This window comes from Phocoena phocoena, chromosome 13, assembly GCF_963924675.1.
Source record: "Phocoena phocoena chromosome 13, mPhoPho1.1, whole genome shotgun sequence".
NCBI lineage: Eukaryota > Metazoa > Chordata > Mammalia > Artiodactyla > Phocoenidae > Phocoena > Phocoena phocoena.
Genome location: NC_089231.1, coordinates 28,621,835 through 28,766,013, shown reverse-complemented (window position 1 = coordinate 28,766,013; position 144,179 = coordinate 28,621,835).

The window sequence follows — 144,179 nt, the reverse complement described above, 5'->3', positions numbered from 1 at the left end:
TGCCTCTCAAGCCAAGGATTCTGCTCAAGGAATGCTTAGACTTTGGTAAACACCTGGAACATAGGAGTCATGTCTTCTAGAACATGATTATTGCTGAATAAATGTATAATTAATAGACGCCTGTTTGTCTTCTTATAGATTTGGTATAATCTTCGTTAGGTTCTGTGAGTGCAGAGTAGAAACAGGAGACTGTAGCAGAAATGCGAGCCACGTCTCCACCTGTCAGTATCCATTCATCCCTGTTTCCTAGAGAACTTCCTACTTGAGACTCAATCCCAAGATCAGGAGCTCTGCAGCCTGACCATAACTGATTGTACCAGCAGAACCAATTCCTGTCACTCGACAAAATTTAAAAAATGAATGTGTAGAGTCAATACATTAAGTTAATTGGTGTTCAGTGCTTTAACTAGAAGGCTGTGTAAACTTGGGGTTGTGACCACTTTGGGGGTTGCTCTGGTTAACACGATGGATACATGAACAGAGAAGCTCATCTATGACAGAAAAATGAAGCAGAGATGAAGAACTCTAACCACCTCACAACTCTCTAGGTCCTATGACACCCTACTACAATGGTAGCCATGGATTCTGAGTTATACCTTTATCTTGATAACTCTCTTTCTAAAATTTAAGCTAGTCTGGATGAACTTTTAATACTTATAAGCAAAGGATAACTGACTAATATAGGCAGAATAAAGGTCTAGATCTGTCTTAGGAAGCTGTCAAAATGACAGGGTAGGAACAGAAGGAATATAAAATGTGGAGCTCAGTATGCATTTGTCCATGAGAATCCAACTATCCAATAGAAACAGGGGAAGATATCAACAACAGTTTTTGCCTCCGTTTCTAGAAAATTTGAATCTAATGCATTGGTCCATTTCTGCTTAACTTAGAACAATTTGGCATCAAAATCATTGCACTGTCTTCATCTATAACTATTTCAGGTTGTTGATATCAAGCCTTTGGGACCTTATAGCAGCACTGTCCAATAGAACTTTCTAAGATGATGGGAATGCTCTATAGCTGTGCTATCCAATAAGCAAGCCACAAGCCACATGTGACTATTTAGCACTTGGAATGTGGCTAGTGTGATTAAGAAAGTGAATTTTTAATTTTATTTAATGTTGATGAATTTCAACATAGTCAAATGTGGAACTCTAGGGGCTTCCCTGGTGGCGCAGTGGTTGAGAGTCGGCCTGCCGATGCAGGGGATGTGGGTTCGTGCCCCGGTCTGGGAAGATCCCACATGTCGCGCAGCAGCTGGCACCATGAGCCATGGCCGCTGAGCCTGCGTGTCCAGAGCCTGTGCTCCACAGTGAGAGGTCACGGCAGTGAGAGGCCCGCATACCGCAAAAAAAAAAAAAAAAAAAAAAAAAAAAGTGGAACTCTAGTAATTACTGTACTGGATAGAGTAGGTTTAGAATACATTCCAAAATTCCAACACTTCGCTATCTTCACACTACAACCCACTCTCAGAGTCTCCCAATGATTCCCCATGCTTTCTCTCTTGTCTCTTCATGAGGTCATTCCTCACAGAGCTGCTGGAGAGATCTTTAAAAATACAAATCAGATTTGAACTCCTGTTCAAAACCCTTCAATGTTTGTATTAAAATTAGGAATAAAATTTAAATTTCTGCAACCCTCAAGATCCTATTTGGTCTGGCACTTGCCTACCTTTCCCACATTGTCTCCTCCCAACTCCCCACCACTCTGTCTCACATTCATAATCCTCCAGTCTTACTGGCCTTTCTTTTGTTCCCCCAAACACTCCAAGGCACTATCAGCACAGTATCTTCAATTTATGTATTTTCTGTTTGGAATATTTTCTCCCAGATCTTGCTGTGGCTGGCTCTATTTCATCATTCAGCTCTCAGTTCATGGGTCATCTTCTCAGAGAGGCCTTTCCTGGTCACCATGGTTAAAAATGCTTCAATGCTGCAATGGATGGCTCCTTTTCCTTTTTTTTTCACCCTGTTTTATTTTTGTTCATAAGACTATCACCTCCTGAATTTATTTCATGTATATCTATCAATATGACTGTATCTATGCATCCATGTGCCCGTCCATCCATCCATCATTTATCTCTGTATCCCCCCACAAAAATGTAAGCCCTTAAGCAAAGAGGATTTGTCTGTCTTTGTCACTGCTACAGCTCCAGAGCCTTGAATGCTGCCTGGCACACAGTAGGTGCTCAAAAATACTCGTTAATGGTTGGAATGACTGCTCATTCAGGATTTGGAATCTTTCAGTGTGGCTCTCTCAAGGCTTCCTTCTCAGCCATGGATGGGACCCTCTGAGAAGATCCTGATGTGTCAACAACTGAGCTTCTAACTTTTCTCCCCAAACTGACTCCTCTACAGTTGTTTCCATCTCTGCTAGTGATAACATCATCCTGGTAATCGTTCATACCCAAAACATCAGTGTCAATTTAGACTCCTCTATTTCTCTCACCCCATAGCCTGTCAGCAAATCCTTGTTGGCTCAAACGATTACTTGTCACTGACTACTGTCGATTGATCTAAACCACTATCATCTCTTCATCTTTGCCCAGATCACAGTAGGGCTCTCCTAACTTCCCCTACTTGTAAACTCAGACCCTTCATTCTATCCCCAACAAAATGATTCTGTTAAAACATAAATCAATTCATGTCACTCATTTGCTCAAAATCCTACAGTGCTTTCTTATTTTACTCAGAGTAAAAGCCAAAGTGATGATAGACCCAGAAGGCCCTACACCATCCAACCCCATCATCCCTCTGATCTCACCTTCAACAATGGTCTCCCTTCTTCACTCTTCTGACACCACACTGGACCCCTGGTGTAACAAAGAGGCTACATACCCCTCTTGGCAACTTTGCCCATGCTGTTTTTTTTAACTGGAAGCTTCTATCCAAGCCATTCCTATTCCCTTCCCACTTTATTTTTCACGATAGCACTTTACATCTTTAATATATGACATGATTTTATATTTGTGCTGTTCATTTTTCATCTGCTCTGCTTAGCATATAAAATTTATAAGGGAAGGAACTTTTGCTTGCTTTTTGTTTGTTTTGTTCACTCCTGTATCCCCAGTACCTAGAACAGTGCTATGTAACAGAATTTAATTACTGTTTGTTGAATAAATGAATAATATAATGAATGATACATGAAATCCAGAAATTTAACTAGTTAAGGTGATCTAAATAGCAAATGAGATTTGATTTTCTAAAGATAAAGTAATTCATTTTCAAGATAGATGGAGGTCACATAAATTAAATAAATACTAAAGGATAAACTTACTCACAGACTTATGTCCCAAAGTCTTGAGTTCACTGAGAGACCAAGTTTACTGATCTAATTATACAATTTCAGAGCAGAATATTCTCCTCAGTCATGGTCACTGAATGCTGTTGACTTATCAGATCCCATTGGCTAACATATAATGTGCCAGTCAGCTAACCACAAATGCAGGGAGGAGAACTTGTAAATAAGTCAAGAAAGTGAATTTAAAAATCTCTTCTTTCATGATTTTCTTGTTAGCATTGTTTACAAACTGCAGGCTCTTTAGAGCTCCTTTCCACCTTAGGAGATGACATCCGGGGGTCAGAAAGAATCAAAAGGGATGTTGAGAAAATGTGTACTTTGCTCTAGGATAGGAATTGGTACTCAGACTGCTCTATTCCAAGAAAACATAGCCTGAAAATGGAGGTAGAGCCACAGACATCTCAATAAAGTACAGGTCACCACAAGATGGTGGAGTAGAAGGACGTGCACTCACTCCCTCTTGCAAGACCACCAGAATCACAAATAACTGTGGAACAGCCATTGACAGGAAGACACTGGAACTCAACAAAAAAGATATCCCACATACAAACACAAAGGAGAAGCCACAATGAAACAGTAGGAGGGGCACAATCACAATATTATCAAATCGCATAACTGCTGGGTGGGTGACTAAAAGACTGGAGGTCACTTATACCACAGAAGTCCACCCACTGGAGTGAAGGTTCTGAACCCCCCATCAGGCTTCCCAACCTGGGGGTATGGCAACGGGAGGAAGAATTCCTAGAGAATCAGACTTTGAAGGTAGAAGGATTTGACTGCAGGACTTCAAAAGGACTGGGGGGAAAAAAGACTCCACTCTTAAGGACACACATAAAGTAGTGTGTGCACTGGGATGTAGGGGAAGGAGCAGGACCCCATATAAGACTGAACCAGACCTATCTGATAGTGTTGGAGTGTCTCCTGCAGAGGTAGTGTGGCTGTGGCTCACCGTGAGGACAAGGACACTGGCAGCAGAAGTTATGGGAAGTACTCCTTGGTGTGAGCACTCCCAGAGTCCAACACTAGCCCCACCAAAGAGCCAGGTAGGCTCCAGTGTTGGGTTGCCTCAGGTCAAACAACCAACAGGGATGGAACCCAGCCCCACACATCAGCAGACAAGCGGATTAAAGTTTTCTGAGTTCTCCCCATGAGAGCAACACCCAGCTATACCCACCAAGAGTCCCTCCCATCTGGAAACTTACACAAGCCTCTTGGATAGCCTCATCCACCAGAGGGCAGACAGCAGATGCAAGAAGAACTACAATCCTGCAGCCTGTGGGAAAAAACCACATTCACAGAAAAATAGACAAGATGAAAAGGCAGAGGGTTATGTACCAGATGAAGGAACAAGATAAAACCACAGAAATGCAACTAATGATAGTGAAGATGATCCAAGACTTCAGAAAAAGAATGGAGGCAAAGATCGAGAAGATGAAAGAAATGTTTAACAAAGACCTAGAAAAATTAAAGAACAAACACATAGAAGAATTAAAGAGCAAACAAACAGAGATGAACAGTGCAATAACTGAAATGAAAAATACACTAGAGGGAATCAATAGCAGAATAACTGAGGAAGAAGAATGGATAAGTGACCTGGAAGACAGAACAGTGGAATTCACTGCCACAGAGCAGAATAAAGCAAAAAGACTGAAAAGAAATGAAGACAGCTTAAGAGACCTATGGGACACCATTAACTGCAACAACGTTCACATTACAGGGATCCCAGAAGGAGAAGAGAGAGAGAAAGGACCCGAGAAAATATTTGAAGAGATTATAGTGGAAAACTATACATGGGAAAGGAAATAGCCACCCAAGTCCAGGAAGTGCAGAGAGTCCCAGGAAACATAAACCCAAGGAGAAACACGTTGAGACACATATTAATCAAATTTGCAAAAATGAAAGACAAAGAAAAATTATTGAAAGCAACAAGGGAAAAACGACCAATGACATACAAGGGAACTCCCATAAGGTTAACAGCTGATTTCTCAGCAGAAACTCTACTAGTCAGAAAGGAGTGGCATGATCTATTTAAAGTGATGAAAGGGAAGAACAAAGATTACTCTAGCCAGCAAGGATCTCATTCAGATTCGATGGAGAAATCAAAAGTTTTACAGACAAACAAGGGCTAAGAGAATTAAGCATCACCAAACCAGCTATACAAAAAATGCTAAAGGGACTTCTCTAACTGGGAAACAAAAGAGAAGAAAAGGACTTACAAAAACAAACCCATAACAATTAAGAAAATGGTAATAGAACATTCATATTGATAATTACCTTAAACATGAATGGATTAAATGCTCCAACCAAAAGACACAGGCTCACTGAATGGATACAAAAACAAGAACAATATATATGCTGTCTACAAGAGACCCACTTCAGACCTAGGGACACATACGGACTGAAAGTAAGGGGATGGAAAAATATATTCCATGCAAATGGAAATCAAAAGAAAACTGGAGTAGCAACACTCAAATCAGAAAAAATAGATTTTAAAATAAAGAATGTTACAAGAGACAAGGAAGGTCATTACATAAAGATCAAGGAATCAAGCCAATAAGAAGGTATAAATATTATAACTAAATATGCACCCAACATAGGAGTATCACAATACATAAGGAAACTGCTAACAGCTATAAAAGAGGAAATCGAAGGTAACATAAAAAGAGTGGGGGACTTTAACACCTCACTTACACCAAAGGACAGATCATCCAACAGAAAATTAAAAAGTAAACACAAGCTTTAAACAACACAATAGACCAGATAGATTTAATTGATATTTATAGGACATTCCATCCAAAACAGCAGATTACACTTCTTCTCAAGTGCACACAGAACATTCTCCAGGATAGATCACATCTTGGGTCACAAATCAAGCCTCAGTAAATTTAAGAAAATTGAAATTGTATCAAGCATCTTTTCTGACCACAAAGCTTTGAGATTAGAAATCAGTTACAGTGGAAAAAAACGTAGAAAACACAAATACACGGAGGCTAAACAATACATTGCTAAATAACCAAGAGATCACTGAAGTAATCAAAGAGGAAATCAAAAAATACCTAGAAACAAAATACAATGAAAACACGATGATTTGAAACCTATGGGTTGCAGCAAAAGCAGTTCTAAGAAGGAAGTTTATAGCAACAAGCCTACCTCAAAAAGAAAAATCTCAAATAAACAATCTAACCTTACACCTAAAGGAACTAGAGAAAGAAGAATAAACAAAACCCAAAGTTAGTAGAAGGAAAGAAATCATAAAGAACAGAGCAGAAATAAATGAAATAGAGAAAACAATAACAAAGGTCTATAAAACTAAAAGCTGGTTCTTTAAGAATAAACAAATTTGATAAACCATTAGCCAGACTCATCAAGGAAAAGAGGGAGAGGACTCAAATCAATAAAATTAGAAATGAAAAAGTAGAAGTTACAACAGACACCGCAGAAATACAAAGCATCCTAAGAGACTACTACAAGAAACTCTATGTGAATAAAATGGACAACCTCGAAGAAACTGACAAATTCTTAGACAGGTTTAACCTTCCAAGACTGAACCAGGTAGAAATAGAAATATGAACAGACCAATCAAAAGTAATGAAATTGAAACTGTGATTAAAAATCTTCCAACAAACAAAAGTCCAGGAACAGATGGCTTCACAAGTGAATTCTATCAAACATTGAGAGAAGAGATAACACACATCTTTCTCAAACTCTTCTAAAAATTTGCAGAGGAAGGAACCCTCTCAAACTCATTCTATGAGGCCACCATCACCCTGATACCAAAACCAGACAAAGATACTACAAAAAAAGAAAATTATAGACCATTGTCATTGATGAATATAGATGCAAAAATCCTCAACAAAATACTAGCAAACAGAATCCAACAACACATTAAAAGGATCATACACCATGATCAAGTGAGATTTATCCCAGAGATGCAAGGATTCTTCAATAGACACAAATCAATGTGATACACCATATTAACAGATTGAAGAATAAAAACCATATGATCATCTCAGTAGATGCAGAAAAAGCTTTTGACAAAATTCAGCACCCATTTATATAAAAACTCACCAGAAGGTGGACATAGAGGGAATTTATCTCCATGTAATAAAGGTCATATATGACAAACCCACAGTAAACATCATTCTCAATGGTGAATAACTGAAAGCATTTTCCCTAAGGTCAGGAACAAGACAAGGATGTCCACTCTTGCCACTCGTATTCAACTTAGTTTTGAAAGTCCTAGCCATGGCAATCAGAGAAGAAAAAGAAATAAAAAGAATACAAATTGGAAAAGAAGAAGTAAAACTGTCAGTCTTTGCAGATGACATGATACTATACATAGAGAAAATCCTAAAGATTCTACTAGAAAACTAATACAGCTAATCAATGAATTTGGTAAAGTTGTGGGATACAAAATTAATGCACAGAAATCTCTTGCATTCCTGTTCAGTAATAATGAAAAATCTGAAAAAGACATTAAGGAAACACTCCCATTTACCATTGCAACAAAAAGAATAAAATACCTATGAATAAACCTACCTAAGGAGACAAAAGACCTGTATGCAGAAAACTATAAGACACTGATGACTAAATTAAAGATGATAACAAACAGATGGAGAGATATACCATGTTCTTGGATTGGAAGAATCAATATTGTGGAAATGACTATACTACACAAAGTAATCTACAAATTCAGTGCAATCCCTACCAAATTACCAATGGCATGTTTTAGAAACTAGAACAAAAAATCTTAAAATTTGTATGGAGACACAAAAGACCCCAAATAGCCAAAGCAGGCTTGAGGGAAAAAAACGGAGCTGGAACAATCAGACTCCCTGACTTCAGACTATAGTACAAAGCTATAGTAATCAAGACAATATGGTACTGGCAGAAAAACAGAAATATAGGTCAATGGAACAGGATAGAAAACCCAGAGATAAACCCATGCACCTATGGTCAACTGATCTATGACAAAGGAGGCAAGGACATACAATGGAGAAAAAGTCTCTTCAATAAGTGGTGTTGAGAAACCTTCACAGCTACATGTAAAAGAATGAAATTAGAACACTCCCTAACACTATATACTGAAATAAGCTCAGAATGGATTACAGACCTAAATGAAGACTGGACACTATAAAATTCATGGGGGAAAACATAGGCAGAACACACTTTGACATAAATCACAGAAAGAACTTTTTTGATCCACCTCCTAGAGTAATGGAAATAAAAATAAACAAATGAGACCTAATGAAACTTAAAAGCTTTTGCAAAGCAAAGGAAACCATAAACAAGACGAAAAGACAACCCTCAGAATGGGAGAAAATATTTGCTAATGCATCAACAAAGATTAATCTCCAAAATATATAAACAGCATATGCAGGTCAATATTAAAACGCAAACAACCCAATCAAAAAATGGGTAGAAGACCTAAATAGACATTTCTCCAAAGAAGACATACAGTTGGCCATGAAGCACATGAAAAGCTGCTCAACATCACTAATTATTAGAGAAATGTAAATCAAAACTACAATGAGATATCACCTCACACCAGTTAGAATAGGCATTATCAGAAAATCTACAAACAAGAAATGCTGAGGAGGGTGTGGAGAAAAGGGGACCCTCTTGCACTGTTGGTAGGAATGTGAATTGTTACAGCCACTATGGAGAAGAGTATGGCGGTTCCTTAAAAAACTAAAAATAGTGTTACCCTATGACCCAGCAATCCCACTGGGAATATACACTGACCACTGGTTATACTGGGCATATACCCTGACAAAACCATAATTCAAAAAGACACATTCACCCCAATGTTCATTGCAGCACTATTTACAATAGCCAGGTCATGGAAGCAACCTAAATGCCCATCGACAGATGAATGGATAAAGATGATGTGGTTCATATATATAATGGAATATTACTCAGCTATAAAAAGGAATGAAATTGGATCATTTGTAGAGACGTGAATGTATCTAGAGACTGTCATGCAAAGTGAAGTAAGTCAGAAAAAGAAAAACAAATATCGCATATTAACGCATATATGTGGAACCTAGAAAAATGGTACAGATGAACCAGTTTGCAGGGCAGAAATAGAGACACAGATGTAGAGAACTAACATATGTACATCAAGGGGAAAAAATAGCAGTGGGGGGGTTGTGGTGTGATGAATTGGGAGATTGGGGTTTACATATATACACTAATATGTATAAAATGGATAACTAATAAGAACCTGCTGCATAAAAAGTAAATAAAATAAAATTCAAAAAAATAAATAAAAAAAAATTACAGGTCACTTTCGAAGAGATAGAGGACATATGGGCTGAACCCAGAGCTGCATCACTTCCCTTTCATATCACCTCATTTATACCCATGCTGCAATACCCACCTCAGGCTACTTATATGATGCTAACAAGAAATCAAACAGTGGTGTATGATGTCTTCTGTTTAAAAACAAATCAAGGAATTGGAGAGGCCAACAAGCTTAGTTTTATGAAATCTACTTAATGTATATAGCAGAGTAGCCACAGGAATGAGGCTCATTCACATATGTGAATCTCCAAACCTCCAGTTCCCATCCGTGAGCTCCAGTGAACTGAAGCACCCACATTTCAACTTTAAGTGAGCAACCAAATAACCACTGGCTTTCCTGGACCAACCATGCATTTCAGTTCTCCACTCGGAGGAGGTGGGAGAAATAAATGTTTCCTAGGCATTGATGATCTTGTAAAGCATTTTGTGGTCTGGCTCTACTCTTTCATGTTTCTACTAATTTGTTCAGTAAACATGTACTGAGTATCTATTTTGTGCAAGGACCTATGCTAGGAATTGGATCTGCAAGGACAAAGAGGGGACAGGAGCCTGGTGGTAGAGTCCAGCATGTGAACAAGTTAAGGTAGAGTGGCAGCTCCATGTGATCGAACACTTACATTGGAGAGCTATTCTATCTGAGGAATGGTTTATAAGCCAGAAAATATGATTCAAAATCAAAATTATCTTGAAATCCCTTAAGAAGCACCATGCTGAGGACCAACTTACAACTTCTTAATAAATCTGATTCAGCCAGTTTTTCCACCAGAGAGCTGTTCCTTGGCTGAACATAGAGAAGTGGTTGGCTTCTCTTTAGGGGTCATGTACAATACAAAATACAAATCTTCGAGCAGCAAAATTCCAGTCAGCATGGGAAGATTCTCACATAATTAGGCTCATATGAGAACTGAGGCCAGTCTGAGACAGACACTAATTAAGGGAAATGGGTTATAGAATCACCAAATTATGTAGCTTAATGAGCTTAATGTTGCACACTCTCTCTCATTGCCCCCCCTCCTTTATTTTCTTCTCTCCCTCTCTCTTTTTGTGCTAAACACATATACTTGAAAATGACTAACTCCAATGAACAAAGTCACTGGATGGTACTGTGTGTTGGACACTTTATATACTTTTCTTTTTTTTCATCTTTATTGGAGTATAATTGCTTTACAATGTTGTGTTAGTTTCTGCTGTACAACAAAGTGAATCAGCTATATGTATACATATATCCCATATCCCCTCCTCTTGAGCTTCCCTCTCACACTCCATATCCCACCTTTTTAGGTCATCATAAAGCATCGAGCTGGTCTCCCTGTGCTAAGTAGCAGCTTCCCACTAGCTATCTATTTTACATTTTGTAGTGTATATTTGTCAATGCTACTCTCTCACTTCATCCCAACTTCCCCTCCCCCCGTCCTCAAGTCCACTATCTACATCTGCGTCTTTATTCCTACCCTGCCACTACGTTCATCAGTACCATATTTTTAAATTCCATATTATGCATTAGCATATGGTATTTGTTTTTCTCTGACTTATTTCACTCTGTATGACAGACTATAGCTCCATCCACCTCATTACAAATAACTCAATTTCGATCCTTTTTATGGCTGAGTAATATTCCATTGTATATATGTGCCACACCTTCTTTATCCATTCCTCTGTTGATGGACATTTAGGTTGCTTCCCTGTACTGGCTATTCTAAATAGTGCTGCAATGAACTTTGGGGTACACGTATCTTTTGAATTATGTTTTTATCTTGGTATATGCCCAGTAGTAGGATTGCTGGGTCATAAGACAATTCTATTTTTAGTTTTTTTAAGGAACCTCCATACTGTTCTCCATAGTGGCTGTATCAATTTACATTCCCTGCAACAGTGCAAGAGGGTTCCCTTTTCTCCACACCTCTCCAGCATTTGTTGTTTGTAGATTTTCTGATAATGCCCATTCTAACTGGTGTGAGGTGATATCTCATTGTAGTTTTGATTTGCATTTCTCTAATGATTAGTGATGTTGAGCATCCTTTCATTGTTTGTTGGCAATGTGTATATCTTTTTAGGAGAAATGTCTATTTAGGTCTTCTGCCCATTTTTGGAATGGGTTATTTGTGTTTTTTGATTATGAGCTGCATGAGCTGCTTGTATATTTTGGAGATTAATCCTTTGTGAGTTGCTTCATTTGCAAATATTTTCTTCCATTCTGAGAGTTGTTTTTTCATCTTGTTTATGGTTTCCTTTGCTGTGCAAAAGCTTTTAAGTTTCATTAGTCCCATTTGTTTATTTTTGTTTTTAATTCCATTACTCTAAGAGGTGGGTCAAAATGATTCTGCTGTGATTTATGTCATAGAGTGTTTGCCTATGTTTTCCTCTTAGAGATTTATAGTGTCTGGCCTTACATTTAGGTCTTTAATCCATTTTGAGTTTATTTTTGTTTATGGTGTTAGGAGGTGTTCTAAATTCATTCTTTTACATGTAGCTGTCCAGTTTTCCCAACACCACTTATTGAAGAGACTGTCTTTTCTCCATTGAATATCCTTGCCTCCTTTGTCATAGATTAGTTGACCATAGGTGCATGGATTTAACTCTGGGCTTTCTATTCTCTTCCACTGAACTATATTTCTGTTCTTCTGTCAGTACCATACTGTCTTGATTACTGTAGCTTTATAGTATAGTCTGAAGTCAGGAAGCCTGATTCCTGCAGTTCCATTTTTCTTTCTCAAGATTACTTTTGTTATTTGGGGTCTTTTGTGTTTCCATCAAATTGTAAAATTTTTTGTTCTAGTTCTGTGAAAAATGCCATAGGTAATTTAATAGGGATTTCATTGAATCTGTAGATTGCTTTGAGTAGTATAGTCATTTCACCATGTTGATTCTTTCAATCCAAGAACATAGTAAAATTCTCCTTCTGTTTGTATCATCATTCATTTCTTTAATCAGTGTCTTATAGTTTTCTGTGCAAAGGTCTTTTGTTTCCTTAAGTAGGTTTATTCCTAGGAATTTTATTCATTCTTTTGCAATGGTAAGTGGAAATGTTTCCTTAATTTCTCTTTCTGACTCTTTGTTGTTTGTGTATAAGAATGCAAGAGATTTCTGTGCATTAATTTTGTATCCTGCTACTTTACGAAATTCATTGATTAGATCTAGTAGTTTTTTGGTGGCATCTTCAGGATTTTCTATGTATAGTATCATGTCATCAACACACAGTGAGAGCTTTACTTCTTTTTTGTCAGTTCGGAATAATTTTATTTCTTTTTCTTCTCTTGTTGCCATGGCTAAAACTTCCAAAATTATGTTGAATAATAGCGGTGAGAGCAGGCACCTTTGTCTTGTTCCTGAACTAAGAGAAAATGCTTTCAGTTTTTCACCACTGAGAATGATGTTGGCTGTGGGTTTGTCATATATGGCTTTTATAATGTTGAGGTAGGTTCCCTCTATGGACACTTTCTACACAGTTTTCATCCTAAATGGGTGTTGAATTTTTTGGAAAGCTTTTCAGCATCTATTGAGATAAGCATATGTTTTTTATCCTTCAATTTTTTAATATAGTGTAACACATTGTTTGATTTGCGTATATTGAAGAATCCTTGCATTACTGGGATAAACTGCACTTTATCATGGTGTATGATCATTTTAAAGTGCTGTTAGATTTGGTCTGCTAGTATTTTGTTGAGGATTTTGGCATCTAAGTTCACCACAGTGATACTGGCCTGGAATTCTCTGCTTTTTGATATCTTTTTCTGGTTTTGGTGTAAGGGTGATGGTGGTCTCATAGAATGAGTTATGGAGTATTCCTCTCTCTGCTATATTTTGGAAGAGTTTGAGAAGAATAGGTGTTAACTCTCCCCTAAATCTTTTATAGAATCCACCTGTGAAGCCATCTGACTCTGGACTGTTTTTTTTTTTTTTTTTTTAAACATCTTTATTGGGGTATAATTGCTTTACAATGGTGTGTTAGTTTCTGCTTTATAACAAAGTGAATCAGCTATACATATACATATGTTCCCATATGTCTTCCCTCTTGCGTCTCCCTCCCTCCCACTCTCCCCATCCCACACTTCCAGGCTGTCACAAAGCACCGAGCTAATATCCCTGTGCCTTACGGCTGCTTCCCCCCAGCTATCTACCTTACTACGTTTGTTAGTGTGTATATGTCCATGACTCTCTCTCGCCCTGTCAAAACTCACCCTTCCCCCTCCCCATATCCTCAAGTCCGTTCTCCAGTAGGTCTGCGTCTTTATTCCTATCTTACCCCTAGGTTCTTCATGACATTTTTTTCCCTTAAATTCCATATATATGTGTTAGCATACGGTATTTGTCTTTTTCTTTCTGACTTACTTCACTCTGTATGACAGACTCTAGGTCTATCCATCTCATTACAAATAGCTCGATTTCATTTCTTTTTAAGGCTGAGTAATATTCCATTGTGTATATGTGCCACATCTTCTTTATCCATTCATCCGATGATGGGCGCTTAGGTTGTTTCCATGTCCTGGCTATTGTAAATAGAGCTGCAATGAACATTTTGGTACATGACTCTTTTTGAATTTTGGTTTTCTCAGGGTATATGCCAAGTAGTGGGATTGCTGGGTCATATGGTAATTCTATTTGTAGTTTTTTAAGGAACCTCCATACTGTTCTCCACAGTGGCTGAACCAATTCACATTCCCACCAGCAGTGCAAGAGTGTCCCCTTTTCTCCACACCCTCTCCAGCATTTATTGTTTCTAGATTTTTTGATGATGGCCATTCTGACTGGTGTGAGATGATATCTCATTGTAGTTTTGATTTGCATTTCTCTAATGATTAATGATGTTGAGCATTCTTTCATGTGTTTGTTGGCATTCTGTATATCTTCTTTGGAGAAATGTCTATTTAGGTCTTCTGCCCATTTTTGGATGGGGTTGTTTGTTTTTTTGTTATTGAGCTGCATGAGCTGCTTGTAAATTTTGGAGATTAATCCTTTGTCAGTTGCTTCATTTGCAAATGTTTTCTCCCATTCTGAGGGTTGTCTTTTGGTCTTGGTTATGGTTTCCTTTGCTGTGCAAAAGCTTTGAAGTTTCATTAGGTCCCATTTGTTTATTTTTGTTTTTATTTCCATTACTCTAGGAGGTGGGTCAGAAAGGATCTTGCTGTGATTTATGTCATAGAGTGTTCTTCCTATGTTTTCTTCTAAGAGTTTGATAGTTTCTGGCCTTACATTTAGGTCTTTAATCCATTTTGAGCTTATTTTTGTGTATGGTGTTAGGGAGTGATCTAATCTCATACTTTTACATGTACCTGTCCAGTTTTCCCAGCACCATTTATTGAAGAGGCTGTCCTTTCTCCACTGTACATTCCTGCCTCCTTTATCAAAGATAAGGTGTCCATATGTGCGTGGGTTTATCTCTGGGCTTTCTATCCTGTTCCACTGATCTATCTTTCTGTTTTTGTGCCAGTACCATACTGTCTTGATTACTGTTGCTTTGTAATATAGTCTAAAGTCAGGGAGCCTTATTCCTCCAGCTCCTTTTTTCGTTCTCAAGATTGCTTTGGCTATTCGGGGTCTTTTGTGTTTCCATACAAATTGCGAAATTTTTTGTTCTAGTTCTGTGAAAAATGCCAGTGGTAGTTTGATAGGGATTGCATTGAATCTGTAGATTGCTTTGGGTAGTAGAGTCATTTTCACAATGTTGATTCTTCCCATCCAAGAACATGGTATATCTCTCCATCTATTTGTATCATCTTTAATTTCTTTCATCAGTGTCTTATAATTTTCTGCATACAGGTCTTTCGTATCCTTAGGTAGGTTTATTCCTAGATATTTTATTCTTTTTGTTGCAATGGTAAATGGGAGTGTTTTCTTGATTTCACTTTCAGATTTTTCATCATTAGCATATAGGAATGCCAGGGATTTCTGTGCATTAATTTTGTATCCTGCTACTTTACCAAATTCATTGATTAGCTCTAGTAGTTTTCTGGTAGCATCTTTAGGATTCTCTATGTATAGTATCATGTCATCTGCAAACAGTGACAGCTTTACTTCTTCTTTTCCGATTTGGATTCCTTTTATTTCCTTTTCTTCTCTGATTGCTGTGGCTAAAACTTCCAAAACTATGTTGAATAAGAGTGGTGAGAGTGGGCAACCTTGTCTTGTTCCTGATCTTAGTGGAAATGCTTTCAGTTTTTCACCATTGAGGATGATGTTTGCTGTGGGCTTGTCATATATGGCTTTTATTATGTTTAGGAAAGTTCCCTCTATGCCTACTTTCTGGAGGGTTTTTATCATAAATGGGTGTTGAATTTTGTCGAAAGCTTTCTCTGCATCTATTGAGATGATCATATGGTTTTTCTCCTTCAATTTGTTAATATGGTTTATCACATTGATAGATTTGCGTATATTGAAGAATCCTTGCATTCCTGGAATAAACCCCACTTGATCATGGTGTATGATCCTTTTAGTGTGCTTTTGGATTCTGTTTGCTAGTATTTTGTTGAGGATTTTTGCATCTATGTTCATCAGTGATATTGGCCTGTAGTTTTCTTTCTTTGTGACATCCTTGTCTGGTTTTGGTATCAAGGTGATGGTGGCCTCGTAGAAGGAATTTGGGAGTGTTCCTCCCTCTGCTATATTTTGGAAGAGTTTGAGAAGGATAGGTGTTAGCTCTTCTCTAAACGTTTGATAGAATTCACCTGTGAAGCCATCTGGTCCTGGGCTTTTGTTTGTTGGAAGGTTTTTAATCACAGTTTCAATTTCAGTGCTTGTGATTGGTCTGTTCATATTTTCTATTTCTTCCTGATTCAGTCTTGGCAGGTTGTGCATTTCTAAGAATTTGTCCATTTCTTCCAGATTGTCCATTTTATTGGCATAGAGTTGCTTGTAGTAATCTCTCATGATTTTTTTTATTTCTGCAGTGTCAGTTGTTACTTCTCCTTTTTCATTTCTAATTCTATTGATTTGCGTCTTCTCCCTTTTTTTCTTGATGAGTCTGGCTAGTGGTTTATCTATTTTGTTTATCTTCTCAAAGAACCAGCTTTTAGTTTTATTGATCTTTGCTATTGTTTCCTTCATTTCTTTTTCATTTATTTCTGATCTGATTTTTATGATTTCTTTCCTTCTGCTAGCTTTGGGGTTTTTTTGTTCTTCTTTCTCTAATTGCTTGAGGTGCAAGGTTAGGCTGTTTATTCGAGATGTTTCCTGCTTCTTAAGGTGGGCTTGTATTGCTATAAACTTCCCCCTTAGAACTGCTTTTGCTGCATCCCATAGGTTTTGGGTCGTTGTGTCTCCATTGTCATTTGTTTCTAGGTATTTTTTAATTTCCTCTTTGATTTCTTCAGTGATCACTTCATTATTAAGTAGTGTATTGTTTAGCCTCCATGTGTTTGTATTTTTTACAGATCTTTTCCTGTAATTGATATCTAGTCTCATGGCGTTGTGGTCGGAAAAGATACTTGATACAATTTCAGTTTTCTTAAATTTACCAAGGCTTGATTTGTGACCCAAGATATGATCTATCCTGAAGAATGTTCCATGAGCACTTGAGAAAAATGTGTATTCTGTTGTTTTTGGATGGAGTGTCCTATAAATATCAATTAAGTCCATCTTGTTTAATGTATCATTTAAAGCTTGTGTTTCCTTATTTATTTTCATTTTGGATGATCTGTCCATGGGTGAAAGTGGGGTGTTAAAGTCCCCTACTATGAATGTGTTACTGTTGATCTCCCCTTTTATGGTTGTTAGTATTTGCCTTATGTATTGCGGTGCTCCTATGTTGGGTGCATAAATATTTACAATTGTTATATCTTCTTCTTGGATCGATCCCTTGATCATTATGTAGTGTCCTTCTTTGTCCCTTTTAATAGTCCTTATTTTAAAGTCTATTTTGTCTGATATGAGAATTGCTACTCCAGCTTTCTTTTGGTTTCCATTTGCATGGAATATCTTTTTCCATCCCCTTACTTTCAGTCTGTATGTGTCTCTAGTTCTCAAGTGGGTCTCTTGTAGACAGCATATATAAGGGTCTTGTTTTTGTATCCATTCAGCCAATCTGTGTCTTTTGGTGGGAGCATTTAGTCCATTTACATTTAAGGTAATTATCGATATGTATGTTCCTATTTCCATTTTATATATTGTTTTGGGTTCGCTACTATAGGTCATTTCCTTCTCTTGTGTTTCGTGTCTAGAGAAGTTCCTTTAGCATTTGTTGTAAAGCTCGTTTGGTGGTGCTGAACTCTCTCAGCTTTTGCTTGTCTGTAAAGGTTTTAATTTCTCCATCAAATGTGAATGAGATCCTTGCTGGGTAGAGTAGTCTTGGTTGCAGGCTATTCTCCTTCATCACTTTCAGTATGTCCTGCCACTCCCTTCTGGCTTGTAGGGTTTCTGCTGAGAGATCAGCTGTTAACGTTATGGGGATTCCCTTGTGTGTTATTTGTTGTTTTTCCCTTGCTGCTTTTAATATGCTTTCTTTGTATTTAATTTTTGACAGTTTGATTAATATGTGTCTTGGCGTGTTTCTCCTTGTATTTATCCTGTATGGGACCCTCTGTGCTTCCTGGACTTGATTAACTATTTCCTTTCCCATATTAGGGAAGTTTTCAACTATAATCTCTTCAAATATTTTCTCAGTCCCTTTCTTTCTTTCTTCTTCTTCTGGAACCCCTATAATTCGAATGTTGGTGCGTTTCATGTTGTCCCAGAGGTCTCTGAGACTGTCCTCAGTTCTTTTCATTCTTTTTTCTTTATTCTGCTCTGCAGTAGTTATTTCCACTACTTTATCTTCCAGGTCACTTATCCGTTCTTCTGCCTCAGTTATTCTGCTATTGATCCTATCTAGAGTGATTTTAATTTCATTTATTGCATTGTTCATCGTTGCTTGTTTCATCTTTAGTTCTTGTAGGTCCTTGTTAACTGTTTCTTGCATTTTGTCCATTCTACTTCCAAGATTTCGGATCATCCTTACTATCATTATTCTGAATTCTTTTTCAGGTAGATTGCCTATTTCCTCTTCATTTGTTAGGTCTGGTGGGTTTTTATCTTGCTCCTTCATCTGCTGTGTGTTTTTCTGTCTTCTCATTTTGCTTATCTTACTGTGTTTGGGGTCTCCTTTTTGCAGGCTGCACTTTCGTAGTTCCCATTGTTTTTGATGTCTGTCTCCAGTGGCTAAGGTTGTTTCAGTGGGTTGTGTAGGCTTCCTGGTGGAGGGGACTAGTGCCTGTGTTGTGCTGGATGAGGCTGGATCTTGTCTCTCTAGTGGGCAGGTTCACGTCTGGTGGTGTGTTTTGGGGTGTCTGTGGCCTTATTATGATTTTAGGCAGCCTCTCTGCTAATGGGTGGGGTTGTGTTCCTGTTTTGCTAGTTGTTTGGCCTAGGTTGTCCAGCACTGTGGCTTGCTGGTCGTTGAGTGAAGCTGGGTGCTGGTGTTAAGATGGAGGTCTCTGGGATATTTCCACCGTTTAATATTATGTGGAGCTGGGAGGTCTCTTGTTGACCAGTGTCCTGAAGTTGGCTCTCCTACCTCAGAGGCAGAGCCCTGACTCCTGGCTGGAGCACCAAGAGCCTTTCATCCACACAGCTCAGAATAAAAGGGAGAAAAAGTAGGGAGAATTAGTAGAAGTATGAGTAAAGAAAGAAGGAAAGGAGGAAAGGAAGGAAGGAAGAAAGAAGCAAAGAAGGAAAGAAAGGAGGGAGGGAGGGAGGGAGGGAGGAAGGAAGGAAGGAGGGAAAGAAGGAAAAAAGACAGAAAGAAAGATGATACAGTAAAAATAAAATAAAGTATAATATAGTTATTGAATTAAAAAATATTTAGAAAAAAAAAAAGGGACGGATAGAACCTTAGGACAAATGTTGGAAGCAAAGCTATACAGAGAAAATCTTACACAGAAGCATACACATACACCTTCACAAAAAGAGGTAAAGGGGGAAAAATCATAAATCCTGCTCCCTGAGACCACCTCCTCAATTTGGGGTGATTCGTTGTCTAAAGGAGGGAAGGAAGGAAGGAAAGAAAGAAAGAACGAAGGTAAAGTATAATAAAGTTATTACAATTAAACTTAATTATTAAGAAAAAGAATTTTTAAAAAAAAGTCATGGACGGATAGAGCCCTAGGACAAATGGTGGAAGCAAGAGTATACAGACAAGATCTCACACAGAAGCATACACGTACACATTCACAAAAAGAGGAAAAGGGAAAAAAATCATAGATCTCGCTCCTAAAGTCCACCTCTTCAATTTGGGATCATTCCTTGTCTATTCAGGTATTCCACAGATGCAGGGTATATCAAGTTGATTGTGGAGCTTTAATCCGCTGCTTCTGTGGCTGCTGGGAGAGATTTCCCTTTCTCTTCTTTGTTCTCACAGCTCACAGGAGCTCAGCTTTGGATTTGGCCCTGCCTCTGCGTGTAGGTCGCTGGAGGGCGTCTGTTTTTTCGCTCAGACAGGACGGGGTTAAAGGAGCCGCTGATTCGGGGCCTCCGGCTCACTCAGGCCGGGGGTTGGGGGATGGGGGAAGGAGGGGCACTGCGTGCGGGGCGGGCCTGCGGCGGCAGAGGCAGCGTGACGTTGCGGCAGAGGCCGGCGTGACGTTGCACCAGCCTGAGGCCCGCCGTGCGTTGTCCCGGGGAAGTTGTCTCTGGATCCCGGGAACCTGGCAGTGGCGGGCTGCACAGGCTCCGCAGAAGAGGGGTGTGGAGAGTGACCTGTGCTCGCACACAGGCCCCTTGGTGGCGGCAGCAGCAGCCTTAGCGTCTCCCGCCCGGCTCTTGGGTCCGCGGTTTTAGCCGCGGCTCGCGCCCGTCTCTGGGGTTTTCGCTTTCAGCCGTGGCTCGCGCCCGTCTCGGGGGCTCGCGCCCTCAGCCGCGGCTCGCGCCCGTCTCTGGGGTTCGCGCTTTTAGCCGCGGCTCGCGCCCGTCTCTGGAGTTCCTTTAAGCAGCGCTCTTAAACCCCTCTCCTCGCGCACCAGGAAACAAAGAGGGAAGAAAAAGTCTCTTGCCTCTTCGGCCGGTGCAGGCTTTTCCCCGAACTCCCTCCCGACTAGTCGTGGTGCACTAACCCCTTCAGGCTATGTTCAAGCCGCCAACCCCAGTCCTCTCCCTGAGCTCCGTCCAAAACCAAAACCCGAGCCTCAGCTCGCAGCCCCGCCCGCCCCGGCGGGTGAGCAGACAAGCCTCTCGGGTTGGTGAGTGCCGGTCGGCACCGATCGTCTGTGCAGGAATCTCCCCGCTTTGCCCTCCGCACCCGTCGCTGTGCACTACTCCGCGGTCCCGAAACTCCCCCCTCTGCCTCCCGCAGTCTCCGCCCGCGGAGGGGCTTCCTAGTGTGTGGAAACTTTTCCTCCTTCACAGCTCCCTCCCACTGGTGCAGGTGCCGTCCTTATTCTTTTGTCTCTGTTTTTTCTTTTTTTCTTTTGCCCTACCCAGTTACGTGGGGAGTTTCTTGCCTTTTGGGAGGTCTGAGGTCTTCTGCCAGCCTTCAGTAGGAGTTCTGTAGGAGTTGTTCCACGTGTGGATGTATTTCTGGTGTATCCGTGGGGAGGAAGGCGATCTCCGCGTCTTACTCTTCCGCCATCTTCAAGGTCCCCGACATTTCTTGATTGTGCTATCCTGTTAAGAAAGCCCAGTCAGGTGACTAAGCCCTCTCAGCAGGGAATCCTCCAGCAGCAGTGGTGACTGTAGCCCTGGCCAACATCTTAACTGTGGTCTCACGAGGCAACTTTTATCCTACAGGCCAGAGATTTTCAAACTGTCCCCTGCGGAGCCAGGCCACTCGATGCATTCCAGCCTCCACTGCTCTACATATCAGGCTTCTGATTAGTACTTCTTTTGAAGGCTTCAATTCCACCACCAGACTTTGAAAACCATCTCTGTTGGTAATGGAAACTGTGGTCTTAAAGAACCACCACGTGCAAGTAGTATCAATCACTCCCTTTGATTGAGGGCAGGCAAGGCCTGGGTCTACCATTTTCTTAATTGTGTTTGGTTTGTTATTGTAGGTCTTTTCCTTCTCTTGTGTTTCCTGCCAAGAGAAGTTCCTTTCCCATTTGTTTTAAAGCTGGTTTGGAGGTGCTGAATTCTCTTACCTTTTTCTTGTCTGTAAAATTTTTAATTTCTCTGTCGAATCTGAAAGAGATCCTTGCTGGATAGAGTAATCTTGCTTGTAGTTTTTTTCCCTTTCATCACTTTAAATATGTTCTGCCACCCCCTTCTGACTTGCAGAGTTTCTGCTGAAAGGTCAGCTGTTAACCTTATGGTGTTTCCCTTGAGTGTTAGTTGTTGTTTTTCCCTTGTTGCTTTTAATAATATTTCTTTGTCTTTAATTTTTGATAGTTTGATTAATATGTGTCTTGGCTTGTTTCTCATTGGATTTATCCTCTATGGGACTCTGCACTTCCTGGACTTGACTATTTCCTTTACCATGTTGGGAAATTTTCAACTATAATCTCTTCAAATATTTTCTCAGTCCCTTTCTTTTTCTGTTCTTCTTCTGGAACCCCTATAATTCAGATGTTGGTGCATTTAATGTTGTCCCAGAGGTCTCTGAGACTGTCCTCAATTCTTTTCATTCTTATTTCCTTGTTCTGCTTTGTGGTATTTATTTCCACTATTTTACCTTCCAGGTCACTTATCCGTTCTTCTGCTTCATTTATTCTGCTATTGATTCCTTCTAAAGAACTTTTAATTTCATTTATTTTGTTCATCATTGTTTCTTTGCTCCTTAGTTCTTCTAGGTCCTTGTAAAACTTTTCTTGTATTTCCTCCATTCTATTTGCAAGATTTTAGATCATCTTTACTATCATTACTCTGAATTCTTTTTCAGGTAGTCTGCCTATTTCCTCTTCATTTGTTTGGCCTGGTGGGTTTTTACCTTGCTCCTTTATCTGTGTGTTTCTATGCTTTCTCATTTTGCTTAAATTACTTTGTTTGGGGTCTCCTTTTTGCAGTCTGCAGGTTCATAATTCCCAATGTTCTTGGTGTCTGACCCCAGTGGCTAACGTTGGTTCAGTGGGTTGTGTAGGCTTTCTTGTGGAGGGGACTGATGCTTGTGTTCTGGTGAATGAGGCTGGATCTTGTGTTTCTGGTGGACAGGACCACATCCAGTAATGTGTTTTGTGGTGTCTGTGACCTTATTATTGTTTTAGGCAGCCCCTCTGATAATGGGTGGGGTTGTGTTCCTGTCTTACTTGTTGTTTGGCATAGGGTATCCAGCACTGTAGCTTGCTGGTCATTGAGTGGACCTGGGTTTTAGCATTGAGAAGCTGGGTCTTAGTGTTGAATGGAGATCTCTGGGAGAGCTTTCACCATTTGATGTTACGTGGAGCCGGGAGGTCTCTGATAGACCAATGTCCTGAAATAGGCTCTCCTACCTCAGAGGCACAGGCCTGACACCTGCCTGGAGCACCAAGATCGTGTCAGCCACACAACTCCAAACTCCAGAACTCCACACTCCAGATGCACTCCTTTCAACATGCTGACTCTCCCCTTCCCCGCAGGTCCTCTGTTTGTTTTAGTTTTAGTTTAGCTTTGTTTTGTTTTATCCTTTGGGGGTCTTCATGTTCTATAACACAGTTTTAATTTTTATAATATATATTTGTATTTTTACATTGCTTTTCTGTTGTTCTGTGTTCTCGTCCCTTATTTTTTTCTTCTTTTCCTTTAACTTTTATTTTCCATATTTCCATTTCTACTTTTCTTCTCTGTTGTTCTGTTTCCCTTTTTAATTTGTTTCATTATTTTTTGAAATAATTTTTATCAGATTTTTTCTGTTTCCTTGCCTTAATCTTCACTTGGCACACTGCTTTGGTTTTTTTTTGTTGTTAGTTTTGTTCCAATTCACTTGATTTCGTTTTTGAGTTCTACTATTTGCCTGGTTCTTCTCTTGTTTTTGTTTTATTTGGTTCTGCTTTTGTTTCTTTTGCATGTGTGTGTTTCCTTGTTTCTGTTTTTGTTTGTTTGATTTTGTTTTTACCATTTCTCTGGGGTTTTGTTTGTCTTTTTTTTTTCTTTAATATATTTCTATTTTTTATATATACTGCTGTTTCTACATTGCTTTTTGTTATTCTGTCTTGTTTCCCATTTCTCTATTTCTTGTTCTTTATTTTTTTAATCATTTTTACTAGTTTTGTTTCTTTGCTTCATTCTCCAGTTGTCCCTCTGCTTTTGTTTTGCCTCTTGTTTCTGTGTTTTCGTCAGTTTTCTTTTCAATTGTTTGATTTCATTCTTCAGTTCTTTTGTTTGTCTGGTTTTTCTTTTGCTTTATGATTTATTTGGTTCTGTTTTTGTTTCTTTTGTGTGTGTGTGTGTGTATCCTTGATTCTGTTTTTGTTGGTTTGATTTTACTTTTTACCCTTTGAGGTTTTGTTAGTCCTTTTTTCTTTTTTTTAATCCCCTATATTGCTAGGGCGAGTAACTTGTGGGGTGCTTGTTCCTAGACCTGAAGTTGGGCCTGCGCTCTGGGGTGGGAGCACTGAGTCCAGGAAGCTGGACCACTAGAGAACTCCTGGCCACAGGGAAGATTAATCACTGACTGCTCTCACGGAGGCCTCTATCTGAATCCAAGATCTGGCTACACCCAATAGTCAGCAGCTCCCAGCACTGGACGCTTCACACCAAACAACAAGCAAAACAGGAACACAAGCCCACCCATCAGCACACAGACTACCTAAAGTCATACTAAGCTCACAGACACCCCAAAACACAGCACCTGACATGGCCCTGCTCATCAGAGGGAAAAGACTCAGCTCCACTCACCAGAACACAGGCACCACTGCCTCCCATTAGGAGGCCTATGCAAGTCACTGGACCAACCTCACCACATGGGGGAGAGAACAAAAGCAAGAGGAACTACAACCTGGCATCCTAGGGAAATATGACCTCAAATACTGTAAATTAAACAAAATGAGAAGACAGAGAAATATCTTACAGGCAAAGAAGAAAGATAAAAACCCACAGGACAAAAGAAGTGGAAAGGAAATATGCAAAGTACCTGAAAAAGAATTCAGAGTAATGATAATAAAGATGATGCAAATTCTTGAATACAGAATAGAGAAAATACAGCAATCGTTTAAAAAGGACCTAGAAAAAGTAAAGAGCAAACAAACAGTAATGAGCAACACAATAACTGAAATTAAAAATACTCTAGAAGGAATCAATAGCAGAATAAATGAGGCCAAAAATGGATAACTGAGCTGGAAGATAGAATGATGGAAATAACTGCTGCAGAGCAGAATAAAAGGAAAAGAATGAAAAGAGTGGAGGACAGTCTCATAGACTTCTGGGACAACATGAAACACAAAAACATTTGAATTATAGGTGTAGCAGAGAAGAGGAAAAAAAGAAAGGGTTTAAGAAAATATTCATAGATATTATAGTAGAAAACTTCCCAACATGGGAAAGGAAATAGTCAATAAAGTCCAGGAAGCACAGAGAGTCCCATACAGGATAAACCCAAGGAGAAACATGCCAAGACACATATTAATCAAACTAAAAAATAAAGACAAAGAAAAAATATTAAAAGCATCAAGGGAAAAGAAACAAATAACATACAAGGGAATCCCCATAAGGATAAGAGCTGATCTTTCAGCAGAAACTCTGCAAGTCAGAAGAGGGTGACAAGATATATTGAAAGTGATGAAAGGGAAAAACCTACAACCAAGATTACTCTACCCAGCAAGGATGTCATTCAGATTTAATGAAGAAATCAAAATACTTAAAGAAAAGCAAATGTTAAGAGAATTCAGCACCATCAAACCAGCTTTACAACAAATGCTAAAGGAACTTCTCTAGGCAGGAAACACAAGAGAAAGAAAAGACCTATAAAAGCAACCCCAAAATAATTAAGAAAATGGTAATATGCTGATTCAAAAACAAAACCCATATATATTGTGTCTACAAGAGACCCACTTCAGACACAGGGACACATACACACTAAAAGTGAGGGGATGGAAAAAGATAGTCCATGCAAATGGAAATCAAAAGAAAGCTGGTGTAACAATTATCTTATGAGACAAAATAGACTTTAAAGAATATTACAAGAGACAAAGAAGAACACTTCATAATGATCAAGCGATCAATCCAAGAAGAAGATATAACAGTTGTAAATATTTATGCACCCAACATAGGAGCACCTCAATATATAAGGCAAATGCTAACAGCCATAAAAGGGGAAATTGACAGTAACACAATCATAGTAGGGAAATTTAACACCCCACTTTCACCAATGGACATATCATCCAAAATGAAAATAAATAAGGAGACACAAGATTTAAATGCTACATTAAACGAGACAGACTAAATTAATATTTATAGGATATTCCATCCAAAAATAACAGAATACACTTCTTCTCAAGTTCTCATGGAACATTCTCCAGGATAGATCATGTCTTGGATCCCAAATCAAGCTTTGGTAAATTTAAGAAAATTGAAGCCTTATCAAGTATCTTTATGACAACAATGCTATGAGACTAGATATCAATTACAGGAAAAAATCTGTAATCAATACAAACACATGGAGGCTAAACAATACACCACTTAATAACCAAGAGATCACTGAAGAAATCAAAGAGTAAATGAAAACATACCAAGAAACAAATGACAATGAAAACACGATGATGCAAAAGCTATGGGATGCAGCAAAAGCAGTTCTAGGAAGTTTATAGCAATACAATCATACCTCAAGAAACAAGAAACATCTCAAATACACAGCCTAACCTTACAGCTAAAGCATTAGAGAAAGAAAAATAAATAAAACCCCATAGTTAGCAGAAGGAAATAAATCATAAAGATCAGATCAGAAATAAATGAAAAAGAAATGAATGATACAGTAGCAAAAATCAATAAAACTAAATGATGGTTCTTTGAGAAGATAAACAAAATCGATAAACCATTAGCCAGACTAATCAGGAAAAAAAGGAGAAGACTCAGATCACTAGAAATAGAACAAGAAAGGAGAAGTAACAACTGACAGCACAGAAATACAAAGGTTCATGAGAGACTACCACAAGCAAGTATATGCCAATAAAATGGACAACCTGGAAGAAATGGAAAAGTTCTTAGAAAAGTAAAACCTTCCAAGACTGAACCAGGAAGAAATAGAAAATATGAACAGACCATTCACAAGCACTGAAATTGTGCTTTAAAATCTCCCAACAAAAAACAGTCCGGGGGGGGGACCTTGAAGATGGCGGAAGAGTAAGACGCGGAGATCGCCTTCCTCCCCACGGATACACCAGAAATACATCCACACGTGGAACAACTCGCACAGAACTCCTACTGAAGGCTGGCAGAAGACCTCAGACCTCCCAAAAGGCAAGAAACTCCCCACGTAACTGGGTAGGGCAAAAGAAAAAACAGAGACAAAAGAATAAGGACGGCACCTGCACCAGTGGGAGGGAGCTGTGAAGGAGGAAAAGTTTCCACACACTAGGAAGCCCCTCCGCGGGCGGAGACTGCGGGAGGCAGAGGGGGGAGTTTCGGGACCGCGGAGTAGTGCACAGCGACGGGTGCGGAGGGCAAAGCGGGGAGATTCCTGCACAGACGATCGGTGCCGACCGGCACTCACCAACCCGAGAGGCTTGTCTGCTCACCCGCCGGGGCGGGCGGGGCTGCGAGCTGAGGCTCGGGTTTTGGTTTTGGACGGAGCTCAGGGAGAGGACTGGGGTTGGCGGCTTGAACATAGCCTGAAGGGGTTAGTGCACCACGACTAGTCGGGAGGGAGTTCGGGGAAAAGCCTGCACCGGCCGAAGAGGCAAGAGACTTTTTCTTCCCTCTTTGTTTCCTGGTGCGCGAGGAGAGGGGTTTAAGAGCGCTGCTTAAAGGAACTCCAGAGACGGGCGCGAGCCGCGGCTAAAAGCGCGAACCCCAGAGACGGGCGCGAGCCGCGGCTGAGGGCGCGAGCCCCCGAGACGGGCGCGAGCCACGGCTGAAAGCGAAAACCCCAGAGACGGGCGCGAGCCGCGGCTAAAACCGCGGACCCAAGAGCCGGGCGGGAGACGCTAAGGCTGCTGCTGCCGCCACCAAGGGGCCTGTGTGCGAGCACAGGTCACTCTCCACACCCCTCTTCTGCGGAGCCTGTGCAGCCCGCCACTGCCAGGTTCCCGGGATCCAGGGACAACTTCCCCGGGACAACGCACGGCGGGCCTCAGGCTGGTGCAACGTCACGCCGGCCTCTGCCGCAACGTCACGCTGCCTCTGCCGCCGCAGGCCCGCCCCGCACGCAGTGCCCCTCCTTCCCCCATCCCCCAACCCCCGGCCTGAGTGAGCCGGAGGCCCCGAATCAGCGGCTCCTTTAACCCCGTCCTGTCTGAGCGAAAAAACAGACGCCCTCCAGCGACCTACACGCAGAGGCAGGGCCAAATCCAAAGCTGAGCTCCTGTGAGCTGTGAGAACAAAGAAGAGAAAGGGAAATCTCTCCCAGCAGCCACAGAAGCAGCGGATTAAAGCTCCACAATCAACTTGATATACCCTGCATCTGTGGAATACCTGAATAGACAAGGAATGATCCCAAATTGAAGAGGTGGACTTTAGGAGCGAGATCTATGATTTTTTTCCCTTTTCCTCTTTTTGTGAATGTGTACGTGTATGCTTCTGTGTGAGATCTTGTCTGTATACTCTTGCTTCCACCATTTGTCCTAGGGCTCTATCCGTCCATGACTTTTTTTTAAAAATTCTTTTTCTTAATAATTAAGTTTAATTGTAATAACTTTATTATACTTTACCTTCGTTCTTTCTTTCTTTCCTTCCTTCCTTCCCTCCTTTAGACAACGAATCACCCCAAATTGAGGAGGTGGTCTCAGGGAGCAGGATTTATGATTTTTCCCCCTTTACCTCTTTTTGTGAAGGTGTATGTGTATGCTTCTGTGTAAGATTTTCTCTGTATAGCTTTGCTTCCAACATTTGTCCTAAGGTTCTATCCGTCCCTTTTTTTTTTCTAAATATTTTTTAATTCAATAACTATATTATACTTTATTTTATTTTTACTGTATCATCTTTCTTTCTGTCTTTTTTCCTTCTTTCCCTCCTTCCTTCCTTCCTCCCTCCCTCCCTCCCTCCCTCCTTTCTTTCCTTCTTTGCTTCTTTCTTCCTTCCTTCCTTTCCTCCTTTCCTTCTTTCTTTACTCATACTTCTACTAATTCTCCCTACTTTTTCTCCCTTTTATTCTGAGCTGTGTGGATGAAAGGCTCTTGGTGCTCCAGCCAGGAGTCAGGGCTCTGCCTCTGAGGTAGGAGAGCCAACTTCAGGACACTGGTCAACAAGAGACCTCCCAGCTCCACATAATATTAAACGGTGGAAATATCCCAGAGACCTCCATCTTAACACCGGCACCCAGCTTCACTCAACGACCAGCAAGCCACAGTGCTGGACAACCTAGGCCAAACAACTAGCAAAACAGGAACACAACCCCACCCATTAGCAGAGAGGCTGCCTAAAATCATAATAAGGCCACAGACACCCCAAAACACACCACCAGACGTGAACCTGCCCACTAGAGAGACAAGATCCAGCCTCATCCAGCACAACACAGGCACTAGTCCCCTCCACCAGGAAGCCTACACAACCCACTGAAACAACCTTAGCCACTGGAGACAGACATCAAAAACAATGGGAACTACGAAAGTGCAGCCTGCAAAAAGGAGACCCCAAACACAGTAAGATAAGCAAAATGAGAAGACAGAAAAACACACAGCAGATGAAGGAGCAAGATAAAAACCCACCAGACCTAACAAATGAAGAGGAAATAGGCAATCTACCTGAAAAAGAATTCAGAATAGTGATAGTAAGGATGATCCGAAATCTTGGAAGTAGAATGGACAAAATGCAAGAAACAGTTAACAAGGACCTACAAGAACTAAAGATGAAACAAGCAACGATGAACAATGCAATAAATGAAATTAAAATCACTCTAGATAGGATCAATAGCAGAATAACTGAGGCAGAAGAACGGATAAGTGACCTGGAAGATAAAGTAGTGGAAATAACTACTGCAGAGCAGAATAAAGAAAAAAGAATGAAAAGAACTGAGGACAGTCTCAGAGACCTCTGGGACAACATGAAACGCACCAACATTCGAATTATAGGGGTTCCAGAAGAAGAAGAAAGAAAGAAAGGGACTGAGAAAATATTTGAAGAGATTATAGTTGAAAACTTCCCTAATATGGGAAAGGAAATAGTTAATCAAGTCCAGGAAGCACAGAGGGTCCCATACAGGATAAATACAAGGAGAAACACGCCAAGACACATATTAATCAAACTGTCAAAAATTAAATACAAAGAAAGCATATTAAAAGCAGCAAGGGAAAAACAACAAATAACACACAAGGGAATCCCCATAACGTTAACAGCTGATCTCTCAGCAGAAACCCTACAAGCCAGAAGGGAGTGGCAGGACATACTGAAAGTGATGAAGGAGAATAGCCTGCAACCAAGACTACTCTACCCAGCAAGGATCTCATTCACATTTGATGGAGAAATTAAAACCTTTACAGACAAGCAAAAGCTGAGAGAGTTCAGCACCACCAAACGAGCTTTACAACAAATGCTAAAGGAACTTCTCTAGACACGAAACACAAGAGAAGGAAATGACCTATAGTAGCGAACCCAAAACAATATATAAAATGGAAATAGGAACATACATATCGATAATTACCTTAAATGTAAATGGACTAAATGCTCCCACCAAAAGACACAGATTGGCTGAATGGATACAAAAACAAGACCCTTATATATGCTGTCTACAAGAGACCCACTTGAGAACTAGAGACACATACAGACTGAAAGTAAGGGGATGGAAAAAGATATTCCATGCAAATGGAAACCAAAAGAAAGCTGGAGTAGCAATTCTCATATCAGACAAAATAGACTTTAAAATAAGGACTATTAAAAGGGACAAAGAAGGACACTACATAATGATCAAGGGATCGATCCAAGAAGAAGATATAACAATTGTAAATATTTATGCACCCAACATAGGAGCACCGCAATACATAAGGCAAATACTAACAACCATAAAAGGGGAGATCAACAGTAACACATTCATAGTAGGGGACTTTAACACCCCACTTTCACCCATGGACAGATCATCCAAAATGAAAATAAATAAGGAAACACAAGCTTTAAATGATACATTAAACAAGATGGACTTAATTGATATTTATAGGACACTCCATCCAAAAACAACAGAATACACATTTTTCTCAAGTGCTCATGGAACATTCTTCAGGATAGATCATATCTTGGGTCACAAATCAAGCCTTGGTAAATTTAAGAAAACTGAAATTGTATCAAGTATCTTTTCCGACCACAACGCCATGAGACTAGATATCAATTACAGGAAAAGATCTGTAAAAAATACAAACACATGGAGGCTAAACAATACACTACTTAATAATGAAGTGATCACTGAAGAAATCAAAGAGGAAATTAAAAAATACCTAGAAACAAATGACAATGGAGACACAACGACCCAAAACCTATGGGATGCAGCAAAAGCAGTTCTAAGGGGGAAGTTTATAGCAATACAAGCCCACCTTAAGAAGCAGGAAACATCTCGAATAAACAGCCTAACCTTGCACCTCAAGCAATTAGAGAAAGAAGAACAAAAAAACCCCAAAGCTAGCAGAAGGAAAGAAATCATAAAAATCAGATCAGAAATAAATGAAAAAGAAATGAAGGAAACAATAGCAAAGATCAATAAAACTAAAAGCTGGTTCTTTGAGAAGATAAACAAAATAGATAAACCACTAGCCAGACTCATCAAGAAAAAAAGGGAGAAGACGCAAATCAATAGAATTAGAAATGAAAAAGGAGAAGTAACAACTGACACTGCAGAAATAAAAAAAATCATGAGAGATTACTACAAGCAACTCTATGCCAATAAAATGGACAATCTGGAAGAAATGGACAAATTCTTAGAAATGCACAACCTGCCAAGACTGAATCAGGAAGAAATAGAAAATATGAACAGACCAATCACAAGCACTGAAATTGAAACTGTGATTAAAAACCTTCCAACAAACAAAAGCCCAGGACCAGATGGCTTCACAGGTGAATTCTATCAAACGTTTAGAGAAGAGCTAACACCTATCCTTCTCAAACTCTTCCAAAATATAGCAGAGGGAGGAACACTCCCAAATTCCTTCTACGAGGCCACCATCACCTTGATACCAAAACCAGACAAGGATGTCACAAAGAAAGAAAACTACAGGCCAATATCACTGATGAACATAGATGCAAAAATCCTCAACAAAATACTAGCAAACAGAATCCAAAAGCACACTAAAAGGATCATACACCATGATCAAGTGGGGTTTATTCCAGGAATGCAAGGATTCTTCAATATACGCAAATCTATCAATGTGATAAACCATATTAACAAATTGAAGGAGAAAAACCATATGATCATCTCAATAGATGCAGAGAAAGCTTTCGACAAAATTCAACACCCATTTATGATAAAAACCCTCCAGAAAGTAGGCATAGAGGGAACTTTCCTAAACATAATAAAAGCCATATATGACAAGCCCACAGCAAACATCATCCTCAATGGTGAAAAACTGAAAGCATTTCCACTAAGATCAGGAACAAGACAAGGTTGCCCACTCTCACCACTCTTATTCAACATAGTTTTGGAAGTTTTAGCCACAGCAATCAGAGAAGAAAAGGAAATAAAAGGAATCCAAATCGGAAAAGAAGAAGTAAAGCTGTCACTGTTTGCAGATGACATGATACTATACATAGAGAATCCTAAAGATGCTACCAGAAAACTACTAGAGCTAATCAATGAATTTGGTAAAGTAGCAGGATACAAAATTAATGCACAGAAATCTCTGGCATTCCTATATACTAATGATGAAAAATCTGAAAGTGAAATCAAGAAAACACTCCCATTTACCATTGCAACAAAAAGAATAAAATATCTAGGAATAAACCTACCTAAGGATACGAAAGACCTGTATGCAGAAAATTATAAGACACTGATGAAAGAAATTAAAGATGATACAAATAGATGGAGAGATATACCATGTTCTTGGATGGGAAGAATCAACATTGTGAAAATGACTCTACTACCCAAAGCAATCTACAGATTCAATGCAATCCCTATCAAACTACCACTGGCATTTTTCACAGAACTAGAACAAAAAATTTCGCAATTTGTATGGAAACACAAAAGACCCCGAATAGCCAAAGCAATCTTGAGAACGAAAAAAGGAGCTGGAGGAATAAGGCTCCCTGACTTTAGACTATATTACAAAGCAACAGTAATCAAGACAGTATGGTACTGGCACAAAAACAGAAAGATAGATCAGTGGAACAGGATAGAAAGCCCAGAGATAAACCCACGCACATATGGACACCTTATCTTTGATAAAGGAGGCAGGAATGTACAGTGGAGAAAGGACAGCCTCTTCAATAAATGGTGCTGGGAAAACTGGACAGGTACATGTAAAAGTATGAGATTAGATCACTCCCTAACACCATACACAAAAATAAGCTCAAAATGGATTAAAGACCTAAATGTAAGGCCAGAAACTATCAAACTCTTAGAAGAAAACATAGGAAGAACACTCTATGACATAAATCACAGCAAGATCCTTTCTGACCCACCTCCTAGAGTAATGGAAATAAAAACAAAAATAAACAAATGGGACCTAATGAAACTTCAAAGCTTTTGCACAGCAAAGGAAACCATAACCAAGACCAAAAGACAACCCTCAGAATGGGAGAAAACATTTGCAAATGAAGCAACTGACAAAGGATTAATCTCCAAAATTTACAAGCAGCTCATGCAGCTCAATAACAAAAAAACAAACAACCCCATCCAAAAATGGGCAGAAGACCTAAATAGACATTTCTCCAAAGAAGATATACAGAATGCCAACAAACACATGAAAGAATGCTCAACATCATTAATCATTAGAGAAATGCAAATCAAAACTACAATGAGATATCATCTCACACCAGTCAGAATGGCCATCATCAAAAAATCTAGAAACAATAAATGCTGGAGAGGGTGTGGAGAAAAGGGGACACTCTTGCACTGCTGGTGGGAATGTGAATTGGTTCAGCCACTGTGGAGAACAGTATGGAGGTTCCTTAAAAAACTACAAATAGAATTACCATATGACCCAGCAATCCCACTACTTGGCATATACCCTGAGAAAACCAAAATTCAAAAAGAGTCATGTACCAAAATGTTCATTGCAGCTCTATTTACAATAGCCAGGACATGGAAACAACCTAAGCGCCCATCATCGGATGAATGGATAAAGAAGATGTGGCACATATACACAATGGAATATTACTCAGCCTTAAAAAGAAATGAAATTGAGCTATTTGTAATGAGATGGATAGACCTAGAGTCTGTCATACAGAGTGAAGTAAGTCAGAAAGAAAAAGACAAATACCGTATGCTAACACATATATATGGAATTTAAGGGAAAAAAATGTCATGAAGAACCTAGGGGTAAGATAGGAATAAAGACGCAGACCTACTGGAGAACGGACTTGAGGATATGGGGAGGGGGAAGGGTGAGTTTTGACAGGGCGAGAGAGAGTCATGGACATATACACACTAACAAACGTAGTAAGGTAGATAGCTGGGGGGAAGCAGCCGTAAGGCACAGGGATATTAGCTCGGTGCTTTGTGACAGCCTGGAAGTGTGGGATGGGGAGAGTGGGAGGGAGGGAGACGCAAGAGGGAAGACATATGGGAACATATGTATATGTATAGCTGATTCACTTTGTTATAAAGCAGAAACTAACACACCATTGTAAAGCAATTATACCCCAATAAAGATGTTTAAAAAAAAAAAAAAATGAAAATGGTAATAGGAACAATCATAATGATAATGACCTTAAATGTAAATGGATTAAATTCTCTAACTAAAAGACATAGACAGGCTGAATGGATACAAATACAAGACCCTTATATATGCTGTGTACAAGAGATGCACCTCACACTTACGGACATATACAGATTGAAAGTTAGGGGATGAAAAAATATATTCTATGCAAATGGAAATCAAAAGAAAGCTGGAGTAGCAATTCTTATATCAGAGAATATAGACCTTAAAAGAAAGACTATTAGAAGGGACAAAGAAGGACACTATATAATGATCAAGGGATCAATCAAAGAAGAAGATATAACAATTGGAAACATTTATGAACCCAACATACTGGCACCTCAAGTAATAAGGCAAATGCTAACAGCCATAAAAGGGGAAATCGACAGTCATACAATCATAGTAGAGGACGTTAACACCCCACTTTAACCAATGGACAGATCATCCAAAATGAAAATAAATAAGAAGACACAAGCTTTGAATGACACATTAAACAAGATTGACTAAATTGATATTTATAGTACATTCCATCCAAAAAGAACAGAATACATTTTCTTCTCAAGTTCTCATGGAACATTCTCCAGGCTATGTCATATCTTTGGTCCCAAATCAAGCCTTGGTAAATTTAAGAAAATTGAAATCATATCAAGTATCTTTTCCGAAAACAACGCTATGAGACTAGATATCAATTACAGGGAAAAAAATGTAAAATATACAAACACGTGGAAGCTAAACAATACACTACTTAATCACCAAGAGATCACTGAAGAAATCAAAGCAGAAATAAAAAAAATAGGAAGAAACAAATGACAATGAAAACACGACAAAACAAAACCTATGGGATGATGCAAAAGCAGTTCTAAGAGGGAAGTGTATACCAATACACTCCTATCTCAAGAAATAAGAAACATCTCAAATAAACAACCTAACCTTACACCTAAAGCAATTAGAGAAAGAAGAACAAAAATATGGCAACGTTAGCAGAAGGAAAGAAATCATAAATATCAGATCAGAAATTAATGAAAAAGAAATGAAGGAAACAATAGCAAAGATCAATAAAACTAAAAGCTGGTTCTTCAAAAGATAAACAAAATTGATAAACCATTAGCTAGACTCATCAAGAAAAAAAAGGAAGAAGAATCAAATCAATAGAATTAGAAATGAAAAAGGAGAAGTGACAACTGACACTGCAGAAATACAAAGGATCATGAGAGATTACTACAAGCAACTCTATGCCAATAAAATGGACAACCTGGAAGAAATGGACAAATTCTTAGAAAAGCACAACTTTCTTATACTGAACCAGGAAAAAATAGAAAATGTAAACAGACAAATCACAAGCAATGAAATTGAGACTGTGTTTTAAAATTTTCCAACAAACAATAGCTCAGGACCAGATGGATTCACAGGTGACTTCTATCAAATATTTAGAGAAAAGCGAGCACCTATCCTTCTCAAACTCTTCCAAAATATAGCAGAGGGAGGAACACTCCCAAACTTATTCTACGAGGCCATCATCACCCTGATAGCAAAATCAGACAAAGGTGTCACAAAGCATAAAACAACTGGCCAATATCAGTGATGAAAATAGATGCAAAAAATCATCAACAGAATACTAGCAAACGTAATCTAATAGCACATTAAAAGGATCATGCACCATGATCAAGTGGGTTTTTTCCCAGGAATGCAAGCATTGTTCAATATAGGCAAAACAATCAATGTGATACACCATATCAACAAATTGAAAGATAAAAACCATATTATCATCTCAATAGATGCAGAAAAAGCTTTCAACAATGTTCAACACCCATTTATGAGAAAAACCCTCCAGAAAGTAGGCATAGAAGGAACTTACCTCAACATAATAAAGGCCATATATGGCAAACCCACAGCCAACATTGTTCTCAATGGTGAAAAAGTGAAAGTGAAAAACCATTTCCACTAAGATCAGGAACAAGACCAGTTTGCTTACTCTTACCACTATTATTCAACATAGTTTTGGAAGTTTCAGCCACAGCAATCAGAGAAGAAAAATAAATAAAAGGAATACAAATTGGAAAAGAAGAAGTAAAGCTGTCACTGTGTGCAGATGACAAGATACCATACATAGAGAATCCTAAAGACTCTACCAGAAAACTACTAGAGCTAATCAATGAATTTGGTAAAGTTGCATGATACAGAATTAAGGCACAGAAATCTGTTGCATTCCTATACACTAATGATGAAAAATCTGAAAGAGAAATTAAGGAAATACTCCCATTTACCATTGCAACAAAAAGAATAAAATACCTAGGAATAAACCCACCTAAGGAGACAAAATACCTGTATGCAGAAAACTGTAAGACACTGATGAAATAAATTAAAGATGATACAAACAGATGGAGAGATATACCAAGTTCTTGGATTGGAAGAATCAACATTGTGATAATGACTATACTACCCAAATCAATCTACAGATTCAATGCAATCCCTATCAAATTACCAATGGCATTTTTCACAGAACTAGAAAAATATTTTTCACAATTTGTATGTAAACCTTAAAGACCCTGAGTAGCCAAAGGAATCTTGAGAAAGAAAAGCGGAGCTGGAGGAATCAGGCTCCCTGTCTTCAGACTATAGTACAAAGCTACAGTAATCAAGACAGTATGGTACTGGCCCCCAAACAGAAATATAGATCAATGGAATGGGATAGAAAGTGCAGAGATAAACCCACGAACATATGGTTACCGTATGTTTGATAAAGGAGGCAAGAATATACAATGGAGAAAAGATAGCCTCTTCAATAAATGGTGCTGGGAAAACTGGACAGCTACATGTAAAAGAATGAATTTAGAACACTCCTTAACACAATACACAAAAGTAGACTCAAAATGGATTAAAGACCTAAATGTAAGGCCAGACACTATGAAACTCCAAGAGGAAAACTTAGAACACTCTATGACATAAATCTTAGCAGGATCCTTTTTGGCCCACCTCCTAGAGAAATGGAAATAAAAACAAAAATAACCAAAATGGACCTAATGAAACTTAAAAGGTTTTGCACAGCAAAGGAAACCATAAGCAAGACAAGAAGACAACCCTTAGTATTGGAGAAAATATTTGCAAATGAAGCAACTGACAAAGGATTCATCTCCAAAATTTACAAGCAGCTCATGCAGCTCAATATCAAAAAAACAAACAACCCAATCCAAAAATGTACAGAAGACCTAAACAGAAATTTCTCCAAAGAAGATATACAGATTGCCAACAAACACATGAAAGGATGCTTAACGTTATGAATCATTAGAGAAATGCAAACCAAAGTTACAATGAGGTGTCACCTCACACCAGTCAGAATGGACTTCATCAAAAAATCTACAAACAGTCAATGTTGGAGAGGGTGTGAAGAAAAGGGAAACCTCTCGCACTGTTGGTGGGAATATAAATTGATACAGCCAATATGGAAGACAGTGTTGCTTAAAAAATATAAAACTAGAACTACCATACGACCCAGCAATCCCACTATTGGGCATATACCCTGACAAAACCATATTTTGAAAAGAGTCATGTGCCACAATATTAATTCAGCTCTATTTACAATAGCCAGGACATGGAAGGAACCTAAGTGTCCATCTACTGATGAATGGATAAAGAAGATGTGGCACATATATACAATGGAATATTACTCAGCAATAAAATGAAACAAAATTGAGTTATTTGTATTTAGGTGGAAGGCCTTATAGTCTGTCATACAGAGTTAAGTGTGTCAGAAAGAGAAAAACAAATACCATATGCTAACACATATATATATATAGTATCTAAAAAAAAATAGAGTGGTGAGATAGGGAGGGTGGATGGGAGGGAGATGCAAGAGGGAAGAGGTATGGGGATATATGTATATGTATAACTGATTCACTTTAAAGCAGAAACTAACACACCATTGTAAAGCAATTATACTCCAACAAGGATGTTTAAAAAAAAAAAAGAAAAAAGTTGTTCTGAAGAACTTAGGGACCGGACAGGAATAAAGATGCAGATGTAGAGAATGAACTTGAGGACACGTGGAGGGGGAAGAGTAAGTTGGGACGAAGCAAGAGTGGCATAGACTTATATATACTACCAAATGTAAAATAGCTAGTGGGAAGTAGCCGCATAAGACAGGGAGTACAGCTCTGTGCTTTGTGACCTCCTAGATTGGTGGGATATGGAGGGTAGGAGGGAGATGCAAGAGGGAGGAGATATGGGGATATATGTATATGTATAGCTGATTCACTTTGTTATAAAGCAGAAAGTAACACACCATAGTAAAGCAATTATACTCAAATAAAGATGTTAAAAAAAAGAAAGAAAAAATAATTAAAACACAGAACCAACAACAGAATGAATTAAAACATAATAAAATTAATAGTAATAATTATGTTTTCCTGGGGTCTCAGCTGAAAGTGTCCTTGCACATGCCGTGAGCCACAGCCCACCTCCGTCTCCCCAAGAGGCCCTCCTTTGCCTCTGGTCTGGTCTCTGGATCTGCTGTTGGCCTTGTGGGGACCCCTCAGACACTGATCTGGCCCAATTCCTCCGTTTGTTTGGCCCCAATGTCTACAGCTGCCAGAGCTAGACCGTTTTCATTTGTGGGAACACTCATTGTCTACTCAGATATTCCAAAGACGCAGGGTCTACATAGCTGAACGTGGGGATTTAATCTGCAGTTTGTACAGCTGATGAAAAGATTTTAGATCTTATTCCTTAGTCGCCCCATCCCTGGGGTTCAGCTTTGGTTTTATCCCCACCTCTGCATATGGTTCACCCACAGGAGTCTAGTCCTGAGGCTGCCTTGGAGCTCTCGGGCCTGCACCAGTGAGGACAGGGCACAGAGGTGGTATGGCTGCTTGGGTCGCGGGAGCCCTGGTGGCACCAAATGCACAGGGAAGCCAGTTGCCACGGGCACAGGAGACGTGGCCCTAGCAAGGGCCTTTTCTAGCTCCCAGCAGCAGGCAGGTGAGAGCCAGCCCTGAGTAGGCTTCTTTTATTGTTTGTGGGCAGGCGTCAGTGTGTGGAGAGAGCGAAGTTAAAATAGTGGCTCCTCCCCTGCGTGTGACTCAGCAGTATCTCCCTACTTCCATGGCCGTCTGGTCTTCCTCTGTAGGCATTCCCTGCTGTGGATTTCCTCCCTTCGGTCCCCTCAGTCTGTCTCCCCACAGCCAACAGCAGTTCTTGCTCTGGGCCTGTTCTCTAAACCCCATGCTCCAGCTCCCAGCCCCCTTGCACACCTGTGGCACAGGTCCTAGTCCAGGGCACATAGGGACGAGGTACGGACTGTCTGTGTATTTCTCACTCTGTCCCGTCTGCCACTGATTAGCCTCTTCACTCTCTTCCAACAGCCTCAAATTCTTCCTTTCTGTCCCAATCAATTCCCCCGTTAGAGAGGGCATTTCCCCATTAGAGAGGGGGTTTCCCCGAATTCGGGAATCTCTCTTTTGCTTCAGCGCCCCCGCCTCTGGGGTGCAGGTCCCATCCCGCCTCCTCTCCTTCTCTTTCTCCCTTTTTTTTTCTCGTCTTACCCAGTTATATAGGGATCTTTATAGTCCTTTCCACTGTCCAAGGTCTTCTGCCAATTTTCAGCTGGTGTTCTGTGAGAATTGTTTCATCTATAGATATATTCCTGATGCATCCATGGAGAGAGATAAACATGTCATCTGCCATCTTTAATCTCTGTATCTATACACTTTTCTAATCCTCAAAATAGATGTGCAAGATGTATGTTATCATGTCCAGAAGATGAGACCAAAGAGGTTAGATAACTTGGCCAGGATCATATAGCTAGTAAGCTAAATTCCTTGTATCAATCACAGATGGTATAATGAAATTGGAAATGTGAGGATAGTCTAATAGAAGAACTATTTTCAAAGGTGTGGGCAGGGTATAGTGACATGTGATTGACAGTGAAATATCTTGGATCTAGTGACAGAAGTGGTGCTACCACCTCTCAGCATAAAGGAGCAAAGAGCATAAGGAGAGAGAATTGTTGAGCTGTGGTTATAAGTTGAGGGACGCAGCCAGCCTAGGTGCCTAAGCATGGAGGGAGCCAGGGGAATAAATATTCCCCAACTTCTCTCCACTTTCAATCCATTGCCTCTTTGCAAGCTTCCCCATTAACTGAACTAAAAATAAGGCAGAGGGCAAGCAGACCTGTTCAAATAGCCCATGGTGCTCAGTCTTCTGGGACACTGAAGTAGGTAGCTGGTGAGTCAGGAGGGACAAATGGAAGGTAGCCAGTGCACTTCTCTGCCAGAGGGTAAGTCATCCCTTCAAGTCAGTGACAGCAGTATCTGACTCATCTTCACATTCCACTGAACAATGCCTGTCACACCATAAATAATTAATGAACACATGTATTAATACTTTTTTTCTTTCTTTCCTCACCATTTTTCTATCTCCAAGACCTCAGGCCAAAAGTGAAGATGGCATTACCAGCCAAGTGTGAGCAGCTGGTGATAATCTAATAAGAGAAGGATTGTTGCCTTCTCCACACCCTCACCACAGTTTGGGAGGAGTGAGTGGAGAACACTCTAGAGCAGGACTCCCCCTTGTAAAGACTCCATGTTCCTTGCCCTTTTGCAGTTGACCTGGAGGCTGGGAACAGGGAGAGTGGAGTGTTTCCTTTTCTAGGGATGCTTCCAAGACATTTTGTAGACCATCAGCAACTTTAATTTGGGTCACAATCAAAGTTTGAGAACCGAGCTATTCAGTGAACTTATTTATAAGATGTTGAAAAAAAAAAAACAAAAAAACCCCCAAAAAACCCACTGTTTTTCAAGTGACCAAAATTGTTGTCAGAAGCATTTTAGATTTGAATCATATTCATGAGAAAAATGTGGCAGAACAGGGCTGCATATCTGTTCCTTCAATTAGTGTTCATTAACTCTCTATCAAGTGACCTTGTACTGTAAACAATCAGATAAAGAGGATGAACAGATATAGTTTAAAGGCTAAAGCCAATAATGATTTTTTTCTCCCCAGGGTCCCCTCCCAAATTCTTGTGTCTCAAAAATGGGTCAGTCCTGCTCCAAGGAGGTCATCTTGCTTTTGGTTAGTCTATTTGTTTCTTATTGACCTTTCATATGGTTGTTGATGGTCTTTTAAACGCAAGCAGCTGAGATCTCACTATTTGTTAAAATTTCTCTGGACACACTTGCACAACAGGAGAATGTGTTATGGAATCTTCAGGCTTGAAGGTCCTGGGGAGTCATCTGGTATGATGTCCCTTGGCTTTTCATTCTCAGTTTTTCCCACACTAGTTGATAGGAATCTTCCTGAGGGTGAGGGCCCTGAAGAAGAGAAATCATCCTCTCCCAGCTTGCCTGTATTGCTAATAAGAAAGCAACTTCTTTCTCTGAATCTTGTCTGTCCAGAATTAAAAATGAAATGTACAATAGTTTAATATATTTTATGACCTTCATGTTTTATTAACTTTCATAAAGGCATTCCATTCAAAACAGGGTCAGATTTTAAATTAAGGCTCTACAACAAATATTTAAACTCAGATTTTATAAAAAAAGTTATTGCATATCCATGCACTTGAAATTGATTTTAGAAGACTTAGGTATTGAAATTTTAAAAGTGTAATAGATATTGTAAATGGATAATAATGTTTAGCAGGATACTGAATTTGTATTTATTTGGCCTGTTTTATGTATATTTTGAAAATTTGTGAAATAATGAAAATTATTTTTTAGATACAAGTGCTTCACACATAGAAGGGGCATTACAAATATTGATTAAAAAAATGCATGGATTATAAGAGTGAAAAAATATCTACAAACTTTATACTTTCTTTTTAAGTGAGAACTTCTACACTTTAATTAATTCAATGTAACAAAATTTCATACAGAGTTTAATTTATTCTAGCATTGCAACAAGCTTTGAAGGAGCTGTGTGAAATGTTCGTGCATCTTTAAAGAACTGAGCATTGAGATGGAGAGGCACGATCTATAGACATAAAACATTGAGACAACAACAAAAAAGAGATACCTGGCTCTCTTACAGCTCTCAGGGGACCTGGACTGGTTAGAATTTATGGAGGAAGGAAAATTGAGGGAGCTCTTGAGTAACTTCCAAAGGGACATATAATATGCTCTCCCATTTTATTGTAACAAGCATTTAAGATTGTCAAAGGATTTGCCAAAGATTTGTAGCAAGGCAGAATATAAAGGCTAGTTAAAGAAATTAAACTTCCTCCTCCATATCAGTATCTTTCTTTATGGAAATTTTCTCTTTAGCTTTGTTTCCAGAAGTTTGACTGTATGGTGCCTAGGTATGATATTTTTATATTTTTCCACTTATGGTTCACTGAGCTTCTTAAATCTGTAGGTAGGTGTATTTCATCAGTATTAAAGAGCTCTTGGCCATTTTTCCCCCCAATATTATTCCTTTCCTATTCCCTCTTTTTCTTCTCCTAGGATTACAATTACATATAAGTTAGATAGTTTAATTCATCTCACACATTTCTTTCTGTTCTGTTCTTTTTATTGTTTTTCCTTCCCATGCTTCATTTTGGATATTTTTTAATACATTCTCTTAAGGTTCAATAATCCTATTTTCTGTTATGTCCAATCTGCTGTTAAACCTATTCAATTTCAGATATTATATTTTGTACATCTAGAATATTAATTTAATGACTTTTTCATAGATTCTGATTCTCTGTTGAAATATTTAATTTTTTTATGCATTTCATTCAATTCCCCCCTCTATTTCCTTTAACATCATTTTTTGAAGCCCTTTTCTGTTAATTCCAACTTCTAGATTATCTCTGGATTTGATGCTCTTAACTCTATTGTCCCTGTTATCTCTCTATTCTTAGTCACTTTTTTCTGTCTCATTTTATGTTTAGTAAATTTTGATGGTGTGCTGGACCTTTAAAATAATGTTTTACAGAGGTTCGGATTATGTTATCTTCTTCTAAAGGGAGTTGAGTTTTATTCTGGTAGGTGGTTAAATCAAGGATGAATCCCCTTGATTCTTTTCAGCCTGGTAAAACTTTATTAAAGCAGACCTATTTCAGGTTTGTTTCCTCTTATTCTCAGGGCATGGTCCTTACTTCTACGCTCTGGCCATTTAAAGATCTCTAGTTTTTCAAAGTGTTGCCCAAAGTACCTCCACTCCAGCTGTCCCCTTTGGGATCTTGGTAATTTCTGATCAGCTCTCAACTCTCAGCATGCTATTTTCTAGGTGTCCTAAAACCTCATGCTGCATGTGCAAGTCCAGGAGTAGGCCTAGGACCCAAGGAATATTTCCACACAGATTTTTGAAATGCTTTCTCTGTGGTTTATCCTTTTTTATCACCCTGCTCCAAAAATTCCAGTTAGGGCTCTAATTTTGCTTCCTTTGACCATTAAGATCATTTTTCATTGCTTGGGCTCCTCTTCCCTGCATTACAGCCCAGAAAACATCCTTGTGGAGAAAGTCTGAGTGAATATAGCTCTCATCTCCCATGCCTTCATCCTCTTAAGGGACACAGCATTTCACCTCATTATTCTCCAATATCTACCAATAATTATTTGATATAATTTGTCTAGGTTTTATGGTTATTTGGTGGGCAGTAGGTCTAGTACTAGACTCTGTCACAGCTGGAGTGTCCCTACTAAAGAGAAATTCAAACTCATATGTGTTCATGCATAATATACAGGTTTACTTGTACACTCGTACACACACCTATGTGTATACATGCATCTAAGTTTGCCTGTGTGTGAAGATATACACACATGTGAATGTGTATATATATATATCACATGCATATGTTTACTTGTGAATATACATATGTGTGACTAAAACTGTGTGCATGCTTGTACACACACACACACACACACACACACACACACGATTGAAGTTTAATTCATGCAGCCAAAATTGGGTGGTGAATTATTAGAAGGTAGAGATTTGCCTTCCCACTGCCAGATAGGATATTGGAGATTTATTTGGTTATTTGAGGAATTTTGTGAGGGTTAATTCACTGGTAATTGACTCATTGACTCCTTACTGTGAATTCCCTGAAATAGTCTCTCTTTCTAGCTGAGTCACACAAAGGTAAATGCTAGAGCTGGCCCTGCAGAGCAGGTCTCCAGAGGTCTCACAAAATGCTCTTTCCACTATATTAAGTTTCAGCCTTAAAAAGGGATTAGTCTTTTCCTGGTATTCCTTACTCCATGAGATACATGGTTCCTTGCTGCACTAAATATTGGCTAATTGAGTGGCTCTCTGGAAATCCAACTCCATCCCACTGCTTTGGGGTCAGACATAAACTTGAGCAAGCTTTCATTTAATTCTTTCCAAAAACGAAAGACACCTTGCTCACTCAACAAGGTGAGAAGGGTGAAGAAAAAAAGAAAAGCTAACATTTGGACAGAAGAAAAAGTCAGAATAAAGCAAAAGTGAGTAGAAGTGCCAAGCAACTTGTCAGTTCAGAGGCTTTTATTTTTGGAGCCCCTGTGCTCTCCATATGGTCTTGCCCCAGTCCTGGTAGAGTCCAGATCTCCTCGGTGCTCTTCCCATCCTCCCCTCTAACCCTCAATTACTAATTCTCAATTTGAGGTGACAATGACCAGTGATGATAAGCTAAGTGTCCCCTTGAAGACACTTGCATTTTACAAGGCATCTAAACTTTCAACTAATGAAACAAAACTACAAAGGTAATGATTCTAGCATTAGAGAAGAATAAATATTTTGTATAATATATTACTATAGTATAATTATATTATGTAATATATTATTTATATAATATAAATAAATGGGGAGGATTGAACCAGGGCTCAGGGTGAGGCAGAAAAGTCTTTGTGCCCTCTGGAAGTTGGATGCCTGAGGAATAGAGAAAAAAATATTGCTAAAATCCTTCTGCCCTTGGTCTAGGCAGCTTGGAAATGAGGATTTTACCAAGCTGAGTGTGAGGGCGATTAGACAAAAAGACTGTGAATGTAAGAGAAGATGGAACTCCCTGAGGTGCTCATTCTTTTGAAGTTTTTTTTTTTTTTTTAAGGTAGCTGAAATGATTGGCTTCATCAAAGTTTAGTTTAGCAAAGCTGTTTATAGGTCCTAGAAAGCTGTACATGGTAACAAAACCCATCCTCCATATAGCGGCCAAGTTTATCCTTTAAAAATGTAAATTATGACATGCCTCTTCACAGCTTAAAATCTTCCAATCTTCTATGTCATGGCAACTGGACTCTGAGTCCCTCTGTGATCTGGTCTCTGCCTTCTCCTTCCTCTCCAAGATCCAGTTGCACTGACCTTCTGTTTCTTAAAGAAGCCCAGCTTGTTCCTTCCTCACGACCTTTTCACTCTTTCTTTTCAGTGCCTGAACAGTGCCTCTTCCTTCTTGTTATTCAAGACTCAGTTCCGATGTTTTAACTTAAGAGAGGCTTCCATGACCCATGGCATGCATCACATTCTCAGCTTGTGTTTTTCTTCAGCAGTGACCTTGATTATTCATGTGTTTATGGTCTGAGCCCTTGCATCCCCTTGAGAATGTCCTCTTTGAGGTCACTGCTTTTGTCCTGTTCACCACTCTATGTTTGACTGCCAGAACAGGTTTTCAATAAAGTGTTGAACTAAAGAATTAATAGGCATAGAAAGGCAAATACTGTATGATAGCACTTATATGTAGAATCTAAAAAATAAAACATGCACATATATAACCAAACAAAAATAGACTCATAGATATAGAGAAAAACTAATGGTTACCAGTGGGGAGAGAGAAGGGGGAGGGACATTATAAGGGTAAGGAATTAAGAGGTAAAACTATTATGCATAAAATAAATAAGCTACAAGGGTATACTGTACAACACAGGGAATATAACCAATATTTTATAATAACTATAAATGGAATATAACCTTTAAAAATTGTGACTCACTAGGTTGTACACCTGAAACTTACATAATATTGTACATCAACTCTACCTCAATTAAAAAAAATAGAATTAGTGAATCAATGAACAAATAGTCCACTCTGGTATGTTTACAAGAATTTCATTCATGGATTCATAAAATGCCTAAATTGTGAGGCCTACAGAAACCCTCTAGTCCGATTTCCACTGAACACTGCTCCTCCAGCATACACGGCATACTCAATAGCTGCTCTGCTTAAAACAGAAACTTTGTGCAATAGCCCATTTCACTCAGGACAGCCTTCCTAGTCCCTCATTCAGTGCATATTAAATTTTATGTGCTGCACAATTTTCATATGTTCATCTGGATTCTAAATCCTTAGGAGACCTGCAGCATCTAATTAGAAGGAGAGGGAGGGACGGTCACAGAGATAGGAGGAAGATGGGACACCTCATAGTCTGACAGTGAAAGAGGAAGCAAGACTCCCTAAAGCTCATGTGAAAACAAAACCTGGAAGCTGTACCCATCTAGTTAAGGGCAAAAATGTAGATGTATTTTCGTAAGTGAAGGGCATCACAATATCACAGAAAAGGAAAGTACTGATAAGAACTCAGATGTTGCCATTGAATTGATATGAATTCAAGTTCACATTAGTAGAGAGACATCACGTAATAAGCTTTGTAAGCTCCAAATTGCCCACTTGTACATTAGGGAAATAAGCCCTTCTTCAGAGAGATACTGTAGGAATTGATCTAATTTTTGTAAAATACTTAGCTCTATAAACTGGTATGGAGTAAACCTACAATAAATGTGAATAATACATTACAATAATAATGTTCATTGTGATGAGCTTATGTTATAAGTAAAAGGATATCTTCTTTGCAGTAAATTTTATTAATATCCAACACTATTACTCTTTTTAAGTTTTAGTATAAAATAAATAAAATTTCAAATATCCAAACAACAAGACACCATTCATATCAATGCTAATAAAACTTTATTTTTATAACATTTTATATTTTACAAATTTCTTTCATGGTTATTCTCTCATTTGATGACTCACAGTTGCTCATTCACTGAATAATGTAAAGCTTTAGCAATAATGTTTTATAATAAGAGTTACCTGTATTCCAGTTCAAGAGCCAGCTGCATCACTTTGGTCTAAATGATTTTTTTGGCCAAATCACATTTCCTATGCCATAAAGTACAGAGCCAACTTGTTCTCTTGAAAGCTCAAATATTAAAGGTAGGGGAGAATAGTCGTTATCTTAAAAATGCAGCTTGGAGGTGTCAGTTAAATTCAGTGCCATCCAAAGATGCTTAACTTGGAGAAATCAGAAATAATGGAGGATTAAAGATTTTGCACCTACAGTAATTTTGGAAAATGAAGGAATCCCTAGGTAGAAACATGATCCATTATCCCAAAACTTTTCAAGTTACAGCCTATAAATATTTGAAGTGTTTAACTTCTAAGGAGGCAAAGAAATTATTCAACCCAGTATAAGGAGAGGTGATGAGGAATAATGGGATGACATTAACAAAGCGAATATTTCCTCAACAGGGAGAATAGATAATGCAAAGGTTTCACTTAAAATGGAGACTCCTTGACTTAGAAGACTTAAAACAAGATGACACCTTAGGGCAGGAACTGATGGCTGAGTTCCATTTTAAGTTCTTGTGATTTGTGACCTGCTCAAGAGTACATTGAATGACTGTAATGGTTCATTCAGCACCTATTAAATTGGTTTGAGTGAACTGGTATAAAGAATAGTCATAATAAGTAGAAATTCTGATGATTCCCTGGCATGCTGACATCCACTTTTGCTGTTTTTCTTATTCACCACCACCTAATGAATTCACCTTATTTTGCCACTTTTATCTGTTCATGTGACAGTTCTCACTGATACTAAACAAGGGAAGGAAAAGACAAGAGGTAGGGGCAGTAGGTGGGAGGAGGGAGAAAAGTGGATGTTAAGCTGATTCTCATACATGTGTAATCAATTGATGGATGTAAACACTGCCCTGAACAACAACCACTAAGGCTGTGTCTCCATTTGTACATACAGATTTCTTTCCAGTTCCCCTTACTGAATCCTTGCCAGTCACCCTACCTCCCATATTATTAAATACAAGGAGAGAAGAAAACAAGAAAAAGAGGACTAAGAGTCATGATATTTCTGTCCTCTAATTTATCAATCTGGTTTTCAAATATTTAGATGATGTAAATGCAATTTTTAAACATGATTCCACTTACACGAGGTACCTAGAATAGGAATATTCATAAAGACACAAAGTATAATAGAGGTTATAGGGACTGAGGGGAGGGAAATGAGGACATTTTATTTATGGGCACAGAGTTCTTGTTGGGATGATGAGAAAAAGTTCTGGAGATGGAAGGTGGTGATAGCTACACAATATTGTGAATGTACTTAATGCCACTGAATTGCACACTTAAAAATGGTTTAAATGGTCAATTTTATGTTATGCATATCTTACTACAATAAAAAGTAATATTTTACTTCCAATGTTAACTCTCAGGTCAAGGGATTAATGTTCCCTGATTTACTAGTTATAGGAAATTTTTTCAAGAGCAGTTTGTTTTCCAAACTCTCTAGACATCCAAATCATTCTCTAATCCCCTTCTTCCAATTAGCACCACCAATAACTTTCTAAAACTTAAACTTAAAAACTATACTCTGATATTTATTGTAGCCATATATTGACATAAAATTTATAGCATATTATAATTTAAAAGATCAACTTATTCATTTGCTAATTCATGCAATGAATATATTTAAGAATCTATTGGTGGGGGGGGGGGCTTCAAGACGGCGGAGGAGTAAGACATGGAGATCACCTTCCTACCCATAAATACATCAAAAATAAATCTACATGTGGAACAACTCCTAAAGAACACCTACTGGATGCTGGTTACGACCTCAGATTTCCCAAAAGGCAAGAAAATCCCCACATACCAGGGTAGGTCAAAAGAAAAAAGGAAAAACAGAGACAAAAGAATAGGGACAGGACCTGCACCTCTGGGAGGGAGCTGTGAAGGAGGAAAAGTTTCCACACACTAGGAAGCCCCTTCACTGGCAGAGACGGGGGTTGGACGGGGTGGGGGGAAGCTTTGGAGCCACAGAGGTGAGTGCAGCAACAGAGGTGCAGAGGGCAAAGCAGAGAGATTCCCACACAGAGGATCGGTGCCAACCAACACTCGTCAGCCCAAGAGGCTTCTCTGCTCACCTGCTGGGGCTAGTGGGGGCTGGGAGGTGAAGCTTGGGCTTTGGAGTTCAGATCCCAGGGAGACGACTGAGGTTGGCTGTGTAAACACAGCCTGAAGGGACTAGTGCACCACAGCTGGCCAGGAGGGAGTCCGACGAAAAGTCTGAAACTGCCTAAGAGGTAAAAGACCATTGTTTCAGGGTGGATGAGGAGAGGGGATTCAGAGCACCACTGAAACGAGCTCCACAGATGACCGCAAGCTGTGGCTATCAGCGCAGTCAACAGAGATGCGTATGATACATTAAGGTTGCTGCTGCTGCCACCAAGAAACCTGTGTGCAAGCAAAGGTCACTATCCACACCTCCCCTGCTGAGCCTGTGCAACACTCCACTGCCAGGGTCCCATGATCCAGGGACAACTTCCCCGAGAGAACACATGGTGTGCCTCAGGCTGTTGCAACATCACACAGGCCTCTGATGCCACAGGCTCGCCATGCATTCCTTACCCCTCCCTGCCCCTGGCCTGAGTGACCCAGAGCCCCCTAATCAGCCACTCCTTTAATCCCCTCCTGTCTGGGCAAAGAACAGATGACCTCAGGTGACCTACATACAGAGTCAGGGCCAAATCCAATGCTGAACCCCAGGAGCTGTGCGAACAAAGAAGAGAAAGGGAATTTCCTCCCAGCAGCCTCAGGAGCAGTGGATTAAATCTCCACAATCAATTGGATGTACGCTGCATCTCTGGAATTCCTGAATAGACAATGAATCATCCCAAAATTGAGGTGGTGGACTTTGAGAGCAACTGTAGACTTAGGGTTTGCTTTCTGCATCTAATTTGTTTCTGGTTTTATGTTTTACTTAGTTTAGTATTTAGAGCATATTATCATTGGTAGATGTTTATTGATTTGGTTGCTCTCTTCCTTTTTTTTTAATATGTATGGATACTTTTTTTTCCTTTTTCTCTTTTTATGAGTGTGTATGTGTATGCTTCTTTGTGTGATTTTGTCTGTATAGCTTTGCTTTTTCTGTTTGACCTAGAGTTCTGTCTGCCCATTTATTTTTTGTTTTGCTTTCGTTTCTTTTTAGTATTTTTTTAAAGCACTTGTTATCAATTGTGGACTTGTTTTTTGGTTTGCTTGCTTTCTTCCACCTTTCTTTTTTTCTATTACGTTTTTATTTTTAATAATTTAAAAATTTTACTAACCATGTTTTCTTTTCCTTTTTCTTTCATTCATTCATTCATTCTTTCTTTCTTTCTTTTGTTCCTTCTTCCTTTCTTTCATTCTTTCCTTTTCTCCCTTTTCTTCTGAGCCTTGTGGTTGACAGGGTCTTGGTGCTCTGGCCAGCTGTCAGGCCTGAGTCTCTGAGGTGAGAGAGCAGAGTTCAGGATATTGCTCCACCAGACCTCCCAGCCACACATAATATCAAATGGAGATTCTCTCCCAGAGAACTCCATCTCAACACTAAGACCCAGACCCACTCAATGACCAGCAAGCTACAGTGCTGGACATGCTATGCCAAACAACAAGCAAGACAGGAGCACAACCTCACCCATTAGTAGAGAGGTTGCCTAAAATCCTACTAAGTTCAGGGAAACCCTAAAGCACACCACCGGACATGTTCCTGCACATCAGAAAGATAAGATCTAGCTTCGTCCACCAGAACACAAGCACCAGTCCCCTCCACCAGAAAGCCTACACAATGCACCGAACCAACATTACCCACTGGGAGCAGACAACAGAAACAATGGGAACTATGAGCCTGCAGCCTGAGAAAAGAAGACCCCAAACACAGTAAGTTAAGCAAAATGAGAAGACAGAGAAATACACAGCAGATGAAGGAGCAAGGAAAAACCCACAAGAACAAACAAATGAAGAGGAAATAGGAAGTCTACCTGAAAAAGAATTCAGAGTAATGATAGTAAAGATAACCAAAATTTTGGAAATAGAATGGAGAAAATACAAGAAATGTTTAACAAGGACCTAGAAGAACTAAAGGGCAAACAAACAATGATAAACAACACAATAAATGAAGTAAAAAATTCTCCAGAAGGAATCAATAGCAGAAGAACTGAGGGAGAACAGATAAGTGACCTGGAAGATAAAAGAGTGGAAATAACTACTGCAGAGCAGAAAACAGAAAAAAGAATGAAAAGAATTAAGGACAATCTCAGAGACCTCTGGGACAACATTAAACATACCAACATTTGAATTATAGGGGTCCCAGAAGAAGAAGAGAAAAAAAAATGGACTGAGAAAATATTTGCAGACATTATAGTTGAAAACTTCCCTAATATGGGAAAAGAAATAGTCAATAAAGTCCATGAAGTGCAGAGAGTCCCATACAGGATAAATCCAAGGAGAAACAAACAAAGACACATATTAATCAAGCTATCAAAAATTAAATACAAATAAGAAATATTAAAAGCAGAAAGGGAAAAGCCAAATAAAATACAAGGGAAACTGCAATCCAGAAGGGAGTGGCAGTACATATTTAAAGTGATGAAAGAGAAAAACCTACAACCAAGATTACTCTACCCAGCAAGGATCTCTTTCAGATTCTACAGAGAAATTAAAACCTTTACAGACAAGCAAAAGTTAAGAGAATTCAGCACCACAAAACGAGCTTCACAACAAATGCTAAAGGAACTTTTCTAGGCAAGAAACACAAGAGAAGGAAAAGACTTACAATAACAAACCCAAAACAATTAAGAAAATGGTAATTGGAACATACATATCGATAACTATCTTAAATATAAATGGATTAAATGTTCCAACCAAAAGACAAAGACAGGCTGAATGGATACAAACAAGACCCGTATGTATGCTGTCTACAACAGACCCACTTCAGACACCGGGACACATACAGACTGAAAGTGAGGGGATGGAAAAATATAGTCCATGCAAATGGAAATCTAAAGAAAGCTGGAGTAGCAATTCTCATATCAGACAAAATGGACTTCAAAATAAAGACTATTACAAGAGACAAAGAAGAACACTACATAATGATTAAGGGATCAATCCAAGAAGAAGATATAACAATTGTAAATATTTGTCCACCCAACAAAGGATCACCTTAATACATAAGGCAAATGCTAACAGCTATAAAAGGGGAAATTGACAGTAACACAATAATAGTAGGGGACCTTAACACCTCGCTTTCACCAATGGACAGATTATCCTAATTGAAAATAAATAAGGAAACACAAGTTTTAAATGATACAATAAATAAGATGGACTTAATTGACATTTGTAGACATTCTACCAAAAACAAAAGAGTAATTATTTTCTCAAGTGCTCATGGAACATCCTCCAGGAGAGATCATATCTTGGGTCACAAATAAAACCTTGGTACATTTAAGAAAATTAAAACCTTATTGACTATCTTTTCTGACAACAACGTTATGAGACTAGATATCAAAAACAGAAAAAAGTCTGTAAAAACTACAAACACATGGTGGCTAGGCAATACACTACTAAATAACCGAGATATCACTGAAGAAATCAAAGGGGAAATCAGAAAATACCTAGAAACAAATGAGAAAGGAAACACAATGACCCAAAACTTATGGGATGTAGCAAAAGCAGTTCTAGGAGGGAAGTTTAGAGCAGTACAATCCTACCTCAAGAAACATCTCAAATAAACAACCGAACCTTAGGCCTAAAGCAATTAGAGAAAGAAGAACAAAAAATCCCTAAATTTAGCAGAAGTAAAGAAATCATAAAGATCAGATCAGAAATAAATGAAAAAGAAATGAAGGAAATGATAGCATGGATCAACAAAGTTAAAAGGTGGTTCTTGAGAAGATAAAGAAAATTGATAAACCATTAGTCAGACTTACCAAGAAAAAAAGTGTGAAGACTCAAATCAATAGAATTAGAAATGAAAAAGAAGTAGTAACTGACACTGCAGAAATACAAAAGATCATGAGAGATTACTACAAAAAACTATATGTTAGTAAAATGGACAACATGGAAGAAAGGGACAGATTCTTAGAAAAGCACAACCTTCCGAGACTGAACCAGGAAGAAATAGAAAATATAAACAGATCAATCACAAGCACTGAAATTGTGACTGTGATTAAAAATCTTCCAACAAACAAAAGCCCAGGACCAGGTGGCTTCACAGGTAAATTCTATCAAACATTTAGAGAAGAGCTAACACATATCCTTCTCAAACACTTCCAAAATATAGCAGAGGGAGGAGCACTACCAAACTCATTCTATAAGACCACCATCACCCTGATACCAAAAACAGACAAAGATGTCACTCAAAAAAGAAAACTGCAGACCAATATCACTGAAGAACACAGATGCAAAAATCCTTAACAAATAATAACAAACAGAATCCAACAACACATTTAAAGGATCATACAACATGATCAAGTGGGATTTATCCCACGAATGCAAGGTTTCTTCAATATACACAGATCAATCAATGTAATAAACTATATTAACAAACTGAAGGAGAAAAACCATATGATCATCTCAAGAGATGCACAAAAATCTTGCGACAAAATTCAACACAAATTTATGATAAAATCCCTCCAGATAACAGGTATAGAGGGAACTTCCCTCAACATAATAAAGGCCATATATGACAAACCCACAGCCAACCTTGTCCTCAATGGTGAAAAAGTGAAACCATGTCCACTAAGATCAGGAAGAAGACAAGGCTGCCCACTCTCACCACTCTTATTCAACATAGTTTTGGAAGTTTTAGCCAGAGCAATCAGCGAAGAAAAAGGAATAAAAGGAATGCAAATCAGAAAAGAAGTAAAACTGTCACTGTTTGCACATGACATGATACTATACATACAGAATCCTAAAGATGCTACTAGAAAACTACTAGAGCTAATCAATGAATTTGGTAATGTAGCAGGATACAAAATTAATGCACAGAAATCTCTTTCATTCCTATACACTAATGATGAAAAATCTGAAAGAGAAATTAAGGAAATATTCCCATTTACCACTGCAACAAACAGAATAAAATACCTAGGAATAAACCTACCTAAAGAGACAAAATCCTGTATGCAGAAAACTGATGAAAGAAATTAAAGATGATACAAACCGATGGAGAGATATACCACGTTCTTGGATTGGAAGAATCAACATTGTGAAAATGACTATACTACCCAAAGCAACCTACAGATTCAATTCAATCCCTATGAAACTACTAATGGCATTTTTCACAGAACTAGAACAAACAATTTCAAAATTTGTATGGAAACACAAAAGACCCCCAATAGCCAAAGCAATCTTTTTTTTTTTAACAGTTTTTTGGAGTATAATTGCTTTACAATGGTGTTTTAGTTTCTGATTTATAACAAAGTGAATCAGATATATATAAACATATATCCCCATATCTCCTCCCTCTCATGTCTCCCTCCCTCCCTCCCTTCCCACCCCTCTTGGTGGTCACAAAGCACCAAGCTTGTCTCCCTGTGCTATGCGACTGCTTCCCACTAGGAATCTATTTTATATTTGGTAGTGTATATATGTCCATGCCACTCTCTCACTTTGTCCCAGCTTCCCCTTCCCCTTCCCTGTTTCCTCAAGTTGATTCACTACATTTGTGTCTTTAGCCCTGTCCTGTCCCTAGGTTCTTCATAACCTTGTTTTTCTTTTTTTTTTTAGATTCCATATATATGTGTTAGCATACAGTATTTGTTTTTCTCTTTCTGACTTACTTCACTCTATATGACAGACTCTAGATCCATCCATCTCACTACAAATAACTCAATTTCTTCTTTTTATGGCTGAGTAATATTGCATTGTATATATGTGCCACATCTTTATTCATTCATCTGTTAATGGACACTTAGGTTTTTTCCATGTCCTGTTTATTGTAAATAGAGCTGCAATGAATATTGTGGTACATGACTCTTTTTGAATGATGGTTCTCTCAGGGTATATGCCTGGTAGTGGGATTGCCGGGTCATGTGGTAGTCCTATTTTTAATTTTTTAAGGAACCTCCATCCCGTTCTCCATAGTGGCTGTATCAATTTACATTCCTACCAACAGTGCAAGAGGGTTCCCTTTTCTCCACACCCTCTGCAGCATTTATTGTTTGTACATTTTTTGATGATGGTCGTTCTGACTGATGTGAGGTGATACCTCATTGTAGTTTTGATTTGCATTTCTCTAATGATTAGTGATGTTTAGCATTACTGTAGTCCAAAGCAATCTTGAGAATGAAAAACGGAACTGCAGGGATCTGGCCCCCTGACTTCAGACTATACTACAAAGCTACAGTAATCAAGACAGTGTGGGACTGGCCCCAAAACAGAAATATATATCAATGGAGCAGGATAGAAATTCCAGTGAAAAACCCATGCACATATCATCACCTTATCTTTGATAAATGAGGAAAGAATATAAAATCAAGAAAAAACAGCTACATGTAAAGACAGCTACTTGTAAAGAAATGAAATTAGAACACTCCCTAACACCATACACAAAAATAAACTCATAATGGATGAAAGACATAAATATAAGACCAGACACTATAAAACTCTACAAAACTCTTAGAGTAATAGGCAGAGCACTCTATGACATAAATCACGTCAAGACCATTTTTACCCACCTCCTAGAGAAATGGAAATAAAAACAAAAATAAAGCAAATAGGACGTAATGAAGCTTAAAAGCTTTTGCACAGCAAAGGAAAACATAAAGAAGATGAAGAGACAACTCTCAGAATGGGAGAAACTATTTGCAAATGAAGCAACTGACAAAAGATTAATCTCCAAAATATACGAACAGCTCATGCAGCTCAATATCAATTAAACAAACAACCCTGGGCTTCCCTGGTGGCACAGTGGTTGAGAGTCCGTCTGCCGATGCAGGGGACATGGGTTTGTGCCCCGGTCTGGGAAGATCCCACATGCCGCAGAGTGGCTGGGCCCGTGAGCCATGGCTGCTGAGCCTGCGCGTCGGGAGCCTGTGCTCTGCAATGGGAGAGGCCACAACAGTGAGAGGCCTGTGTACTGAAAAAAAAACCCAAAAAGAAACAAACAACCCAATACAAAAAGGGGCAGAAGACCTAAGCAGACATTTCTCCAAAGAAGATATAGAGATTGCCAAGAAACACATGAAAGGATGGTCAACATCACTAATCCTTAGAGAAATGCAAATCAAAACTACAGTGAGGTACCACCTCACACTGGTCAGAATTGCCAGCATTAAAAAATCTACAAACAATAAATGCTGGAGAGGGTGTGTAGAAAAGGGAACTCTCTTGCACTGTTGGTGGGAATGTAAATTAGTACAGCCACTATGGAGAACAGTACGGAGGTTCCTTAAAAAATTAAAAATAAGACTACGATACAACCCAGCAATCCCACTACTGGGCATATACCCTGAGAAAACCATAATTCAGAAAGAGTGATGTGCCACATTGTTCATTGTAGCTTTATTTACAATAGCCAGAATATGGAAGCAACCTAAGTGTCCATCGACAGTTGACTGGATAAAGAAGATGTAGCACATATATAGAATGGAATATTACTCAGCCATAAAAAAGTGAAATTGAGTTATTTGTAGTGAGGTGGATGGACCTGGAGTCTGTCATACAGAGTGAAGTAAGTCAGAAAGAGAAAAACCAATACCATATGCTAACACATATATATATAGAATCTTAAAGAAAAAAAAAAGGTTCTGACGAACCTAGAGGTAGGACAGGAATAAAGAGCAGATGTAGAGAATGGACTTGAGAACACAGGGAGTGGGAAGCGTAAACTTGGACGAAGTGAGAGAGTGGCATGGACTTATGTACACTGCCACATATAAAATAGATAGCTAGTGGGAAGCAGCTGCATAGTACAGGGAGATCAGCTCCGTGCTTTGTGTCCACCTAGAGGGGTGGGATAAGGAGTGTTGGAGGGAGACAAAAGAGAGAGGTGATATGGGGATATATGTATATGCATAGCTGATTCACTTAATTATATAGCAGAAACTAACATACCATTGTAAAGCAATTATACTCCAATAAAGATGTTAAAAAACTAAATGTATCTATTGGTCAAGTTTTTATTCTAGGTAGTATTATAAACAATGTTGGTGGGTGCAAATTCTTAGTAATAGTAGTCTCCACTCTTAATGAGCTTAATATCTATTAGGAAAAATAAGACATGTACACCAACAACTGAAAAATTATATGTTGAAGATACTACAGCTCTCCTTCAAATAATTTCTTACATTTGAATATTTTTAGTTTGGCACACACATTTGCATAAAAGGAGGCCGATTTGTTTTAACAGTGAGTCTTCATGGAGAAGTGAAATTTTATCCAGGCCACAGAAAATGGCAGTTACATTCATTCCCATTTTATATATTACATAAACTTTACATAACCATGTAAAATTTAACAATTTTAAAGGATTATAGTTGTTATAGTTTGAAAAGGAGCCATGAGATTTGGAATCAGACCTAGATTTAATTTCTAAGTCTACTGATTACAACTGCATGGTTAAGGGTGAGTTATTTAATCTCCTGAAGTTTCAGTGTTGTTTCCCTAAAAATGGAGACACTAGCTCCCTCCTGGTCATGTTGTTGATGACTGAGATAACATATGTAAAGCACTCAGATGCATCAAGTGCTCAATAAATATTAGCTGCCTTCTCTCGCTGTGGTTGTTGTAGCTTAGATTGCTATGACACAATGCTGATTGAATCTATGATTTACCCGGTGTGGGCCCTGGGTCTGGCACACTAGTCTCAATAATAAAATTGTCCCTATATGAAAATATAATTTGGCTCTCAGTGATCTGTGTTTGATAATCCTTTCTGGTATGGTTTCCAGGAACATGGCTTGATGAAAAACAAGGACTGTCTTATATGAGGGTGTGTGAATACATATATTCATATGTAAAAAATATATATATATATTTGTACTATTTTCAAGTACTTTAAGTAATACAGTCTAGTGTCTCACAAAGTGTTAAGAGAACAGGGTTCCTACCAGATGTGTTTGAATGACTGGCTATCAATCATTTGTAATTAGCACACTGTATGTAAATTTATGCAACTTAAGTACTTGAAAACAATTTATTCTTGTAAGTAGATTAAATTGTCCTTTTTACAATCCTGTTTACATTGGTAATTTACTTAACAGACCCTCATTTCATTGATGGTAAACTTTATTCCTGCTTAAGTTCAAATTCTCTCATTTTGGCTAAGTGCCACCTGAATTCATGAGGTTATATTGTACTAAGAAAAAAAAGGTGGAGTACCAAATTCCATCAATCAACTCCTGGCTGTCAGTGACTGGAAGTTGGCACACGCACAAGGACTCCTGACCAGATGGTAGACATCTGTGCTTTTCTCATCCACAGGGCCAGGTCAACAGATAGGCCTCAAAGAGTCAGGGCCCTATAGGTGGAGGGCACCTCAGGGCTGTTAAAACATTTGGGTTATGAGCACCAAAGAAGAAACTGACACCTTGGGATGCCTTGAACTATTTTTTTAAATTATGTCATAGAATTTAGGACAGGAGCAAAGCTTGATCTCCTTGAGAGTTTCTAAGCCTGGGTTAGTACCTGTATCTTCAGAACAGAGGGGAAGATACAAAGGAGCAATATTACAGAAGGTCATTCTATTAGAAAGTGTCCTTGGAGGGAACCTGAGGGACTTTGGCTCTGACTTATTGTGGGAATTTCGGCTACTTCACAAGTTAGGATATTAATTTCTCTGCAGAAAAGGAACAAAATATACTTTCTGCTTTCCCTACTTGCCAGGGACAGTTTGAGGGTCTCATGAGCTAAAGGATGTGAACATACTTCTTAAATCCAGAGAGAACACAAGAAAGCATTGCACCACAATCCCCTTCACCTACTTAGATCCCAGTTACCCTTCATGACAAAATTAAGCATTTTGTCTTCCATGCAAACCACCTGTTCTTGCCACCTGGGTTGTGCTTTCCAAGTCTGGAGTGTTAGAACCTCTATGATCTAACAGGGTCTTGCACTCTTCTTGACGCCTCTCTGCAATGGTAAGGAATTTGAGTACAGGAGCCATGTCTTCTCATCCTCTTTCACAGGAAGATGCTAAATAAAAATGTGTTAACTGATTCACAGCTCTGACATTTCCACTCATATTCACAGCCCACTAGGCTGCAGTACTTTTCCCTCAAATATCTGGCTGAAATCCTGTTAAAAGGACAAGCAGGATATTTCCATTCTGGGGCCTTGTCAGTAAGCATTAAGCCCTGCCAATGCCCACGGATGAATCCCTGCCTCTTCTGTTCTGTGAAAGTAAAGGGAATCCATCAACAACCTCTTGCACTCTGAGAAAGTCATCACTGAGCTTCAAATGCACTTGCAAATCTGTCTCTTTACAGACAGTTGTTATCGAATTTTGATAAACAATAGCGATAGCAAGGACGATAAAGAGGTAGAGATCCCTTATCATTGTGGTGATAGAAAAAAAGCACTGGTCATGAAAATTTAGAGATTTGAAATAATTCTAACTCTGCTTTTAACTAGCTCTGTAATCTTGAAGTTATTTCACAAATCTGAGCCTCAGTTTCTTTTCTTCTGAAATGTTCATTTGGACAAGATCGTCTCCAATGGTCCTGTCTGTTCCACTACTTAATGATTCTCAGTGGAAAAGATCACAGGTAGAGTAAGTAAGAGGGTATGTAATGGCCAAAGAGGCAGACCAACTCTTATACTCTTTTCTGAAAACAAACAAATAAACAAAAAATCCTCTGTAGTTATTTATATGTTAGCAGAATTAAATTAACCTTTTTTTCTTCCAGTTATATTGAGATATAATTGACATACAGCATTGTATAAGTTTAAGGTGTACAGCATAATGATTTAACTTAATACATCATGACATGATTATCACAATAAGTTTAGTGAATATCCATCATCTCATATAAATATAAAATTAAAGAAATAGAAAAAATATTTTTCCTTGTGATGAGAACTCTTAGCAGTTACTCTCTTAACATCTCTCATATATAATATACAGCAGTGTCGATTGCATTTATCATGTCATACATTACATCCCAAGTACTTATTTATCTTATATAAGGAAGGTTGTAACTTTTGACTGTCTTCATCCAATTCCCCCTTCCCCGCAACATTGGTCTCTGGTAACCAAATGCCTGATCTCTTTTTTCTATTAGTTTGTTTGTTTTTGGAGCTTAATTGACCTATAACACTATGTTAGTGCCTGTTACACAACACAGTGATTAGATATGTCTATACATTTCAAAATGATCACCACAAAAAATCTAGTTACAATATGTCACCATATGAAGATTTTTACATAGTTGATTATATTCCCCACACTGTACATTTCATACTCATGACATTTATTTTGCAACTGAAAGTTTGTACCTCTTAATCTCCTATTTTTTTCTCCCCTTACCCTCTTCCCTCTGTCAACCATGGTTTGTTCTCTGTATCTTTAACTCTGTTTCTGTTTTGTTCATTTTTCAAAAATTCCACATATAAGTGAAATCATACAATATTTGCCTTTCTCTGTCTAACATATTTCACTTAGCATGATAACCTCTAGGTCCATCCATGTTGTCACAAATGGTGAGATTTCATTCTTTTTTATGGCTGAGTAATATTCCATTGCATGTATATACTACTTTTTCCATTTGTCTGTTGATGGGCACTTAGGTTGCTTCAATATTTTGGCTATTGTAAATAATGCTGCAATGAAATAGGGTTGCATATACCTTTTCAAGTTATTTATTTTCATTTTCTTCACATAAATGCCCCAGGATAGAATTTCTGGATCATATGGTAGTTCTAGTATTAATTTTTTGAGGAACCTCCATACTGCTATCCATAGTGGTTGCACCAATTTACATTCCCACCAACAGTGCATGAGGGTTCTCTTTTCCACATCCTGGCCAACACTTACTATTTGTTGTCTTTTTGATAAAAGCCATTCTGACAGCTCTGAGGTGATACCATGTTGTGGTTTTGATTTGCATTTCCCTGATGATTAGGGATGCTGAGTACCTTTTCAATGTGCTTGTTAGCCATCTGCATGTTTTCTTTGAAAAAATGTCTAATCAGATCCTCTCCCATTTTTTAATCAGGTTGTTTGTTTTTTTGATGTTAAGTTGTATGAGTTCTTTGTATTAACCTCTGATAAGATATATTGTTTGCAATATCTTCTCCCATTTAGGAGGTGGCTTTTTCCTTTTGTTGGTAATTTCCTTTGCTGTGCAAAAGCTTTTTAATTCTGGTATAGTTTCATTTGTTTATTTTTGCTTTTGCTTCCCTTTCCTGAGCAGACTTATCCAAAAAAATATTACTAAGACCAGTGTCAAAGAGCTTACTGCCTATGTTTTCTTCTAGAAGTTTTACATTTAAGTCATTAATCCTTTTTTTTTTTTTGCGGCACGGGGCCTCTCACTGTTGTGGCCTCTCCCGTTGTGGAGCACAGGCTCTGGATGCGCAGGCTCAGCAGCCATGGCTCACGGGCCCAGCCGCTCTGCAGCATGTGAGATCTTCTCTGACCAGGGCACGAACCCATGCCCCCTGCATTGGCAGGCGGACTCTCAACCACTTCGCCATCAGGGAAGCCCCATTAATCCATTTTGAATTTATTTTTGTTCATGGTGCAGAGAGTAGTCCAGTTTGATTCTTTTACGTGTAGCTATCCAGTTTTCCCAATGCCATTTATTGAAGAGGCTCTCTTTTCCTCATTTTCCTATTTTGCCTCCTTGGTCATAGATTAGTTGACCATATAACTGTGGGTTCATTTCTGGGCTATCTATTCTGTTCCATTGATCTGTTGCCTGTTTTTTTTGTATGTGTGTCTATATCGTATTGTTTCAATTGCTGTAGCTTTTTTTTTCTTAATTTGAAATCAGGGAGTGTCCTATTTCCAGGTTTGTTCTTCTTTCTTAAGATTGTTTCAGCTATTTGGGATCTTTTGTGTTTTCATACAAATTTTAGAATTATTTATTCTAGTCCTTTGAAAAATGTCATTGGTATTTTGATAGAGATTACATTCAATCTGTAGAATGCCTTGGGTAATATGGTCATTTTAACAATATTAATTCTTTCAATCCATGAACATGATATATCTTTCCATCTGTTTGTGTTGTCTTCAATTTCTTTCATCTGTGTCTTATAGTTTTCTGAGTGCAGGTTTTTTACCTCCTTTGATTGATTCCTAGGTGTTTTATTCTTTGTGATGCAATTGTAAATGGGATTGTTTTCTTAATATTTCTTTCTGATAGTTCATTGTTAGTGTATAGAAATGCAACTGTTTTCTATATATTAATATTGTATCCTGCAACTTTACCAAATTCATTGATGAGTTCTAGTAACTTTTTGCTAGCATCTTTAGGATTTTCTATATATAGTATTTTGTTATCTGCAAATAGTGACAGTTTTATTTCTTCCTTTCCAATTTGGATTCCTTTATCTTGTTTGATTACTGTGACCAACACTTTCAATAATAAGTTGAATAAAAGTGGCAAGAGTGGGCATCCTTGTATTTTTCTTGATCTTAGAGGAAATATTTTCAGCTTTTAAATATTGTGTGTGATGTTAGCTGTGGGCTTGTCACATAAGGTCTTTATTATGTTGAGGTATATTCACTCTACACCCACTTTGTTGAGAATTGTTATCATAAATGGATGTTGAATTTGGTCAAAATATTTTTTTGCTTCTATTGAGATGATCATATGATTTTTATTCTTTCATTTGTTAATGTGGTATATCACATTGATTGATTTGCAGATATTGAGACATCATTGCATCCCTGGGATAAATCCAACTTGATCATGGGGTAAGATTCTTTGAATATATTATTGAATTTGATTTGCTAATATTTTGTTCAGGATTTTTGCACCTATGTTCATCAGTGATATTGGGTATTGGTTATTGGGTGTTATATTTCCTTTTTTTGTGATATCTTTGGTTTTGGTATCAGTGTGATGCTGGTCTTGTAGAATGAGTTTGGAAGTGTTCTCTTTGCAATATTTTGGGGATAGTTTGAGAAAGATAGGTGTTAACTCTTCTCTAAATGTTTGATAGAAAGGTAAAGCCATTTGGTCCTAGACTTTTGTTTGTTGGGAGTTTTAAAATTATGGATTAAATTTCATGACTGGTAATTGGTTTGCTCATATTTTATATTTAATCCATATTCAGTCTTGGGAAATTGTATATTTCTGGGAATTTTTCCATTTTTTCTAATTGTCCATTTGATTAGTGTATAGTTGTTTGTAGTAATCTCTGATGATCCTTAGTGTTTCTGTGGTGTCAGTTTACTTTTTCTTCTCTGATTTTGTTGGTTGGGGTCCTTTCTCTTTTTTTCTTGATGAATCTGCCTAAAGGTTTATTAATTTTATTTATTTTCCTGAAGAACCAGGTCTTAGTCTCATTCATTTTTGTATTGATTTTCTAGGCTTATTTCATTTACATCTGCTCAGACCTTATGATTTCATTCCTTCTAATAACTTTGGGCTTCATTTGTTCTACTTTCACTAGCTGTTTTAGGTGTAAGTTTAGGTTGTTTGATATTTTTCTTGTTTCTTGAGGCAGGAATGTATTGTTATAAACTTCTCTCTTAGAACTGTTTTTGCTGCATCCCGTAGGTTTTGGATCATTGTGCTATTTTTTTTTTTTCTAAATTTAAGTGTGAACTCTTAACTTTTTTTCTTTTTAACATCTTTATTAGATTATAATTGCTTTACAATGGTGTGTTAGTTTCTGCTTTATAACAAAGTGAATCAGCTATACATACACATATATCCCCATATCTCCTCCCTCTTGCGTCCTCCTCCCATGCTCTGTATCCCACCCCTCTAAGTGGACACAAAACACCGAGCTGATCACCCTGTGCTATGTGGCTGCTTCCCATTAGCTATCTATTTTACATTTGGTAGTATAAATGCCACTCTCTCACTTTGTTCCAGCTTAACCTTACCCCTGACAGTGTCCTCAAGTCCATTCTCTACATCTGTCTCTTTATTCTTGTCTTTCCTCTAGGTCCTTCAGAAACATTTTTTTTTCTTTTTTAGATTCCATATGTATGTGTTAGCATATGGTATTTGCTTTTCTGTTTCTGACTTACTTCACTCTGTATGACAGTCTCTAGGTCCATCCATTTCACTTGAAATAACTCAATTTTGCTTCTTTTTATGCCTGAGTAATATTCCATTGTATATATGTGCCACATCTTCTTTATCCATTCATCTGTCAGTGGACACTTAGGTTGCTTCCATGTCCTGGCTACTGTAAATAAAGCTACAATGAACAATGTGTTACATCACTCTTTTTGAATTATGGTTTTCTCAGGGTATATGCCCAGTAGTGGGATCACTGAGTTGTATGGTAGTCCTATTCTTAGTTTTTAAAGGAAGCTCCATACTGTTCTCCATAGTGGCTGTATCAATTTACATTCCCACCAACAGTGCAAGAGGGTTCCCTTTTCTCCACACTCTCTCTGGCATTTATTGTATGTAGATTTTTTGATGATGGCCATTCTGACTGGTGTGAGGTGAAACCTCATTGTAGTTTTGATTTGCATTTCTCTAATGACTAGTCATGTTGACCATCCTTTCATGTGTTTCTTGGCAATCTGTATATCTTGGAGAAATATCTGTTTAGGTCTTCTGCCCCTTTTTGGAGTGGGTTGTTTGTTTTTTTGATATTGAGCTGCATGAGTTGTTTGTATATTTTGGAGATTAATCCTTTGTCAGTTGCTTCATTTGCAAATATTTTCTCCCATTCCAAGGGTTGTCTTTTCATCTTGTTTTATGTTTTCCTTTGCTGTACAAAAGCTTTTAGGTTTCATTAGGTCCAATTTGTTTATTTTTGTTTTTATATCCATTTCTCTAGAAGGCAGGTGAAAAAGCATCTTTATGTGATTCATGCCATAGAATGTTCTGCCTGTGATTTCCTCTAAGAGTTTTTTAGAATCTGGCTTTACATTTAGGTCTCACATCCATTTTGAATTTATTTTGGTGTATGGTGTTAGGGAGTATTCTAATTTCATTCTTTTGCATGTAGCTGTCCAGTTTTCCCAGCACCATTTATTGAAGAGGCTCTCTTTTCTCCATTGCATATTCTTGCCTAATTTATCAAACATAAGGTGTCCATACGTGTGTGAGTTTATCCCTGGGTTTCTATCCTGTTCTATTGATCTATATTTCTGTTTTTGGGCCAGTCACATACTGTCTTGATTACTGTAGCTTTGTAGTGTAGTCAGAAGTCAGGGAGCCTGATTCCTCCAGCTCCATTTTTCTTTCTCAAGATTGTTTCGTTTTTCAGTGTCTTTTGGGTTTCCATGCAAATTGTGAAATTTTTTGTTCTAGCTCTGTGAAAAATGACATTAGTAGTTTGATAGGTATTGCACTGAATCTGTAGATTGTTTTTGATAGTATTGTCATTTTCACAATGCTGATTTTTCCAACCCAAGAACATGGTATATCTCTCCATCTGTTTGTATCATTGTTAATTTCTTTCATAAGTGTCATAGTTTTCTGCATACAGGTCTTTTGTCTCCTTAGGTAGGTTTATTCCTAGGCATTTTATTTTTTTTTGTTGCAATGGTAAGTGGGAGTGTTTCCTTAATTTCTCTTTCAGATTTTTCATCATTAGTGTATAGGAATGCAAGAGATTTCTGTGCATTAATTTTGTATCCTGCTACTTTACCAAATTCATTGATTAGCTCTAGTAGTTTTCTGGTAGCATCATTAGGTTTCTGTATGTATAGTATCATGTCATCTGCAAGCAGTGAAATTTTACTTTTTTTTTTCTGATTTGGATTCCTTTTATTTCTTTTTCTTCTCTGATTGCTGTGGGTAAAACTTCCAAAACTATGTTGAAGAATAGTGGTGAGAGTAGGCAACCTTGTCTTCTTCCTGATCTTAGTGGAAATGGTTTCAGTTTTTCACCATTGAGAATGATGTTGGCTGTGGGTTTGTCATATATGGCCTTTATTATGTTAAGAAATTTCCCTCTATGCCTACTTTCTGAATGGTTTTTAACCATAAATTGGTGTTGAATTTTGTTCAAAGATTTTTCTACATATTGAGATAATCATATGGTTTTTCGCTTTCAATTTGTTAATATGGTTTATCACATTGATTGATTTGTGTATATTGAAGAATCCTTGTGTTCCTGGGATAAGACCCACTTCACCAGGGTGTAGGAACTGTTTAATGTGCTGTTGGATTCTGTTTTCTAGTATTTTTTGGAGGATTTTTGAATCTAGGTTCATCAGTGATATCGGCCTGTAGTTTTTTTTTTGTGACATCTCTGTCTGGTTTTGGTATCAGGGTGACAGTGGCCTCGTAGAATGAGTTTGGGATTGTTCTTCCCTCTGCTATATTTTGCAACAGTTTGAGAAGGGTAGGTGTTAGCTCTTCTCTCAATGTTGGATAGAATTTGCCTGTGAAGCCATCTGGTCCTGGGCTTTTGTTTGTTGGAAGGGTTTTAATCAAAGTTTCAAATTCAGTTCTTGTGATTGGTCTCTTTATATTTTCTATTTCTCCTGGTTCAGTCTTGCAAGGTTGTGCTTTTCTAAGACTGTGTCTATTTCTTCCAGATTGTCCATTTTATTGGTATATAGTTGCTTGTACTAATCTCTCATGATCCTTTGTATTTCTGCAGTTTCAGCTGCTACTTCTTCTTTTTCATTTCTAATTCTATTGATTTGAGTCTTCACCCTTTTTTCCTTGATGAGCCTGGCTAATGGTTTATCTATTTTGTTTATCTTCTCAAAGAACCAGCTTTTAGTTTTATTGATCTTTGTTATCATTTCCTGCATTTCTTTCTCATTTTCTCTGATCTGATCTTTATAATTTCTTTCATTCTGCTTACATTGGGGTTTTTTAGTTGTTCTTTCTCTATTTCCTTCAGTGTAAGTTTAGGTTGTTTATTTGAGATGTATCTTGTTTCTTGAGGTAGGATTGTATTGCTATAAACTTCCCTCTTAGAACTGCATTTGTTGCATTGCATAGGTTTTGGGCCATTGTGTTTTCATTTTCATTTGTTTCTTGGTATTTTTTGACTTCCTCTTTGATTTCTTCAGTGATCTCTTGGTTATTTAGTAGTGTATTGTTTAGCCTCCATGTGTTTTTCTTTTTTTACAGATTTTTTTCCTGTAATTGATATCTAGTCTCATAGCGTTGTTGTTGGAAAAGATACTTGATACAATTTCAATTTTCCTAAATTTACCAAGGCTTGATTAGTGACCCAAGATTTGATCTATCCTGGAGAATATTCCATGAGCACTTGAGAAGAAAATGTATTCTGTTGTTTTTGGATGGAAAGTCCTATAAATACCAATTAAGTCCATCTTGTTTAATGTATCATTTAAAGCTTGTGTTTCCTTATTCATTTTCATTTTGGATGATCTGTCCATTGGTGAAAGTGGGGTGTTAAAGTCCCCTACTATGATTCTTTTACTGTCAGTTTCCCATTTTATGGCTGTTAGTATTTGTCATGTATTGAGGTGCTCCTATGTTGGGTGCATAAATATTTACAATTGTTATATCTTCTTGGATTGATCCCTTGATCATTATGTAGTGTCATTCTTTGTCTCTTCTAATAGTCTTTAGTTTAAAGTCTATTTTTTCTTATGGGAGAATTGCTACTCCAGCTTTCTTTTGATTTCCACTTACAAGGAATATCTTTTTCCATGTCCTCACTTTCAGTCTGTATGTGTCCCTAGGTCTGAAGTGGGTCTCCTGTAGACAGTTTATATGGGTCTTGTTTTTGTATCCATTCAGCCAGTCTATATCTTTTGGTGGGAGCATTTAATCCATTTACAATTAAGGTAGTTATCAATATGTATGTTCCTATTACCATTTTCTTAACTGTTTTTAGTTTGTTATTGTAGGTCTTTTCTTTCTGTTTTGTTTCCTGCCTAGAGAAGTTCCATTAGCATTTATTGTAAAGCTGGTTTGGTGGTGCTGAATTCTCTTAGCTTTTGTTTTTCTGCAAAGATTTTAATTTCTCCGTCAAATCTGAATGTGATCCTTGCTGTGTAGAGTAATCTTGGTTGCAAGTTTTTACCTTTCATCACTTTAAATATGCCCTGCCACCTCCTCTGGCTTGCAGAGTTTCTGTTGAAAGATGTGCTGTTAACCTTAAGGGGATTTCCTTGTATGTTATTTGTTGCTTTTCCCTTTTTGCTTTTAATATTTTTTCTTTGTATTTAATGTTTGATAGTTTGATTAATATATCTTGGCATGTTTCTCCTTAGATTTATCCTGTATGGGACTCTCTGCACTTCCCAGACTTCACTCACTATTTCCTTTCCCATATTAGGGAAGTTTTCAACTATAATCTCTTCAAATTTTTTCTCAGTCCTTTTTTCTTCTCTTGCTCTTCTTGGACCAATATAATTTGAATGTCGTGTTTAATGTTGTTCCAGAGGCCCTGAGATTGTCCTCAATTCTTTTCATTCTTTTTTCTTTATTCTGCTCTGCCATTGTTATTTCCACTATTTTATCTTACAGGTCACTTATCCATTTTTCTGCCTCAGTTATTCTGCTATTGATTCCCTCTAGAGAATTTTTAATTTTATTTATTGTGTTGTTAATCATTGTTTGTTTGCTCCCTAGTTCTTCTAAATTTTTGTGAAATATTTCTTATATTTTCTCCATTCTATTTGCAAGACTTTGGATCATCTTTCCTATTGTTACTCTGAATTCTTTTTCAGGTAGAGTATTCTTCTTCAATTGTTTGGTCTGGTGGGTGTTTACCTTGCTCCCTCGTCTGCTGTGTATTTCTCTGTCTTCTCATTTTGCTTAACATTTGTGGTTGGGGTCTCATTTTTGCAGGCTGCAGGTTCATAATTCCTGTTGATTTTGGTGTCTGCTCCCAGTGGGTAAGGTTGTTTCAGTGGGTTGTGTAGGCTTCCTGGTGGAGGGTACTGGTGTTTGTGTTCTGGTGGATGAGGGTGGATCTTGTCTTTTTGGTGGGCAGGACCATGTCTAGTGGTGTTTTTTGGGGTGTCTGACCTTATCATGATTTTAGACAGGCTCTCTGCTAATGGGTGGTGTTGTGTTCATGTGTTGTTAGTTGTTTGGCATAGGGTGTCCAGCACTGTAGCTTGCTGGTCATTGAATGGAGCTTGGTCTTAGAGTTGAGATGATGATATCTGGGACAGCTTTCACCATTGGATATTATGTGAGGTCAGGAAGTCTCTGATGGAGCAATGTCCTGAAATTGATTCTCCCACCACAGAGGCTCAGGCCCGCCACCCGGCCAGAGCACCAAGACCCTGTCAGCCACAATGCTCAGAAGAAAAGAGAGGAAAAGAAAAAAAGGAAGAAAGAAGGAAAGAAAGAAAGAAAGAAAAAATAAAATAAAGTAAGGTTATTAAAATTAAAAATATTAAGAATAAAAAAGTAATAAAAAAAGAAAGAAGAGAGCAACGAAACCAAAAACAAATCCACCAGTGATAACAAGCACTCAAAAAAAAAAATACAAAAAAAACCCCAAAACAAAACAAAATATAGACAGAGAGAACCCTAGGAGAAATGGCAAAACAAAACTATACCTAGAAAATCACACAAGGAAGCACATGCATACACACTCATAAAACGGGAAAAAGGAAAAAAATATATACATATATATAAAAAATAAAGGAAGAGAGCAAACAAAACAATAAACAAATCTACAGACGATAATAACCTCTAAATGCTAAACTAAGATAAACATAAAACCAGAACAAAATTAGATGCAGAAAGCAAACCCCAAGTCTACAGTTGCTACTAAAGTCCACTGCCTCAATTTTTGGGATGATTCATTGCCTACTCAGATATTCCAGAGATGCAGGTTACATCAAGTTGATTGAGGAGATTCAATCTGCTGCCCCTGAGGTGGCTGGGAGAAATTTCCCTTTCTCTTCTTTGTTTGCACAGCTCCTGGTGTTAGCTTTGAATTTGGCCCTGTCTCTACTTATTGGTCACCTGAGGGTGTCAGTTCCCCACCCAGACAGGATAGGGTTAAAGTAGCAGCTGATTCATGGACTCTGGCTCACTCAGGTCTCAGGGAGGGAAGGGTATGTAATGTGGGGCAAGCCTGTGGCAGCAGAGGTCTGCATGACGTTGCAACAGTATGAGGCGTGCTGTGTTCTCCTGGGGTAGTTGTCCCTGGATTGCAGGACCCTGGCAGTGGTGGGCTGCAGAGTCTCCCAGGGGTGTGTGGATAGTGACCTGCACTTGCACACAGCCTTCTTGGTGGCTGCAGCAGCAGCTTTAGTGTTTCATGCCCATCTCGGGGGTACACACTGATAGCTGTGGCTTGTGCTCATCTCTGGATCTCGTTTAGGAGGTGGTCAGAAACCCCTCTCCTTCTTCACCCTGCAGCAATAGTCTCTTGCCTCTTAGGCAGGTCCAGAATTTTTCCTGGACTCCTTCCCAGCTAGCTGTGGTGCACTAGCCCCCTCAGGCTCTCTTCACACAGTGAACCCCAGGCCTCTCCCTGGGGTCTGACCTCTGAAGCCCGAGTTTCACTTCCCAGCCCCCCCCCCACCCCGCACCCTGGCAAGTGAGCAGACAAGCTCTCAGACTGGTGAGTGCTGGTTAACACTGATCTGCTATGCGGGAATCTCTCTGCTTTTATCTCTGCACCTGTGTCATTGCGCTCTCCTTCATGGTCCCACAGCTTCCCCCCAGCCCACCCCCCACCCCAGTCTCTGCCAGTAAAAGGGCTTCCTAGTGTGTGGAAACTTTTCCTCCTTCACAGCTCCCTCCCAGAGGTCCAGGTCCCATCCCTATTCTTTTGTGTCTGTTTTTCCTTTTGCCCTACCCAGGTACGTGATGAGTTTCTTGCCTTTTGGGAAGTGTGAGGTCATCTGCTAGCATTCAGTAGGTGTTCTGTAGGAGTTGTTCCACATGTAGATGTAGTTTTGATGTATTTGTGGGGAGGAAGGTGATCTCCACGTCTTACTCCTCCACCATCTTGAAGGTGCCTCTATCATTGTGCTTTCATTTTCATTTGTCTCAAGATGTTTTTTGATTTTCCCTTTGAGTTCTTCAGTGATCCACTGGTTGTTTAGAAGCATATTGTTTAGCCTCCATGTGTTTGTGTTTTTGTAGTTATTTTTCTTGTAGTTAATTTCTAGCCTCATTTTGTTGTGGTCAGAAAAAATGCTTGATATAATTTTAATTTTCTTAAATTTACTGAGACTTGTTTTGAGGCCTAGCAGGTAATCTATTCAGGAGAATTTTCCATGTGTACTTGGAAAGAATGTATATTATGCTGCTTTTGAATGGACAGTTCTATGTATATATTTAATTATTCTATCTGGTTTGATGTGTCAAAAAAGGCCAGTGTTAATGATTTTCTGTCTGGATGATCTGTCCATTGATGTAAGTGGGGTTTTAACATCCCCTATTGTTATTGTATTATTATCAATTTCTCCTTTATGTTTGCTAATATTGCTCCTATATTAGGCCCAGGTACATTAGTGAATGTTATATCCTCTTCTTGTATTGATTCCTTTATCTTTATATAATGCCCTTCTTTGTCTTTTGTTATAGACTTTGTTTTACTTTGAGTCTACTTTGTTATGAATATACTTACCCCAGTTTTTCTTTCATTTTCATTTGCATGAAATATCTTTTTCCAACCCCTCACTTTCAGTCTGTGTGTGTCTTTAGGTCTGGGGTGAGTCTCTTATAGGAAGTATACAGTGGGTCTTTATTTTTTTTCTTAGTGGTCTTATTTTTGTATCCATTCAGACACTCTATGGTTTTTCATTGGAGCATTTAGTCCATTTACATTTGAAGTAATGATTGATAGCTATGTACTTATTGCCATTTTAATTGTTTTTGCAGTTCCTTTTGTTTCTTTCTTCTTTTGTTCTCTTCCCTTGTGATTTGATGGCTATATCTAGTGTTATGTTTGGATTCTTTTCTCTTTTCTGTGTGTGTATCTGCTATAGATTTTGGTGTAAAGTTACATATAACAATCTATATACATGTGATTATTTTAAGTTGCTCACCTCTTAAATTCAAACACATTTTAACAACCTTGTAATTCTTTTCTTTTTTTATATTTCTTCTTTTATGAGTTGTATGAACTGTTTGTATATTTTTGAAATAAAGCCCTTTTCTTCATATTATATGTTACAGGTGTATAATATTGTTATTTACAATTTCAAAGGTTATATTCCATTTATAGTTGTTATAACATATTGGCTATATTTCCTGTGTTGTACAATATATCCTTGTTGCTTAGTTTTTTTTTTTAAACTGAAGTATAGTTGATTTACACTGTTGTGTTAATTTCTGCTGTACAATAAGGTGGCTGATATATATATATATATATATATATATAATGTTATTTTCCATTATGTTTTATCACAGGATATTGAATAAAGTTCCCAGACCTTGTTGATTCATCCTATGTGTACTAGTTTGCATCTGTTAATCTGAAACTGCAAATCTTTCCCTCCCTCACACCCCCTTGACAACCACAAGTCTTCTCTATTCCTGTATTTTTTTGTTTTGTAGATATGTTCATTTGTGTTGTATTTTAGATTCCACATATAAGTGATATCATTTGGTATTTGCCTTTCTCTGTATACCTTACTTAGTATGATAATGTCTAGGTACATCCATGTTGCTGTAAATGACTTATTTCATTCTTTTTTATGGCTGAGTAATATTCCATTGTATATATGTACCACATCTTCTTTATCCATTCCTTTGTTGTTGGATATTTAGATTGTTTACATGTCTTGTTTATTGTAAATAGTGCTGCTATTAACATAGGAGTACATGTATCTTTTCGAATTGTAGTTTTCTCTGAGTATATGCCCAGGAGTGGGATTGCTGGATCATATGGCAACTCTATTTTCAGTTTTCTGAGGAACACCCATACTGTTTTCCATAATGGCTACACCAATTTATATTCCCACCAACAGTGTAAGAAGATTATTTTTCTCCACACTGCCTCCAATATTTGTTATTTGTATAGTTTTTAATGATGGCCATTTTGGCTGGCATGAGTTGGTACCTCACTGCAGTTCTGATTTGCATTTCTCTAATAACTAACAGTGATGAGCATCTTTTCATGTGCCTGTTGGCCATCTATATGTCTTCTTTGGAGAAATGTCTATTTAGGTCTTCTGCCTGTTTTTTGATAGGATTTTTAATTTTTTTGTTATTGAGTTGTATGAACTGTTTGTATATTTTTGAAATAAAGCCTTTGTCAGTAGAATAATTTGCAAATATTTTCTCTTATTCTGTAGGTTCTCTTTCCATTTTGTTTATGGTTTACTTTGCTGTGAGAAATCTTATAAGTTTGAGTATGTCCCATTTGTTTATTTTTGCTTTTATTTTTATTGCCTTGGGAGACTGACCTAATAAAACAATGCTAAGATTTATATCAGAAAATGTTTTGCCTATGTTCCCTTCTAGGAGTTTTATGGTGTTGTGTCTTATATTTAAGTCTTTAAGCCATTTTGACTTTATTTTTGTGTATGGTGTGAGGGTATGTTCTAACTTTATTGATTTATTGTACATGTGGTTGTCCAATTTTTCCAACACTACTTGCTGAAGAGATGGTCTTTCCCCCATTTTATGTTCTTGCCTCCTTTGTCAAAGATTAATTGTCCATAGGTGTGTGGGTTTATTTCTGGGCTGTCTATTCTGTCCCATTGATCCATATGTCTGTTTTGTGCCAATATCACACTGTTCTGATTACAGTAGCTTTGTAGTATTGTCTGACATCTGGAAAGGTTATGCATCATGCTTTTGTCTTTTTCCTCAGGACTGCTTTGGAAATTCTGGGTCTTTTATGGTTCCATTTAAATTTTAGGATTATTTGTTCTAGTTCTGTAAAAAATGTCATGGGTAATTTGATAAGGATCACATTAAATCTGTAGGTTGCTTTGGGTAGTATGGTAATCTTAACAATATTAATTCTTCTAATCCAAGAGCATGGGATATCTTTCTTTTCTTTGAGCCATCTTCAACTTCCTTTATTAATGTTTTGTAGTTTTCAGCAGATAAGCCTTTCACCGCCTTGGTGAGGTTTATTCCTAAGTATTTAATTTTAATTTTGATGTGATTTTGAAAGAGACTGTTTGTTTACATTCCCCTTCTGATATTTCATTGTTAATGTAAAGAAATGCAACTGATTTCTGTATGTTAATTTTGTATCTTGCTACCTTGCTGAATTTATTGATCAGTTCTAGTAGTTTGTGTGATGTCTTTAGGGTTTTCTATATATAATATCATGTCGTCTGCATATAATGACAATTTTCTCTCCTCCTTACCAATCTGAATATTTTTTATTTCTTTTTCTTGTCTGATTGTTGTGGTTAGGACTTCCAATACTATGTTGAATAGAAGAGGTGAGATCGGGCATCCTTGTCTTGTTCCAGATTTTAGCCAAAAGGCTTTCAGCTTTTCACCATTTAATATTATATTGGCTGTGCATTTGTCATAAATAGCTTTTACTATGTTGAGATATGTTCCCTCTATACCCACTTTGGTAAGAGTTTTATCATGAATGGATATTGAATTTTATTGAGTGCTTTTCTGCATCTATTGAGATGATCATGTGGTTTTTGTATTTTCTTTTTTTGATGTGGTGTATTGCATTGACTGATTTGCATATGTTGAACCATCCTTGTGACCCTGGGATGAATCCAACTTGGTTATGGTGTATGATCTTTTTTGTGAGTTGTTGGATTCAGTTTGCTAATATTTTGTTGAGAATTTTTGCATGTGTATTCATCAAAAATATTGGCCTGTAATTTTCTTTTGTGATAGTGTCTTTGTCTGGTTTTGGTATCAGGGTGATGGTAGCATCATAGAATGTTTTCAGGAGTGTTCCTTCCTCTTCAATCTTTTGGAAGAGTTTGAGAAGGATAGGTATAAATTCTTCCTTATACGTTTGGTAGAATTCATCTGTGAAGCAATCTGGCCCTGGACTTTTGTTTGTAGGGAGTTTTGGTTTTTTTATTTTAGAGATTCTATTTCACTTTTAATGATCAGTCTGTTCAAGTTATCTATTTCTTCTTGATTCCATTTAGGTGAACTGTATGTTTCTAGAAAGTTGTCCATTTCTTCTAGGTTGTCAAATTTGTTGGCATATAATTTTTCATAGTATTCTCTTATTTTTTTTTGTATTTCTGAAGCATCTTTCATTTCTAATTTTTCTTATTTGGGTCTTCTCTCTTTTCTTCTTGGTGAACCTGGCCAGAGGTTTGCCAATTTTGTTTACCCTTTCAAAGAACCAACTTTTGGTTTTATTGATTTTTCTATTGCCTTTTAATCTCTATTTTAGTTATTTCCTCTCATCTTTATTATTGCCTTCCTTCTGCTAACTTTAGGTTTTGTTTGTTCTTTATTAAATTCTTTTAGGTGATGAGTTAGGTTGTTTATTTGAGATTTTTCTTGTTTCTTAAAGAAGGCCTGCATCTCTATGAACTTTTCTCTAAAAACTGCTTTTGCTGTATCCCATAGATTTTGTATGGTTGTGTTTTCATTGTCATTTGGCTCAAGGTATTTTTTAATTTCTTTGATTTCACCATTGACCCATTGGTTTTTTAGTAGCATGTTGCTTAGTCTTCATGTAGTAGATTTTTTCTCATTTATTTTTCTGTGGTGGATTTCTAGTTTCATGCCATCATGGTCAGAAAAGATGCTTGAAATAATTTGTATACTCTTAAATTTGTTGAATCTTGTTTTTTGCCCTAGTATGTACAACCCTGCATTTTATCCCTCCCCCCCCCACACACACATTTACTGCTTTTCACATCATTTTTTACATCTTTTTGTTTTGTGTACCCCTTAACTACTTATTGTGTATATAGATGACTTCACTACTTCTGTCTTTTAACCTTCTTACTAGCTTCATATGTGGTTGATTTACTGCATTTACTGTATATTTGTCTTTTCAAATGAAAATTTTCCTTTTGTAATTTTCATACTTCTAGTTGTGGTCTTTTCTTTTTCACTGAGAAAAGTCCCTTTAACATTTCTCATAAAGCTGGTTTTATAGTGCTGAACTCTTTTAGCTTTTGCTTATCTGTAAAACATATGACCTCTTCATCAAATCTGAATAAAAGCTTTGCCAGGTAAAATATTCTTGCTTGTAGGCTTTTCCCTTTCATCACCTTAAATATATCATGCCAGTCCCTTCTGGCCTGCAGGGTTTCTGCTAAAAAGTTAGCTGATAGCCTTATGGGAGTCTCCTTGTACATAGCTTGTTGCTTTTTTCTTGCTGCTTTTACTATTCTCTCTTTAATTTTTCCCATTTTAATTAAAAAATGTCTTGGTGTGGTTTTCTTTGGGTTTATCCTGTTTGGGACTCTGTGCTTCCCAGAACTAGGTTTCTGTTTCCTTTCCCAAGTTAGTGAAGTTTTCAGTTATTAAGGCTTTATATAATGTTATCTGCCCCTTTCTCTCTCTGTTCTCATTCTGAGACTCCTATACTGAAAATGTTAGTTTGCTTGATGATTTCTCAGAGGTCTCTTAAACTGTCCTCATTTTTTAGAATCTTTTCTTTTTTCTGTTCAGTTTCAGTGTTTTCCACTACCCTGTCTTCCAGATCACTGATCCATTCTTCTGTATCATGTAATCTACTTTTGTTCCTTCTAGTGTATTTTTAATTTCAGTTATTTTATTGTTCATCTCTGTTTGGTTGTTCTTTATATTTTCTCTTTATTAAAAATTTCTGACTTCTTACTCTCTTCATCCAATCTTCTCCTGGGCTCTTTGAACATCTTTATGATCCTTACCTTGAACACTCTATAGAATAGATTGCTTATCTCCACTCCCTTAGTTCTACTTCTGTGGTTTTATCTCTTTTCTTCATTGGGAACACATTCCTCATTTTTGCCTAATTTGCTCTTTTTATTTCTATGTGTTTGGTAAGTTGTTTATATTTTCTGACCTTGTAAAAGTTACCTTTTTTAGGAGACATCCTATGAGTCCCAGCAGTGCATTTTATCTCTGGTCAGCAGAGCTATATGCTCTGGGGTATCCCTTATGTTGGCTGTATGTGTCCTTCTGCTGTGGTGGACTGACTACTGTAGATGGTCATATAGGTGTAGCTGACTCCCAGTCTGGTTAGTTGCCTGGCCTTGACCTGTGCAAAGGCAGCTGTACTCTGATTGACAGCATCAGTTCATAAGGTGGCTTGCTGTAGAGCCCAGGAGGGTCCCAGGGCTTATTCTGGCCCCCTGGTGGGCAGAGCTGTGTTCTTGTGTGAGTGATTTCAGGACCTGTATTCTTGGATATGTTGGAGGGCTTAAGTCAACCATTAGAACTCTATTCTAATGAAGGTGGAGACTCTGTAGATGATACAGAATACAGAAGGTTTATTTATTTGTTTGTGTTTGTGTCCATTCATTCATTTACATATTAATTTATTTATTCAATAAATATTTACTGAGCATCTATTTTGTACCAGGCAATCTTTTAGTCATTGAGGATACAGGTGTACATAGATACATACATAGATTAAAAACCTGGCCTCCATGGAGCTTATATTCCAATATTCTAATAGTGACAGATACTAAAAAAGACAAATAAATAGATAATATGTGAGGTAGGGTTAAGAAATCTTTGAAAGAACAAAGTAGGATAAGGATATAGAGTCAGGATGGGAAGGTGCTATTTTCAATGTACCTGGTATGTTTGAGGACCAACTAAGAAACCAGTGGCTGGAGCTGAAAGAACTATAAGAAGAATGGTAGAAAATGGTGTCAGAGCAGCAGCAGGACTGGAGACTATAGAGTTTTATAAGATAGTATGTGTTTGAGCTTTTACTCTGAGTTAAATGGAAACTATTATGGGATCTTGAGTCAAGGAGTGTCATGATCTGACATTTTAGAAGGATTATTCTGCTGCTTTTTAGAGAGTACACTGTATAAAAGCAAGGATAGAAGCAGAAAAACCAGTTTGGACGCAATTTAAATAATTCAGGAGAAAATGGATGGCTGTCAGATTAGGGAAACAGCAATGGAAGTGGAGAGAAGTGGTCTGGAATCTAAATATATTTCCAAGGCTGGGCTGACAGAAGTTATAAGCTGACAGAATATGCTAACGAATTGGATGTGTGTCATCAGAGAAAGACAGACATCAAAGATGACTCATATTAAGGAATGACTCTAAGTTTTTTTGGTCTAAGAAACTAACTGGTAGAATGAAGATGCCATTTGTGAGATGAGGAATAAAGTGAGAGCACAAGGACTTTGATGGAAGGTTTCAAATCAAGAATCATGTTTCAAAAATGTAGAGCTTGAGTTGCCTATCAGACAGCCAAGTAAGGATGTCAAGGAGGAAGTTATAGACATGCATCTGGAGATCAGAGAAAGGTCAAAGGTAGAGATATACATTTGGGTATCATCAGCATATAGATATGGGGCCTTGAGATTGAATGAGTTCACTGGGTAAGAGAAAATAAATAGAGAAGATGACTAGGAACTGAGCCCTAGAATTCTCTAACAAAGGTCAGGATGTTGATAAGAGAGTTATCAGCTTTGTCAAATACTGCTAGTAAATCCAGCAGAATGACGAATTTTACTTAGAATCCTCATTGTGACACAGGTGACTTTTTCTCCCTCATATACAATTGTGGTTCCCATCAATAGCTTTTCCTGCTAATTTGAATATGAAAAATGACCACTAAAATGAAACCAAACCTTCATCCACCACTTGTATGAAGGCTCAGAACTGGTTTCTATTTGGGATCTGTGTGTGTGTGTGTGTGTGTGTGTGTGTGTGTGTGTGAGAGAGAGAGAGAGAGAGAGAGAGACAGACAGACAGACAGACAGACACAAAGAAACAGAGAGATATTGTGCAGAGAAGCACAATAGAATTAGACATTGTCCCTGGCTTTGAGGACTTTGTCTAAAAAGAAAGACAAGAGAACCACTAAATTGTATTCATGTGGATTCAAAACATGCTTAAATAACTGCCTGCAGAATTTCAGCATAGAAATATTAAGCAATCAAACAGGTGTTATGGGGCTGGGAAGGGTCTATAATGCTTGGAAATTATTGTGACTGCCTTTGGGAAAGGTAAGGAATCTCTTTCAGGAAGCTATGCCTCAGAGTCATTTCTCAAGTTGTGTTATTACATTCTAGATTTGCTTAAGAATGTCCAAAAGTGTTCCATTGTCTAGAGGATAATCTCTCTCCATAGCCCTGGCTGGCTTTCAAAGTTTTTCAAAAACTCATCCCAATCAGTCCTTCTAACTATTCTATTCTAACTTATAGCAAGCACTTCCTTCAAACTCTTAGATCACTAGTTACCTACCTATCATTCATTAGTTGTCTTTTAAAAAAGTTATTAAGATTTTACATTTTTAGAGCACTTTTAAGTTCACAGCAAATTTGAGGGGAAGGTACAGAGATTTCCAATATATACCTTGCTCCCACATATGCATAACCTTCCCCATTATCAATAACCCCCACCAGAGGGTACATTTGTTACAACTGATGCACCTACATTGACAGATGATAATCAGCCAAAATCTGTAGTTTACATTACATTTCACTCTTGATGTTGTACATTCTATTGGTTTGTACAAATGCATAATGATACTATTCATCATTACAGGATCATACAGAGTATCTTCATTGCCCTAAAAAACCCTCTGTGCTGCATGTACTCCTCCCTCCCTCCAATCCCTGGAAGGCACTGATTTTTTTACTGTCTGCATACTTTAGAATATAATATAGTTGAAATCAAGCAGTATGTATCCTTTCAGATTGACTTCTTTCACTTAGTAATATGTATTTACATTTTCTCCATGTCCTTTCACAAATTGGCAGCTCACTTCTTTTCAGCACTGAATAATATTCCATTGTCTGGATGTACCAGAGTTTATTTATCTATTCACCTATTGATGGACAACTTGATTGCTTCTAAGTTTTGGTAGTTATGAATTAAGAGTCTATAAAATCTGTATGCAGATTTTTGTGTAGACCTAAATTTTCAAATCCTTTGGGTAAATACTAAGGAGTACAATTGCTGGTAAGAGTAACTTCAGTTTTGTAAAAAAACAGCCAACTGTCTTCTAAAGTGGCTGTACCATTTTGCATTTCCACTAGCAATAAATGAGAGCTCTTGCTGCTCCACAACCATGTCAGTATTTGGTGTTGTCAATGTTTGGATTTTGGCCATCTTAATAGATATGTATAGGTATCTCATTGTTATTTTAATTGTCTTGTCTTTTTTTTTAACATCTTTATTGGAGTATAATTGCTTTAAAATGGTGTGGTAGTTTCTGCTTTATAACAAAGTGAATCAGTTCTACATATACATATGTCCCCATATCTCTTCCCTCTTGCATCCCCCTCCCTCTCACTCTCCCTATCCCACCCCTCTAGGTGGACACAAAGCACCGAGCTGAACTCCGTGTGCTATGTGGCTGCTTCCCACTAGCTATCTATTTTACGTTTGGTAGTGTATATATGTCCATGCCACTCTCTCACTTTGTCCCAGCTTAAAATTCCCCCTCCCTGTATCCTCAAGTTCATTCTCTAGTAGGTCTGCACCTTTATTTCCGTCTTGCTCCTAGGTTCTTCTGCTCATTTTTTTCCCTCTTTATTTATTTTTTTTAGATTCCATATATATGTGTCAGCATATGGTATTTGTTTTTCTCTTTCTGACTTACTTCACTCTGTATGACAGTCTCTAGGTCCATCCCCTCACTACAAAAAACTCAGTTTCATTCCTTTTTAGGTCTGAGTAATATTCCACTGTATATATGTACCACATCTTCTTCATCCATTCATCTGTTGCTGGACACTTAGGCTGCTTCCATGTCCTGGCTATTATAAATAGAGCTGCAATGAACATTTTGGTACATGACTATTTTTGAATTATGGTTTTCTCAGGGTATATGCAGAGTAGTGGGATTGCTGGGTCATATGGTAGTCCTATTTTTAGTTTTTTAAGGAACTTCCATACTGTTCTCCACAGTGGTTGTATCAAGTTACATTCCCACCAACAGTGCAAGAGGGTTCCCTTTTCTCCACACCCTCTCTAGCATTTATTGTTTGCAGATTTTTTGATGATGACCATCATGAATGGTGTGAGATGATATCTCATTGTAGTTTTGATTTGAATTTCACTAATGATTAAGGATGTTGAGCATTCTTTCATGTGTTTGTTAGCAATCTGTATATCTTCTTTGGAGAAATGTCTATTTAGGTCTTCTGCCCATTTTTGGAATGGGTTGTTTATTTTTCTGATATTGAGCTGCATGAGTTGCTTGTATGTTTTGGAGATTAATCCTTTGTCAGTTGCTTCATTTGCAAATATTTTCTCCCATTCTGAGGGCTGTCTTTTGGTCTTGTTTATGATTTCCTTTGCTGTGCAAAAGCTTTTAAGTTTCATTAGGTCCCATTTGTTTACTTTTGTTTTTATTTCCATTTCTCTAGGTGGGTCAGAAAGGATCTTGTTGTGCTTTATGTCATAGAGTGTTCTGCCTATGTTTTCCTCTAAGAGTTTGATGGCTTCTGGCCTTACATTTAGGGCTTTAACCCATTTTGAGTTTATTTTTGTGTATGGTGCTAGGGAGTGAGCTAATTTCATTCTTTTATATGTAACTGTCCAGTTTTCCCAGCACCACTTACTGAAGAGGCTGTCTTTTCTCCACTGTATATTCTTGCCTCCTTTATCAAACATAAGGTGGCCATATGTGCGTGGGTTTTTCTCTGGACTTTCTGTTCTGTTCCATTGACCTATATTTCTGTTTTTGTGCCAGTACCATACTGTCTTGATTACTGTAGCTTTGTAGTATAGTCTGAAGTCAGGGAGCCTGATTCCTCCAGCTCTGTTTTTCTTTCTCAAGATTGCTTTGGCTATTCAGAGTCTTTTGTGTTTCCATACAAATTGTGGAATTATTTGTTCTAGTTCTGTGAAAAATGCCATTGGTAGTTTGATAGGGATTACATTGAATCTGTACATTGCTTTGGGTACTAGAGTCATTTTCATAATGTTGATTCTTCCAATCCAAGAACATGGTATATCTCTCCATCTATTTGTATCATCTTTAATTTTTTTCATCAGTGTCTTATAATTTTCTGCATACAGGTCTTTTGTCTTGTTAAATAGGTTTAGTACTAGATATTTTATTCTTTGTGTTGCAATGGTAAATGGGATATTTTCTTAATTTCAATTTCAGACATTTCATCATTAGTGTATAGGAATGCAAGAGATTTCTGTGCATTAATTTAGTATCCTGCTACTTTACCAAATTCATTTTTTAGTTCTAGCAGTTTTCTGGTAGCATATTTAGGATTCTCTATGTATAGTATCATGTCATCTGCAAACAGTGACAGCATTACTTCTTTTCCAATTTGGATTCCTTTTATTTCTTTTTCTTCTCTGATTGCTGTGGCTAAATATTCCAAATCTCTGTTGAATAAGAGTGGTGAGAATGGGCAACCTTGTCTTCTTCCTGATCTTAATGGAAATTGTTTCAGTTTTTCACCATTGAGGAATAGGTTGGCTGTGGGTTTGTCATATATGGCCTTTATTATGTTGAGGAAAGTTCCCTCTATGTCTACTTTCTGCAGGGTTTTTATCATAAATGGGTGTTGAATTTTGTCAAAAGCTTTCTCTGCATCTATTGAGATGATCATATGGTTTTTCTCCTTCAATATGTTAATATGGTGTATCACGTTGTTTGATTTATGTATATTGAAGAATCCTTGCATTCTGGGGATAAACCCCACTTGATCATGGTGTATGATCCTTTTAATGTGCTGCTGGATTCTGTTTGCTAGTATTTTGTTGAGGATTTTTGCATCTATGTTCATCAGTGATTTTGGCCTGTAGTTTTCTTTCTTTGTGACACCTTTGTCTGGTTTTGGTATCAGAGTGATGGTGGCCTTGTAGAATGAGTTTGGGAGTGTTCCTCCCTCTACTATATTTTGGAAGAGTTTGAGAAGGATAGGTTTTAGCTCTTCTCTAAATGTCTGCTAGAATTTGCCTGTGAAGCCATCTGGTCCTGGGCTTTTGTTTGTTGGAAGATTTTTAATCACATTTTCAATTTCTGTGCTTGTGATTGGTCTGTTCATATTTTCTGTTTCTTCCTGGTTCAGTCTTGGCAGGTTGTGCATTTCTAAGAATTTGTCCATTTCTTCCAGGTTGTTCGTTTTATTGGCATAGAGTTGTTTGTAGTAATCTTTCATGATACTTTGTATTTCTGCAGTGTCAGTTGTTACTTCTCCTTTTTCATTTCTAATTGTATTGGCTTGAGTCTTCTTTTTATTCTTGATAAGTCTGGCTAATGGTTTATCAATTTTGTTTATCTTCTCAAAGAACCAGCTTTAATTTTATTGATATTTGCTACCATTTCCTTCATTTCTTTTTCATTTATTTCTGATCTGATCATATGATTTCTTTCCTTCTGCCAATATTGGGTTTTTTTTTTTGTTCTTCTTTCTCTAATTGCTTTAGATGTAAGGTTAGGTTGTTTATTTGAGATGTTTCTTATTTATTAAGGTAGGATTCTATTGCTATAAACTTCCCTCTTAGAACTGCTGTTGCTGCAGGTTTTGGTTTGTCATGTTTTCATTGTCATTTGTTTCTTGGTATTTTTTAACTTCCTCTTTGATTTCTTCAGTGTTCTCTTGGTTATTAAGTAGTGTGTTGTTTAGCCTCCATGTGTTTGTATTTCTTCCAGATTCTTTCCTGTAATTGATATCTAGTCTGTTGATATCTAGCATTGTTGTTAGAAAAGATACTTGATACGGTTTCAATTTTCTTAAATTTACCAAGGCTTGATTTGTGACCCAAGATATGATCTATCCAGAAGAATGTTCCATGAGCACTTGCGAATAATGTGTATTCTGTTGTTTTTGGATGTAATGTCTTATAAATATCAGTTAAGTCCCTCTTGTTTAATGTATCATTTAAAGGTTGTTTTTCCTTATTTATTTCCTTATTTATTTTTATTTTGGATCATCTTTCCATTAATGAAAGTGGGGTGTTAAAGTCCCCTACTATGATTGTGTTACTGTTGATTTCCCCTTTTATGGCTCTTAGTATTTACCTTATGTACTGAGGTGCTCCTATGTTGGGTGCATAAATATTTCCAATTGCTATATCTTCTTGGATTGATCCCTTGATCATTATGTAGTATCCTTCTTTGTCTCTTGTAATAGTCTTTGTTTTAAAGTCTATTTTGTCTGATATGAGTATTCTTACTCCAGTTTTCTTTTGATTTCCATTTGCATGGAGTATCTTTTTCCATCTGCTCACTTTCAGTCTGTATGTGTCCCTTGGTCTGAAGTGGGTCTCTTGTAGATAGCATATATACGGGTCTTGTTTTTGTATCCATTCAGCCAGTCTATGTCTTTTCATTGGAGCATTTAATCCATTTACATTTAAGTTAATTATTGATATGTATGTTCCCATTACCATTTTTAAATTGTTTTGGGTTTATTATTGTACGTCTTTTCCTTCTCTTGTCTGTCCTGCCTAGAGAAGTTCGTTTAGCATTTTTTGTAAAGCTGGTTTGGTGGTGCTGAATTCTCTTAGCCTTTGCTTGTCTGTACAGCTTTTAATTTCTCCGTCAAATCTGAATTAAATCCTTGCTGGTAGAGTACTCTTGGTTGTAGGTTTTTCTCCATCACTTTAAATACGTCCTCCAACTCCCTTCTGACTTGCAGAGTTTCTGCTGAAAGATCAGTGTTAACCTTATGGGGATTCCCTTATGTGTTATTTGTTGTTTTTCCCTTGTTGCTTTTAATATTTGTTCTTTGTATTACTTTTTTTATAGTTTGATTAATAGGTGTCTTGGCATGTTTCTCCTTGGATTTATCCTGTACGGGACTCTCTGTGTTTCCTGGACTTGATTAACTATATCCTTACCCATATTAGGGAAGTTTTCAACCATAATCTCTTCAAATATTTTCTCAGTCCTTTTCTTTTTCTCTTCTTCTTCTGGGACCCCTATAATTCGAATATTGGTGCATTTAATGTGGTGCCAGAGTTCTCTAAGACTTCCCTAAAGTCTTTTCATTCTTTTTTCTTTATTCTGCTTTGCAGTAATTATTTCCACTATTTTATCTTCCAGGTCACTTATCCGTTCTTCTACCTCTGTTATTCTTTTATTGATTCCTTCTAGAGAATTTTAAATTTCATTTATTGTGTCGTTCATCATTGTTTGTTTTCTCTTTCATTGTTCTAGGTCCTTGGTAAACATTTCTTGTATTTTCTCCATCCTATTTCCAAGATTTGGATCATCTTTACTCTCATTTTTCTGAATTCTTTTTCAGGTAGATTGCTTATTTCCTCTTCAATTTTTAGGTCTGTTGGGTTTTTGTCTTGCTCCTTCATCTGTTGTGTGTTTCTCTGTCTTCTCATTTTGCTTAACCTACTGTGTTTGGGGTCTCCTTTTCACAGTCTGCAGTTTCATAATTTCTGTTGTTTTTGGTGTCTGTCCCCAGTGGCTAAGCTTGGTTCAGTGGGTTGTGTAGGCTTCCTGGTGGAGGGGACTAGTGCCTGTGTTCTGGTGGATGAGGCTGGAACTTGTCTTTCTGGTGGGTAGGTCCACGTCCGGTGGTGTGTTTTGGGGTGTCTGTGGCCTTATTATGATTTTAGGCAGCCTCTCTGCTAATGGATGGGGTTGTGTTTCTGTCTTGCTAGTTGTTTGGCATAAGGTGTCCTGCACTGTAACTTGCTGGTTGTTGAGTGCAGCTGGGTCTTGGTGTTGAGATGGAGATCTCTGGGAGATTTTCTCCATTTGATGATATTACATGGAGCTGGGAGGTCTCTTGTGGACCAGTGTCTGGATATATATCGTTGTTCCAAAGTCCACCTCCTCAGTTTGGGATGATTCATTGTCTATTTAGGTATTCCACAGATGCAGGGTACATCAAGTTGATTGTGGAGATTTAATCTGCTGCTCCTGAGGCAGCTGGGAGAAATTTCCCTTTCTCTTCTTTGTTCGCACAGCTCCTGTGCTTCAGCCTTGGATTTGGACCTGCCTCTGCATGTAGGTCACCTGAGGGCATCTGTTCTTCATTCAGAGAGGACGGGGTTAAAGGAGCAGCTGCTTCAGGGGCTCGGGCTCACTCAGGCCGGGGAGACAGAGGGAGGGGTACGGATGCAGGGCGAGCCTGTGGCTGCACAGGCTGGCATGATGTTGCATCAGCCTGAGGTGCACTGTGCGTTCTCCCAGAGAAGTTGTCCCTGGATCATGGGATGCTGGCAGTGGCAGGCTGCCCAGGCTCCCAGGAGGGGAGGTGTGGATAGTGACCTGTGCTTGCTCACAGGCTTCTTGGTGGCGGCAGCAGCAGCCTTAACGTCTCATGCCCATCTCTGGTGTCCGTGCTGATAGCTGAGGATCTGCCCATCTCTGGAGCTCCTTTAAGTGGCGCTCTTATTCCCCTCTCCTTGCGCACCAGGAAACAAAGCGGGAAGAAAAAGTCTCTTGCCTCTTCGGCAGGTCCAGACTTTTTCCCGGACTCCCTCCCGGCTAGCTGTGGCACACTAGACCGTTCAGGCTGTGTTCATGCAGCCAACCCCTGTCCTCTCCCTGGGATCTGATCTCTGAAGCCCGAGCCTCAGCTTCCAGCCCCCACCCGCCCCTGCAGGTGAGCAGACAAGCCTCTCGGGCTGGTGAGTGCTGGTCGGCACCAATCCTCTGTGCGGGAATCTCTCCACTTTGCACTCCACACCCCTGTTGCTGCGCTCTCCTCCGTGGCTTCGAAGCTTCTCCTTCCGCCACCTGCAGTCTCCACCTGCGAAGGGGCTTCCTATTGTGTGGAAACCTTTCCTCCTTCACAGCTCCCTCCCACTGGTGCAGGGCCCGTCCCTATTCTTTTGTCTCTGTTTATTCTTCTTCTTAATTTTTTTGCCCTATCCAGGTATGTGGGGAGTTTCTTGCCTTTTGGGAGGTCTGAGGTCTTCTGCCAGTGTTCAGTAGGTGTTCTGTAGGAGTTGTTCCACATGTAGATGCATTTATGATGTATTTGTGGGGAGGAAGGTGATCTCCACGTCTTACTCTTCCACCATCTTGAAGCCCCTCCCTGTCTTGTTTTTAAAAAGTGTGTTTCTTATCTCCTCAAACAGAGGAGATAAGCTATGGAATAAATGAGACATTATTTTACTTTTTTTTTCTGTCCTCTACTACAAATTATTATTAATAATGCTATTTGGATGAATGCACAAAAAATGCCAAATATGTTCTTTACCTGTCATTCCTAGTGTTTACCCAGAGGTAATGCAACTAAGAAAAAGATGAACAGAAACATTTTGGGGGTGGTGGATAAACATTGGTGAGGTATTCATCTGGTGTGTTTTCTAAACTTAAGCAGAATATAAATGAAGAAATTTAAATCAATATTTGGTGTGTATATTATTTGTCTTCAGAGAATTTCATAAAACTTCTCTCAAATCTGCCCTCCTTCCTGCCAAGTAAGTCATGACTTACTTCCACAAAAAGAAAAAACAATGCCTTGACCCACGGAGCTTAACTCGAGTGATTAAATAACTTATCTTCTAGGCTGGGACAATTTTGAGAAAGGGGATGCTAATAACAATTACACCAGATAAGCAGACATGAGCCAGGACAATCCTAGAGATGTTTTCTGGGTCATGGACTCCTTGAAAACGGATAGAATCTATAGTTTCTACCTCTAGAAAAATCTTACCTTAAGTTTCAGGATATACTCAACCCTCATAGACTGTCCCAATTCGCTGATTAAGAATCCCTGACTCACATGACCTCATGTCCATCTGAATGCCCTACTCCCTCAGTAAACTCACTGTCCACATTAAAAGGTTAAAATGATCTTCAAAGGTCCCTAAATTAAAACAGAAGGAAAAATATATATAGATATCATTTTCTGTAGCTGGTATATATTTTCAACCAAAATGTTTATAAAGTTTATATCTGTGGAGAAAATCCTATTTTCTAAAGCTTCCCCTTAAAAGTAGGAGATATGTTCCCATTTAGTGAAACATAAATATTTTTCTATCTATATGAGCATAGTAACTACTTTTGAAATAGGTCTATATTTTTCAGTACGTTCAAATACAACCCTAAGCCCTTTGTCCTTAACTCCTTTTGGCCTCCTTGACATGCAGTTATAAACTCACCGAACTTGTTATAATGTCTGAGGGAGCTTGGTTACTGTACCACATCATGCCAGTAGGTGCCACTGTAACATGCTGGGCTTCTTTGGGAAGAGTTCTTAAACTACATATTTTGTGATTTCAAATTTTCAACAAAAAGATTATAATAATCCCATTATAAAGTTCAAACAAGGCTTCATGTGTATGCACTCTACTCATTCTGTTCCTTCAATTTTCTAAATATAATTAGTAAAAATATACAAGAAGCAATCATAGGACACTGCCAGTCAGTTGTCCTAAAAGTGGTCAATGTTTCTGTACACATACACACATACTCACACACACGTACATACACACACACACACACACACATATTTTTAGGATAGACTTTTATACCTTAAGAATTTTTTTAATAATAGTTTTAAAAATTTAAAGTTACTGCAATCTCATAGAAAATTTGATATCACACACAAAAATAGAAAATGTTTAAATTACCCACAATTCTATCATTCAGAGATAACCACTACTATCATATGCCTACAGATTTTTCTGTATATTTTCCTATTATAGAATACACATAAAGAAAAAGTATATACACATATAACTCCCTGCTTGTCTTTTTTTCAGCTCATACAAAAGTATAGACACTTTACAAAAATCTAGAATTTAGAGTCAGAGAAGACCCTAATGATCTCCTTCTTTGTTTAATGCAGTTTTATTATAGATGAAGACATGAAAACCTGGATCTTGCCCAACGTTTTTATTTTCAAGTGAACAATTAGACAAAGAACCTGTATTTCAGTAAGTAAATTGTTTATTAATATATAATCTCAAATTTAGATGTTATAGAATAGTTCAATAAACATGTATAGACTATCTACTATAACTACAATTGTACTTTTTTGAATAGTACTTGAGAGATAAAAAAGAACTTTCTTGTGGGGCTTACCTGGTGATGCAGTGGTTGAGAGTCTGCCTGCCAATGCAGGGGACACGGGTTCGTGCCCTGCTCTGGGAAGATCCCACATGCCGTGGAGCGGCTAAGCCCGTGAGCCATGGCCGCTGAGCCTGCGCATCCGGAGCCTCTGCCCCGCAATGGGAGAGGCCACAACAGTGAGAGGCCCGCATAAGAACTTTCTTGTGAATTATTTTCTTTAATTTCCAGAATGTGAGAAATATCATTATTATTATAACTTCCATTTTAGACATTAGGGAATTGAGGTTTAAACAGGTCAACCAACATGCCAAAAATCATATAAGAAATAAATGGATGAGCTGAAATTTGCAATTTAATCCTCTGATCTCAAACCCCATGTTATTTTTAGTATAGTATTGTAATCCAGGTAGTAAAGTTAATTAAAAAGAGTCGGTCCTTAAGTGATCTTACAATTTTGCTGAAGAGACAAAATATGTTAATCAGAATGTATGAACAGACAGAGAAACAAGCAAGAAAATCTAGAATTTATTGAATATTCACTAGGGGCTGAGCACTGTGCTAAAAATTTTCTTGCATTATCCTATTTGAGCCTTGCCTCTGAGGTAAGAACTATTTTCCGCATTTTACATGTGAAAAAACTGAGGCTTAGAGAGGTCAAATAATAAATCAGTTAAAGAACTAGGGTTCAGGCTCAGACAGCTGGACCACAGAATCATTATGCTGAATAATTATGATACGAATACAATGAATCTTCTTCACTGAACAACTTGAAGTTCTGTTTGAACCATTAAATCTGACATCGTTCCCAATGCTGAGAGTGGTGGGAAGAAGTTTCATAGAAGTTGTAGAGTGTTAGTCTGTTAAAAGTCAGTAGGACTTAAACTGGACTTTGACATTGAGTAGCAACAGTGGATGAAGTGAGATTAAGAACAGAACTGTTGCCATTGCAGGTGTGGGCAAGCACAAGGAAAGGTAGAAACAGGAAAGAATGTGGCAACCCACACAGAAGCCTAAACCACATCTTGAATAAACGTTTTGAGCCAGATTTGGAAGGGCCAAATGCCTGGATAAAGAGTTTGAGCTTTGCCATTAAAGAATTGAGAGCCACTGAAGATTTTTGAATGCGAAAGTCTGACAATGGTGTGCCATTGGGGAGGTGTTTCTGGAAGGGAAGGATGTCTAGGTTAGTATAATTGGCATTGAACAGCAGCAGCTGTCAGCTGCTTCAGCCTAAAAGTTCATCTTTGGTTTTGCCTACAGAGTTAAGGAAAGAATCATTGCTGTCCACGGTTCTATTGAGGCTACAGCCTGGGGCAAGGTTGGAAAAAAAATAAATGTCAGCCTGATTCCTTCTGTTGAGAAGTAAAAAGCATAAACTCCACCCTGCTTTAGCAGTGTGAATTTTAGTATTCACATTTCAATAGTTCTCAAGTCTGAATGCACATTAGAGTTACCTGGGGCACTTTTCAAAAGCACAAATGCTCCTGATCCACCCGCTGGAAACTGATTTAGTTTCTTAGGGAGGAGCCCAAACATTGGGAATTTTGACAGCTCCCAGACTATTCTAATGTATAGCAATGGATAGAGAGCCATAGCTGCAACGGAGGAAGCTAAAACTAATGCTGTGTGTGTCTTATGGTCTTAAAATGAAATCTGCTTTCCAAATCTATTGTTTAAACCTGAGTATCCAGCCTCTTATAGCCAGAAAAGCATTTTAAAGGGTATCTTTGGATACTTTCTTTTACATTTCTGTATAACTTTGTGCAGAAGCCAAGAGAAGTAATGGAAAAACTTAATTGACCTGTTAGGGAATTTTTTCCCCTTGATTCTACTTCTCTTATGTCTCTCAAATGTAAGAAGGCAGGGGCTGATCTTATATGCAAACTTACCATCCAGACCTACCTTTCTGGCTCATCTTCTTACTTTCCCTCCACTAACTTTCCCTATTCATTCAACAACTACTGTGTTCTCAGCAGTTGGTGCCAATGCAAGTAAGACACTTTCTTTCCTCAAGAAACATTTGGCTGAATCATTCTTCAAGTCTCAGTCAAGGTAAGTCTTACCTCTTTCCTGGGTCTTTCCCTGGTGGACTCCACTTTTGAGAGGGTTTTAGCTCTTCTCCCTCAAATTGCAATTCCTCAGGTACCTTTATGTCCTGCTCACAGGAGATGCTCCATGAACCTTCTCTAACAGTCTTCCATGATAAACTTCTCCCCATACTCATCACTCTTGAACTCCACTTGTGAGTCCTGATGTTTAGGTAGTAGCACACTCTCATCTTTTTCATTTTCTCATCTGCTCATTCTAATTAGAGCTAATGATTCATGGACTGTAGCTTTTTCTGAGGAGGCCTCCACAAGATACTGGACCCTTCCTCCTAGGATGGAGCCTGGAAACTTGGATATTTTTATATCTCCTAGATGACGTTGTTAGCCAAGTTTAGAAAGATCTTTCTAGAGCAATATTTTAAGTTTATTTTAAATTTAAATGCACAGTAAGTAAAACATTTTTACCCTGCAACTCAATGCCACCACTTCCATAACTAAAACAAATATATACCTACTATATGTGAAGTATTCTGATATTTTCTATCCTATTTTAGTTCATTTTAAAAAATGGAAATCTTACAATTCTTTACTGGGTTGTATTTCTTAGTTTGAAAAATACTCTTCTAGAATTTAGCACAGTTATTCACATAAGTATTTGAAAAATACTAGTGGTATTGATTTATATCTTTTTATTTTACTTCTAGGGAATGTTTTTTTACTTAAAAATATCTCCCTATCCCATTTCTCTCTCTTTTAAACTAAGTTATGAATATAAGCCACTCCCCTGAGGCTGCTTACTATATCCCAGCTCTCTGTTTCTTTAAATCTTCAGAAAGTCTTGGTGCTTCCAGTAGGCATTTCTTTGGACAACTTCACCCATGCTCCAGCCCGTAAGGATAAGAGAATAGCTCCTTTCAACACCATAAAGACCTTACCATATATTTTGGTTTGTATTGTATATCTTCCTTGGTGGACTTTAGCCTCCTAGAGAACACAGACCTTGTCTGCCTCTACGTTTATTTCAAGAACTGCCAATACTGCTGTATACCATTTGTTTGTTCAATACATAGTTGTTGAGTGATTGTCTTGTGCCTCTTAACTTGGACTATGTGTAATAAAACTTGACATCAATTTATTCAGGCAGAGACCTCTTAATATACCAAGCTGTCACTTCTAGCTTTCCAGGTGAAAGATAAGGTGGTTGACACTCACACCAAGACAGATTGAATCACCTGTTCTCCAAAGTGAGAAAGTAAGGACAGGAGCTAACTCAAAGGGAATCAACAATACAGGAGCTGATTCATTTTTTCCTGTTTCTTTATTTTTTTTGGGGGGGGGCAGGTAATTGTTGGACAAGGCCCTGAAAACAACTGACAGGCCACATCATTTAATTGCAGAGGTAGAGCTATGAATATCCCTCTTGATTTTCCATTCAGTGTTAATTGGACCAAAGAAGGTGCTAAGAGGACCTCTCAGAGATTGAAGGAAGTTCTCTTAGTTACTTGACAAAAAGCTGATGCCAAACTCCTCACTAGTAAGTTGGATTTCACATGGATGCTGTGGATGCTGCTCAGAGAAAATGTTTAGATTTTAAAAAATGGTTTACGGGTAATACACTGTACTCTGATTGAAATTAATAGGGTTAAATGCGAGCTTAACTTTTAAAATATTCCATTTTAGATATCTAGGTTATGTTAGGCTACATGATAACCATATTACAGAAGCTATGTAGAGAAATAATAATAATTAAGAAACAGAACATTTCCATGCTGAAAGGCTAATTTTTATCACAATGAGATCTAGTTAAATTTATAGGACCATATTTTATACACATATACACAGAGATATACATACAGATATATATTTATATCAAGACTAGCTAATGCCATTAAAGAGGCCCAAATTCTGTGTAGAAAGAGAATGAACTCCTCTGAACTGATTATTGATATCTGAGACTGATAACTTCTTTGAATAAATTGGATTAAATAACTGCATGAAGATCAGAAGATACAATTTTCTTTTGATTTTTATAAATTTGCTTTACAGATTTCTTTTCATTCATTCAACAATAATTTATTGAGTACTCCTGATGTGTCAGGCAAAATGCCAGGTTCCTGACATTAAGGAGCTCTCAATCTAGTAAGAAAGCATATAAACAAAAAGGTTTTTTGAATACTAAGTTTCAATAGAAAACATAATAGAAACCTTCTTGGCTGATGTAATTCAAACCAGTATTTTGAGAATGATAGTTAAAGGGGAAAATTATAATAAATACTAATGCTATAAGTACTGTATATTTTGCTTAAAATGATAGTCAATTAACTAATTTTAATGTAGGTCAAGGACTTTTGCGTACAGGTTCAATAATTGGAGTTTCACATGCTCTTTCTTATGTAAACCACATCCATTATGCATTATATACTAATTTCCAATTTTATTTTTCATTTTATTTTGAAGAGTGAAAAATTTAAAATACCAGCCTCAAAACAATCTGAGTTCTGAACCCCTCTGGAATGTTATGTTTTTGCCCCTACTCTTTTACAATTTTTCACCCATCCTTAATTTGACTTGCTTTTATCAAATCATTCTAAACCAATAACTTCATTTTCACAGAAATAACAACCCCTTTTCTTTCACACTCATATTTCATCAATTTAAATAATATATGATTTAATTACATAATTAAAAATTCAATTGTCATAAACAAATACGGGAATGAACTTGGTTGATTCTTGGAAGTGTGCTATTCGAATGCTGCTGAGAACAGATGTGAGTGCACTAGACAGAGTACCAGCCTCACCATCCTGTGTGCCCTGTCAGCTGCTTTATGGAGGATGGGAAACATAAGTTAATATAAAAAAATAATTATTTGAAAAGTCAAGAGAATTCCTAGTGTTGTAATCATGAGTTGAGCAAAATGGAACAGGAACACAGAAGAAATTAGAGAAGGGTTCATAGAGGTGAGGGTATTTGAACTGGATCTTGAGGCTTGAGAGGGGTTTTCAACATGAAGAAACAGCAAAGGATATTCCAGTCTGAAGAAACAGCTTGTAAAAGGTCAGAGAGTCAAGAAGGACATGGAGTGCTTGAAGCTAAATTGGAAGTTGAGGGTGATTGTAGCATAGAATTTAATGGGAAGAGTAGCAAAAGATGAAGTTGGATGAGTAGGATAGAGTAGATGGTAGCAGGGTGTAATAATTAATTAGAGACTTAAAATGTAATTTAGAATACATGATTTATTAATTTATAAAAGTAGGCTGGGTATTCATTAGGTATTTATTAAAGAAATGTAAAGGGAAATAGCTTAGTGTCTATTACTGTGTATCCCTTCTGGCAGAATAACAAGGTCAATATTAAATCTTACCTAGAATGTAAAGTATTTAAAAAAATTTAAACTCTCTTCTAAGTAGAAGGCTTGAAGTAATGCTTTTTATTTTTAATTTTTTGTGGTACGCGGGCCTTTCACTGTTGGGGCCTCTTTCATTGCGGAGCACAGGCTCCGGACGCGCAGGCTCAGCGGCCATGGCTCACGGGCCCAGCCGCTCCACGGCATGTGGGATCTTCCCAGAGCAGGGCACGAACCCGTGTCCCCCGCATCGGCAGGCGGACTCTCAACCACTGTGCAACCAGGGAAGCCCGAAGTAATGCTTTTTATATGAAGAAGACTTGTGTATCTCAAAACTCAACACTACAAAAGAAAAAAATCCAACTAGAAAATGGGCAAAAACATGCACAGACATTTCATTGAAGAGAATACACAGATGGCAAATAAACACATGAAAATGTGTTCAACATCATTAGCTATTAGAGAAATGCAAATTTCAGTCACAGTGATATATAACTACACTCGTATCAGAATGGTTAAAATGGAAAATTATGGTGAGGGAAAATTGTGTCAAGGATACAAAGAAATTGGATCACTCACACATTGCTGGTGGGAATGTAAAATGATATAGCTACTTTAGAAAATGGTTTCTTTCAAAACTGAAAATCTACTTAATATCTGGTTGTACACCCAAAAATTTCAGTCTTGAGTATTTATTCCAGGATAATGAAAGTTATTTTCATGCAAGAACATTACACAAATATTCATAGCAATTTTTATTTATAATAACCCAATTTGGAAACTACCCATACATCCTTCAATCATTGCATAGTCAAATAAACTGTAGTAATCTCTACCATGGAATACAATTCAGCAAGAACAAGGAGAAAACTTGCCACACACAAAACTTGGATGAACCTCAAGGAAATTATGCTGAATGAAAAAAATCTTAAAAAGACATATAATGTGTGATTCTATTTGTGTAACATTCTTGTAATACATAATTATAGAGATGGAGAACAGATTATTAGTTCCCAGGTATTAAGGGTGTTGATGAGGGTATGGAAAAGGGGAGTGTGGCTATAGAGGAATAACATAAAAGAAATCTTTGTGGTAATGGCACAGTTAATATCTTGGTTGTGATTACACAAGGCTACACATGTGATAATATTTCCTAGAACTATACACACATTCCCACATGAATGTGTGAATATATAATTGGTGAAATCTTAATAAATTATATGATTATGCTCATTTCAAATTCCTGGTTTTAATAATATACTAGAATCATGTAAGACATTAACATTGGGGGAGGATGGGAGAATGGTGCACTGGACTTCCCTATGTTTCTTTGCAGCTTCCTCTGAATCCAGTTATTTCAAAATAAAAAGTTTTTTAATACTTTATATGTGTATGTGTTATAATTTTGATATGTTCTATTCCTTGTGCCAAGTATAAATGTTCAACCATGCCTGTTACCTGGTAACAGCTTCTGTGTTAGGAATTCTTTACTAGGGTGTGAAAAATCTATTAAGGGTCAAGTTTAAGGTCAAAGCCACAAAATATACATGGATGTATCTTACCCTTGACTAAGTGTTAGGCTTTATGATGGCTGGCTTCAAAACTCCCTACATGTCTTGTGTAGAATGGATCTTGGCAAGAGAGAATTGTTTATGGGAAATACACATTGATTATGTTCAGTAATGTCTGGCACATAGTCAACCTCAACATATTAATTCATCTTTTCTTTAATGAAGGGAATTTAATATAGCGTATTTCAAAATAAACTAACAGAAACCATTTAGTTACTAGCAAACATGTTTTTCTGACCAATATCATAATAAAAGCAAGAAAATCACTTCATATGATTCAAGAAAATTCTAAAAAAGTTTCATTCCACATGCAAACTCTCAGAGCAGTCTCCCTTTGCAGGCCTGCTGGGTGGGTTTTCAGGATTGTAATAAAGATGTTATTTTTACCTACCCTTTTAAACAAATGCCTAAACTTTCATATCTAAGGGACAATACTTTTCCTTTCAGATGCAGAAATCAGACATAATGTAAGTCGCCTTAGAGGGGAGAGAAAGGATGACTTCAATTTCTTTCAAGAGTTAGGTTACAAGTATAAGGCACTTTGATGACTACAGGTTTGATTAGCAAGGCCAAGCAAGGGTACCTGAAAAGAGGACAGGAGCATGACCTCTGAAGAGAGAGGCAGACATCGAAAAAGGAGATGGGGGAAATGGCTCACAGCAGGCTCTGAAGTTAGAATAATTGCATTTAAATTCAAATTCTGTTGCTTGCTAGTTGTGCCATGTTTCCTCAAGTATGTTCATAGAAACTACCTCATGGGGTAGCCATGAAGAGTCCAGAAGTCCAGCATTAGGTTCATAGGGGCCCACAGACAATGGTAGCCAGTGGTGCTGGTGGCAATGACTGTTGTAAGATTGTCGAACCTCAACCCCACAGAGTACATCTCTCGTGTACGTTTTACATGTCCCACCTTGGCTCACAGTCACAGGAAGCACTCTGCAGATTGCAGACCTGGGCTTCTACAGATACCACTTTCGACAAAAAAAGATACAATTCTGTCCAATACTTAGAAAAATTTCTCCAACTATTTATTCTCTGGAAAGCAATAATCTCTTCTTTTGGTTGAGTGTCTCTGGCAGGTTTTAGTTTGCTACCCACAGCAGGTGATCAATAACTGCTAGCTGACAATCATGAAGAAAGTACATTATCATAGGTGTTGTTTGAATGCATGAAACAGAAACCTACTAAAACCAATTTAGCCAAAAAAAAAAAAAACCAAACACACAAAAAAAGACATAAATCCCAATTGTGAGATAGGCATTGGGTTTTATGCCCAGGACCCGAAAAGTCATCAAGCAGCCATTCTTTCTCCATCTTTCAGAGATAGCTTGTCTCCGCACTTCCACTTAAGTCTTTCATTCTCCTTCCTGCTTTAGATCATCTACAAGGTTCATGGATTCTGCTCCCCCATACCATTAGCTTGAATGTGGCTTTGGTGTCCTGGCAACTTGGAAGAATTACAGTTTAGTGCCTAACACTCCTTGACTGGCTCAATCTCCATATTTTACTTCCATTCTCCTGAGAGACTACCTCCTGACCTACCTCAGGCAGACATTCCTCTCTGGTTCAAGGTACAAGGTCTGTGGTTTGAGTCCTGCTCCTGTTGGGCTGTGGGCATAGCAGCTTCTCAACAAGAAAGGATGGGCAAGGAGAATATAATGAATATTTCTAGAATATGGACACAAATATTTCAGAAATAAGTATCAAAGGAATTTTCAAATTGAATATGAATGCAATTTTCAAAATAACTTCCAGGATAGGTCTTGATATTGATCCAACTTTAGATCAGGTTATGGGGCCCATCCTTATGTATGTACAGAGTAAGTGTTCCCCAACATTTTGTGAATTCAAGGCTGACAGGAAAAGGTCCTGCTTCAAGAACCTGACCTTAGACAGGCCTATTATTCTTGGATGGTCCGATTTCTATACTTTTGCTCCAAATGGTCAATGAATGTGCATTTCCCCTATCACGGGTTGAAATCTCCCTAATATCCAGCTAAGTATCATCTAAGGCACAAAGGCAAAGGGGCAGGGGGACAGCCAGCAGCAGTCCTAATGCGCCACCGTGTTGTGGATCTTGACTCCTCATCCAATTCCCTTGGTCTTGTTGTCTCAGTCTCTGGTGCCTCAGCTGCTCTTTGCAGCACATTAAGGACTTGCTGTGTCTATTAGCCACCAATAATGCACTAATACATTCGTTCTTCTATTACCTCGGACACTAATTTGGTGGAATTGGATAGTGACAGCAAATGGATGTTGTTGAAGTTAATGACCCAGAAATTTACAAGATAAGTTACATTAGTAGTCAAATTGATTGTAATCATTGTATCATTGAGCAGAATCTGCATTAAGTACAGTGTATTGTGCTCTGTCCTTCACAACTCCATTAATTGAGAGAAAGAGGTGATCAGAATCTTCAGCCTTTTTATCTTCCTTCCTGTTTTCACAATGATTCTGTTGTGACTTCTACTTTCTCTTACATCTTGAAGAGAAAGATATTAAGCATACAAGGAAAGAATGGGATTTTAATTTATACATCTGTGAATTCAAATAGTTATGAATTCAAACAGGTCACTCAAGTAGTTATGGTTATTTATTTCTTCCTTTATTGGGTATCATGATTTATGCTAGGTCTTTTCTTGATCTCATTATTTATGCTAGGTACTTCAGGACAAATTGTAAGACATAGATTTTGCCCTCAAGGAGCTTACATTTGAAGTAGAATAATGCACCGATGACGAGACAGAAGACTCTATGTGAAAGTCACAGTGAGTGGAATAATCACTTCTGAGAAGGGACATGTTGAATTAGACAGAGAGGTTGTCATGCTGGAGCTGGGATTTCAGATAGAGATTAAAATATTTCTAAGATTTTGATAAAAATTAGTAATCAAGTCTTTATCTTTTAATTTATAAATAAAAATATTATTCAAAATATACTTACTGTTGAAAAATGTTCACAAATTCTTAAACCCTGTTTTCCTCCTCTATTAAATGGGGATAATATTGTTGGTCTCATATGTCTTTGATAATATGAAAATAATCAAAGAGGACATAAATATTCCATATCTCATTTAATTTTTTTAAGAAAATTAAAAGCTACATGAAGCCAAGATGGAAGTAACGTGAAGGGTCAGTCTTAAATATATTATTTGGGTTATAAATAAACAAGATGTGAAGATGGCAGAGTAGAAGGACGTGCGCTCACTCCCTCTTGTGAGAGCACTGGAATCACAACTAACTGCTGAACAATCATTGAGAGGAAGACACTGGAACTCACCAAAAAACATACCCCACATCTAAAGACAAAGGAGAAACCACAATGAGACAGTAGGAGGGGCACAATCACAATAAAATCAAATCCCATAACTGCTGGGTGAGTGACTCACAAAATGGAGAATACTTATACCACAAAAGTCCACCCACTGGAGTGAAAGTTCTGAGCCCCACATCAGGCTTCCCAACCTGGGAGTCTGGCAATGGAATGAATAATTCCTAGAGAATCAGACTTTGAAGGCTAGTGAAATTTGCTTGCAGGATTTCGACAGGACTGGAGGAAATAAGACTCCACTCTTGGAGGGCACACACAAAGTAGTATGTGCATTGGGACCCAGGGGAAGGAGCAGTGACCCTGGAGGGGTCTCCAGCAGAGGCGAGGGATGGCTGTGGCTCACCGTGAGGACAAGGACACTGGCAGCAGAAGTTCTGGGAAGTACTTCTTGGTGTGAGCCTTCCCAGAGTCCATCATTAGCTCCACCAAAAAGCCTGGGTATGCTCCAGTGTTGAGTCACCTCAGGCCAAACAATCAACAGGGAGGGAACACAGCCCCACCCATCAGCAGACAAGTGGATTAAAGTTTTACAGAGTTCTGTCAACCAGAGCAACACCCAGCTCTACCCACCACCAGTCCCTCCCATCAGGAAACTTGCACAAGCCCTTAGATAGCCTCATCCACCAGAGGGCAGAGAGCAGAAGCAAGAAGAACTACAATCCTGCAGCCTGTGAAATGAAAACCTCATTCAGAGAAAGGCAGACAAGATGAAAAGGCAGAGGGCTATGTAACAGATGAAGGAACAAGATAAAACCCTAGCAAAACAATTAAGTGAAGTGGAGATAGACAACCTTCCAGAAAAAGAATTCAGAGTAATGATAGTGAAGATGATCCAGGACCTTGGAAAAAGAATGAAGGCAAAGATCAAGAAGATGCAAGAAATGTTTAACAAAGACCTAGAAGAATTAAAGAACAAACAAACAGAGATGAACAATACAATAACTGAAATGAAAAATACCTTAGAAGGAATCAATAGTAGAATAACTGAGGCAGAAGAATGGATAAGTGACCTGGAAGAGAGAATGGTGAAATTCACTGCCACCGAACAGAATAGAGCAAAAAGACTGAAAAGAAATGAAGATAGCCTAAGAGACCTCTGGAACAACATTAAATGCAACAACATTCACATTATAAGAGTCCCAGAAGGAGCAGAGAGAGAGAAAGGACCCAAGAAAATAATTGAAGAGATTGTAGAGGAAAACTTTCCTAACATGGGAAGGGGAATAGTCACCCAAGTCCAGGAAGCGCAGAGAGTCCCAGGCAGGATAAACCCAAGGAGACACACGCCGAGACACATGGTAATCAAATTGACAAAAATTAAAGACAAAGAAAATTTATTGAAAGCAACAAGGGAAAAATGACAAAGAACATACAAGAGAACTCCCATAAGGTTAACAGCTGATTCTCAGAAGAAACTCTACAAGCCAGAAGGGAGTGGCACGATATATTTAAAGTGATGAAAGGGAAGAACCTACAACCAAGATTACTCTACCCAGCAAGGACCTCATTCAGATTCCATGGAGAAATCAAAAGCTTTACAGACAAGCAAAAATTAAGGGAATTCATAACCACCAAACCAGCTCCAGAACAAATGCTAAAAGAACTTCTCTAAGTGGGAAACACAAGAAAAGAAAAGGACTTACAAAAACAAACACATAACAATTAAGAAATAATAATAAGAGCATACATATAGATAATTACCTTAAATGTGAATGGATTAAATGCTCCAACCAAAACACAGGCTCGCTGAATGGATACAAAAACAAGACCCATATATATGCTGTCTACAGGAAACCCAATTCAGACCTGCGATACATACAGACTGAAAGTGAGGAGACAGAAAAAGATATTCCATGCAAATGGAAATCAAAAGAAAGCTGGAGTAGCAATATTCATATCAGATAAAATAGACTTTAAAATAAAAAATGTTACAAGAGACAAGGGAGGACAATACATAATGAGCAAGGGATCAATCTAAGAAGAAGATATAACAATTATAAATATACATGTACCTAACATAGGAGCACCACAATACATAAGGCAACTGCTAACAGCTATAAAAGAGGAAATCGACAGTAATACAATAATAGTGGGGGACTTCAACACCTCACTTACACCAATGGACAGGTCTTCCAAACAGAAAATTAACAAGGAAACAGAAGCTTTAAGTGACACAATAGACCAGATAAATTTAATTGATATTTATAGGACATTCCATCCAAAAATAGGAGAGTACACTTTCTTCTCAAGTGTGCATGGAACATTCTCCAGGATAGATCACAGTTTGGGTCACAAATCAAGCCTCAGTAAATTTAGAGAAAATTGAAATTATATCAAGAATATTTTCTGACAACAACACTATGAGATTAGAAAACAATTACAGGGGAAAAAAACGTAAAAAAAAACAACATATGGATGCTAAAAAATATGTGACTAAATAACGAAGAGATCATTGAAGAAATCAACAAGGAAATAATAATAAAAAAAAATCTAGAGACAAATGACAACAGAAACACAACTATCCAAAACCTATGGGATGCAGCAAAAGCAGTTCTAAGAGGTAAGATTACAGCAATACAAGCCTACCTCAAGAAACAAGAAAAATCTCAAATAAACAATCTAACCTTACACCTAAAGGAACTAGAGAAAGAAGAACAAACAAAACCCAAAGTTAGTAGAAGGAAAGAAATCATAAAGATCAGAGCACAGACAAATGAAATAGAAACAAAGAAAACAATAGCAAAGGTCTATAAAATTAAAAGTTGGTTCTTTGAGAAGATAAACAAAATTCATAAACCACTAGCCAGACTCATCAAGAAAAAGAGGGAGAGGATTCAAACCAATAAAATTACAATTGAAAAAGGAGAAGTTACAAGAGACATGGCAGAAATACAAAGCATCCTAAGAGACTACTACAAGCAACTCTATGTGAATAAAATGGACAACCTGGAAGAAATGAACAAATTCTTAGAAAGGTATAACCTTCCAATACTGAACCAGGAAGAAATAGAAAATATAAACAGACCAATCACAAGTAATGAGATAGAAACTGTGATTAAAAATCTTCCAACAAACAAAAGTCCACGACCAGATGGCTTCAAAGGTGAATTCTATCAAACATTTAGAGAAGATCTAATACCTATTCTTCTCAAACTCTTCCAAAAAATTGCAGAGGAAGGAACACTCTCAAACTCATTCTATGAGGCTACCATCACCCTGATACCAAAACCAGACAAAGATACTACATAAAAAGAAAATTACAGACGAATATCACTGATTAGTATAGATGCAAAAATCCTGAACAAAGTATTAGCAAACAGAATTCAAGGACACATTAAAAGGATCATACACCATGATCAAGTGGAATTTATCCCAGAGATGCAAAGATTCTTCAAGCTACGCAAATCAATCAATGTGATATTAACAGATTTAACAAATTAACAGATTTGAAGAATAAAAACCATATGATCATCTCAGTAGATGCAGAAAAAGCTTTTGACAAAACTCAACACCCATTTATGATAAAAACTCTCCAGAAAGTGGGCATAGAGGGAATCTATCTCCACATAATCAAGGCCATATACAACAAACCCACAGCAAACATCATTCTCAATGGTGAAAAACTGAAAGCATTTCCTCTAAGATCAGGAACAAGACAAGGATGTCCACTCTCACCACTCGTATTCAACATATTTTGGAAGTCCTAGCAACGGCAACAAGAGAAGGAACAGAAATAAAAGGAATACAAATTGGAAAAGAAGAAGTAAAACTGTCACTGTTTGCAGATGACATGATACTATACATAGAGAATCCTAAAGATGCCACCAGAAAACTACTAGAGCTAATCAATGATCTTGCTAAAGTAGCAAGATAGAAAATTAATGCACATAAATCTCTTGCATTCCTATACACTAATGATGAAAAATCTGAAAGAGAAAGCAAAGAAACACTCCCATTTACCATTGCAACAAAAAGAATAAAATACCTAGGAATAAACCTACCTAAGGAGACAAAAGACCTGTATGCAGAAAACCATAAGACACTGATGAAAGAAATTAAAGATGATACAAACAGATGGAGAGATATATCATGTTCTTGGATTGGAGGAATCAGTATTATGAAAATGACTATACTATACAAACCAATCTACAGATTCAATGCAATCCCTATCAAATAACCAAAGGCATTTTTTACAGAACTAGAACAAAAAATCTTAAAATTTGTATGGAGACACAAAAGACCCTGAATAGCCAAAGCAGTCTTGAGGGAAAAAAATGGAGCTGGAAGAATCAGACTCCCTGACTTCAGACTATACTACAAAGCTACAGTAATCAAGACAATATGGTACTGGCAGAAAAACAGAAATATAGATCAATGGAACAGGATAGAAAACCCAGAGATAAACCCACGCACCTATGGTCAACTGATCTATGACAAAGGAGACAAGGATATACAATGGAGAAAAGACAGTCTCTTCAATAAGTGGTGCTGGGAAAACTGGACAGTTACATGTAAAAGAATGAAATTAGAACACTCCCTAACACCATACACTAAAATAAACTCAAAATGGATTAGAGACCTAAATGTAAGGCCAGACACTGTAAAACTCTTAGAGGAAAACATAGGAAGGCCAGTTTTTGACATAAAGCACAACAAGATCTTTTTTGATCCACCTCCTAGAGTAATGGAAATAAAAACAAAAATAAACAAGTGGGACCTAATGAAACTTAAAAGCTTTTGCAAAGCAAAGGAAACTGCAAATAAGACAAAAAGACAACCCTCAGAATGGGAGAAAATGTTTGCAAACCAATCAACAGACAAAGAATTAATCTCCAAAATATATTAACAGCTCATGCAGCTCAGTATTAAAAAGCAAACAACCCAATCAGAAAACGGGCAGAAGACCTAAATAGACATTTCGCCAAAGAAGACATACAGATGGCCAAGAAGCACATGAAAATCTGCTCAACATCACTAGTTATTAGAGAAATGCAAACCAAAACTACAGTGAGGTATTACCTCACACCAGTTAGTACGGAAATCATCAGAAAATCTACAAACAACAGATTCTGGAGAGGGTGAGGAGAAAAGAGAACCCTCTTGCACTGTTGATAGGAATGTGAATTGTTACAGCCACTATGGAGAAGAGTATGGCGGTTCCTTAAAAAACTAAAAATAGTGTTACCCTATGACCCAGCAATCCCACTGGGAATATACCCATAGAAAACCATAATTCAAAAAGACACATGCACCCCAATGTTCACTGCAGCACTATTTACAATAGCCAGGTCATGGCAGCAACCTCATTTGTAGAGATGTGGTTGGATCTAGAGACTGTCATACAAAGTGAAGTAAGTCAGAAAGACAAAAACAAATATTGTATATTAATGCATATGTGGAACCTAGAAAAATGGTACAGATGAACCAGTTTGCAGGGCAGAAATAGAGACACAGATGTAGAGGACATACATATGGACACCAAGGGGGGAAAGTGGCAGGGGGTGATGGTGGAGTGATGAATTGGGTGATTGGGATTGACATATATACACTAATATGTATAAAATGGATAACTAATAAGAACCTGCTGTATAAAAAATAAGTAAAATTAAATAAGAAATTAAAAAAAAAAAGAAATGTAACCAAAAAAGTCCTTTATATTAACATTTTCCCCTCATAATTAACATTTATGTTCAAAATAAATTTTTTATTCTCTTGTCCTCTGGAAAAAATAAAATTTAAATAAATAAATAAACAAGATGCATCCCTGAAATGATTGTTTCATCTGTGGTGTGCATGCACACTTGTGCACTTGTGTATGTGTGTATGTATGTATGTATGCATGTATGTGTTTATAGCCATGCATGCAAGTCAGCTCTGAAGGCATCGTAAAGAGGAAAGTTCTAGAAGGTTTTTGAGAGTCAGTAGACTAGCATGGTAGCATGTGACACTGTGTGCTACAGCCTTTTAATTGAACAGATGAAGAAACTGCAACCAAAAGACAGGAAGAAGTAAATTACCCTATGGCACACAGTTAGGTAAAGCACAAAATGTAGATTAGAACCCTGATGAACAAAGTCCTAGAAAAATATTCTTTCCACTACTTCAAGACCCTGAGGTGTCTCCTGTGAAGGACAGTATTGATTAGGCATTCTGGTTTGTTTTCTGGGTTTTTAGTCTCATTTCTTCATCTTCCTCTATCCTAGAAGGAACCTTCCTCTCCTGTGGTTTCTAGGGTCTTATTCTCACTCTTCCATTTCTCTGAAACAGAGGACCGCATCTTCACCTCTGCTCATCTGAGCTTGAAGCCCTTTCTTTGCCCCCTAGTTATATTGCAAGCTGCCTTGATGAGCATCCTGATCTGAGATGAGAACGCCTTGTGACACCAGTCCTGATCAGTCCTCAAGTGACTTCCCTGCCTGGCATCTGGAGCTGTCCAATCACAAAGCATCCCCATGTCTTTGTGAATTAAAACATTGATTTTTGATGTTTCCTCATTTGAACTCCTGCTTTTGTGCTGTCAGAGAGACTGGGGCCTGCCTAAAACCTTCCATGTGACTGGGATGTCTGCTTGCTCTGCCAGCCCAAGGACCCTTTAACTAATGTCAGTGAAACTGTTGAAAGCAAAGGGAGAGAGAGAAACAATATCAATAATAATAATAATAAATGCGTTCCTTTTAGTCCAGAGAAGCCAGAGGGAAGGGCATGTCAGCAACTTGCCATGTGATGTATTGTGGGAATGCAACTGCTCACCCTGAACAGCAGCACATTCCAATTATAAATATAAAACAGGGTTCACTTCCTGCTGCAAACATGGCCTGTAAAATGGGATGGCAAAATTACTGTCCACCCCATGTTATACTTTCTTATTATCTCATCATAATTAAAAGTTGTTAGGATGCTGAGCTTCCCCTAATCCCTTATTGTTCTTCTCAGAGTATTCTTGTGTTTTAGGATTCGAATTGTTGAGACTGGATTACTGTGGTATAATGGTGATGTGAGCCTAAAGCAACCAACAAAATCAGGTTCAAAAATGCTGGTGAGATACGGAGGAAGATGCTCAGGCAGGACATCACATTTGAGTATGTGTAGGGAAAAGCTTGGCTCCTGGGGAGGATGTCAGGTAATGTGGAGGCAGCAAGACAATAGAAATGGTGTCCATAAGAGTGACAGGAAGAACAGGCAGAGCGAATCACCAGGGTCAGCATTTAGGGACAGAGGCAGTCAAATGGGGAAAGGCAGAAGCAGATGCCCAAAAGGCTTTAGTTAGAGCTTTTGAAATGTGAAGCTAGCTTTCAGAGCTGACACAAGGAAAGCTGGGGTTCAGAGAGAACAGGACAAGTACCAAATCCATGCTAAAGTATGACAAGTAAAAAATGTTAATACTCAGGCACTACAGTAAATTGTCATCTGCCCATATAGAGCCCTATTTTTTTAAATCTAGCAATGAAATCACTATCTTGAAGAGATATCTGCACTCCCATGTTCATTGAAGCATTATTCCCGATAGGCAAGGCATGGATAACCATCCTTGTATCCCTGGGGCATATATGTGGATATTATTAGGCCATGAAAAAGGAGATCCTGTTATATGCAACAATGTGGATGAAACATGCAGGCATTATGCTAAGTGAAGTAATTCAGGCAAAGAATACACTGTATGATCTCACTTATATATGGAATCTAAAAACATTTAACTCATAGAAACAGAGAAAATGGTGATTGTCAGGGGCTGAGGGGTGGAGGAAATGAGATGTTGATCAAAGGATATAAACACATATGAATAAGTTCTGGAGATGTAATACACAACATGGTGACTATGTATTAATACAGTTAATAATACTGTATCATACACTTGAAAGTAGCTATGAGAATAGAACTCTAATGTTCTCAACACAACACAACAAAATGGTAATAATGTGAAGGATGTGTTAACTAACTTTATTGTGGTAAACATTTTGTAATATACATGTGTATCAAATCATCACATAGTAAGCCTTAAATTTACACAATGTTACGTGTCAATTATGTCTCAGGAAGCTGGAAAGGAAAACATAATCAAATTTGAGAAAAAAAACAGAATATGTGCAAAGAATGTATATTCTCCAATTTTGGAGTGTGATACTCCATATCTATCCATTAGATCAAGTTTATTAATTGTGCTATACAAATATCCTTACTAATATTTTATCACCTAATATATTATTACTGAGAAAGATGTATTGAAATGTCCCTCACCTCTAATAATCTGTCAATTTCTTCTTATAGTATTGTCAAATTTTTGCTTTATATCTTTTTAGGCTATATTATTGAACACATATGAATGTAGAATTGTACATAATCTTCTTAGTGAATTAACTCATGACTAAATTTTATTGACTTTATTTCCTTTTTTAATTAAAAACAATAAAAGAAATCATACCATTTAATATCCCTCATGTATTTTTCTCATCTGCCACCCCCTCCCCTCTGGCAATCACCTATTTGTTCTCCATACCTATGACTCTGTTTCTTATTGTTATGTTTATTCATTGTTTTGTTTTTTAGAGTCCACATATAAATGAAATCATATGGTATTTGTCTTTCTCTGTCTCACTTATTTCACTTAGCACAATATCCCCAGGTCCATCCTTGTTGTAGCAAAAGACAAGACTATATATATTTTTATAGCTGAGTAGTATTCCATTGTATGTGTGTGTGTGTATATATATATATATATATAATATATATATATATATATACATATATATGTATATATATATATATATATGTATACCACATGTTCTTTATCTACTCATCTATTGATGGGCTGTTATAAATAATGCTGCAGTGAATATAAGGCTGTAAATCTCTTTTCAAATTAGTGTTTGCTTTTTTTTTTCTCTCCACCAGGAGTAGAATTGCTGGATTGTATGGTAGTTCTGGTTTTACTTTTTTGAGGAACTTCCATACTGTTTTCCATAGTGGCTGTACCAATTTATATTCCAACCAAAAGTGCACAAGGATTCCCTTTTCTTCATATCCCTGCCAACACTTGTTATTTGTAGTTTTGTTGATAATAAATAATAGGTGCAAGACGATATATTTGATTTGCATTTCCCTGATGATTAGTGATGTTGGGCATATTTTCATGTGTCTGTTGGCCATCTATATGCCTTCTTCAGAAAAAATTCTGTTCAGTTCCTCTGTCTATTTTTTACTTGAGTTGTTTGTGTTTTTGATGTTGAGTTGTATGTGTTCTTTGTATATTTGTCATATTAACTCCTTAAAATATATATTATTTGTGGATATCTTCTCCTGTTTAGTAGATGGCATTTTTCATTTTGTTGATACTTTACTTCACCAGGCAAAAGCTTTAGAGTGATGTAGTCCCATTTGTTTGTTTTTGTTTCCCTTACTTGAGGAGACATACCCAAAAATTATTACTATGATGATGTCAAAGAGAGTACTGTCTGTGTTTTCTTCTAGGAGTTTTATGGTTTCAGGTCTTGCATTTCAGTTTTTAATCCATTTTGAATTTATTTTTGTATATAGTATGAGAAAGTAGTCCACTTTGATCCTTTTTGCATGTAGCTGTCCAGTTTTTCCAGCACCGTTTATTGAAGAGGCTGTCTTTTTCCCATTGTCTATTCCTACTTCCTTTGTTGTAGATTAATTGCCCATAAAAATGTGGGTTCATTTCTGTGCTGTCTATTCTGTTACATTGATCAGTGTCCGTTTTTGTGTCAGTACTATATTATTTCGATTACTGTAATTTTTAGTATAGCTTGAAATTAGGGAGTGTCCTATTTCCAGGTTTGTCCTTATCTCTCAAGATTGTTTTGGCTATTTGGTGTCTTTGGGTTTCCATAAAATTTTAGAATTATTTCTTCTAGTTCTGTGGACAATGTCATTGTTATTTGGAAGGGGATTGCATTGAATCTGTACATTGTCTTCAGTAGTATGCTAATTTTAATAATTTCAATTATTTCAGGCTATGAGCATAACATTATCTTTCCATTTGTTTGTGCCATCTTCAATTTCTTTCATCAGTGTCTTACAGTTTTCTGAGTATAGGTCTTTTACTTCCTTAGATTTATTTTTAGGTATTTTATTCTTTGTGATGTAATTGTAAATAGGATTGTTTTCTTACTTTCTCTTCCTGATAGTTTGGTATTAGTGTATAGAAATGCAACAGATTCCTGTATATTTTTTGTGTACCTAGCAACTTTGCCAAATTCATTGATGAATTCTAATAGTTTTTTGGTGGCATCTTTAGGATTTCCTATTTGTCATCTGAAAACAGTCATAGTTTTACTATTTTTCCAGTTTAGATTCCTTTTATTTCTTTTTCTTGTCTGACTGCTGCAATTAGGACTTCCAATACTATGTTGAATAAAAGTGGCAAGAGTGGGCATCCTGATCTTATTCCTAATCTTATAGGAAATGCTTTCAGCTTTTTGCCATTGAGTATGATGTTAGCTGTGGGCTTGTCATATATGATCTTTATTTTGTTGAGGTGTGTTCCCTCTATGCCCACTTTCTGGAGAGTCTATGGATGTTGAATTTTGTCAGAATGTTTTTCTGCATCTATTGAGATGATCATATGATATTTGTATTTCAATTTGTTAATGTGGTGGATCATGTTGATTGATTTATAAGTATTGAACCATCCTTGTACCCCCAGGATAAATTTCACTTGATTGTGGTGTATAATCCTTTTAATGTATTATTGAATTCGATGGGCTAATATTTTTTGAGGATTTTTGCGTCCATGTTCATCAGTGATATTGTAGAGTAATTTTCTTTTTTTGTAATGTCTTACTCTGGTTTTGGTATCAGGATGCTGGTCTGATAGAATAAGTTTGGAAGGGCTCCTTCCTCTGCAATTTGTTGAAATAGTTTGAGAAGGATAGGTGTTAACTCTGCTGTAAATGTTTGGTAGAATTCACTTCTGAAGCCATCTGGTCCTGGACTTTGATGGAATTTTTTTTATTGCTAATTCAATTTCATGACTGGTAATAGGTCTGTTTAGATTTTCTGTTTCATCCTGACTCAATCTTGGGAGATGGTATATTTCTAGGAATTTACCCATTTCTTCTAGGTTGCCCATTTGATTGGCATATAGTTGTTTGTAGTAATCTCATATGATCCTGAATATTCCTGTGATATTCATTGTAACTTCTTCTTTTCCACTTCTGATTTTATTGATTCGGGCCTTCTCTCTTTTCTTCTTGATGTGTCTGGCTAAATGTTTTTCAATTTTATTTATCTTTTCAAAAAACCACCTCTTAGTCTCATTCATTCTTTCTATTTTTTGTCTCCATTTCATTAATTTCTTCTCTGATCTTTATTATTTCCTTCCTTTTACTAACTTTGGGTTTTGTTTGTTCTTTTTCTCATTCCTTTAGGTGTAAGGATAGGTTGTTTATTTGATTTTTTTCTCATTTCCTGAGGTAGGCTTGTATCACTATAAACTTCCCTCTTAGAACTGCTTTTGCTGTGTCCCATAAATTTTGGATTGATACATTTTCTTTATTTTAAAGTCTATTTTGTCACATACAAGTATTGCTTCCCTGGATTTCTTTTGATTTCCATTTGCATGGAATATCTTTTTTCATCCCCTCACTTTCAGTCTAGATCTGAAGAGAGTCGCTTGTGGGCAGCATATATCCATTCAGACACTCTGTTTTTCAATTGGAGCATTTCATTCATTTACATTTAAAATAATGATCGAATGGTACGTACTTCTTGTCATTGTGCTGTTTTGGAGTTGTTTTTGCAGTTCTTTTTTGTTTCTTGTTTCTTCTATTGTTGTCCTTTCCTTGCAATTTGATGATTATCTTTAGTGTTATGTTTGGATTCCTTTCTTTTTTCTGTGTGTGTTATCTGTTATAGATTTTGGTTTGTGGTTAACCTGAGGTTATATTTAACTGTATAACTATACATATAAAAATAAAACTACATATCTATTTATATTTATAAAATTATTTTAAGTTGCTGATCTCTTAAGTTCAAACATGTTTTAAAAATCCTGCATTTTTATTCTACCCCCTGAAACTTTATTGTTTTTGACAAATCATATTTTACATCTTTTTGTTTTGTGTATCCTGTAACTATTGTGTATGTAGATGATTTTACTACTTCTGTCTTTTAACCTTCTACTAGCTTCATACATGGTTGATTTACTACCTTTACTGTATATTTGTCCTTTCCATTAAGATTTTTCCTTTCATAATTTTCATATTTCTAGTTGTGGGTTTTTCTTTTTGACTTAGAGAAGTCCTTTTAACTTTTCTTGTAATGCTGGCTTTATAGTGCTGAACTCTTAGTTTTTCCTTACCTGCAAAAATTTTGATTTCTCCATCAAATCTGAATAAAAGCTTTGCCAGGTAAAGTATTCTTGGTTTTAGGTTTTTCCCTTTCATTATTTTAAATATATCTTTCCACTCCCTTCTGGTCTGCAGGATTTCTGCTGAAAAGTTTGCAGATGGACATTCCCTTGTACATAACTTGATGCTTTCCCCTCACTGCTTTTAATATTCTCTCTTTATCTTTAATTTTTGCCATTTTAATTACAATATGTCTTGGTGTGGCCCTCCTTGTGTTGATCCTGTTTGGAACTATTTGTGCATCTTGGACCTAGATGTTTGTTTCCTCAGGGCAGTTTTCAGCTACTATGACTTCAATTACATTCTTTGCCCTTTTCTCTTTCTCTTGTCTCTCTGAGAACACTATAATGCAAATGTTATCAAGCTTGATGTTGTCCTAAAGGTCTCTTAAACCGTCCTCATTAGTATTTATTCTTTTTTCTTTTTTCTGTTCAGCTTCAGTGATTTCCACTACTCTGTCTTCCAGCTCACTCATCTATTCCTCTGTATTACTCTACTCCTCTAATATACTGTGATTCCTTTGAGTGTATTTTTCATTTCAGTTATTGTATTCTTCATCTCTGTTTGGTTCTAATTTATATTTTCTAGCTCTTTTTTAAAAACTTCTAACTTCTCACTTTTTCATCCATTCTTCTCCTGAATTCCTTGAACATCTTTAAGATCATTTCCTTGAATTCTTTATTGGATGGATTGCCCATTTCCAATTTACTTAGTTCTTCTGTAATTTTATCTCATTTCTTCATTTGGATCATATTCTTCTGTTGCCTTATTGTGCCTAATTTGTTGTTTTTATTTCCATGGGTTTGGTAGGTTGATTATGTTTCCCAACCGTGGAGAAGTGGCCTTTTGTAGGAGATGTCCTATGCCTCTCAGCAGCATACTCTCCTCAGGTATCCAGAGCTATATGCTCCAGGGGTGCCCCTATGTGAGCTGTGTGGGTCTCTCTGTTGTGGCAGGCTGATTACTGTGAGTGGTCTTGTAGTCATTTTTGGCTCCTGGTCTAGTTGGTTGCCAGGCCCTGCCTGTACAGAGGCTGCTGGTCACTGGTGGGCAGAGTTAGTTTATGAGGCAACTGGCTGTGGAGCTCTCAGGGGTCCAGGGGCTAGTGCGGAACACTGGTTGGTGGAGTCAGGTTCTGGTTTGGGTGGTGTGAGGCCAGGCATCCCAGATCTAGTGTTTGCCTGCTGATGGTGGAGCTGGTTCCTGACATGGCTGGCTGAGGGGTACATGGTATGTCAGAGGTGGTATCAGCCTGTTGATGTGCAGGGCTGGGGCCTGGGTGTTCTGGAGGCTAGTACCAGCTCACTGGTGGGTGGAGCCAAGTCTTGGAGTCCCTTGCTGCAGGTACCTGGGGTTACCAGAGCTGGTGTGTCAGCTCATTGGTCAGTGGGGCTAAGGCCCAGGAGGTTCTGAGGCTTGTGCCTATTCACTGATGGGTGAGTCTGGTCTTTGGAATAGTGCAGACCCACTGGTGGGCAGAACCAGGTCCTGGGGCCAATAAGCTAAAGAAGGACTCCAAAATAGCACTTGCCAGCACCAGTATCTATGTGGTAGAACAAGTTCCCCAAAATAGCTGCTACCAGTGTCTATGTCCCCAGGGTGAGCTGCAAGTTCGCTCCTGTCTCTCCAGAAGGCTCTCTAATATCAGCAGGTGGGTCTAACTCAGGCTCCTTTCAAATTACTGCTCCTGCCCTGGGTCCTGGAGTGTATGAGAGTAGTCTCTATTTCCCATAGTCCTCTGGCTCTCCCAAAAGTAAGCCAAACCTTCAAAGCCAAACTGAACTACAAAGCCAAACCTTCTGGGGGCTCATCTTCCTGGTGCAGAACCCCTGGCTGGGGAACCTAATATTAGCCTTGGGCCAGTCACTCCTTGGGGACAGTTGCTGCAATGATAATTATCATCTTCTTGTGGGTCACCCACCTGGGTGTATGGGTCTTGACTGTACTGCGTCTCCACCCCTCCTACCCATCTCACTGTGGTTCCTTTTTTTATATCCTTTCTACTAGTCTCATGGTTTTTCTCATCAGTAATTACTCTGTAAATAGTCGTAATTTTGGTGTGCCCATGGGAGGAGGTGAGCTCAGCATCTTCTTACTCCACCATCTTGTAACCAAACTCTAAAAATTTCCTTAACTGCAATAAATGCAAATAGACCACACTTCCCAGTTAAAGGTAAGTATTTCTAGACTGGATAAACAAAAATCCAGCTATATGTTGCTTGTAAAATTCACACCAAATATGACTTAAGAAACAGAAAACTCAAATAGTCCTATAACCTTTAAATAAATTGAATTGTTAATTTAAAAATCTTCCAACAAACAAATCACCAGGCTCAAACAGCTTCTTTATCAGATTGAGTAAATTCTATGAGACAGTTACAGAACAGAAATGCCAATCTTACTCTTCTAATCTTCCAAAGGATAGAAAAAGAGGGAAGACTTCCCAACTCCTAACACAACTTTTTCCAAACCTGGAGTGGAGGTTGTGAGAACTTTCAATCACATTTGCATCTTCATGACCCAGCAGCTCTTCCGTTTTTCATCACTCCCTCACTTCTGTATGTTGGACCACAATGGATTGATTACTGACCCAAGAGAAGTGCTCCAGCTGCCTCCAATGGGACAACACTCATGTTCTTGCACCTTTACACCTGCTGTGACTGACTTTATTTCAATAATGCTCTTTATTGTGTTTACTATCAATATCATTACACCAGATTTCTTTTTGTTAATAGTGCCTGACATATCTCCTTTTGTTCTGTAATATCATCTTTTGACCTTTATTAAGATATCTCTCTTGTAAGTAAGTTGGATCTGCCCTTGAATTTGGAGTGGAAGCTTCAGCAGCCATTATGACACAAATCTTCAGAGTCCAGCTCTTTCAGACACTTGATTTGAGTTCAGCCACTGCATGAAGAACTGTATCCTTTTGTCTGCCCAACCCTTATGGTAATTTAGCCCCACCAGGAGCCCAAACACCTTCAGTTGAGCCCCCAATACCCTCAGTTGAGCCCCCAACATCTGTGTTTACCTATATTGATGTGATTTCCACTGCTCTTCATTTTCTTCTATAGATTCAGGTTTTTCTGTAGTATCATGTTACTTCTGCCCAAAGAACTTTTAAGATTTCTCTTAGTGTACATCTGCTGGTATTAAATTTTCTCAGTTTTTGTTTGTCTGAAAAATTTTTTATTTCCTCTTTATTTTTGAAAGTCTTCTCCCCACCCTTCATGGGGTAGAGAACTCTGTTAACTTTTTTGTTTTTTTTAAAGCACTTTAAATTTGTTCTCCATTGTCTTCTGGCTTGAACAATTTCTGATGAGCAGTCTGTCTGGTATAATTCTTATCTTGTTTTCTCTATATCATGTTTTTATTTATTTATTTTTTTTTGCTTTCTTTGGTTCCCTTCAGGATTTTCTCTTTACCTTTGATGTTTAGCAGTTCAACATGACATATGTATGTATCTTTTTTGGGGGGCTGGTGGTGTACTGTAGTTATTTATCCGGACTGGTGTTCTCTGAGCTTCTTGGAATTGTGATTTAGTTGTTTTCATTAATGCTGGAAAATTCTTGGTTACTATCTCTTTTTTAAAAATAGTGGTCTGTATTATTTATTTATTTTAATTCTTATTGAAATGTTGATTTACAATGTTGTGTTAATTTCAGGTGTAGAGCAGAATGATTCAGTTATACATATATATAAATATATATATATATATATATATATATATACTTTTTAAACATTCTCTTCCCTTATAAGTTATTATAAGATGTTGAGTATAGGTCCTTGTGATATACAGTAGGTCCCTGTTGTTTATCTATTTTATATATAGTAGCATGTATATTTTAATCCCAAACTCCTAATTTATTTCTCCCTCCCTTTACCCTTTGGTAACCATACTTAGAACATTCTCTAACACCATACACAAAAATAAACTCAAAATGGATTAAAGACCTAAATGTAAAACTGGAACACTGTAAAACTCCAGTTTGAGGAAAACATAGGCAGAACACTCTTTGACATAAATTGCAGCAATAGCTTTTTGGATCCATCTCCTAGAGTAATGGAAATAAAAACAAAGATAAATAAATGGGACCTAATTAAACTTAAAAGCTTTTGCACAGCAAAAGAAACCATAAACAAAACAAAAAGACAACTTACAAATAGGAGAAAATATTTGCAAACAATGCAATCAACAGGAGATTAATCTCCAAAATATACAAATAACTCATACAGCTCAATATCAAAAAAGCAAACAACCCAATCAAAAAATAGGCAGAAGATCTAAACAGTTCTCCAAAGAAGACATACACATGACCAAAAGGCACATGAAAAGATGCTCAACATCACTAATTATTAGAGGATTGCAAATGAAAACTACAATGAGGTATCACCTCACACCAGTCAGAATGGTCATCATCGAAAAGTCTACAAATAAATGCTGGAGCAGGTGTGGAGAAAAGGGAACCCTCCTACACTGTCGGTGGGAATGTAAATTGGTACAGCCACTATAGAAAACAGTATGGAGGTTCCTTACAAAACTAAAAATAGAGTTACCATATGATCCTGCAATCCCACTGTTGGGCATATATCCAGGGAAAGCCATAATTTGAAAAGAAACATACACCTCAATGTTCATAGTAGCACTATTTACAATAGTCAAGGCATGGAAGCAACTTAAGTGTCCATTAACAGTTGAATGGATAAAGAAGAAGTGGTATATATACAAAATGGAATATTACTCAGCCATAAAAAAGAATGAAATAATGCCATTTGCAACAACATGGATGGACCTAGAGATTATCATACTAAGTGAAGTAAGCCATACAAAGACAAATATCATATGATATCACTTATATGTGGAATCTAAAAAAATGATACAAATAAACTTATTTATAAAACAGAAATAGACTCACAGAGAACACAAACTTATGGTCATTATCTCTTTTGTTTTTTTCCTCCCTTCAGCTGCTATTCTTCTTCTGAGATTTCATTTATATGTATGTTATGTTGTCTAATATTGTCCCACAGCTCCTGATGCTCTTTTATGCTTATTTTCTTCTTTTTCCCCATTCTTATTTCTTTCTGTTTCAGTTTGGGTACTTTTTGTTAAACTCTCTTCAAGTTCACTGATGTTTTTTCCTCCCCTGTGTAGACTTTTCTTATGAGTCCACCAAAGGCATTCTTCATCTCTTTTTTCTCTAGTCTTTTCGTTTTTAGCATTTTCATTTGATTTTTTCTTATAATTTCTATCTTTCTATCTGTTCCATAAAATCCCCTGTATGTTCATGAATGTGTTCCACTTTCTCCACTGAAGCCAATAGGTTACTAATTAAAGTTATTTTAAATTCTTTATATGGTAGTTGAAGAACCTGGATCATGTCTGAGTCTGGTTTCATTGACTACTTTTTCTCCTGATAGTGTGTTGTCTGAGTTCTTTCTTCATAATTTTTTTGTTAGAAGCTGAGTATTTTGTGTAGAACAGTAGATATTAAGACCAATATTATTTTTTATTAGAAATAAGTATGCATTTTCCTTTACTATGCCTTTAGTGGGGGGAGGGAGAGTTTAATCACTATAGTTTGGTGTTGAGCTGGGTTTGGGTTTTATTCTTGCTATGTTTACCCTTGGCCTACCACAGGCTTCAAATTTCTCTAGCATTACCTTGTGCTTGAGAGAAGGATTGGTTTTGTCAGAGGTATTTTCTCAGTGTCTGACTCACTATTAACATTGAGTCTTCTTGTTGTGCCTGAGATTTATAGAGGTTCACTCCCTCCAACCCTATAAACTGTTGTTATTTGTTACTCAATACTTGCTAACCTGGTTAAAGGCAGGGGGAACAGGTGGACATTCTCTGTTGTCCTGGTTCAGCCTCAGTCTTAGATGCTTTGTCCCAGGGTCCATGATTCTGCCTATTTCTCAATGGTATGGGATCTCCATTGTTCTGGACACAAGATATTTTCCTGTTCCCTTTTATTCCCCAAGGATAAACGTTTTACTCTTCTCCCTGTTGTGATGTCATCACTTGTACCTTATGTCTTGAAAAGTACAGGGTTTTGTTATTTTCTTAGCCTTTTGTTCTCTAAGAGAGACAGAGAAACAGAATACATGTGGGATTTCATGCCTTTCCTGCAGTTGCTGCTGCTCCCCTCTTCCAAGCCCAGTACCACCTAGAAGGCTTTCTCTCACCTTCCCCCATCTTTTTTGTGAGTGTCCAGTGTGGCCCATGGAAAAAAAAGCCTGAGAATAAGAGATAATTTCCTTGTGTCTGTGGCTCCAGTATTTCTATATTATCACACTATGTGATACTTAGCCTTTAGCAGTTGTTATGAATTTTAGTTGAGTACTCCTTACCAGCTTAAATGATGCTCAACACATGCCCCAGATGAGCAAGTGCTTATGTCCCATCTCTCCTTGGAGACTTTCCCTTCCCATAGGTCTCAGGCTAGTCAGTTGCCCTGCAACCTTAACTTTCTGATGGCATCAAGAAAAAATATATTTTCATAGATTATCCAGATTTTTCTTGTTTTAAAGGTGAGAATGAAATTTTTTGAGATTTCTACATCCTAAGCAGAGGCCAGTTATTTGTTTCCATTGTTGTTTAATCTGCTAACCTATGTTTTATGGTTTCCTGTTCCCTGAAGATATTTTCAAGAGCTTTTAATATTTTTAGACATAGGTATAGTAAACATTTTATAGTATGTCTGTGATGTTTATAAAATATGAAATCTTTGTGATGATATTTTGGCTATCTATTGTTTCTGCTGCCTTGTGAATGTATTCACTTGTTTGTGAATCTGCTTATATTAACTGCAGGCTGGTTATTTCCCTTGAAAATTTATTTGTGGAGGTTCCCCAAGTCTTAGGATGAAGATATTTCCCCCCAGGAAAAATTTGTATTTATTTTGCTGAATTTCTACTTTTTAAAGTAAATTCATTGTTTTAAATCAATTCATGCATGATTTGATGTTTCTTTGGTCATTCTGGGGATACAAAGGTGGGATGTATATCCGTACATAGGTCTACCATCTTGGGATTAGACTGGCTCTCTCTCTCTCCTTTCTGTCTCTTTTTCTTTTTCTCCTTTTTTCCTTGTTCTCCTTAATAACAAGGCAATTATTCCTCAGTTTTAGGAAGGGAAGCTGTCAGGATGAGGAAGACTCATTCACACTGGGACATAGAGGCATAAGAATATGGAAACACTTGAATCCAAAGAATCAGTACTTCATGATAAAATCTCATACCATCACAGCAGATTATTAAAGGGGAAAGTCTATGGAAGAAAGGGGAACAAAAAGGGGACTCTTCCAAGGAAACTCCAATCTCTGTTATTACCTTTCTCTTATACAGACAAGTAACAGCTGGCACAGAAGACAAATGTGCTGCACTGTATGCTACAGGCAAGAAATAGCTGGATGCTGTATCAACAACTTTCTGGGTGGTCTAAGAATCAGAGGGTAGAAACCTGGGTAGGGCCAGCATTATCACTTTGTTTGGAGGCCAGGCTGGGACTTTTACTTGGCTGGAATGCATTCTACAGAATAGGTCATTAAGACCTGGGCTGAGTCCAGCTTCCTGGAGCCAGTCAGTGGTTTACTTGGGTTTTCTGTATGTTGGTCATTGAAGACTCATTTCAATAAGCCTATTCAATGTATCTTCCATAGGCTCTTAGCAAGGAACAAATTTTTTGACATAAAAATCTATACCTCTATGGCTCTTCCTAAAGCCAAACAGAGTTCAGAGTTTAGCAAAATCAATAAAATTTAAGAAAAGGAATATATTACATCTTGGCAAATCAGGAGCAAAAATAAACTTTCCCCATTTCCTGTCTTCTAGATAGAGAATTTCAAGACCTGAAATCGTCTTTTTGTTGCTCAGATTTGAAGACTCCAGGATTGGTCTTTGAAATTCTCATCTTGGTTTTGTTTCAATTTGTTATGATCATGAAGCAGAAGAAGAGCTTTGCTCCTGTGTTCCTTTAGGTGACTGCCTATTTTTCCAACTATTCATAGACCAGCCAAAACAGTCAAGTGTTTCCCAGAAAATTCATCCCTGAAGGTTGTGATGTGACCCTAGCCCCATGCTAGCCCTGTGCTACAGACTTGGATATAAAAAAAGCAGTGCAAATATTACTTTTATTTATTTAGAGGGGATCATTCAGTCTAAAAGTGTCTCAAGGTGGCTTACAAGGATATGCAAAATATAGCAAAATGGCAAAAAAAAAAAAAAAAAAAAGAAAGAAAGAGGGAAAGAAGAAAGTAAATGGAGCCAAATATTCCAAAAATACTACTTATGAATTTACCAACAACTTTGATTCTAAAATATAATTTAGTCTCCTTTGAAAAGGAAAATCTGATGAATTATGAAAACTATATAGTGTCTTATCAGGTAAGGGATGTATTGTTCAGGAGACCCAGAACTCTCCTGATGTTAACACCAGCTAGGACAAAGGAAACAGTGATGTTGGAAATCAATATCTTGTACGTATTTGAAGTTCTTTAAATGTAATGAGTAAATTCAAGGGAGACACAAGAAATAAATTCTTTAGGTAACTCTAAATTCCTTGAAGACTAGTGTGATAAGACTTTGTATCCTTAACATTGTGACCTTGATATGGTAAATGCTTAATAAATGGTAGTCATTAAACTAAGCCAAAGTAAGAAGCAGAAATGTACATGGTTGGCACAGAGAATAGTGAGAAGGCTCTTGTTACAGAGAAGTTCAATCATCTCCTCTTCCAGGAGGCTTTTCTTGACACATCTTCAAACTGAGTTAATCACTTCTTCTGAAGAGCTATCTCGCTTCCTTACAATCCAGTCCTACTAAAAAATTTCCCCAGGCATTGTGATTAGTCTCCTTCACTGCCAGATCTGGATCCTTTGGGTACAAGGGCTCAAGATTTTACACTGTTGCATCCTAAGTCTAAATTCTCAATTAATGTTTAATGGATTGAATTAATAGGAATATTAGATGGTCCTAAAGGAGTTTGCCCTATCTTATAGAAAGACTTTATTCTACAGAAAAAAATTAAGTTCATTGGGCAAGTGAGTTAAATAGAAAATTTTGTAGGCATATTAGTTGCAAAAATTCAGGCCTGCTTTTCTTACAAAATCATAGTGAGAAAACACAAAACTAAAGCAATTATCTCAGCAGGTAATTTTCTCACAACCAAATTGCTCATGCAAAAAAAAGTTTTTGATGAAGTTCTGTTTAAATTATACTTCTTTCTTTCATTATTACACAAAAAATTATTTCTCTAAGTCCAAAAATAAATGTCCTTCCTATGTGTATTCACATGTCTTAATATATTTGGGGGAAAACTATAACGGCATTTATAAGGCAGTACTGAGAGCTGTCATGAGGTTTGTCTGTTTTGAAGGAATGTGGATAAAAAGGAATTCACATCTCTGAAGGACTGAGAAAGCTGGGCTTTTTTCCTTCTCCAATACTCATGCTGGAAAGTCACTTAACCTTTCTGAGTGTCCATTTCCTTGTTCATTAAAGGGAGGATAATAATATTTTTCACACCTTAGTCATGGGGTGATTGAGGGTAGGGACTCTGATTTATGACCTGACAGCACCAAGGAGTAGGAGAAAATCCATAAATATTTATGCAAAAAAGGATAAATTATGTAATGAATATTAAAATGTTGAGGCAAGACAACAGATCCCAGGAAACAACATCACAAAAACTAAAACCATCTCATATTTGTGCCATTCTGTTTTGGAACCCCAGCCACAAAGAGGGAAGCAGATTTTGCTCATGCTTTCATACTCACTGAGACATAGCTGATTCTGTGATAGGGATGGCGTACTGCTGATGAGGAAATGGCAAGACACTTTATTCCTTTAGCTCTGAGTGTCTTGGGAGTGTCTACAGAGCTTGATTGTTTATGTAGAGGATTCTGGATTCCACCCTGCTTGCCAGAGGCTTCTGTGTCAACAGCCAGAATTGATGTGTGTCTAATTTTAACTCAAGTAGAGCAGACATTTATTTTGGGAAGACAGGATCCTTTGGAGAATGGCTGCAATTGCCTGTGGTCTGGGTCAGAGCTGAATTTCTTGATCATCTTCCTTAGCTGGTGAGGAAGATTTTATTTAATTTTTACCTGACCATGATATGCTCTACTACTCTAACTTTCTAAAGGGCCATTATAATTTATTTTTGACTCCCCAAGATGCCTTATCTGTTTCACACTTCCTGGAGTCTATCTGGTTTAGCCTTCATATATGAACGAACAAATGTTCAAGCAGTAAACTTTGATGACATTTTGGGGACCACATTCCCCTCACCTTCCAGAGTATAGCAGCTGTGATGAGGGGAAGGATCCCTGGACGAAGAGTTAGATAAACTGGGGATGCACAGACATATCCTCCACTTTTTCACACCATAGCTTGAGTCACCTCAGGCACGAGACCTGCTAAGAGTCTCTATTTATTCTTTTATAAAATGTATATTTAAATAAAGTAATATTGCTTTTCTCCTGGAGTTTATGTCATTCATCTTACAAAACTTTTAGGACATATGTATGTTATTCTTGGAATCTCTAAGGCCTCGATTCCACAATCATTTTTTATATCTCTTTATACTGCCTTAAAAATGGAATTGGGCATGGAAAAGAGGAAGTTATAAAGGAAATTTCCCAAGAATGCCTTCAAGATAGGGCTGCTTCTACTTGGAAGCTAATGGTATCAGTAAAGACTCAAAGTAGGACATTAGCAGGGAACTGGTGGCATCTTACTCCTAGTGGGATAAGTGCAAATTGGTGTTTTCTCAAGACCATGTGACCAAGTAATTTTCTCAAGGTTAAGAGCTATCGTGGGGGTACTTACAGGTCATCGGACAACTTCATTCTGAGAAGCATTTCATTCAAGTTAAGGAATGTCTATTGGAGGCTTCTCTATATTCCTGAGCATATATGCTGCTGGAATAACTGTAAGAATGGTCTTGTCCTCAGGAGCTCACAGTTTACTGTGGGTATAGACACAAGAAATATAGACACAAGAAATCATCAGAGAATAGTGATACACAGTGTATATAAAATGTAAGTGGAATGAAACCCAAGTAGAGTGCCAGAAAGAGCAATGGAGGGTCTTAAATATCAGCTCAGGTTCCACTAGTTCTGTAACTTAAAAAAATCATTTTGTTTTTCTGGACCTCATTATTTCATCTTTTAAATGAGGGGTGGTATAGTGTAGTAGTTAAGTGTGGTCCAGGATCCAGACAGAATTTGAGTCTCTTTCAGAGACTAGCCTGTAGGCCTTTGGTGAATTAAAAGAAAAGACATCGTTTCCTCCAGGAAATGCTCACTGTTGGCTTGTTGAGCTGAGAATGGGTTAAATATCAAGCTCCAAATGGCCCCTTGCTGTGCACTTTTGTACATTGCACATGGCAGAGCTAAGTCTAATACATACTTGCTCTCTGATCTTTAGCAACTTACTTAGCATCCCTAAGCTTCAGCTTTCTTAGCTGTAAAGTGGGAGTAATAATATCTACTTAGTAGCATTGTTTTGAGGATGAAGTGCAATAACAGATGCAAAGTGCTAGGTGTACACTAAGCATTCAGTGTAGGTTATCAGTAAGATCATCAAAATAATTTTGAAAATTCCAAGATGTATTTAACAAACACTGAATTTTTGAAAGCCAAGAAGGGGGAGTGGGTTACCATGAGCTAGAGATGGCTTTGTGAAGAGAGTGCCCATAGGTGGCCCTTAAGGAACAGCCAGAGTTTAGGTGAGCACCTATACAGGAAAATATATTCTGGGTAGAGGGAATTTCATCGAGTCCAGGGTAAGTGTAACATGTGAGAGAGCAAGTGAGCAAATTCATTTTTTTGGAACAGAAACTTCATGTTGTAAGAGCCAAGAGGAGGGCCTAAGTATTCTGATGCTTCAGGGGATATTTAGGTATGAAAAAGGAGTGTAAGATGGGTACTGATTACTACAGAGATTCTGCAGGTGTTAGGGGTTACCGTTTTGTCTCCACATTGTAGAGAAGTGAAACATCCAAACTACCCCTTAAGTCTTCAGGCTAACATCTGTGTTCTTCCAGGAAGGAAATGTCACCTCGAATGTAAATGTGCTCTGATTTCATGATGAGATGACTGATGTCACTCTATTCTTATCCTTTTGTAGGGAGTCTGCCTTTTCCTCTCTGGCAGCTTTTAGGAATTTCTTTTCCCTTGATGTTTTAATTTTACAGCTTTGTGTCCAAGTATGTTGTAGTTTGTAATTCTCCTCAGGTTTTCAGATTCTTACAACCCAAGGGCTCATGTCCTTTTTTTCCCCTTCGGTTGGGGATAGTTTCAGGCATTATGTCTTTAAATATTGCCTATTCTCCATTTTGTTTTTCTAATTGCTAATTCTGGAACTCAGTTAGATGCACTTGGAATTCCTGGATCAAGTTTCCATCCCACTTAATATTAGTCTCTTATTTTCTATCTATCTCCTTGTCTTCTGTGTGAATTTGGCTTAATATTTAGCTTACTGATTTGCCCTTCAGCTGTGTGTATTGTTTTCTTTTAGGACTTTTATCGTGTCACGTCTTTTTTTTTTTAAACATCTTTATTGGAGTATAATTGCTTTACAATTGTGTGTTAGTTTCTGCTTTATAACAAAGTGAATCAACTATACATATACATATATCCCCATACCTCTTCTTTCTTGCGTCTCCCTCCCACCCTCCCTATCCCACCCCTCTAGGTGGTCACAAAGCATGGAGCTGCTCTCCCTATGCTATGTGGCTGCTTCCCACTAGCTATCTATTTTACATTTGGTAGTGTATATATGTCCATGCCACTTTGGCTGCATTGGGTCTTCAATGCTGTGTGCAGACTTTCTCTAGTTGCTGCGAGTGGGGGGCTAAACTTTGTTGTTGTGCACGGGCTTCTCATTGCGGTGGCTTCTCTTGTTGTGGAGCATGAGCTCTAGGCATGTGGACTTCAGTAGTTGTGGTGCACCGGTTCAGTGGTTGTGGCTCACGGACTCTAGAGCGCAGGCTCAGTAGTTGTGGCGTGTGAGCTTAGTTGCTCTGTGGCATGTGGGATCTTCCTGGACCAGGGCTTGAACCGATGTCCCCTGCATTGGCAGGAGGATTCTTAACCACTGCACCATCAGAGAAGCCCCTGTGTTTTTTTTTTAATCATTATATTTTTCATCTTAAAAACCCGGGTTCTTTGTCTTAGTTGCCTACTCTTGTTTCATAATCTCCTGTCTTTGTTTCATAGTTCTTTTTTAGGGAATGTGATTTTTTCCTTTATCTCCCTGAGAATAGTTAAGTGTACTATATTAAGAGCTCTTGAGATTACTCTGTTATTGCTGTTCCCTTTCATAGCATTAGCTTTCCTCAGGTTATTGGTGGTTGCTGGCCAAATGCTTGTCTTCAAGAAAAATTTTCCACATGACTTTCCCACACAGCTTTTTATTACCTGTGAGAGCCTCCTTGTGGGCAGAGCAGCAGGTGTGTGTCCTCGTTGGCACCATGATGTTGGCTTCTCCTGTCAGTCTATCTTTCTCTTTTAGAGATGTTTTCCTTGTTTTTGACTATGGCTTTGTAGTCATTGATTTCTTTTGTATGTGTGTGATGGTTTGGTACAAGATGTGAAAACTTCAGAAAGTGTCCAGTCCCCTTTCTTAAAATCAGAAATTTTGGATTTTAAAATTCTTAGAAATACCTGTTTCTAAGATCTCCTGTAAGTCTAAAATTCTATAGTTCTTTACATTCCCTTAGGCATAAAACTACACACTGAAATGAAATTTCAGGGTTTAAAATGTTTTGCTTGTTTTTTATTTCTTAAAAAGGTCAAATCAGTATTTGCCAAGCAAAATGGAATCTGTACTAAAATATTACAAAACACTGTTTTTGTTTGTGTTTAGCTTTCCTTGCTGTTTATTTCCAAACAAAACTGAAGCCATGTTTAATTTTTCCATATGATCTAGAACCACACTCTCCAATATGATAGCCACTAACTACAAGTAGTTATTTAAACTTAATGCAATTAAAATGAAATAAAATTAAAAATTCAGTTTGTCAGTAGCATTAGCCACATTTCAAGTGCTCATATGTGAATAGTGATTACCATATCCAGCACAAATATGGAACATTTTCATCATCACACAGATTTCTGTTAGCATACTGATTTAGATTATTGAGATTCCAGGGATATAAACAGTATTTGCCCTTATAAAATATATGTATTTATGCTTGTGTGGGCATGTGATTTCTTATATAATTCTGAGTTTCTTTAGTGAACAATATTGAACATGACTATCATATTTAAATCTTTAGTTAAAATCTTAACAATATAAATAGGCCATCTGAGTTCTTCACTGGTGGAATTCCAACTGGAGTGGCTACTGCTCCCTGTGCTTGTACCATCCTGTCCTGATAGATCAGGAACCAAGATTGATCAGAGTAATGGAAATGACCTACATGTCCCACCATTTGGAAGTAGAAGCAACAATTACCTCTCTCATCCATTTTCATCTCCATAAGAAAACCACTTCCATAAAGATAATGTATTAGTTTTCTAGGCCTGCCATAACAAAATGCCAGAGTGATGACCTAAACACAGAAATGTATTTTCTCACAGTTCTAGAAGCTAAAAGTCCAAGATCAAGGTGCTGGCAGGGTTGATTTTTCTCTCAGGGCTCTCTCCTTGGTTTGTAGATGGCTTCCCTGTAGATGTCTCCTCAAAGGGTCTTTTCTTTGTGTGCATGCATCCCTGGTGTCTCTTTCATGTATCTAAATTTCCACTTCTCATAAGGACACCAGTCATTTTGGATTAGGGCCCACCCTAATGGGCTCATTTTAACTTAATCACCTGTTTAAAGGCCCCATCTCCAAATATAGTCACATGCCAAAGTATGAATTTTGGGGGAACATGGTTCGGTCCATAACAGATAATATCTATAGGACTGAAAAAAAAATTATTGTCAACTCCTGTTGTACTAAAAGGCTAGGAGTTCTCCTGGTAAATTTAATTCTTTGTATATTGGAGGACAAGTTGAAAGGCCCAGTGGTTTCACCATGTTAATGTCCTTGTAATTGAAGTGTGTTGTGTATCAGTACTTGCTTTTCCCCACTAATGAGGAGGTTTCAGGGCCTGGGAGTAAATATTCCTTCTAAAAACATAGAGAAGATTAGAGAGTCATCTTGGGATTGTCATTCAACTTTTTGAAATCTGTGTTCTCCGTTATAAAATGGAAATAATCATAATTGTCTTATAATGCTGTTTTCAAAGTTAATGCCTGTGAAACTACCTAGCACAAATCCTATCTCACAGTCCATGCTCTACAAATATCTGTTGGAAAAAGAGGAGACTGAAGCTTGGTGGTGATCCCTGTGCAAAATTCGCCAGAAGCTTGATGGTGATCCCTGTGCAAAATTCGTGGGTTAGCTGAGTAAGGGTGTAGGGAATCACCCAATCTGGAAAAAACTACTATTCCTGATAGTCTTTCTTTGGGAAAGTCCCTGTGTTCTGTGTCCATTTTGGATCTCCCTGGAGGAGTTTTTGCTCCATTACATGTCTTCCTGATTAATTACATCCCTCCGAGAAATAACTAAGAAAAGAACACAAATACATTTGAATTGGAAGGAAACATAATCCAGCCTTCTACCCAGAGGAGGTATCTTTTCTCCTGCACCTTAAGCTTCCCTTGGGTGTTCCTCAGTGTACCAAGTTTACTATCTGACAAGACACATCTTTCCCTTCTAGGGCCTAATTGTTAAGAATTCCTACCATATACTGAGAAAAATATCTTCTTGCCTATCACTTCTAACCCTGGAAGCAATTGCAACATCTCCCAGTCCAGTCTTCAAAACACTCTGAGGAGGGCTTCTCTGGTGGTGCAGTGGTTGAGAGTCCGCCTGCCGATGCAGTGGACACAGGTTCATGCCCCGGTCCGGGAAGATCCCACATGCCGCAGAGCAGCTGGGCCCGTGGGCCATGGCCATTGAGCCTGCGCGTCTGGAGCCTGTGCTCTGCAATGGGAGACGCCACAACAGTGAGATGCCCACGTACCACAACAAAACAAAACAAAACAAAACAAACAAACAAACAAAACACTCTGAAGGAGTTCCCTGGTGGCCTAAAGGTTAGGATTCTGGGCTTTCATTGTCGTGGCCCAGGTTCAGTTCCCGGTCAGGGAACTGAGATCCTACAAGCTACGTGGCATGGTCCAAACAACAACAACAACAAAAAAACCACCCAACACTCTGAAAGCCAAATTTATAGGCTAGAAAGAGAACAAAATCACTAATTTAATGACAGCATTCACGTTCCAGGCAGCAATTTTAAAATGTTGCTCAGAGGACAATCCCTGCAGTTCAAGTTTGCCCGTTGTGCATTGAGTCATTAAAGGTGTGTGGGTGATGCCAACCTCATGGAAAGTTGGCTGAATGATTAATGGCCTTGGCTTCTGATTTTAAAGTTTCCCATTAATTACAAGGGTTTGAGACTTTTTCATGAAGACTCTGTTATGGCTTCTTCTGCCACCTCCTCATTTTCTCATAAAGTGAATGAGTGTTTTTAATTTTAGAGTGTGGAAACCATTTCTTGTCATTTCTTTTTGGAACTTTCTGGACAATATCACCCTAAAAACACATTTTTTTAATCCTATAATATCTGAACAGCTCTAGAATAAGAAGAAAACTGGTAAAAATGCCAACAAATGTACTCCTGAAGTTTTATCTTGTGGAGTTATTACCTTTATTGTGGGGAATTTCAAGGAGAGTATTTATAGAGATCTTAACAAAACAAGGATGTCAGTATCATTGGAATCATTAAAATGTGGAAGAAGCTTGTATTTCTCATCACTGCCTCCTTACCAGGGATGGAAAATGGTTATGTTAGATGAGAGTACGGTGGAGTAGAACTAGCCCCAAAATATGGGTCAGGAAACCTGGGTTCGAATCTTGGCTGTGAAATAAACTGGCTATGTTGCACATAATTTTTGTTGGCTTCAGTTTTCTCATCAAAATAATAAATACAAAATATAGATAAGGTTATGTGAAAAACATAGAAAAATCTATATAAATATTAGTCAAATTTTTATTTAACGCACACTCACCTCTTGTCTTACAACACTTTATTACTCCCAGACTTTTAGCCGTACTGTGCAAAATTGAGGTTATCCTCTCTGATAACCTTTCAAGGTCATCAGCAAACTGACCAACAGGGTTGGAAAGTAGCATAGTGTTGTGGAAAGGATTTGGAGTCATATGTTCCTGGGTTCAAATTCTAGCTTAACTTACCCACATAATCTTAAGTTACTTTACTCCCTTGATTTAATATCTAAAATGGTAGTAATGTAATTTACTTCATAAGATTATTGTAAGGATAGAAAATATAATGTGTATAAAGTAACTCCATAGGGTCTGCCACCTAGCAGGTACTTATTAAATATCATGAATACGTAAACACCTCTGCTCCCTCCTACCTTCCCTCCCTTCTTTCCTTTCTTCATTCCATTAAAAATCACACTCTCTGACCAGCCAAGATGGAACATGCGATAGAGAATGGAAGAGGTGGAGAGAGGAGTAGATTTGGCTGGATCCAGAGAGTCAGCAGGGCAGGAAAACAATCTACCTTGATCTTGTCCCTCTGTTAAGGGATAAGAATCTTGTGAGGAATTATTCTCTCCTTTCATTCCAGACCCCTGATGGGTCCTCCCTACAACATAGAGGAGGAGTAGAAGAAAGATCAAGGAAAGATCCTTGTTCTTAAAACTCTCTACCATTGCTCTCTTACAGTATCTCCTTTCTCAGGCCAGGACAGCGGGCTGAAAATAAATGCATAAGCTCTCTGAGCTACTTGGAGAAGTGCCCCAAAGTTGCATTTTTGACATACTTCACACAGCAAATGAGAGACCTTCAGATTTTGCTTGCATGTAACCATACTGAGTCTCAAAATGAATCTACTTGGAACGTCTTCACAGTAATATTTCCCCAGCATGAGGAGGTTATAAATACTCAGGGTCATGCCTGCTAATCTAACAAGCCAAGTTTAAGTTGATCCTGGTTACAGTTGATCTCAGGACTCCCTGGAATGGACAGGGTGAGGCCCTGATTAGGCATGCACCTGGGAAGTTCAGGTCAGACCAGAAGCAGCACAAGGTAATGTGAAGAGCTCTGCATGATAAATTCAGGACACGGATGCTAGTCCAGACTCCACCATGACTTGCCTGGGACCTCAGGCAGATCTTTTGAGCTTTTAAGGACTTGATTCCTCATCTTTAAAATGTGGATAATTATCCTTATACCTCTTTGACTCACAATGATATGATCAAGATTAATGCACATTACAGGTGATTATAGGTATATGTCTTATATAAAACCAAAATGCTATCATTATCTTTAATAATAGTCCTCTGAAGTCTTGCCATAACTGTCCTGGGGCTCTAATCTATGGGACCACTTTATAATGAGGTCTTTTGGGAATTCCAGTAACAAAATGTCCTTGGATGCCATTCAAATTGGACCAGAATCATAGTGTTAGAGAGTATTAGAGCTGGAAGGGATCATAATACGTCTAGTCCAACCCTCTCATTTTACAGATGAAGAAAAAGAGTCCTAGATAAAGAAAGGGGGCTTCCCTGGTGGCACAGTGGTTGAGAGTCCGCCTGCCGATGCAGGGGACGCGGGTTCGTGCCCCGGTCTGGGAAGATCCCACATGCCGCGGAGCGGCTGGGGCCATGAGCCATGGCCACTAAGCCTGCACGTCTGGAGCCTGTGCTCCACAACAGGAGAGGCCACAACAGTGAGAGGCCCGTGTACACAAAAAAAAAGAAAAAAAAAGAAAAAAAGGGACTTCCCTCAGATCACCTATGTATATAGTGGAAGAGCTGGTATAGGAACACACTACATACTACATTTTACTTTTACATAGAGAGTGCATAAACCACTTCTTCCCTTCATCACTGCCACAGCTATAGCTTGACCCCTTCTCATTTCTCAGATGAAGTCTCATAATAGTTCTATCTAGTTTTCAATTTGACAGTGCAATCTCATTCTACTTACTGCCACTGTGAGCTTTTAAAAGTACAGATCTGATTATAAACACACATACATTCACCATTTAAATCTTTTAATGCTTCTCCATCACCATCAACATAAAATTAGAATTTCTTAAATTAGAGAATAAGATACATCAGCCTGGATCCACCTCACATCCAGGTTCCCTTTTACTAGGACTTAACCTTCCAGACCTCCCGACTTGCTTATCATTTAGCAAGTGATCCATGCTTTCTCTTCCTCCCTTTACTTTCAGAGTGATCTTCCCTCTACCTGAAGCCCTGTTTCCCCACTTCTTTATAAAGAAATTCCCTCCTAGTCACCCATTATGTAATCTCCTCTGCCACACCCAAGACCCCTGCTGTAGGTGCTTTATTCTCACTCCAGACACACCTTTATTATAATATCTCCACATGGTGGGAGCTGGAAGAATCAGATCAAGGCTGGCATAACTGACCTTTAGAGTCTGTGCCAAGGGAGACCTTCAGATGGCAGAAGAGTAAGATGTGGAGCTCACCTTCTTCCCCACAAATACATCAGAAATACATCTACATGTGAAACAACTCCTGCAGAACACCTACTGAACGCTGGCAGAAGACCTCAGAGTTCCCAAAAGGAAAGAAACTCACCACATACCTGGGTAGGGTGAAAGAAAAAAGAAAAAACAGAGACAAAGAATAGGGACGGGACCTGCACCTCTGGGAGGGAGCTGTGAAGGAGGAAAAGTTTCCACACACTAGAGAGCCCCTTCACTGGCGGAGATGGCGGGTAGGCAGGGGGAAGCTTTGGAGCCACCAAGGGGAGAGCAGCAACAGGTGTGCAGAGGGCAAAGCGGAGATATTCCCATGCAGAGGATCAGTGCCAACCAGGACTCACCAGCCTGAGAGACTTGTCTGCTCACCCGCCAGGGTGGGTGGGAGCTGGGAGCTGAGGCTCGGGCTTCGGAGGTCAGATCCCAGGGAGACGACTGGGGTTGGCTGCATGAACACAGCCTGAAAGGGGCTAGTGTGCCACAGCTAGCAGGGAGGGAGTCTTGGAAAAAGTCTGGACCTGCTCAAGAGGCAAGACACCATTGTTTCAGGGTGCACGAGGAGAGGGGATTCAGAGCACTGCCTAAATGAGCTCCAGAGACAGGCGCAAGTCATGGCTATCATTGTGGACACAAGAGACAGACATGAAACGCTAAGGCTGCAATTGCAGCCACCAAGAATCCTGTGTGCAAGCACAGGTCACTATCTACACCTCCCCTCCTGGGAACCTGTGCAGCCTGCCACTGCCAGGGTCCCGTGATCCAGGGACAACTTCCCTGCAGAACACACAGCATGCCTCAGTCTTGTGTAATGTCATGCCAGCCTCTGCCGCTGCAGTCTCACCCACATTCCGTACACCTCCCTCCCCTTGGCCTGAGTGAGCCAGGGCCCCCTAATCAGCTGCTACTTTAACCACGACCTGTCTGGCTGGGGAACAAATGCCCTCAGGTGACCAAAATGCAGAGGCGGGGCCAATCTGAAGCTGAACCCCAGGAGCTGTGCAAACAAAGAAGAGAAAGGGAAATCTCTCCCAGCAGCCTGAGGAGCAGCGGATTAAATCTCCACAATCAACTTGATGTACACTGCATCTCTGGAATACCTGAATAGGCAATGAATCATCCCAAATTGAGGTGGTTGACTTTGGGAGTGACTGTAGACTTTGGGTTTGCTTTCTGCATCTAACTTCTTTATGGTTTTATGTTTATCTGAGTTTAGTATTTAGAGTTTATTGTCATTGGTAGATTTCTTTATTGATTTAGTAGCTCTCTTCTTTATATATATATATATTTTATTTTCTTTGTCTCTTTTTGTGAGTGTGTATGTGGATGCTTCTTTGTGTGATTTTGTCTGTATAGTTTTGCTTTCACCATTTGTCCTGGAGTTCTAACTGTCCGGCTTATTGTTTGCTTGTTTTTGGATATTTTTTGGTGCTTGTTATCATTGGTGGATTTGTTTTTTCATTTGGTTGCTTTCTTTTGTTCTTTTTGATTACTTTTTAATTTTTAATATTTCATTTTAATAACTTTATTTTTAAAATTTATTTATTTCTCTTTTCCTCCTTTTTTTTCTGAGCTGTGTGGCTGACACAGTCTTGGTTCTCCAGCTGGGTGTCAGGCCTGTGCCTCTGAGGTCAGAGAGCCGAGTTCAGGACACTGGTCTGCCAGAGACCTCCCGGGTCCAAGTAATATCAAACAGCAAAAGCTCTCCAAGAGATTTCCACCTCAACACTAAGACCGAGCTCCACTAAACGACCATCAATACACTGCTGCCACTATGCCACTATGCCACACAAGTAGCAAGACAGGAACACAATACCACCCATTAGCAGAGAGGCTGCCTAAAATCATAAAAAGGTCACAGACACCCCAAAACACAACACTGGACATGGTCCTACCCACCAGAAAGACAAGATCCAGCCTCATGGCCAGAAGGCTGTGTTCATGACCAGAACACAGGCACCAGTCCCCTCCACCAGGAAGCGTACACAATCCACTGAACCAAACTTAGCCACTGGGGGAAGACACCAAAAACAATGGGAACTATGAACTGGCAGCCAGCGAAAAGGAGACCACTAAACACAGTAAGTTAAGCAAAATGAGAAGGCAGAGAAACACACAGCAGATGAAGGAGCAGGGTAAAAACCCACCAGACCAAACAAATGAAGAGGAAATAGGCAGTCTACCTTAAAAAGAATTCAGAGTAATGATAGTAAAGATCATCCAAAATATTGGAAATAGAATGCAGAAAATACAAGAAATGTTTAAAAAAAACATAGAAGAAGTAAAGAGCAAAAAACTATGATGAGAAACACAATAAATGAAATTTAAAATTCTCTACAAGAAATCAATAGCAGAATAACTGAGGCAGAAGAATGGATAGGTGACCTGGAAGATAAAATAGTGGAAATAACAACCACAGAGCAGAATAAAGAAAAAAGACTGAAAAGAATGGAGGACAGTCTCAGAGACATCCGGGACATAATTAAATGCACCAACATTCGAACTATAAGGGTCCCAGAAGAAGAAGAGAAGAAGAGAGGAACTGAGAAAATATTTGAAGAGATCATAGTTGAAAACTTCCCTAATAAGAAAAAGGAAATAATCATTCAAGTATAGGAAGTGCAGAGAGCCCGATACAGGATAAATCCAAGGAGAAATATGCCAAGACACATATTAATCAAACTGTCAAATATTAAATACAAAGAAAAAGATTAAAAGCAGCAAGGGAAAAACAACAAATAACATACAAGGGAATCCCAGTAAAGTTAAGAGCTGATCTTAGGCAGAAGCTCTGCAAGCCAGAAGGGAGTGTCAGGACATATATAAAGTGATGAAAGGGAAAAAACTACAACCAAGATTAAATTACCCAGCAAGGATCTCATTCAGATTTGATGGAGAAATTAAAACCTTTACAACAAGCAAAAGGTAAGAACATTCAGCACCACCAACCAGCTTTACAAAAAATGCTAAAGGAGCTTCTCTAGGCAGAAACATAAGAGAAGGAAAAGACCTACAATAACAAACCCAAAACAATTAAGAAAATGGTAATAGGAAAATACATATCGATAACTACCTTAAATGTGAAAGGATTAAATGTTCCAACCAAAAGAAAGAGATTGGATGAATGGGTATAAAAACAAGACCAGTATATATGCTGTCTACAAGAGACCCACTTCAAATGTAGGGACACATACAGACTGAAAGTGAGGGGATGGAAAATGATATTCCATGCAAATAGAAATCAAAAGAAAACTGGAGTAGAAATTCTCATATCAGACAAAATAGACTTTAAAATAAGGACTATTACAAGAGACAAAGAAGGACACTACATAATGATCAAGGGATCAGTCCAAGAAGAAGATATAAAAATTGTAAATATTTATGCACCCAACATAGAAGCACATCAATATATAAGGCAAAAGCTAAGAGCAATAAAAGGAGAAAACAACAGTAACACAACCTTAGAAGGGAGTTTTAAACCCCACTTTCACCAATGAACAGATCATCCAAAATGAAAATAAATAAGGAAACACAAGCTTTAAATGACACATTAAGTAGCATGCACTTAAATGATATTTATATGTCATTCCATCCAAAAACAACAGAATACACTTTCTTCTCAAGTGCTCATGGAACATTCTCCAGGATAGATCATATCTTGGGTCACAAATCAAACCTTGGTAAATTTAAGAAAACTGAAATCATATCTAGTATCTATTCTGACCACAATGCTATGAGACTAGATATCAATTACAGGAAACAACCTGTAAAAAATACAAACACATGGAGACTGAACAGTACAGTACTTAAAACCAAGAGATCACTGAAGAAATCAAAGATGAAATAAAAAAATACCTAGAAACAAATGACAATGAAAACATGACGACCCAAAACCTGTGGGATGCAGCAAAAGAAGTTCTAAGAGGGAAGTTTATAGCAATACAAGCCTACCTGAAGAAACAAGAAACATCTCAAATAAACAACCTAATCTTACACCTAAAGCAATTAGAGAAAGAAGAACAAAAATCCCCAAAGTTAGCAGAAGGAAAAAAATCATAAATATCATATCAGAAATAAATGAAAAAGAAATGAAGGAAACAATAGCAAAGGTCAATAAAACTAAAAGATGGTCCTTTGAGAAGATAAAAAAGTTGATAAACCATTAGTCAGACTGATGAAGAAAAAAAGGGAGGGCTTCCCTTGTGGCACAGTGGTTGAGAGTCTGCCTGCCAATGCAGGGGACATGGGTTCATGCCCCGGTCCGGGAAGATCCCACATGCGGTGGAGAGGCTGGCTCCGTGAGCCATGGCTGCTGAGCCTGTGTGTCCAGAGCCTGTGCTCTGCAACGGGAGAGGTCACGACAGTGAGAGGCCAGTGTACCGCAAAAAAAAAAAAAAAAAAAGAAAGAAAAAGAAAAACAGGGAGAAGACTCAAAACAATAGAATTAGAAATGAAAAAGGAGAACAATTGACATTGCAGAAATACAAAGGATCACGAGAGATTACTACAAAAAACTATATACCAATAAAATGGACAACCTGGAAGAAATGGACACATTCTTAGAAAAGCACAACCTTCTGAGACAGAACCAGGAAGAAATAGAAAATATAAATAGACCAATCACAAGCAATGAAACTGAAATTGTGATTAAAAATCTTCCAACAAACAAAAACCCAAGACCAGATGGCTTCACAGACAAATTCTATCAAACATTTAGAGAAGAGCTAACACCTATCCTTCTCAAACTCTTCCAAAATATAGCAGAGGGAGGAATACTCCCAAACTCATTCTACAAGGCCAACATCACACTGATATCAAAACCAGACAAAGATGTCACAAAAAACAAAACAACTGCCCAATATCACTAATGAACACAGATGCAAAATACTCAACAAAATACTAGCAAACAGAGTGCAACAGCAGATTAAAAGGATCATAAACCATGATCAAGTGGGCTTTACCCAAGGAATGCAAGGATTCTTCAATATACAGAAATTAATCAATGTGATACACCATATTAACAAACTGAAGGAGAGAAACCATATGATCATCTTAATAGATGCAGGAAAGGCTTTCAATAAAATTCAACACCAATTTATGATAAAAACCCTCCAAAATTAGGCATAGAGGGAACTTACCTCAACATAATAAGGGCTATCTATGACAAACCCACAGCCAATGTCATTGTCAATGGTGAAAAACTGAAACCATTTCCACGAAGATCAGGAAGAAGACAAGGTTGTGCACTCTCACCACTATTATTCAACATAGTTTTGGAAGTTTTAGCCACAGCAATCAGAAAAGAAAAGGAAATAAATGGAATCCAAATTGGAAAAGAAGTAAAGGTGTCACTGTTTGCAGATTACATGATATTATACATAGACAATCCTAAAGATGCTATCAGAAAACTACTAGAGCTAATCAATAAATTTGGTAAAGTGGCAAGATACAAAATTAATGCACAGAAATCTCTTGCACTCCTATACACTAAAGATGAAATATCTGAAAGAGAAATTAAGGAAACACTCCCATTTACCACTGCAACAAAAAGAATAAAATACCTAGGAATAAACCTACCTAAGGAGACAAAAGAACTGCATGCAGAAAATTATAGGACACTGATGAAAGAAATTAATAATGATACAAACAGAGGAAGATATATACCATGTTCTTGGAATCAAAGAACCAACACTGTGAAAATGACTATACTACCCAAAGCAATCTACAGATTCAATGCAATCCCTATCAAACTACCAATGGCATTTTTCACAGAACTAGAACAAATAATTCCACAATTTGTATGGAAACACAAAAGACGCCGACAGCCAAAGCAAAAATGAGAAAAAAAAATGGAGGTGGAGGAATCAGGCTCCCTGGCTGCAGACTATACTACAAAGCTACAGTAATCAAGAAAGAATGGTACTGGCACAAAAACAGAAATATAGATCAGTGGAACAGGATACAAAACCCAGAGATAAACACAGGCACATATAGTCACCTTATTTTTGATAACAGAGGCAAGAATATACAATGGAGAAAAGACAGCCCCTTCAATAGGTGGTGCTGGGAAAACTGGACAACTACATGTAAAAGTATGAGATTAGAACACTCCCTAACACCATACACAAAAATAAGCTCAAAATGGATTAAAGACCTAAATGTAAGGCCAGAAACTATCAAACTCTTAGAGGAAAACATAGGCAGAACACTCTATGACATAAATCACAGCAAGATGCTTTTGACCCACCTCCTAGAGAAATGGAAATAAAACCAAAAATAAACAGATGGGACCTAATGAAACTTAAAAGCTTTTGCACAACAAAGGAAACCATAAACGAGACCAAAAGACAATGCTCAGAACGGAAGAAAATATTTGCAAATGAAGCAACTGACAAAGGATTCATCTCCAAAATTTACAGGCAACCCATGCAGCTCAGTATCAGAAAAACAAACAACCCAATCCAAAAATGGGCAGAAGACCTAAACAGACATTTCTCCATAGAAGATATACAGAATGCCAACAAACACATGAAAGGATGCTTAACACCACTAATCATTAGAGAAATGCAAATCAAAATTACAATGAGATATCACTTCACACTGGTCAGAATGGCCATCATCAAAAAATCTACGATCAATAAATGCTGGAGAAGGTGTGGAGAAAGGGAACCCTCTTGCACTGTTGGTGGGAATGTAAACTGATACAGCCACTATGGAGAACAGTATGGAGGTTCCTTAAAAAACTAAAAATAGAACTACCATACCACCCAGGAATCCACTCCTGGGCATATACCCTAAGAAAACGATAATTCAAAAATCGTCATGTACCACAATGTTCATTGCAGCTCTATTTACAATAGGCAGGACATCGAAGTAGCCTAAGTTGCTCAATGGCTAAAGAAGATGTGGCACATATATATATAATGGAATACTACTCAGCCATAAAAAAACTGAAATTGAGTTATTTGTAGTGAGGTGGATGAACCTAGAGTCTGTCATACAGCGTGACATAAGTCAGAAAGACAAAAACAAATACTGTATGCTAACTCATATATATGGAATCTTAAAAAAAATAAAAAGGTTCTGAAGAACCTAGGGACAGGACAGGAATAAAGGTGCTGGAGTAGAGAAGGGACTTGAGGACATGGGGAGGGAGAAGGGTAAGCTGGGAAAAAGTGAGAAAGTGGCATGGACATATATACACTACCAAATGTGAAATAGAGAGCTAGTGCAAAGCAGCCCCATAGCACAGGGAGATCAGCTCGGTGTTTTGTGACTACCTAGAGGGGTGGGATAGGGAGGATGGGAGGGAGACACAAGAGGGTGGAGATATGGGGATATATGTATATGTATAACTGATTCACTATGTTATAACGCAGAGGCTAACACACCATTGTAAAGAAATTATACTCCAATATAGATGTTAAATAAATAAATAAATTAATAAATATTTATAGATTGGTGTACCATCACCAATCGTCTATGATTCTATGTAATAATGGAAGAATGGAGTTTCAGGGAAGAATTTATATAGCATTAGGGATCTGAAGGATCCAGGAGTTTGGAAAAAGAAGAGAGAAAGAAATATATCAATTTTCACTTGCCCATGGGTTGTTTTATGAGACACTTACAGCAGTCTGTCACCCAAGTCATGTTATAATGTTCCTACAAGCAGGGCTCACGTTTTTCTAATTCTTGATTCTTGGTCTCTCCTTGTCCCCACACCTCATGCTCAGACAGGGCTCTATATGCAGACATGTGGCGACACAATGCAATATACCTGTCTCAGTATATTACAAAGAAAAATTGCTCACTGTCACTTCTGCTGCATTCAAATAATGCCACTGTCCTCTCTCTCTTTCTCTTCTTCTGCCTCCTTCTCTCTCTCCTCCTCCTCCTTCTCTTCTTACAGGTAGTAACTTAGGAGAAGATGTAGGAAGGCTGTGGAGGAATGCTCCAGGTCACTCAGAATGAACTGTTCAGGTGTCTCTAGTAACCCCATTCATCCTAGAGTAGGTGAAGGAAATAATTTTAAAAACAGTATTTAGTAATTACAGCATAACCTTACTGATTTATAGAGTCTATAGTGTCCTAAAGCATCATTATTAGATGCATAAAAAAACTTAGGAAGCCGCAGATGGCATTATTTCATTCTTTTCTATGGCTGAGTAATAGTCCATGGATGGACATAGAGATTATCATCTGAATGAAGTATGTCAGACAAAGAAAGTCAAATATAAGGTATCCCTTATATGTGGAATCTAAAAAAAAGTACAAATAAACTTATCTAGAAAACATAAATAGAGGCACAGATGTAGAAAATAAACTTATGGTTACCAGGGGAAAAAGCCAGGGTGGGAGAAGGGATAAACTGGAAGATTGGGATTTACATATACAGACTACTATATATAAAATAGATAACTAATAAGGACCTGCTATATAGCACAGGAAACTCTACTCAATACTCTGTAATGGACCCTTCTGGAAGGTGGCGGAAGAGTAAGACGTGGAGATCACCTTCCTCCCCACAAATATATCAGAAATACATCCTCCCCACAAATACATCAGAAATAGAGAAATACATGTGGAACGACTAAAAACACCTACTGAACACTGGCAGAAGACCTCAGACTTCCCAAAAGGCAAGAAACTCCCCACGTACCTGGGTAGGGCAAAAGAAAAAAGAAAAAACAGAGACGAGAGAATAGGGACGGGACCTGCGCTAGTGGGAGGGAGCTGTGAAGGAGGAAAGGTTTCCACACACTAGGAAGCTCCTTCGTGGGTGGAGACAGCAGGTGGTGGAGGGCGGAAGCTTCAGACCCACGGAGGAGAGCACAGCAACAAGGGTGCGGAGGGCAAAGCAGAGAGATTCCCGCACAGAGGAGCGGTGCCGACCAGCACTCACCATCCCAAAAGGCTTGTCTGCTCACCCGCTGGGGTGGGTGGGGGCTGGGAGCTGAGACTCGGGCTTCGGTTGGATCCCAGGGAGAGGACTGGGGTTGGCTGCGTGAACACAGCCTGAACGGGGCTAGTGCACCATGGCTAGCCGGGAGGGAGTCCAGAAGAAGGTCTGAAACTGCCGAAGAGGCAGGAGATTTTTTCTTGCCTCTTTGTTTCCTGGTGCACAAGGAGAGGGGATTAAGAGCACCGCTTAATGGAGCTCCAGAGATGGGCGTGAACCACGGATAACAGCGTGGACCCCAGAGGTGGGCATAAGACTCTAAGGCTGCTGTTGCCACCAAAAAGAAGCCTGTGTGTAACCTCAGGTCACTGTCCACAACTCCGCTTTCTGGATCCTGTGCAGCCCGCCACTGACAGCGTTCTGTGATCCAGGGACAACTCCCTCGGGAGAACACATGGCATGCCTCAGGCTGGTGCAACGTCACGCCAGCCTCTGCTACCACAGGCTCGCCCCGCATCCGTACCCCTCCTGCCCCCCGGCCTGAGTGAGCCAGAGCCCCTGGAGCAGCTGCTCCTTTAACCCCGTCATGTCTGAGCGAAAAAAGACGCTCTCCAGCGACCTACACGCAGAGGTGGAGCCAATCCAAAGCTGAACCCCGGAAGCTGTGCGAACAAAGAACAGAAAGGGAAATCTTTCCCAGCAGCCTCAGGAGCAGCGGATTAAATCTCCACAGTCAACTTGATGTACCCTGAGTCTATAGAATACCTGAATAGACAACAAATTATCCCAAATTGAGAAGGTGGACTTTGGGAGCAACCATGTATATATATATATATATTTTTTTCCCCCTTTTTTTCTTTTTGTGAGTGTGTGTGCATATGCTTCTCTGTGTGACTTTGTCTGTGTAGCTTTGCTTTTACCATTTGTCCTACGGTTCAATCTGTCTGTTTTTTTTTTTTTTTAGTATAGTTTTCAGTGCTTGTTACCATTGCTGGTTTGTTTTTTGGTTTGGTTGCTTTCTTCTTTCTTTTTTTTAATTATGTAAAATTTTTTTAATAATTATTTTTGTTTTTTATTTAAATAAATTTTATTTTATTTTACCTTTTTCTTTCTTCCCTTCTTCCTTCCTTCCTTTCTGTCTTTCTCTTTCTTTCTTTTCTTTCTTTCTTTCTTTCTTTCTTTCTTTCTTTCTTTCTTTCTTTCTTTCTTTCTTTCTTTCTTTCTTTCTTTCTTTCTTTCTTTCTTTCTCCTTTTTATTCTGAGCTGTGTGGATGACAGACTCTTGGTGCTCTACCCAGGCATCAGGGCTATGCTTCTGAGGTGGGAGAGCCAAATTCAGGACATTGGTCCACCCGAGACCTCTCAGCTCCACATAATATCAAATGGCAAAAATCTCCCAGAGATCTCCATCTCAATGCCAAGACCAAGCTCCACTCAATGACAAGCAGACTACAGTGCTGGACACCCTATGCCAAACAACCAGCAAGACAGGAATACAATCCCACCCATTAGCAAAGAGGCTGCCTAAAATAATAATAAGGTCACAGACATCCAAAAACACAACACAGAACATGAACATGCCCACCAGAAAGACAAGATGAAGCCTCATCTACCAGAAAACAGGCAGTAGTCCCCACCACCACGAAGCTTACACAATCCACTGAACCAACGCTAGCCAATGGGGGCAGACACCAAAAACAACAGGAACTACGAACATGCAGCTTGCAAAAAGGAGACCCCAAACAGTAAGTTAAGAAAAATAAGAAGGCAAAGAAACACACAGCCAATGAAAGAGCAAGGCAAAGACCCACCAGACCAAACAAATGAAATGGAAATAGGCAGTCTATCTATTCTTTCAGAAAAAGAATTCAGAATAATGATAGTAAAGATGATCTATAATCTTGGAAATAGAATGGAAAACATACAATAAATGATTAAAAACAACCTAGAAGAACTAAAGAGCAAAAAAACTATGATGAGCAACTCAATAAATGATATTAAAAATTCTCTAGAAGGAATCAATAGCAGAATAACTGAGGCAGAAGAACAGATAAGTGACCTGGAAGATAAAATAGTGGAAATAACTACTACAGAGCAGAATAAAGAAAAAAAGAAGTAAAAGAATTGCAGACAGTTTCAGAACCTCTGGGACAATATGAAATGCACCAACATTCCAATGATAGGGTTCCCAGAAGAAGAAGAGAAATATAAAGGGACAGAAAATATTTGAAGAGATTATACTTGAAAACTTCCCTAATATGGTTAAGGAAATAGTTAATCAAGTCCTGAAATCAAAGAGAGTCCCGTACAGGATAAATCCAAGAAGAAACACGCCAAAGACACATATTAATCAAACTATCAAAAATTTAATACAAAGAAAAAATATTAAAATCAGCAAGGGAAAAACAAATAACATACAAGGGAATCCCCATAAGGTTAACAGCTGATCTTTCAGCAGAAACTCTGCAAGCCAGAGGGAAGTGACAGGACATATTTAAACTGATGAAAGGGAAAAACCTACAACCAACATTACTCTATCCAGTAAGGATCTCATTCAGATTTGATGGAAAAATTAAAACTTTTATAGACAAGCAAAAGATAAGAGAATTCAGCACAACCAAACCAGGTTTACAGCAAATGCTAAAGGAACTTCTCTAGGCAGGAAACACAAAGGAAGGAAAAGACTTACAATAACAAACCCAAAATAATTAAGAAAATGGTAATAGGAGCACATATATAAATAATTACCTTAAATGTAAATGGATTAAATGTTCCAACCAAAAGACATAGACTGGCTGAATGTATACAAAAACAAGACCCATATATATGCAGTCTACAAGAGACCCACTTCAGACCTAGGGACAAATACAGAATGAAAGTGAGGGGATGGAAAAAGATATTCCATGTGAAGGGAAATCAAAAGAAAGCTGGAGTAGCAATTCTCATATGAGACAAGATAGACAATAAAACAAAAACTAATATAAGAGAGAAAAACGGACAGTGCATAATGATCAAGGATCGATCCAAGAAGAAGATATAAAAATTGTAAATATTTATGCACCCAACATAAGAGCACCTCAATACATAAGGCAAATACTAACAGCCATAAAAGGGGAAATCCACAATAACACAATCATAATATGGGACTTTAACACCCCACTTTCACCAATGGACAGATCATCCAAAATGAAAATAAATAAGGAAACACAAGCTTTAAATCATACATTAAACAAGATGGACTTAATTGATATTTACAGGACATTCCATCCAAAAACAACAGAATACACTTCCTTCACAAGTTGTCATGGAACACTCTCCAGGACAGATCATATCTTGGGTCACAAATCAAACCTTGGTAAATTTAAGAAAATGGAAATTGTGTCAAGTATCTTTTCTGACCAAAATGCTATGTGACTAGATATTAACTACAGAAAAGACACCTGTAAAAAATACAAACACATGGAGGCTAAACAATACACTACTTAATAATGAAGAGATCACTGAAGTAATGAAAGGGGAAATCAAAAAATACCTAGAAACAAATGACAATGAAAACAAGATAACCCTAAACCTACGGGATGCAGCAAAATCAATTCTAAGAAGGAAGTTTGTAGCAATACAATCCTCCCTCAAGATATAA